This window comes from Lissotriton helveticus, chromosome 1_1 (assembly GCF_964261635.1).
Source record: "Lissotriton helveticus chromosome 1_1, aLisHel1.1, whole genome shotgun sequence".
Taxonomy (NCBI): Eukaryota; Metazoa; Chordata; class Amphibia; order Caudata; family Salamandridae; genus Lissotriton; species Lissotriton helveticus.
Genome location: NC_136057.1, coordinates 249554026 through 249698204, shown reverse-complemented (window position 1 = coordinate 249698204; position 144179 = coordinate 249554026). Strand labels below are relative to the sequence as shown.

The following is a 144179-nucleotide window of genomic DNA, read 5'->3' as shown; positions in this document are numbered from 1 at the left end:
TTCTAAATCGGTGTGGGGGGTTTCTTGTGTTGTGTTTTCTCTTTATTATTGCTTGAGTTCTGCTACATTATACATTGCCTCCAATTTAAGCCTAACTGCTTTTCTACCAAGCTATCAGAGGGTTAAGCACAGGATAATTTGGGGTCTTCTGTGGTTCACCCTGATAAGGATTGTGGCTGATGCTTGAGAATGGCAAACACCCCCCTCAACCAACAGCCCGATTTCTCACACAGACCTATTAGCATTGCTAGTGTTGTTGTTGAAGCACAGCAGTTCTGAATTTCGTGGTCTGGAGGGCCCTCTTCATTCATGGCAATTTCACTAGACACAGCACTCCTCTCAGATTGAATGGCTGTGACCCACTTCCCTAGAATTTCTTATAGCACCTCAGACATGAAAGAGAATATAAATCATAAAGCTGATTTGGTGAAAAGGCACGCGGAGTAAAAGAAGGTTAAACAAGGCAGTGAGATAACAGGGTGGAAAAAGCAGAGAAAGTGAAACAAGGGCCAGGCACATACAGAGAGAGTATGGCTGAGGTATTTGGAGGCCACAGGCGTTTGCAAGTGTTACAACTGCATACAAATCCTCAATTGTCACTTCTAATTATGTCTCTCAGATCCAAGTAACTATCCCATATCTATTGTTTCTTATTTAAAGTTTGAATTCAGTGCTTCCAGGATATCACAGCAGCATGCTTCTCTCCTCCACTTCTGTGGACATGAAGGGACTCAGGCAGTCTGTGTTAGCAGCTTATTCCTGCATAGAATCCAGGAGTCTGAAGGCATCTATTGCACTCAGAAAGAGGTATCTTTTACCATCTCTTGTCTCACTTTGCTTTGCCGGATGAAGAATCTTCCAATGTGCCTTGAGCTCCAAATTCTTGTCTGACTCACACACATTCCCTGTTCCATATCTCTGTGTCTGTAGAGGTATTTGGGGAAAATAAAAGCACTAGCCACTAGTACTTTGCCACTCCCCTGAAATGTCTCAAGCACTTGATTGTTCGTATCTTCCTCTCTGGGTCATCATGATGGTGGAGTGCCAAAGGTTCAAAACTCTTTCAGCCTTAGGGATCCAGAGAATTCACACATTTGTTGCCCTAACAGCATCCTCCAATAGTTTCAGTCAATGGTCCAAGGATCCTTGATCTTTAAGTGTTGCTCCAAGCTCTTCATGCAGGCCTTTAACCTTATTCTGGACACAGCTCTAGTTATCCAAGACTTAAGTTCAAACTATGATACCCTGCTTCATAGTACCAAAACAATCCCCTATATGTTATCAAATTTAAAATTCAATTCAGATGTCTTTTTCTCAGTCCTTTTCAGCAACTCGACTATCCTAGATTCAAGTGGAGCGTAATCACCAAGCTCAAATGGAGATTGGCTCAGCTCTTTCACTCTGTTTCTCTTCCCGCCAGGTTTCTTGGGAATAAAGAAGTCTAATTAGTCACCCTTTGTGAGACATTGTGTTACTCGTTGACTGGGGTGTGAGCCTTGGTCAAGCAACAACCAGAATCCTTGTCAGGTTAAAGCACAAGCATACCACAAATTAACCTTTGCTCAACCATCTGGTAGCTTAGCACAGAGCAGTCAGGCTTAACTAGGACATTACATAGAGGGGGGTTGAACCCATGCAGTCGCGGGGACCTGGGCGTTATATGGTATGTGTATAAAGGGGTCCCCGCAAGGGAAACGTGTTGAGTACAACACACACAACCAACCGTAGTTGGTAACACTTTTCACAAATTCATGAAATTCAAATAAATATGAGTATTGTCATTTATTTTACAACACCACTTTGGAAATATATCCACACAATTTCAAAAAGCCCCAAGGAGGAGGAGAGAACAAAGGAAGTGGGGGACAGGGTGTGCTCAAGGACGTGTGCAGTCAAGGAAGAATAGGCATAATCATAAGAAATGAAAACAATCATATACAATAATGGCATATAACTCAGGCCAAATCTAACAAAAAGAAGCCTCTGTCTTCAGAAAGTCCATTGCAATGATTTTACAAAACCCTTTCGACGGTCACATTAACAAACATTCAAGTTAGCTAAGGGACATGTGCCGGAGGTATACAACAGGAGAGCCGTCGACGTTTCGACCCCTTGGCGTAGGCTAAATTAGATCCTTTTACGGGGTCTTCATCAGGACAGGTGCAAGGTGAAGGGAAGGGGCGAAGTGATCTGTGAATTTAAAAAAATTATAAAATAAAGGGCAAAATCACTATCTATTATTATTGAGCGTCATTAAATGATCATGATTTAGTTATATAAGTAGAAGAAATTATTAATTAACCATGGGCTTGGGGCCAGATAGGCCTCCTAGCGGAGGAATTCGCGTGAGACAACATACAAATTATTGGTCAAACTCTACCATATCAAATACACTATTATACGGAGGAAAAAGGGTCAATAGACCCTCAGGCAACTCGATTTTAGGGGGAAACAAAGGGAACACTCACATATAATATCAACCCACGGGTTGATCAGTGAAGCCTTAGTGGCGCGCTGGCGAACACACACTCGAAATCAGAGGGTGCTGGAAGGAATCAACTGTAATTAAACCATTGAAACAAGGGATTAGGACAAACAATGTTTGTCAGTGACCTTAGTCAAAATATGGTCATGCCTATCAATTACTTACGTAAAATAGCGTGTACAATCAGATGTCACCTTAGGTGTAAATCAATGCTTCATCAAGCTTCTGCAGTGAAAGATCGCTGGTGGTACACAAAGGGGAATTTAAGTTTAATTATAAAATCACAGATTTACATGATGGGGGTGCGGGGCACAATAGCCACGTACATACCTCCTTAAAGGAGTCAGTCTGGAAGCCGACCTTCCTCAGCTTCAGTGTCAGTATCCGTCACCCGTATGCGACAACCATTCATCAATAATTGGAGCCCTATTTAAAGAAATTTGTACTTTGTATAGATTTATCAATTCTGAAATGGACTTGTTCACTAGGAAATAACAAATGATGCCGGCTTACTCGTAATCTCGAGGATTCTTCAGAACAAACGCCAACTCCACATGTTTACTTAGGCGGGTAGTAGGGCGGGGAACATGCACGGTAACCTCGGTGCAGTATAGCTAGAGATTATGACAAAAACGAAAAGGCCAGTCACTCAACCGTCCTGCTCGTGCACAGGAGTTAAACTACATAAACCCGAAAGTACTCACAATCGATACAGGGCAGCAACACGGTAAAAGCCTGCGCGCTGGAAACTCCGCAACGCCGCTATGCGGAGTTGGGGGCGGGGTCAGCCTTAGTTGGCCTTGATAGACATAGAAGAAATATATATGGAAGGTCTCGAAGAGATATTATTTATATTTGTCAACACTTGAATTGGGGGTTGACAATATCCAAAGTATGTTGGTCTATTGGTACATTTTATGCGAGCTAGTGGCCCTCTTAAATCTCAGGGTATGGAGAGACTAGTCAACTAGGCTACACTGCTCCGCGGAGTTGGGGGAGGAGTCAACCTAGACTTAAAAAAGTAAACAAAGGCGGGCGAATTGCTTTGGACACCTGTTCCACGGGAAGAATTATTATTAGTGTTTGTTAGTGTTTATACAAAATTACTACATGCGCCAATCACCACTATCTTGAGCTCGTGCACCTCTCAAGCATGAGGGTGTAGACGAGTATCATCATACAGCATTTAATAACACATTTCTTAAAAACACCAATTGAAAAAATTGACTGATTCTATTCTGAAATTTTATCTGTCACCCCTATTTATAGCTCGTGCACCTCTCAAGCATGAGGGTGTAGACGGGCAACAACGTACCACGTTTAGTGAACCATATTTCTGAGAAACAGAAGAAAAATTGAATAAATGTATTCATATATATACACACACAACCATCCATGCACTTCTCAAACATGAGAGTATAGATGAATGTCATGCGGGCACTAGTCCAAATTGCAATCTGTAGATATCACATTCCTTAACAAATCTGAAACATAGGCAGTATCAGGACAATGTTCGCAAACCACCCCAAGGGGGTCTGTAATTACGTTATTGGGAATCTATTATTAGTGCCACTTAAATGTTCAACCTAGAGCTGCCAACTGTGCCAGGCTACTGTCTTGCTCGTTCAGGCCGTTTTTAATTGAGTCTAGGAGGGACATCCATTTGGATTCTCGTGTGTTCAGGGCTATTCGCAAGTTCCCGCCTCTTGTCCCGAGAGAGACTTTTTCGACAACCCACCATCTTAGGTCAGCCACCACGTGGCCTGCCTTCTGCCAGTGGTCAACTAATGGTGCGCCCAATACCTTACACCGCAATCTACTGCAATGGGAGGAGATACGAGATTTAATCTTCTGTTGGGTCTGACCAACGTATAGCAGATTGCATGGGCATTGTACGATGTATATCACACTGCTGGAATTGCAGTTTGTGTGAAACTTAAGGGTGTACGTACGACCACCATGAATAAATGATTTGGTTGGAGTAGTGGTTTCGCAAGCCGTGCAGTTCCCACACCTAAAATGACCCACCAGTGGCGGTAAATTCCATAACGATGTGATTGTTGGTTGGCTATCCGGCTCCAGGTAGGAATGCACCACCATATCCCGTATGTTTTTTGCCCTTCTGAACGAATGAAGTGGGAGTTGAGGTTGGTTGATCTCACTTGCCACCAGATGCCAGTTCTTATTAATAATCTGCTTGACCTCGTTACTCCGGGTAGAGAAAGTCGTGACACAAATAGAGCGTTCAAGTTCCTTAGCATTAGAGGGTACAGGGTTCAGCAGGCTTTCGCGTGGATCATACCACGCCCTTTTTTTGGCACGTCTCACCATTCGTGTTGGATAACCTCGTGAGATCAAGCGGTCGTTTAATGTCTCAGATTCCTTGATATAGTTGGCTCGCGTAGAGCAATTTCTCCTGATCCTCAGGAATTGCCCCACGGGCAAGTTATCCTTCAGTCCCCTGGGATGGTGACTTCCATATTGTAAAAGGGAGTTACGCTCGGTGGCTTTTCTGAATAATGTCGTCTGTAGATGGTCCGTGTCCACATAAATAGAGATGTCAAGGAACGGTATAGATTCAGTGCTTGATTCCATGGTAAATTGAATGTTGGGGTTTCTCAGATTGAGCCAGTCGTGGAATAAAGCTAATTGTTGTTTATCACCCTCCCAGATACACAGAACATCGTCGATGTAACGGACCCAGAGGGACAGCTTCGTCTGAAAAGGGTTGGTGGCAGAAAAAATGTGTTGATTTTCAAAATTATCCATGTAAATTATCGCCAGATTTGGAGCAAATGTAGCCCCCATCGCTACACCTTTAGTCTGAACAAAAAACTCTTCCTGAAAGATAAAGAAATTTTTTTGCATTGCAATGCTCAGCAGCTCGACTATGAAGTCCGTAGGGACTTGAACCGGGGCAGGTCTTGTGTTCAGTGCCCTCTGAATAACATCCAAAGCCTCCTGTTGAGGGATGCTAGTATAAAGCGATATAATATCGCACGTGACTAGAAGCTCCTTTTGCGGGTCAAATGGTCTTTCGTCTATCAAATTGATAGTTTGAGTGGTGTCACCTCCGTGGAAGAGTTTTTTGTTCAGACTAAAGGTGTAGCGATGGGGGCTACATTTGCTCCAAATCTGGCGATAATTTACATGGATAATTTTGAAAATCAACAAATTTTTTCTGCCACCAACCCTTTTCAGACGAAGCTGTCCCTCTGGGTCCGTTACATCGACGATGTTCTGTGTATCTGGGAGGGTGATAAACAACAATTAGCTTTATTCCACGACTGGCTCAATCTGAGAAACCCCAACATTCAATTTACCATGGAATCAAGCACTGAATCTATACCGTTACTTGACATCTCTATTTATGTGGACACGGACCATCTACAGACGACATTATTCAGAAAAGCCACCGAGCGTAACTCCCTTTTACAATATGGAAGTCACCATCCCAGGGGACTGAAGGATAACTTGCCCGTGGGGCAATTCCTGAGGATCAGGAGAAATTGCTCTACGCGAGCCAACTATATCAAGGAATCTGAGACATTAAACGACCGCTTGATCTCACGAGGTTATCCAACACGAATGGTGAGACGTGCCAGAAAAAGGGCGTGGTATAATCCACGCGAAAGCCTGCTGAACCCTGTACCCTCTAATGCTAAGGAACTTGAACGCTCTATTTGTGTCACGACTTTCTCTACCCGGAGTAACGAGGTCAAGCAGATTATTAATAAGAACTGGCATCTGGTGGCAAGTGAGATCAACCAACCTCAACTCCCACTTCATTCGTTCAGAAGGGCAAAAAACATACGGGATATGGTGGTGCATTCCTACCTGGAGCCGGATAGCCAACCAACAATCACATCGTTATGGAATTTACCGCCACTGGTGGGTCATTTTAGGTGTGGGAACTGCACGGCTTGCGAAACCACTACTCCAACCAAATCATTTATTCATGGTGGTCGTACGTACACCCTTAAGTTTCACACAAACTGCAATTCCAGCAGTGTGATATACATCGTACAATGCCCATGCAATCTGCTATACGTTGGTCAGACCCAACAGAAGATTAAATCTCGTATCTCCTCCCATTGCAGTAGATTGCGGTGTAAGGTATTGGGCGCACCATTAGTTGACCACTGGCAGAAGGCAGGCCACGTGGTGGCTGACCTAAGATGGTGGGTTGTCGAAAAAGTCTCTCTCGGGACAAGAGGCGGGAACTTGCGAATAGCCCTGAACACACGAGAATCCAAATGGATGTCCCTCCTAGACTCAATTAAAAACGGCCTGAACGAGCAAGACAGTAGCCTGGCACAGTTGGCAGCTCTAGGTTGAACATTTAAGTGGCACTAATAATAGATTCCCAATAACGTAATTACAGACCCCCTTGGGGTGGTTTGCGAACATTGTCCTGATACTGCCTATGTTTCAGATTTGTTAAGGAATGTGATATCTACAGATTGCAATTTGGACTAGTGCCCGCATGACATTCATCTATACTCTCATGTTTGAGAAGTGCATGGATGGTTGTGTGTGTATATATATGAATACATTTATTCAATTTTTCTTCTGTTTCTCAGAAATATGGTTCACTAAACGTGGTACGTTGTTGCCCGTCTACACCCTCATGCTTGAGAGGTGCACGAGCTATAAATAGGGGTGACAGATAAAATTTCAGAATAGAATCAGTCAATTTTTTCAATTGGTGTTTTTAAGAAATGTGTTATTAAATGCTGTATGATGATACTCGTCTACACCCTCATGCTTGAGAGGTGCACGAGCTCAAGATAGTGGTGATTGGCGCATGTAGTAATTTTGTATAAACACTAACAAACACTAATAATAATTCTTCCCGTGGAACAGGTGTCCAAAGCAATTCGCCCGCCTTTGTTTACTTTGTTAAGTCTAGGTTGACTCCTCCCCCAACTCCGCGGAGCAGTGTAGCCTAGTTGACTAGTCTCTCCATACCCTGAGATTTAAGAGGGCCACTAGCTCGCATAAAATGTACCAATAGACCAACATACTTTGGATATTGTCAACCCCCAATTCAAGTGTTGACAAATATAAATAATATCTCTTCGAGACCTTCCATATATATTTCTTCTATGTCTATCAAGGCCAACTAAGGCTGACCCCGCCCCCAACTCCGCATAGCGGCGTTGCGGAGTTTCCAGCGCGCAGGCTTTTACCGTGTTGCTGCCCCGTATCGATTGTGAGTACTTTGCTTTTCGGGTTTATGTAGTTTAACTCCTGTGCACGAGCAGGACGGTTGAGTGACTGGCCTTTTCGTTTTTGTCATAATCTCTAGCTATACTGCACCGAGGTTACCGTGCACGTTCCCCGCCCTACTACCCGCCTAAGTAAACATGTGGAGTTGGCGTTTGTTCTGAAGAATCCTCGAGATTACGAGTAAGCCGGCATCATTTGTTATTTCCTAGTGAACAAGTCCATTTCAGAATTGATAAATCTATACAAAGTACAAATTTCTTTAAATAGGGCTCCAATTATTGATGAATGGTTGTCGCATACGGGTGACGGATACTGACACTGAAGCTGAGGAAGGTCGGCTTCCAGACTGACTCCTTTAAGGAGGTATGTACGTGGCTATTGTGCCCCGCACCCCCATCATGTAAATCTGTGATTTTATAATTAAACTTAAATTCCCCTTTGTGTACCACCAGCGATCTTTCACTGCAGAAGCTTGATGAAGCATTGATTTACACCTAAGGTGACATCTGATTGTACACGCTATTTTACGTAAGTAATTGATAGGCATGACCATATTTTGACTAAGGTCACTGACAAACATTGTTTGTCCTAATCCCTTGTTTCAATGGTTTAATTACAGTTGATTCCTTCCAGCACCCTCTGATTTCGAGTGTGTGTTCGCCAGCGCGCCACTAAGGCTTCACTGATCAACCCGTGGGTTGATATTATATGTGAGTGTTCCCTTTGTTTCCCCCTAAAATTGAGTTGCCTGAGGGTCTATTGACCTTTTTCCTCCGTATAATAGTGTATTTGATATGGTAGAGTTTGACCAATAATTTGTATGTGGTCTCACGCGAATTCCTCCGCTAGGAGGCCTATCTGGCCCCAAGCCCATGGTTAATTAATAATTTCTTCTACTTATATAACTAAATCATGATCATTTAATGACGCTCAATAATAATAGATAGTGATTTTGCCCTTTATTTTATAATTTTTTTAAATTCACAGATCACTTCGCCCCTTCCCTTCACCTTGCACCTGTCCTGATGAAGACCCCGTAAAAGGATCTAATTTAGCCTACGCCAAGGGGTCGAAACGTCGACGGCTCTCCTGTTGTATACCTCCGGCACATGTCCCTTAGCTAACTTGAATGTTTGTTAATGTGACCGTCGAAAGGGTTTTGTAAAATCATTGCAATGGACTTTCTGAAGACAGAGGCTTCTTTTTGTTAGATTTGGCCTGAGTTATATGCCATTATTGTATATGATTGTTTTCATTTCTTATGATTATGCCTATTCTTCCTTGACTGCACACGTCCTTGAGCACACCCTGTCCCCCACTTCCTTTGTTCTCTCCTCCTCCTTGGGGCTTTTTGAAATTGTGTGGATATATTTCCAAAGTGGTGTTGTAAAATAAATGACAATACTCATATTTATTTGAATTTCATGAATTTGTGAAAAGTGTTACCAACTACGGTTGGTTGTGTGTGTTGTACTCAACACGTTTCCCTTGCGGGGACCCCTTTATACACATACCAGGCTTAACTAGGAGGCAATGCGTAAAGTATTTGTGCAACACTTCAAATAGTAAAACATAATAGAGCACTTCAAATAGAAAACATACCAAAAAAAGGAACCCACAACTGATTCAGAAATATAGACTAATGTTTAATAAATAAAACAATACCAAAACAACAAAACTCCAATCAGTATACAGGAGTTATGAGTTTTAAAAGATTTTAGTGAAAATAGTGTAAAAAGCACAAAGTGTCAATTGTGGATATTTGGCCACTAAGGAACCTGTACAAAGTCGTACATTACAGGCTGACTGCGATGGAGTGTGGGCCAGCTACAGGGAACCCATTAGGTCCATTGAACAAAGTACCTTAAATCCTGGTTGCGGAGTGTTATGAGGATCCGCGTCGAAGATGCATCATGCTGCCGAATCGATGCACCAGTTATGGAATGCTCTGCTATTAGTATTTAAAGCTCATGTATAACTATAAGTGTCTTGGTGCTACAAAATGGTGGTGCTTTTCTGGGATTAGGTGAGGCTGCATTGAGAGGTCCTGTTGCATCGTTGTCGAGCATCCTGCCGACGGATTTTGCTATACAAAGTCTAGCTTCGGGGATGTGGGCGCAGTAGGGGTGATGCGTCAATTCCGAAGAGCTGCTACGCTGCAATACAGAGTCTAGCATTGTCATCGAGGCTACCTTTAATGAGAGATGCTAGGAACAGTGCCGACATGCTCCGTGCCATCTGGGTGATGCGTCGGTTCTGAGCACTACAAACTTTTGCCTTCCTCCTCCACTTTCTTCTGATTTCCTTTTTGCTGGCCTTACTACTCTGAGCACTTTTCCACTGCTAGCAAGTGCCAAAGTACATGTGTTCTCTCCTCTAAGCATGGTAGTATTGGCTTATACCCAATTAGCATATATTATTTACTTCTAAGTCCCTAGTAAACTGGTACTAGAAGTGCCCAGGACCTGCAAATTAAATACTACTAGTCGGCCGCAGCATTGATTACGCCGCCCACTTAAGTAGCCCTTTAAACATGTCTCAGGCCTGCCATTGCAGTGCCTGTGTGTGCAGTTTAAACTGCTATTTCGACCTAGCAAAACAAACCTTTTGTGAGGCCCAAACCTTCTTTTTTAATACATAAAAGTCAACCCTTGTGTATGCCCTGGACAGCCCAGAGGGTAGGGTGTGGTGTATTTAAAAAGTAGGACATTAACTTTTAAGTTTTACATGTCCTGGTAGTGAAAAACTCTTAAAATTATTTTTCACAACTGCAAGGCTTTTTCTCCCATTGGATAATACTGGAGTTGCCTTATTACATTTTAGAAGTGTAACATGTGTCCCCACCAGTTGAAAGTGGGGAGACCAACCTAAACCCTGGGTAGTTGTCATCACTAAGGCAGAAGAACGTAGATAGACCATCATCATTGGCGTGATCTGACCCACAACTGTGTTCCACCGTAACATCCATTCTCCGTAGGGAGATAGACCACCTAAACAGTTTGGGATTTTCACTCCTCATTTGTATGAGGGGTCTGTGGTTTGTCTGAACTCTGAGGTGAGTTCCAAACAGGTATGGACTTAGCTTCTTCAGTGCCCAGACCACAGCAAACGCCTCCCTCTCAATTGTATGCTACCTCTGTTCCCGTAGAAGTAGGCTCCTGCTAATGAAGGCTGCCAGTAGTTCTAGGCCCTCCTCATTTAACTGTGCTAAGACTTACTCTGAACATTCTCTGAAGCATCTGTCTGCACTATAAACTCCTTAGGGAAATCAAAATCCTTGGGTAAGGGTGCTGTACACATGGTCTCTGAGAGTGTATTAAAGGCTTTCTGGCAGGCCTCTGTTCAGATCACCTTTTTGGGTTGTTTCTTTGAAGTCAGCTCTGTTTCTGTAGCAACAAGAGCCTTCACCTTGGTTTCAGTTTTAGTGGGTTGCCAGGCCAAGATAGTTTTAATCTTTTCCTGGAGGGGCTGTACCTTGCCCCTCTCACTATCCTATCGGCACTTACTGGATTTGATAGGCAGGCCTGCCGGCTGCAGGGCCTTAAGCACCTCCTGGAGCTGTAGACAATGATGTTGTCCAGGTAGGTGGAACAGAATGGCTCCTTCCCAGCTAGAACTCTGTTGTCTAGCCTCTGAAAGGTGGCAGGGGCATTCTTCAAACAAATGGCATACCTTAAACTGGAAGTGGCCTTCTGTAGTTGACAATGCTGGCCTCTCCTTTGCCCCTCAGTCAGAGCAATCTGCCAATACCATCATGTCAAATCAAAAGTACTGCAATATTTGCCAGTGCACAGCCTGTGCATGAGCTCATCAGATTGGGGGATGGGTTGTGCATCAGTCTTCGATAGGTAATTGAGACTCCAGTAGTCCACTCAGAATTCTGGAGTGGCGCCCGGGTGGGCAGCCTTGGGTACCAGCACCATAGGGTAGGACCAGGGACTGCTGAATGGTGCAATTACTGCAGCACCAGCATCTTTGAGTCCTTTTCCTTGATACTGGCCTTCAGCTTGTCTGACAACCTGTGAATCTTACTTTTAGCAGGTGGACTGTGTCCTGTGACTATGTTATGGTTGCACAGATGTATGAGCCCAGGGGTGAGGGAGAACAGAGAGGTGGACTGCCCCAGTAACTGGTGACAGTCACTCTATCGTTCTGGGCTCAGAGCACGGAAGAGGTTGACACTCTCCACTGACCCTTCATGTTCCTAGGCAGACAAGAGGTCGGGGAGAGACTCAGCCTCTTCTTCCTCTTGTTACTGGGAGTGTGCTCATTTCGGGCCTCTCAAAGTGTGGTTTAAGCGGTTCATGTGGAGTACCCTTAAGGGGTTTCTAGGGGTCTTGAGATCCACCAAGTAGGTGGACTTCCTTTTCTGCTCAGTCATCTCATATGGGCCTGTCCAGCGATCCTAGTAAGCTTGGGGTTCCCCATGCTTTATAGCCCACACCTTCTGGACAGGTTAAAACTCTACCAAAGTGGCATTGTGGTCATTTCAGAGTTTCATAACTTCTTGACTGACCTCAAGATTGCTTTCTGCCTTTTTCTAGTAGTTGTGCATCTGGCTGTAAAGGGCCTGCATGTAGCTGACCACATCCTAAGGGGGTTTGCTGGGAGCTTGCTCACACCCCTCTTTTATAAGGCTAAGAAGTCTCCAAACACTGTAGCCATTGAGGAGCTCAAAGGGGCAAAGCCCCACCCACTTCTTTGGCACTTCCCTGTAGGCAAAGAGAAGCGATGGTAGGAAGACATCCCACTTTTGCCTTATTGGCTCAGGTAGGCCCTTCATAATGCCCTTTAGGGTTGTGTTGAATGTCTCCACAAGGTAATTGGTTTGGGGGGTGGGGGGGGGGGGGTGATAGAGTGTAGAAATCATAAGTTACCCCATATTCATCCCATACGAACATGAAGTTAGTGTCTTGATCAAACAATACCTCTTTGGGGAACCCCACATAGGTAAAAATCCCCACCAGGGCCCTGGTCACAGCAGGTGCAGCCACCAACCTGAGGGATGGCCTCTGAGTAGCGAGTGGTGTGGTCTACCAAGACCAGGATGAACCTGTTGCCGAAAGCTATTTTAGGATCCAACGGTCCAATAATGTGAAGCTTACCCTCTCAAAGGGAGTGTCAACGTCAGGTAATGTGGACAGGCTTTCCTTGAGCTTTTTCCCTGACCTCCCACTGGCCTGGCAGTTGGGACACAACCTACAGATTGCATTTGAGGCCGTCTTCTGAGGCCAATAGAAGTGGGCAACATGCTTTAAAAAAGGTCTTGTCTTGCCCTGGATGTCCTACCAGGTGTATGTCATGAGCCATACACAGTAGATAGGTCTTGTAACAGTGGGGGACCACCAGCACATGGGCTGCCCCAGATCCAGGAGTCTTCGGCTCGCTATATTGGAAGTCATTCTCTCAATAGTACAGGTGACCTCCAAAGGAGGTTACCTGTACTATTGCAGAGTTCCTTCCTGGTGGGCCTACCTCAACTTGCCAAGCAGCAAGCTCAGGCAGGTCACCAGGGGTGTCAATATCCTACCCAGTTGCTCAGGGGGATCCTTATCAGGTGCCCTGTCAACCTCGCCCATGCAAGCTTCAGGGGTGGGTTTCCTGAACTCTTTTCCCTTCTCCTTCTTGGCAGCTGTCTGGGCCATTGCTCCATGCTCAAGGTGCCCTTGACTTCCTTCCGGGCAGCCATTGACCTTGTGGTCCTACAGACCCATTCAGGCAGTCCCAACATCTCGAACTGTGACCTGAGCTCTACCTCCATCCAGATAGTGTGCTCCAGGTCGTTGCCCAGTGGACAATTTACATGCATGGCATTGCTCACAGATACATTAAGAGAACCTGAGACCCCCCCACACTCAAAGGGAACTAGAGCCATTGGCTTTCATGCTTGTCCGTGACTGTGACTTGGTAGAATGTGCTTTGGAAGACCTGCCCTGAAGAAACCAGCTGGCACCTTTTAGTAGTCATCCTCAGATCCTCTACTTGTTGCCTACTGATGGTGACCCACTGCATGCACTTCAATTTATTGGCAGGAATACTGGCTTTTGACACCACCTCCTTATCCCCCAGGGAAACCAGGGTCACCTCGGTCTGCTTTCCAAAGCTAACTAGGACTACTTCCTCCCCAAGCGCTACATTCGCCAACCCAGGTGTTTGCCCTTCAGTCCAGGGCTGTGCCCTCTTGGGACATTTGGAGTGACCTTAGGAGTGCCCATACTTATAGCATTTATAGCATTGCATTATAAACCCCCCTGTCATCTTGTCAAAGAACCCCATCTTCTTATGCTCAGACTGGAACAGGTTAACACTATTCCCTTGGCAATTATTTTGGGGGCCTTTGAGAACTCCTTATTTTTCAGTTGTTCTACCACCTCATTCTTCTAGAGGGATCCCTGGCCATCCTTATGGGAGTCCCTCCCTCCATCCCAGATACTTTTGGGAAATTCTGGTGTAGGCCCAGAGGTCCACATCTTCAGCAACCTTCTTGGGGTCTGTCAGCTTGCTGTCAACCAGCGACAGACGACATCCGAACACTATTGGACAACGGAGAAATGGTTGCCCTCATCCTACTCGACCTCTCCGCCGCCTTCGACACGGTCAGTCATAGCACCCTCATACAACGCCTCAGCAACATCGGCATACAAGGAAAAGCTTTAGACTGGATCATCTCGTTCCTCGCCGGAAGAACCCAGAGAGTCCGACTCCCCCCATTCAAATCAGAAGCCACCGAAGTCATCTGCGGAGTACCACAAGGATCATCACTCAGTCCCACCCTCTTCAACGTCTACATGAGCCCCCTCGCATCCATCGCGCGACAACACAACCTCAACATCATCTCTTATGCCGACGACACCCAGCTGATCCTCTCCCTTACCAAAGACCCTAACACCGCCAAAACCAATCTTCACGAAGGCATGAAAGAAGTAGCCGAATGGATGAAACACAGCCGCCTAAAACTTAACTCAGACAAAACGGAAGTCCTCATCCTAGGATCATCCCCATCTGCCTGGGACGACTCATGGTGGCCATCGGCCCTGGGCACAGCACCCATACCCACAGGCCACGCACGTAACCTAGGCTTCATCCTAGACTCCTCCCTCTCGATGACCAGACAAGTCAACGCCGTCTCATCCTATTGCTTTAACGTACTTCGTATGCTCAAAAAAATCTTTCGCTGGATCCCCACCGAAACAAGAAAAACTGTCACCCACGCTCTGGTCACTAGCCGACTGGACTATGGAAACACCCTCTACGCCGGAACCACTTCCAAATTACAGAAAAAACTCCAACGCATCCAAAACGCATCAGCCAGAATCATATTGGACATCCCGCGCCAAGCTCACATTACCGGCCACCTGAAAGACCTCCACTGGCTTCCCGTCAACAAGAGAATAACGTTCCGTCTCCTCACCCACGCACACAAGGCCCTTTACAAACTAGGACCCGAATGCCTCAACACACGAATGTCCTTCTACACACCGACCCGCCAACTAAGATCCTCCAATCAAGCCCTCGCTACAGTTCCACGCTTCCAAAGATCCACCATGGGAGGAAGATCCTTCTCCTACTTGGCGGCCAAGACCTGGAATTCTCTCCCCACTCACCTCCGCCTTACCCAGAACCACATTTTCTTCAGGAAAGAACTTAAAACCTGGCTATTCGATAAATAACGCACCCCCCCTCCCCCAAGCGCCTTGAGACCCTCTGGGTGAGTAGTGCGCTATACAAATCCCTAAACTTAAACTTATGCTAGTGGAGCTCTAGAAAAAAAAGTGCTGAGCATGCGCTCCCTCAAAATCAAAGTGTACAACTAATTGCTATCATTAACCTTGCTGCCCTGTACCCTACTATTCAGTGCCTTGCTGGAGTAGACTACAACATCTCCCCAGGACTGTTTGGTGAGCTCCTGACTATCCCTGTACTTTTCAGGGTCAGCACAAACTTAGCAATCAAGATGGCTTTCATGTGGGTGTGCCTGGCTTGATACCCAAAATCTAAAGTAATAAGAATGTCCCACCCCACTATAGGCATGTGTTTCCACCAACCCCCCCCCCCCCGAGTACTCTTCTGGGATATTGTGAACCCTTAGGGCTATCTAACTAAAAGAAGTCAATCTGAGGGAATTGGAAAAAAAAACAGATTGGTCTCAAATTATGTGTGTGGGGTAGTAGTGTAACACAAAATTACTGCATGGGACTGCACAAAAACAAGTCTAGTTCTCACCGCTGAACTCCAGTGTAAGAAACTGGATTAACGGTTGACTGGGGTGTGAGCCCTGGTCAAGCAGAAATCACAGTTCTTGCAGGGTAAACCACAAGCAAACCTCAAATTAACTTATGCTCAACCCCCACGAAAATAAACTTAGAGGCAATATGTAAAGTATTTGTACAACACTTAAAAGAGTAAAATAGAGAAAGCACACTACAAAAGGAGCCCGCAACAAATTTTTAAACAGAGTATTTTTTTTATTAATAAAACAAGACCAAAACGACAAAAATCCGATCAGTAGAACCAAAGCTATGAGTTTTTAAAAATGTCAGCAAAATAGCACCAAAAAGCACACAGAGCCAACTGTGGATATCTGGTCGCACCGGACCGGCGCAAAGTCACAAGTTCAGGCTGACCGCAATGGAGCGTGGGCCAGCTACAGGGACCCAGTTTTGCCAGTTGAACAAAGTTCCTTAAATCCTGGTTGCATTGCATTGCAATGATCCGTGTCAAAGATGCATTGTGCAGCTGAAGCGATGCATCGGTTCCAGGATACGACAAGGCTGTGGTGGGATATCCTGTTGCTTCAACGTCGAGGATCCTATCAACGTGATTTGCGATGCAAAGTCTGACGTTGGTGATGCGGCACGCAGTACGATCGATGTGTCAGTTCGAAGGAGCTGCGGTACTGTGATGCGGAGTTTAGTGTCATCATCGAGGCTGTCATCGATGAGAGGTGCAATGACCTGTGCTGTGGATATACCATGTAGTTGGGGTGATGCATCGGTTACGAGGAATGTGGAGGTGATGGGGGTCTTTGCAATGGGTCCAGTATATGCTGCAGCAGTGATACGTCCATTCTGCTCGGGGATGCACTGCTCAGCAGAGAAAACGCATCAGTTCCACTCGCAACCACCTTAGGCCTACTTCCAAGGATCCTAGGCTGGGTTAGTACCCCTTAGCTTGGTAGACTCATGGATGGCAGAGTCCAGGTGCAGTTGCAAGGTTGTTAGAAGCCTGTTATGTTCCTGAGGCTACCGACCAAGATGCCACTGAACTAGCCCTTGAAGTCACTCTGGTTTCAAGAGATGTAGGTCCAGTCCTTCTCACAAAGGCAAGAGGGCAGCTGGCAGAAGGTCAGCACAGCAAAGCAGGAGTCCAGCAGAGTGCAATTCAGCAGAGTGGCAGTCCTTCAGCAGCACAGTAGTCCTTCTTCCTGGCGGACTATCCACAGGTCCAGAATTGCACTCAAGAGTTGGTATCTCCGGTCCCCATTTTATACATTGGTGCCCTGGTTCTGGAAGGAGGGAGAAGCTTCCAGCCAGTGTCATTAAAGTGCAGGGAATTCCCTACCTCCCACTCCTGGCTCCAGGATGGCTGAAGTGACAATGCAGGGTTGTTAAGCCGTTTTTGTGGAGGCAGGACACACCTTTCTCAGGTGAAAGTGAGGCTGTGTTTAGCTCCTCCCTCCCATTCTGCCGGCAATAGCCCACCCAATCACACATAAGCTCCCATTGTGTGTGGCTGTCTAGGAGGAATGCACAAAAGCGCAACTGCCAACTACACCCAGTCGTGCGACCAGATACAGGCTCCAAGCACCTTGGGGCATATGTAGGTAATTTCCATTTTGCGATTCTCAAATAGTGAATTTTAAGGAATCGCTATTTGACAATTGCAAAATGGAATGTATGTAATAATTCGCAATTTTTTTGCGCATCTCTAACATTCCTTAATTGCGATTCGCAAATTGCGAATCGCAATTAAGGAATGAGTGTCCCATTCATTCCTATGGGCCATTCTCAAATTGTGATTTTCTATGATTTTCTGCTGCCTGTGGAGGAGACCTGGAATTTGCTTTACAACTGAAGTGATCTTCAAAGTCTCCATCCCTGCTCCTTTGCCTGGTTGACTGTATGTAGACCAGGTAGATATGGGGGTCTCTAGTTGGTGGAGGTAGGTACCTTTGTCCAAATAGGGACCCGTGCTTCTTGTCAGGGTAAGGGGAATACACAATTTCGATAACCCCTGATTACCCCCTGGGTAGATTGGCACATGCAGACTGACTTTTCCCAAAGACAATGTGTAAAGTATTTGTACTCATGACACAATAATACAGTGATAACACCACAAATGAACATCACACTAGTTTAGGAAAATACAATATCTTTCTCTAAACTCAACAAGGCCAAAACAACAAAAATCCAACAAATATATACTAAGAATGTGACGTTAGGAAGGTTTCAAACAACTGTGTCCATAGAAAATTATGGATGAGTGATTTCTCACAAAGTGCCTGTAGATGCGTCAAAATTCACAAGGCCAAACAGTTGCAGAGATGGGAAGCCTAGAAAAACAGATGTGTCAGTTCCTGAGACCATGGGGAGGTAATGCGACAGTTCTGCTGCACGCAGGAGAAGTGATGTGTCGAATCCGGTCTGTAGGGGTAAGTGGTGCGTTAATTCCGTGGCGGTTCTGGTACGCGGGTGATGCATCGGGAAAACTTGCTGCACAGGCACGAAGCGTGGAAATCCAGGATGCATTGACGATCAATGCAACCGTGTCGAGCGGTGCTGCATCGGTTTCTTCCGTCCTGACTCCATCAGAAGCGGTCGCTCCCCATGGCCCCTGGTCTCTCATGGGTATCGTTGTGCTGCTCGCATTGCTTTGCTGCCTTTATTCGAACTGGTGCCTGCTTGTGCTCCGTAGCGCTCGTCCGCTCATTTGTGCATTACTCGCATTGCCTCTTTGGATTATTCTGCCATTCTATAAATTGATCGCTTTGCCTTTAAGAGTGTCTGGGCCAGTTTTATATCGCAGCGCGCACATTGCATAATTGATTTTAATTATTACTGCCTGATTGTGCCAGTGCCTCTGCCCACAGCGCAATTCCATTTTTGCCCCAACCTGTTCCGGTTTCACTTTAGCTGCCATATTGTTGTTGTTGTTCCTCGGAGCCCGTCCTCTCCACCCCGCTCCCGCCTCCCAGCTGCTCCTCCCTCCCACTGATTGCTAAGGCTCGCCCCGTCCTGTGAAGCGTTGTGACCGTCCTGACTCCATCAGAAGCGGTCGCTCCCCACGGCCCCTGGTCTCTCCTGGGTATCGTTGTGCTGCTCGCATTGCTTTGCTGCCTTTATTCGAACTGGTGCCTGCTTGTGCTCCGTAGCGCTCGTCCGCTCATTTGTGCATTACTCGCATTACCTCTTTGGATTATTCTGCCATTCTATAAATTGATCGCTTTGCCTTTAAGAGTGTCTGGACCAGTTTTATATCGCAGCGCTCACATTGCATAATTGATTTTAATTATTACAGCCTGATTGTGCAGTGCCTATGCCCACAGCGCAATTCCATTTTTGCCCCAACCTGTTCCGGTTTCACTTTAGCTGCCATATTGTTGTTGTTGTTCCTCGGAGCCCGTCCTCTCCACCCCGCTCCCGCCTCCCAGCTGCTCCTCCCTCGCTCCGCCCCCCTCCACTATCCACTTATGACAGATGCTTTTGCGCGCAGCGTTCACGCGCAGCGGACGCGCCCCATGCGCGCCAAAGGTAAGCCCGTCTACGCCCGTCCGCGCCTGGACCGCGCCCAGCGCCCGACCCCCTGGCCCCGCCAAATCCAATCCTCCCGCATAACATACGATACCGCTACCCTCTCAGCCCTTAACCCAGGCCGACCACCAAACTGCCACCAGGCCGCCCCAGGACACTCCCATGGGCCCTTCACCTGCCACTCCTGCAAATTCGACTGCATCAAGACCCACACCAAATCCACAACCCCCAAACAGAGCTCCAACACTAACCACCTGAAGTGCATCCTGCTCAACACCCGCTCGGTCCACAGACACGCCATTGAACTTTGGAACCTACTCGACACCACATCGCCGGACGTCGCCTTTCTTACAGAAACCTGGATGAACACCTCATCAGCACCCGACATAACCATAGACAACCCGGACGGCTACAAGATTATCCGAAAGGACCGCATCAACCAAACAGGAGGAGGCATCGCCATCATCCATAAGAACACCATCCGCATCACGACCAGTTCCGACGACAACCTCACAGCCGCCGAACACCTTCACTTCCAGATCCACATCGACCCCAAGACCACACTCAGAGGCACCCTCATCTACAAGCCACCAGGATCCCACACACAATTCAGCGAAGACATCACTGACTTCATCAGTCCACACGCCCTCCCCTCCGAGGAATACATTCTACTGGGAGACCTCAACTTCCACCTGGAAAAGAACAACGACAGCAACACCACCACCCTTCTTGACAACCTCGCCAATCTTGGACTCAAACAACTTGTGAACACCCCCACCCACTATGCCGGACACACGCTCGACCCAATCTTCACCTCCAGCAAACACATCTCCTTCAATCCCACCACAGCACTCCACTGGACGGACCACAGCTGCGTTCACTTCAACTACTATAGGACTACGGCCCACAACCACCCACAACCAATTCCACGCAGAAACTGGAACAAAATTACCACCGACCAACTCTTCACATCGCTTCACCAAAACCCTCCTGCAAAATCATCGGACCCAAACCTTGCAGCCACTAACCTCACACAATGGATCACTCACAGCACTGATGAACTAGCACCCTTGAAAACATCAAATCAAGCAAGGTAGCAAAAAAGCCCCCTGGTTCAACGATGACCTCAAGAAATCCAAGAAGTTCTGTCGCACCCTCGAGAAAGCCTGGAGAAAAAACCCAACCACTGACAACCTGGCCACCTTCAAGAACGCCACCCGCAAACACCACCAGCTGATCCGATCCACCAAGAAATCAGCATTCAAGGATCGACTCGACAACAACGCCCACAACAGCAAGGAACTATTCAAAGAGTTTACCAACGCCACCGCCGGCACCAACGACATCACTCCATCCCAAGACCTCTGCGACTCCCTAGCCTCATTCTTCTACACCAAAATCGCTGACATACATAACAGCTTTGAAAACCAGTCCGTAGACCAGTCCACCCCACCCACCTCCGAACTAAATCCCCCCTCCAGCAACCTTTGCGCCTGGAACCCAATCACCACTGAAGACACCATCCGCCTGATGAACTCCATCCACTCAGGATCACCAACCGACCCATGTCCCCACCACATTTTCAAAAAGCAGACTCCATTATCGCACCCCATCTCCGAGACGTCATCAACTGCTCCCTCAACTCCGCTACCTTCCCGGAAAGCTGGAAACATGCCGAACACAGCGCCTTGCTGAAGAAACCCACAGCAGACCCCACTGAACTTAAGAACTACCGCCCCATCTTCCTCCTCCCATTCCCTGCCAAAGTCATTGAGAAAGCCGTCAACTGTCAGCTCACCGCCTTCCTCGAATCCAACAATTCTCTCGACCCTTCACAATCTGGCTTCAGAGCCAAACACAGCACCGAGACCGCCCTCATTGCAGCAACAGACAACATTCGAACACTACTGGACAACGGAGAAACAGCTGCCCTCATCCTACTCGACCTCTCCGCAGCCTTCGATACAGTCTGTCACAGCACCCTTATACAACGCCTCAGCAACATCGGAATACAAGGAAAAGCATTGGACTGGATCATCTCGTTCCTCGCCGGGAGAACCCAGAGAGTCCGTCTCCCCCCTTTTAGATCAGAGGCCACCGAAGTCATCTGCGGCGTACCACAAGGATCTTCACTCAGTCCCACCCTCTTCAACGTATACATGAGTCCCCTCGCATCCATCGCGCACCAACACAACCTCAACATCATCTCCTACGCAGACGACACACAGCTGATCCTCTCCCTCTGTAAAGACCCAAACACCGCCAAAACCAACCTACACGAAGGGATGAAAGAAGTAGCCGAGTGGATGAAGAACAGCCGTTTAAAACTGAACTCGGACAAAACGGAAGTCCTCATCTTAGGTTCATCCCCCTCCGCCTGGGACGACTCATGGTGGCCACCGGCCCTGGGAAACGCACCCACACCTACGGACCACGCACGTAACCTGGGCTTCATCCTGGACTCTTCCCTCTCGATGACCAGACAAGTCAACGCCGTCTCATCATCATGCTCGAACATCCTACGTATGCTCAAAAAAAACTTCCGTTGGATCCCCATCGAAACAAGAAAGACGGTCACCCACGCACTAGTCACAAGCCGACTGGACTACGGAAACACCCTTTATGCCGGAACTACAGCCAAACTACAGAAAAAACTCCAACGCATCCAAAACGCCTCAGCCAGACTCATACTAGACATCCCCCGCCAAGCTCACATTTCCGGCCACCTGAAAGACCTCCACTGGCTACCCGTCAACAAGAGAATAACGTTCCGTCTCCTCACCCACGCACACAAAGCCCTTTACGACTTAGGACCCGAATGCCTCAACACGCGCCTGTCCTTTTACACCCCCAATCGCCAACTACGATCGTCCAATCAAGCCATCGCTGCAATTCCACGAATCCATAAATCCACCATGGGGGGAAGATCCTTTTCCTACTTAGCGGCCAAATCCTGGAATTCTCTCCCCTCCCATCTCCGCCTCACTCAGAACCACCTCTCCTTCAGAAAACAACTAAAAACTTGGATCTTCGACAAATAATATACCTCCTCCCCTCAAGCGCCTTGAGACCCTCTGGGTGAGTAGTGCGCTATACAAATGTTAAACTTGAACTTGAACTTTTTCTTCAGCCGTGATCCCTCCATGCGTCAGTTCTTGCAGCAGCGACAGGCGCTGTGTTGGTTTCAGCAGCGGCAATGCATGGAGATTCTTCTCGCACAGCAGTGCTATGTCAGAAAAACAGCCGCAAGAAGAGCGATACGTCGATTTCTTCCATTCTTTAGGTTTCTTCCAGCTCCCAGCATCAAGCACAACCTTCAGAGGCTCGGAACTGGAACAGGCACCTCCTGGTAGGCCAGAACTCAAAGCAGCTGAGCTCAGGGGAGTTGGGAGTGAAGTCTTTGTGTCCCTGAGACTTAAGAACAGGAGGCCGGCACACACAGGTCCTTGGAGATCTCCTTCAAGCAGGTTCAAAGCAAAGTTCCTCTCCTTGGCAGAAACAGCAACTGCAGGCCAACCCCACATAGCACACACCAAAGGGGCAGCACTCCTCCTCACAGCTCTTCAGCTCTTCTCCTTGGAAAAGGTTCCTCTTGAGTCCAGAAGTAATCTAAAGTTCTGGGGTTTTAGTGTTAATACTTATGCCCCAAAATGTCTTTGTTCTCTTTGTCTCTGAGCCCAGTCCAAACCAGTTCGGTCCTCACTGGTGCAGTATGACCACAGAGTGTGGAGACAGCATTGTGTAAGGGAGACATGCGCCATTCAGGTGCAAGGAAATCTCTTCCAACTACTCTAAATTCAGCCAATGTCTATTCAGATCAGCTCTAGGAAGGGCCAGGCACACCTCAAGCTCCCCCTCCCCCCGTGGCTGTCTACAATGAATGCACATCCCCAGCCTCTGTCACTCCAAAACCAGACAGTCAATACACAAACAGGCAGAGGGCACACATAATGGTTAAACAAGAAAATGCCTACTATCTAAAAGTTGCATTTTGAAACGCACAATTTAAAGAAACATCTTTACTAAAAGATGTGTGATTAAATTCTGAGTTCAGAGGGCCTAAGCCTTAATTCTCTGTCTTGTCCCAATGGGAAGTTATACTTGTAAGATGTTGCAAAGCATTTCCTGTTCTATCATATGGGGCAAGATAGCCTTTCAATAGTGAAAAACGAAATTGGCAGTATTTCACCAGTACATGTCCTGCCTTTCACATACACTGAACCCTGTCCCTGGGGGCACCTTGGGCCTACCATAGGGGTGCCTTACATGTAAGAAAAGGGAAGGTTAGGGCCTGGCAAGTGGGTGTAGTTGCCAAATCGACATGGCAGTTAACAAACTGCGCACAGACACTGCAGTGGCAGGTCTGACATCTCTCTTCAGGGATGCTCATGTGGGTGGCAGAATCAGTTCTGCAGGCCTACTAGTAGCATTTAATTTACAGGTCCTGGCACACTCAGTGCACTTTACTGGGGGCTTACTAGTAAATCAAATATGCCAATCAGGGAGAACCAATTCTAAACACAATTTACACAGGGAGCACTTGCACTTTGACACTGACCAGTAGTGGCAAAGTGCTCAAAGCATCTAAGCCAGCAAAGCGAAATCCAGCACAGCATCATAAATTCAAGAGGTAGAGGCAAAAAGTAAGGGTAAAACACGCCAAAGAGGCCTCTCTCTCTGGAGAAGCTGCACCTGCAACTGCAGTAATTTATTTTGAGCTGGCTAGGTTAGAGTCTGTTAGACCTGACAGCATTGGTGTGGGTCTCCCTTCCCCTTTTACTCTTCCTGTTTTGTATGTTGGCTGGATGTAGATGTTCTGGGCGCCATGCCACTGCTAATCAGTGCCACTGCGCGAATGCTCCCTGTATATAAATGACTGTGTGAATAAGGATAACTCTAATACTTACATCTGTGTAGCTAGTTTGTAAAGGATTACTTTCTATCACCCTATCCAGCCCTAGGAACCCGATAGGAACTTCGAATTTGATATGTTTATGCTCAGGCCAGTGTGGGCCACCTTTTAGTAAGGACCATTCATGTATCATATGTTCTGAAATGCCTTTCCTGAAAACGCGGTAGTTTCTTGCTTAACCCCTTCCATGCTGGTGACGAACCCCAGCCGTCACGCTCCACGGTGCTTGTGTGCTGATGACGGCTGGGGTTCGTCATGGCCCCGCCCTGTTCGTTTGTTTACCGCACAGCGGCGGAAACGGCCAGCTTCGAAGGGGTTAAAGCTTTACTGCAGGCTGTTGCGAGTATGCGTATTGGCCGTCTGGTTTTGGAGCAGCAGGGCCAGCTGGGTAAGACCTGGCTGGAGAGTGAGATCAGTACTCAGGGCATGGGGAGGGGTGACTCTTTGATCCGTGCAGGGCAGTGCCTGGCAAGGTGAATGATGTCTCCACCTCCCACTGGGTGTCTGATAGCAGTCCCTCTCATTCTGAAAGGGCAGGATGTCACCTCGTAAACCAAGTGCTCCCCTACCCCACCAAACTTGTTCTGACCGAAAACACTGCGCTGGAACTATGTCCAAATATGTTCCTTCTGGATGTCAAGACGAAACTGTCTGAGTGAACAGAGGAAAGGACTTTGAAACTTTCACCAAGCTTGCCGAAGAAACTACCCGAGGGCCTGAACTGAAAGCGCCTCCTTCAGAAGTCTCAGGGACATTAGACTTTACCTCGTCAGCCATCAGAATTCCTGTGCGAGGAATTTTGCTTGCAGGTAAAGCCCTTGTCGAGTAATCTGGAGCCTCTAGTTCTACTGTGAGGACTGCGGACTGAACCTTTGAAACTTTCGCTGGATCTGTGTGGGCCGCTGCCGCTAAGAGAGAGCTGCCGCCGCTGAGAGCCCACCTGAATCTGCACCTTTGGAACTGTCGCTGAATCCGTGTGGGCCGCTGCTGCTAAGAGAGAGCTGCTGCCGCTGAGAGCCCGCCTGAATTTGAACCTTCTAAACGTTTGCAGAACCTGAGTGGCCCGCTGCACCTAAGAGAGAGCTGCCGCCACTGAGAGCCCTCCTGAATCTGTGTGGGCCGCTGCAGCTAAGAGAGAGCTGCCGCTGCTGAGAGTCCGTCTGAATTTGAAACTTTGAAACCCTCGCTGAATCCGTGTGGGCCGTTGCAGCTAAGAGAGAGTTGCTGCCGCTGAGTGCCCGCACCTTTGCCAACTTTGCATCACCCATCGTCCTGTGGGCCGCCGCAGCCAAGAGAGAGCTGCTGCCGCTGAGTGCCCGCAGCTTTGCCAATTTTGCATCACCCTCCATCCTGTGGGCCGCCGCAGCCAAGAGAGAGCTGCTGCTGCTGATTGCCCACACCTGGAACTATGTCCAAATGTGTTCGTTCTGGATGTCAAGACGAAACTGTCCGAGTGAACAGAGGAAAGGACTTTGAAACTTTCACCAAGCTTGCCGAAGAAACTACCTGAGGGCCTGAACCGAGAGCGCCTCCTTCAGAAGAGATTGGTATTCCGAGTGCGGGGAGGAGTGACTCTTTGATCCGAGCAGGGCAGTGCCTGGCAAGGTGAATGATGGCTCCACCTCCCACTGGGAGTCTGATAGCAGACCCTCTCATTCTGAAAGGGCAGGATGTCGCCTCGTAAACCAAGTGCTCCCCGACCCCACCGAAGTGGTTCTGACCGGAGTCAGTGTTTGCAACCTTAGAGATCAAATACTTTTTAGGTATCAAATGCTGTGCTGGAACTTTGGCTAAGTGTGTTCCTTCTGGATGTCAAGAGGAAAGGACTTTGAAACTTTCACCAAGCTTGCCGAAGAAACTACCCGAGGGCCTGAAATCGAGAGCGCCTCCTGCAGAAGTCTCAGGCACATTAGACTTCACCCCATCAGCCGTCAGAATTTCTGTGCAAGGAATTCTACTTGCCGGTGAGGCCTCCATCGAGTAATCCGGAGACTCTAGTTCTACTGTGAGGACCGCGGACTGGGAACCCTTGAATCTTTTGCTAAACCTGTGTGGGCCGCTGCAGCTAAGAGAGCTGCCGCCGCTGAGAGCCCACCTAACTCTGTACCTTTGAACCTTTTGATAAACCGGTGTGGGCCGCTGCAGCTAAGAGAGAGCTGCAGCCGCTGAGAGCACGCCTAACTCTGAACCTTTGCACCTTTTGCTAAACCTGTGTGGGCCACTGAGAGAAAGCTGCCGCCACTGAGAGCCCGCCTAAATCTGCACCTTCAACTCTTCCGCTGGATCCGTGTGGGCCGCTGCAGCTGAGAGAGAGCTGCCACCGCTGAGAGCCTTCTGGAATCTGCACCTTCAGGCCCTTCGCTAAACTTGTGTGGACCGCTGCAACTAAGCAAGAGCTGTAGCTGCTTAGCGTCCACCATTGTGCTAGCTTGGCCATCCTCTGTTGTGTGGACCACCGCAGCTGAGAGAGCGCTGCTGCCGCTGAGTGTCCGCACCCTTGCCTACTCTGCATCATTGTGACGTGTCCCGTGGGCCGCCGCAGCCAAGAGAGAGCTGTAGCCACTTGCCCTGACTTAGGAAGAAGGGTCCCTATTTAGACAGTGGCGCCAGCCAGTGCCAACTAGAGACCCCCATTTCTAACAGAGTCATACACACATGCAGGGAAGGCACCTTGTACATCCCACATGCAGGGAAGGCACCTTGTACATTCCAGCTGGTCCCGTATAGATTTTTGGCTGCTCTCGAAAGGACTGAGTACATGGCTCTGAGAGGTGACGCTTCTGGCATTCATCCTCTCGGACCACTCCACCGTGCTAATGGCACTGGCCCCGCCAGGTAATGAATCCCTGTATCAATCCTGGAGGCTTCAACCCACAATGCTGTTAGATACCGCCTTTTACAAAGAAATTCGCCAGGAAGTTCTGGCATTTTCCCCCCTGTAATAAAAACAGCGTCTCATCACTTGCTTGCGTATGGGAAAGCTTTGAGGTCACTATGCAGGGACTTTGTATGGCCAAGGGCGGGGCGATCCTGCGTGCTATTAGAGGGACCCTACACAGACTAGAGGGAGACATTAAAAAAGCAGAGGAACACCTGGCTATTGCCCCTACACTACAGCGGATGGCACACCTCAAAGAACTACTAATCGAATACTCCGCTGAGGCGGAGGTCGAATCTAAGTTTTGCTCTAAATACCATACAGCTAGGACATATAGAGAGGGTGAGCGACCTGGTAAGGCCTAACTGAAGTAACTTGAACCCCCAGATTTGCTAATTAGATTTGGAAATAGTTGACGAAGATAGTACTAGACATACCAACTCGCATGAGATTCTCAATACTTTTGCTTCTTACTACGCGCAACTCTATTGCATGCACAGAAGGAACTCACCTGATATTTCTTCCTATTTAGAAGACACCGCCCACGGGTGGATCAGTGATTTCGGCAGAGAATTTCTTGCTGCTGATAGCGAGGAGGACGAAATGCAAGCCACATTAATAGGCCTACGCTCTGGCAAAGCCCCAGGTCCTGATGGGCTGCCTGTGAACTTCTATAAATGCTATATTGATCAACTAGCCCCCTTCCTTAAAGAAGTATTTGAAGAGGCTAGGGAAAAAGGGGTTCTACCCATGACCATGCGGCAAGCCATGATCATCTCTTTGCTCAAGCCGGGCAAGGACACCACCACATGTGAGTCCTATAGACCCTTGTCATTGATTACCAAGATACTAGCTAAATGTATCACAAATAGACTGACATTACTGCTGGAAGGTCTGGTGATGCCGGATCAGGCAGGCTTCATACCTGGGAAGGCCACCGCCCACAAATGCTTTACACATTGCCTCGTTAGATTAGCCTGACTGCTCTGTGCCAAGCGACCAAAGGGTGAGCACAGGCACTGTCTAAGAGTGTATCTGGTTTACATTGACTGGGAATTGCGGTTCAGCTTGCACAGGGTGTATACTCTGACAACCAGGAACTCAATTTCTAACAGGTATTATAAAGGGGTAACAAGGAGTTTCTAAGGTTCAGGGAAGGGTAGCATTCAGGAGTATAAGTGTTTTCAAGCACTCCGGCTGGGTAATGTTAAAGGGTATTAAGGGTTTTAGGGGTCTGAGAAAGGTAGCATTAAGGGTTAGTTAGGGTTTTTACGGTTCAGAGATAGTTTGTGTTAAGGAATAGTAAGGGTTTTTTAGGGTTCAAGGATGGGTATCATTAAGAGGTTTGTAGGGTTCAAGGACGGGTAACGTTAAACGATAGCAGGGGGTTTTACGTTTCATGGAAGGGTAGCATTAAAGGGCAGTTAGAGTTTTTAGGGCTCATGGACGGGTGGATGTAGGTGGAAGTAAGGGTTCTTTTAGAGTTCATGGAAGGGTAGCATTATAGCTTAGTAAGGTTTTTAAGGTTTAGATGAGAGTAGCATTGGGAGGTAGCAAGGAATTTTTAGGTTTGAGGGAAGAGTAGTGCTAAGCAGTAGTAAGGGCATTTAGGGTTCATGGAATGGTAGCATAATGGATGATAACACATTTTGAGGGCTCAGGGAAGGGTAGTATTCAGATGTAGTAGGTTTTTTTTAGTGTTAATGGAAGGGTAGTGTTAGTGGTAGCAAGTAGTTTACACTAGGGTAGAGGCAGAAGGGATTTTTTAGGATTCAGGGAAGAGTAATTTAAAATTGCAGTATATTAAATAAGTAAATTAATTGATTATATCAACATATTACATTAGAAGTGAAGTAAATAATATATTAGTAATGTCTTTTTTATTAAATAATAAATTCTAATTAATAGTTAAATTAACTTTTGGGAGTAGAGGGGCTTAAAAATGTTTCTCCAGCCCATTAATTAATTAATTGTGGGTTTCTAAAGCGCTAGAATCGACTCCCGAAGGAGTATCTCTGCGCTGTAGACCGCTGGGGAACCCGTCCTGGCTTTCCCTGTGAGATGGTCCCTACTGGGTATCTCCAAGGTGAAAGCAGGCATCCCCGGCGTATGTGGGGGGCCGTTGTGGAGATGAGGCAAGCTAATGCCCAGAGTTGCCGAGTGTGATCCCTGGTTAGAGTAGGCACCGAGGCGAGAATTATCGAGTCCGCGGACCCTGGTCCTCGACCCTGCCGCGTCGGGAATAGAACCCTGGTCCCGGGCCGTCCTCTGCTTCCGGGTCTGCCGCCTCTAACCAGTGAGCCACACCACTCCACAAGAACTAGAAAATAAAACACTATTCTCTCAAGAAGTCCAATGCTGAGGTATCGCTGAAGTTGAGGACAGAAAGGTGGTTTGAACTGCAATACAGCAGTGCATTTCTCCTCACTGCCTTCCTTCCTTCTAAGCTGCTGCCAGAGAAGAACAAAACACGATAAGTATCTATCAAGGAGACATGTAGCATTGCAGTGGTATGTGTTTAACCTAAAGGTTGACACAATAGCTATTTCTTGATAAAGAGCTCTAGCTTTTACAACTTGATAAATAAAGGATTACAGCTCTTGGAGGGTGAGCACTTTTCAATGGAAGCACACAATTTCTGCCCAATCAAAACATGTACTCTTGTCCACCAACATGTGAGTGGAGGACTCTGAAAGGTCTTTTTTAGGTCGATCACATAAGGTATATGAACTGCTGCACTGAAAAGCCAGAGTTAAAAAGAAACATCTGTAAAATGCATCCTCACCATTGATGTTCTCTTCCCTGCTGCTCAGCCAGTGTGTGAGGTCATTGGAATGTTGAGATTGTTTGGGCTTGGTTGAGGATCAGTCGGAGTGGATGGGCTGAGGAGCAAGGATGCTGCTCATAGTGGGGCATTACATAAGAACTTACCAACGTATAGATAACCTGTAACTCAAGACTTAACTTAAAGAATAAACCTACAACTGTAATCAACATGACTTGACTATGTAGCTTCCTACATAACGATCAACAGAGGTGAGTTCTCTCAGTGCACTCGATTATCTAAAATATTCTTTTTATTCCTGATTAAGCTGTGTGTGCTACTCCATCTTCAGCACAATGTCTATCCGTGCCATGAAACGTAGTACAAATGATTGTCAGATTAGGCGAACCAATCCCTGGTGGATGGGTGCATTTTTTCTTTGAGACAGATTTGTTTCTCCTCAAAAGTTTAGGCATGGGTAAACGGGATGAGACTGTGTGGAAAGGATTGCACGGTGGGGAGTGAAAGCGGCATGAGATAGAATCAAGGCTAGACAACCTTGATATTCGGTGACCCTGTCGTTTGCAGTGCCATCGATGGGCTTCTGAGAAGAACTTTGTTCCTCCTGACTTATTCTTTTACAAATCAACAGTGGCAGTGGTGCAAGCCTACCTTAGCTAACAGATACACAATGTGAATAAGACAGCAGCACAAGCCTCTGTCACACTAAACATGAGCAGCTGTGCAAGCAGCTGGGCAAACATCTCTTACAAAACAGAAATTCAATGGGAAGCAGCAAGCCTCCCTCACAAAGCCTGTTATGCATCGACTGCATCTTTGACAAAAATCATTCGGTAAACAACAAGAAGGAATGCTATACTTAGGAAAATGTTGAAAGTGTAGTGTAGTTCCTATATTCCAAATAGGCTCTGCGCATTGGAATAATATAAACAGCAGTGTAGACGTAGGACTGAGGTCATCCAGGTCTCTACTGACTATATTAGACTTAATTAGTTTTGCCAGCTAGCTCAGAGGTCACTAGAAACTTTCTCGAATGTTCAGGAAAGAGTTAACTCTCCTGATTTAGACAAGAAGGGATTAGCTTCTGACAACCGCATAAACATGACAACTTTGCTCCCTCAGAATAAAGAGATTATCTCTAGAGTTGTGTGAAAACAATAGACAGCTATTTCACTCAGTCAATCGTGCATACTTAGTTTCACCAGAGTGCAGAGAAATAGAGATACGGGCGGTTTCAATAAAAGGTGTTATTTATTGAGCAGTCTTCTTTCTCATGCAAGAGAAATGAATTGCCACAATTGCAATACTTATCATGAAGTAAAGTGCGTACAGTAAAAGGAGTATTATAAAATAATACTGTAAAAGCATTGATATGGTTTCTTAGCCATATGATACTTTAAAATGGATAAAATATATACATACATAAAAACATTGACTAACGTACTCAACTGGTGCTTCTAAGATACGCCTACCCCGGTGTACCTGACCTAAACCTAATACGTGGGAAGGAGTAAGTAAGTTGCAGTTTAAGTTAAGTTGTTTTTTGCTAAGAATCTGAATCAAGAATTCTCTTAAGGGTTTAGTCAGCTCCATACCTTGGTTCTAGAATGAAGGAGGTCTTGTATCTCTGTCTCAGGACTCGATCTCCCAGCAACCCGCAAGGGTAACTGGAAACACTGGAGCTGGATTTTCTCGGCTGGAGAAAAAGACAGCGTCTTTCTCAGTGCGTCAAAAGGGAGGGGCGGCTTCCTTCGGCTCTCACATCAGCTGGGCGTCAGGCAAGTAGATAGCCGCTCTGCTCCAAACCACCGTGTGTTTTTGCTTAAGGCAGCGTTGGCATATTTATACCTGAAAGGTGCCGGATTTGACGTAAGGTTGGACATAAGACGTCACTAAGAACTAACAGTTCTTTCTGGACTCCAGGAGTTCTTGTGCAAATCAAAACAAAAGCAGGGGGAATTCCCGGGCTGCTGGAGGCTTGGTTTGTTTAAAGAACGCGTTGTACTTTCTAGGAGTCTAGGGGAGTAGCCTTGCCGTATTTGGACTGCATGGGCTATTACTAAATATGGATATGATTCTTATGCCTTTATAAGGAACTATTTATTATAACCATATAAGGGCATAAATCGGGAATATCGAATTAGGGTCCTAGATAGAAACACAACAAAAGCAGCAGTACGTGCTTCTTTGATTAGAGTCAAAATCCAAACTGAGCTTACCGACACCCCACCGTGAGTGGTCCAAACTCCGCTTGCAGCTAAGCGCACTTTGGATGTTGACACTCCTTTTTTCCCACATCCTTCTAATGTTCCTCACACTTGAACTATCTATCCTTCTTCCCTAGTTATCATCTTTCCATTTTTCCCTTGCACCCTTCTATGACAGAGTTCACCGTCTGTTTCCTTCTCTTGCTTTTCCTCTGTTTTCTTGTGCTCCCTCTTACAGTTGCCCATTTTTCTTTCTCATGTCAAATTGATCGAATCAAGGGTGTTGTCTATTGTATTACATTTTTTTTCACAATATGTTGTTGTAACATTTAAACTTATACTTAGGGCTAAATTCATGGAGAGAGATATAGATGTGCATAAAAAAGAAGGTGGAGAGAAGGAGGAATTGATAGAAGTAGAAAGACAAAAAGATAGATGGATAGTTAGTGGGTGGAGTGGAGTGATAAAAGTTGAGAAAGTTTAGGAAGAAAAGCAAGGTGGAAACCTTCAAATAGAAAGGTATAGAAAAGGAAGGAAGGACAGACAAAAGACTGAAAGGTGGGAAAATAGGATGGAAGAAATTTTCAGACATTCAGAATTCCCTCAGAAGAAGTAATGCCCCTTATGTCTGCCTTCGCCTAGTGCCATTTAGGATACGTGGCTATTTTATTTTTCTGTATACGCCCCGGAGGAGAGGCACACAGCCAGTGCAGGTTAGTTCTTAGGTCTGCAAGAAGAGACGGTGACTAGAATGTGAGGCCTGTTCGAAAGTGTCCACATGACTTGAGGTACCTTGCCCACCTGGGTGGAGACCTGCTGCACTGTGGATGATCGCAGTGCAATTATTTACTTGTTGCAACCTAGCAATAAAACCCAAGGCCCCGACCTGTATGAATGAGTGAGAGAATGAATATGTGACAAACGGAAGAATAAATGCATGACAGAAGCATTCTGAGACTGATGCGTTCCATGCATGAACGTGGGAAACTTCACAGCACTGATGGGTGGAATGGATCACTCCAGGCACTTGATGACTGAAGAAGTGAGTGCAAAGGGAATTCAATAAAACATGAAAAACTGAGAGGGAGGGGCGTAGCTTAGTCAGTGAGATTCGGCGAAGTGGCGTAGCTAGGCACTTGGCCACCCGAGGCGGTCCCTGCCATTTCCGCCCCGCTGCTGTGCTGAGAAGCAGGATGAGTCCTGTCGATATTTGCTGTAGCAAACTCATGTAAGAGAGGCGGGTCACCCCCAAAACTCGTGCCGCCCTGGGCAGTCCCCCCCTCCTTGCTACGGCACTGTTGGGGGGGGGGGGGGAGAAGGGGCGTGAGTGAACTCAAATTTCCCAGCTAAAAAAAGCAGTTGTCTGCAGGGTGGAGAGATTAAGGAACCAAGGTTTGGAATGGACAGGTTCCATGAGGAATAAGGTCAGGACTGATTTGCACTAGGGTGCTACATTGGAAGAACAATGATGGATTGGAATGCCACCCTGAGAGATTGCCAGTGGTTGTACTATTTGTAAACAGACATCCCATCACCTTCTGTGTGTTTGATTGCCGCTAGTATTTCTGGAAGCGTGAGACTGGTGCAGCTTTCCAAACCTCCTGATGCTAATGCTTTTGAATTCCAAAAACTAGTACAGTTTAACTCATTCAAGTTGTATTTCTATATGTGCGGAGTTACTACTTTTTTGATAAACAGGTCTCTGCCTTTACTAATTACTTTATCAAGAGAGTAACGACTTCCTGTACTAAGCCCCAGTTGTAAACAGAGTAGGGTGCTCAGGCAAATCAATAGAGCAGGCCGAGCCAGAACCGAGTTATGGGTCCGTGCCTGAGCCGAGCCCTAAAATATTTGGCATGTTTTTCGTGCACCAAACTTAATATAAAAATATGATACAATCTCTTCAAAGTTCGAAATATTGTATTTCTTGAACATACAGAAGTGGTTCACCTTAGTACATCAGACTAAATCACTGCACAGCCAGACATTTATTAAAATGGCCTCCCCTCCACCAACAATGCCATTAGTGAACTGAGGGGCACGTCAGGAGTCATGCCAACCCTACACCTGCCCTCTTTTCTTAGTATTGATGGTGCAACGTCACAGTCTAATAAATATAAGAGGTGCTTGTGCAGTGCACATCATGAATTCAAGTATTTAAACCGTGCTCATATGTGATAGTAAAGAAAAGGGGGACTGTAGGTGGAAATAGGCACCTAGAAGCACACAGTTCCGACAAGCAGGGAAGCCGGGATTGATTCCAAGTTGTCTGGTTTCACATTTTGAAATTCAGTCACGATGTGGGTCTCTTTGTCTGCCTCAACCGTTTATTTCAAAGGTCACTGTTCCTTCTTGACTATCCACAACAACAACAAAAAAACACACAACACATAGATAGCAGCAGAACCGATGCTGGGCCACCAGACTCAAGTACTAAGCCAGGAATACATTTTTTTGGGGTGTCATCCCCGCCCTTGTCGGGAGGTGGTTTGTCTCCGCGCGTGTCACGTAAAACTCTCCGGGCTGCGCAGGTAAGCAGCCCTCGCCTCCCCAAAAGGGCCTTCCTCTAAGTCTAGAGAAGCGAGGCCTCGGCATCCGATTGCCACATGTTTGTTAATGAGGTCCCAGCGGGTGTCGTGTTACTTTCCGATGCGGTCACTCGGCGCCGTTGCCATGCGTGTCCTCTCTGCTCACCTGGGGCTTTCGGGGCGTACCTGCGCAGGGCACGGGATGCGCGCCTCCCTCCCGCCTCTGTTCTCGGTGCCACTCTGCTTACATCCACAGCATCTCAGCACGACCTCGAGGCGCTAGAAGTCTAGAAGTCCAGAGGGCCAGAAGAGCGAAGGAGGAGAGAGCAGGCGGGAATCGGGCCGAGGAAGAGAAGTGACACGAGAGGTGCAGTGAGCAGAGACAACGAGACCTCTAGGCGCTACGAATAGAGCGCACAAATCAGGAGGAGACGCAAACTACCAAGGTAGGGGGGAATGTGGCACGGGACTTTGGTGATAAAGAGACAGACGCATGAGCGTAAGAGAAAGAATGAGTGAGTCTGTCTGTGTCGCATACAAACGGAAAGAGACAGACAAAAAAAGAAAGAGACAAGGGGGACAGTAAGTGATGACTACACGTGGCGCTGGGTGGAAACGCAGTTCCAAGCTTTTAGGACCATTTTTATTTTTTATTTATTTATTAGGTTTTATATAGCGCTAGCTCCACCCGAGGGTATCAGAGCGCTTTACATCAGCAATGGAAGTACACAATAAAAACAATCATAACAGTTGAACGAAACAAGCTGTACAGGCGGTCAAAAAAAGGGAACATTTTAGGATACATAGTGAGTAGAAGTACATATTGGGTGAACAGAAAACAAATTGCAAGAACCAGAATGTTATTATAAATAGTAATTTTACAGTATGCCAAGGTGGACTCAGTGGACATGTTCACAGTCCTGAACGATTGTGTGATAGCAAAATGCATTCAGGGTGTTGTAGTTTTTTTTGTTTGTTTTGCTTCAGTTCAACTAATTAGACTAACAGACTTGAAAGCAGTGATTTGTTGGTGAAAAGGCACCAGCAGTGACCAAGGGATGTGACAGACATACATACTGTGTCATTTAAAGAACATTAGTATGCACACATGACAACACTGTCTAGTTACAATACAGCTGACACAACAAGGGTCATCCCAACCCTCTCCTAAAACAGATTCCCATCAGAAAGCAGCCAACGATTGAATGGGCAGCGGCTGAGTGTGTGATGTTTCTTCCAGCTCTTAGAAATTATTTCTCCAGAGACCGTACGTGTATAATCCCAGGAGAGCTTCCTGCGAAACGCAAAGCACTGCATGGTCAGTGCGCCTGCGCGGTCACTCCCTTTGTTTATCTGTTTACTTTATGCCATCTGTAGGGTGAACATTATGAGCTAAAGCATCCCGAGGTGCTTGTTGTGTAGAAGAAATAAAGCGGGTGGACGCTTTCCCTTTCTCCTGCAGCCTCTGTTACTATGAATTGATGCTTTACAGAAGTCATGTTTAGCCAGATATGAATTGATGTATAATGTTTGTTGTGCAAAAGAGGAAAACCTCCTAGTATTTGAGATGCTAATAAAAATATGACCATGGATGGAAACATCACCCTGTGACGTGTTTCATAGCAGATTGATCGGGACCGCAAGCAACGATGGACCCCACATTTCACCGACTGAAGCCCTTTCAAGATGGCGAGAACTGGACCACTGTTCCTGAGGCCAGCATCATCCCAGAGCCTGGGATCCGCCATGTCAAGTATGTACACTCTATGCCAAGAACTACCACTATTATGTCAATGCCAGTATTACATCAGTTGTGGGGGCTGCCAAGCAAAGGATGCACACACGTGCCAAGAATGACCACCATTATGCCAGGACCAGCATTACAGCAAGAACAGGCACATTTATTCATAGGATGCCCACAATATGCCAATAATTATACCCATTACACTAGAGCCAGCTGAGGCCAGGGTGACGACCACCAGTACAAGAATGCCCACGGTATCCTTGCCCACAATATGCCAATCATTATAACCATTGCACTAGAGCCAGCTGAGGCCAGGGTAACGACCATCACAACAAGAATGCCCACGGTATCCTTGCCCACAATATGCCAAGCATTATAACCATTACACTAGAGCCAGCTGAGGCCTGGGTAACGGCCATCACATCAAGAATGCCCATGGCATCCTTGCCCTTTGACGGTCTTTGCCTGTCGAGGCAATAAAAAACAAGGATGTCTGGTCAGGTTAGCTTAGTGCTAGAGAGTATACAACTGTACAGTAGGAGCACTACTGCCATCAGTCAATTAGGATTCTTGTATAGCACAGCTAATCACCCATGAGGGTTTCAAGGTTTTTCAGTGGGTGGGGGGTTTTTCTGCAGTTCAGTCAAAGTGCCAGGTCTTGAGGTCCTTCCTGAATTGAGGCAGTGACCGTGATTGCACGAGGTGCAGAGGCAGGGAGTTCCGAATCTTCGCAGCGAGGCAAGAGAAGGATCATCCTCCAGCTGAGGTGTTGAGGATCCATGGGATAGTGGCGAGGGCCAGTTGGACAGAGCGGAGATGTCTGTTTAGTGTGTAGAAGGAGAGGCGGTGGTTGAGGTATTCAGGTCCGGTGTTGTGGTATTGCAGGGATTCTGACGAGTCACAGAACTAAGCTTGGGATCATGGAACCTCAGTGTGCAGGGACTGAGTCATCCAACCACCTGAGTAGCCATGTGCCCAGAGACTGACTAGCCATAGTGTCTCACTTGCCCTCCTACTCACTTACAGAGGAACAAGTGATTAGACACTCCAGACAACACTCCCAAACCTCTCAGAAATTGCGGTTACAGGACACACCCTTTCACTCTCACTCTTGTACCAGTCAACAATAAGATTAGACGAAGACAAGAGAAATGTTTAACACCTTCGGTGCTCATGACTGCTCCCGGCTGTCATGAGTCACAGTAGACGTGTGCTCATGACAGCCGGGAGCCGTCAGAACGTTGCTGCTCCGCCCATGTGCGGTTAATTCCCCGCCTGTGCGGAGAATTAATCAGTGGGCGGAGTTCTGACGGCTCCCGGCCGTCATGAGCACACGCCCACCATGATTTATGACGGTCGGGAGCCATCATAAGTACCTATGCGCCACACCCAACCCAGCCCCTTCTCACACCACGACGAAATTTGCGCCGCGTCAAAGGGGTTAAAATGTTTATTTTAACTAACATGCTCTGGTATGCAATATACGTGCCATAACAAGTAGAAAAATGCTTAACACAAATACGGTTAGCATAGTAAGTAGTCCATAAATCATAAAAGGTGCTGTCATTGTATACAACAGTGGGGACTAACCCCCCCCCTTCAACAGAAGCAGATGGTTATATATTAGAGGATCTCTGGGTGTTTAGCAGTAGACCCTTACCTCAGTCTATAGATGGAAGTTCTACATCACAGGTGCTGTCACGGGTATGTTACCTTTACAACGCAACTTTTACAACGCACTACCATTACAACGAAACTTTTACAACGCAAAAACCATTACAACGCATGTATTTACAACGCATGTTTTTACAACGTAGGTACCTTTACAACGCATACCATTACAACGTAAGTATTGGTAAGTATATAATTATATTTAAAATGTTATATGTTTGGGTTTTTTAAGGGGTATTTTTAGGGTTCAGGGTCAGTTTTGGGTTTTTGGGTAAAGGGGTATTTTTAGGGTTCAGGGTCAGTTTTGAGTTTTTGGGTAAAGGGGTATTTTTAGGGTTTAGGGTCAGTTTTGGGTTTTTGGGTAAAGAGGTATTTTTAGGGTTCAGGGTCAGTTTTGGGTTTTTGGGTAAAGGGGTATTTTTAGGGTTCAGGGTCAGTTTTGGGTTTTTGGGTAAAGGGGTATTTTTAGGGTTCAGGGTCAGTTTTGGGTTTTTGGGTAAAGGGGTATTTTTAGGGTTCAGGGTCAGTTTTGAGTTTTTGGGTAAAGGGGTATTTTTAGGGTTTAGGGTCAGTTTTGGGTTTTTGGGTAAAAGGGTATTTTTAGGGTTCAGTGTCAGTTTTGGGTTTTTGGGTAAAGGGGTATTTTTAGGGTTCAGGGTCAGTTTGGGGTTTTTGGGTAAAGGGGTATTTTTAGGGTTCAGGGTCAGTTTTGGGTTTTTGGGTAAAGGGGTATTTTTAGGGTTCAGGGTCAGTTTTGGGTTTTTGGGTAATGGGGTATTTTTAGGGTTCAGGGTCAGTTTTGGGTATTTGGGTAAAGGGGTATTTTTAGGGTTCAGGGTCAGTTTTGGGTTTTTGGGTAAAGGGGTATTTTTAGGGTTTAGGGTCAGTTTGGGTTTTTGGGTAAATGGGTATTTTTAGGGTTCAGGGTCAGTTTTGGGTTTTTCGGTAAAGGGGTATTTTTAGGGTTCAGGGTCAGTTTTGGGTTTTTGGGTAAAGGGGTATTTTTAGGATACAGGGTCAGTTTTGGGTTTTTGGGTAAAAGGGTATTTTTAGGGTTCAGGGTCAGTTTTGGGTTTTTGGGGTACAGGGGTACAGGGTAAAAATACAATTAAATTAAATTTAAATTAAATTAATTAAATGAAATAAAATTAAATTAATTTATATTAAATTAAATTAAATTAAATTATATTAATTTCAATTAATTTACATTAAAAAAATTAATATATACTTACCAATACTTACGTTGTAATGGTATGCGTTGTAAAGGTACCTGCGTTGTAAAAACATGCGTTGTAAATACATGCGTTGTAATGGTTTTTGCGTTGTAAAAATTTCGTTGTAAAGGTATGCGTTGTAAAAGTATGCGTTATAACGTCATACATCCGCTGTCACGCTCCCTTCTCTGGAAATATCCCTCTCCAAATGTGTGCTACCCACCTGTGTATACCTATATGACTAAATTACATGTTCTCAAACAACAGCTGCATTTGCATGTTTTGCCTAGGAGCTAGGGCCTGACCAGAACAGAATAACAAGGGGCATTGTTGTTTGACTTTTTCTGCGGTGCTCAGACTAAATCCCAGGAAAGAACAGATTGTAAAAACAACAGCATGTCATGTGTGAAAGTTGCAGTGTGGTGCAAAGCAAAATATGTTCTTATAGTAACATGTGCAAGACAGAAGACAGTCTGCCCCGGTCTCATGCTAACATAGGGAAAACGACAATGGCCACATGAACCACGCAACATTGGAGGGCTTTGTAGGCTTGGGTGAGCTGCTTGAACTTGATTCTTTTGTTGATCAGGAGCCAGTGGAGGTCCCTCAGGTGACCGGAGAGGTGTCTGCGGCAGGGGATGTCCCAGATAAGTCTGGCAGAGGCGTTCTGAATGTGCTGCAATTTCTTTGGGAGTTTTGGGAGGTGCTGGCATAGCGTGCATTGTCATAGTCGACTTTCCTGCTGACAAGCACCTGGGAAACCGTTCTTCTGGTCTCAGTGGGGAGCCCCCTGAAGATCTTCCACAGCAGGCAGAGGGTATGGAAGCAGGATGATACAGTGTTGATTTGGTTGTTCATTGAGAGTGAGGAGTCGAGGGTGCTGCAGAGGTTGCATGCATAGTCGGTGGATGTGGGAGGTGCTTCGAGCTCTGCTGGCCACCAGGAGTCATCCCATGCAGAGGGAGTAGAGCCCAAGATGAGGACTTCAGCTTTGTCGGAGTTGAGATGAGCTCTCCTTCATCCAGGTGGCTACTGCCTTCATCCTGTCAAGTAGCTTGTTCTTAGTGCCTGTAGGTTCATAGCTGAGAATCAACTGGGTGTCGTCGGCATAGGAGACTATGTTGAGTCTGTGGTTTCTGACTATGACTGCAAGTGGAGCCATGTAGATGTTGGAGAGGGTGGGGCTCAGATAGGAGCCCTGAGGAACTCCGCAGCTGATCTCTGTAGGTTCTGAGTAGAACAGTGGGAGTCTGACTCTCTTGGATTCGGCCGGTGAGGGAGGTAGGAGCATATCCTCTCTAGAGCTTTGCTACGAATGCCAGTGTCATGAAGTCTTGTGCAGAGGGTGTGGTGGGAGACAGTTTTGAAAGTTGCAGAAAGGTCCAGGAGGATGAGGACTGTAGTTTCGCCTTGGTCAAGGAGAGTGTGGATGTCGTCAGTTGCAGTAAGGAGTGCTGTCTATGTGCTGTAGTTGCTCCTGAAGCCAGATTGGGAGAGCACCAGGGTGTAGCTAGTTTCAATGACTTCTGTTAGTTGAGTGTTGATGGCCATCTCGATAACTTTGGCTGGGAAGGGTAGCAGAGAGATGGGTCTGTAGTTCTCGAGGTCCGTCAGAGGGTTTCTTCAGCAAGGAGTTGATCTCTGCATGTTTTCAGTCTTCAAGGAAGGTGGCAAATTCGATGAAGCACATGATGGTGCTGCAGAGTTCGGGGAGATATGGTGGCACTGGCTCGGTTGAAAATGTGGTGGGGGCAGATGCCCAAGCGGGCTCCAGAGTGCATGGTTTTCATGAACCTTAGGGTGTTGTCCGCGTTGAGGGTGGTCCAGTTGAGCAGGGTTGGCTGGGATATGAATTTGAATTTGAATTTCAAATTATTTTTAAAGCGCACGTTCGCCAGCGGCTTCATGGCGCTACAACTTACAGAAACAGGGTGAACTGGCCAATGTGAAATAGAGCAGTTCAGGCTGTGGGGGAGGCAATTAATTAATTAAAGGCTTTAGAAAACAAAAGAGTCTTAAGTTGTTTCCTAAATTGGGAGTAATGAGTCATGGTCCTGAGCTCAAGGGGCAGGGAATTCCAGAGGAGTGGAGCAAGGGTCGCAAATTTCGAACCGCCCCATTTCTTCCTACGGAAGCGCGGGACCGTGAGAAGGGCCTGGGTAGAAGAACGGAGGTCTTTGGTGGGTACATAGGAAGTGATCTCAGAAGAGATGAAAACCGGTGCCGTGCCCAGTCTAGCTTGGAAGGTGATAGAGGCCAGTTTGAACTGGACACGTTCATGAACAGGGAGCCAATGTAAAGATTTAAGGAGGGGAGTGACATGGTGAAATTTTGGTAGTTTGAACACCAGGCGGGCCGCCTGGTTCTGGATCTGTTGCAACCGCCTAAGACTGTATGCAGGTATACTGGCATATAGGGCGTTGCCATAGTCCAGGCGGGAGATGACCATCGCCAAGGTGATCAGTTTAAGGGCGTGAAAAGAAAAAAAGCGGGACACCTTGCGTATAGTACGCAGTGAAAGAAAGGAAGAGGAAACGACAGAGCTAACCTGGGAGTGAAGAGTAAGTTGAGAATTGAGCTTGATACCTAAAGTTTTAACAGAGGAAGAGGGGACAGGAGGGGAACCAAGGGAAAGGGGCCAAAACAGAGAAGACCAGGGGCTGGATGAACCACCCGTCAACACCAGCTCGGTCTTATCTGGGTTGAGTTTTAGGTGGTTGTGGTTCATCCAGTCACGGATGTGGGTCATAATAGATTGAAAATTAGAGATAGAAGACAAAGAGGAGGACAGATCAAAAATTAGTTGGAGGTCGTCAGCATAGTTATATACTGCGACCTCCATCTGCTGTAAAGAAAAGATAAGTGGAGCAATGTAAAGGTTGAACAGGAGGGGGGAAAGAGAAGAGCCCTGGGGGACCCCGCACTGAACTTTCCGGAAATCCGCAGTAATGGAGCATTAAGGTTCAGTGGTTGCGGTTAGGGTGGGTGGGTCCTGGATTGCAAAGCTGTTGTGGATAGCTTCGGCCCGTGGAGGGAGTTCCATGGGGCAAAAAGGCGGGGCCGGGGAGGGGCAGGGTGGGGTGTACTAATTACTGGAATATGGATAATTGGTGGTAAGTAAACAATTAAATAAAACAAATTTCGTCGTGTACCCTGCATCGCAAAATGCGATGCAGCGTGCGCTACGAAATTCATTGTATTTATTTAATTGGTTTACTTACCTCGAATTATCCATATTCCGGTATTTAGTGCCCCCTGCCCCGCCTTTTGCCCCACGGAACTCCGTCCACGGGCCGCGGCTGGTTGTGTATATCTATGGTCTTGTGATGGAAGAAGGTGGCGACGTCGTCGCAGAGGTCTTGGGAGGGGGGATGCCTGTGGTATCTGTGCAGGGTTTGCCACATTCTTTCATCATGGTGACGAGTTCTTTGCTGTTGTGTGCATTGGCGTTGATATGTTCCTGCATGGCAGTTTTCTTAGTGGTTCTGATGAGGAGGTGATGTGTGGTGACAGTGGTTTTGAAGACTGCATGGTCTGCCAAGGTTTTGCTTCCCCTCAATCTTCTCTTGAGCTGCCTGGACTCTTGAAGGGTGGAGGAGGACCAGCTGGCTTGGCTGGACGGCTGCTTGCCAGGGGTTATCTTTGGGGGGAGCCAGTGTGTTGGCACAGTTGGAGATCCATCGGTGGAGGTCGCATGCTGAGGCATTGCGATCCTGGAGGTCAACGGTTTGATTTTGCAGAAGGATGTGGTGAGTTGGTCTTCAGAGACCTTGTTCCATCTTCTGTGTGGGTCGCGGTGGGGACGGTGGTGTTTGGTGGGTTTGGTGAAGGAGAAGTGGATGCAGTGGCTGGTCTGCCCAATGAAGTTCGGAGGTGTGGCTGACAGAGATGTTGTTGCTTACGGAGAAGACAGGATTGAGAGTATGTACTGCTGAGTGGGTTAGAGAAGAGACAAGTTGTTGCAGGCCAATGGTGGCAAGGTTCTCCATTACGGATGAGGTGTTGTGATCGTTGAGGTTGTCCAGGTTGAAATTGAGGTCGCCCAGGATGATGTAGTACGTTCAGATGAGAGAGTGGTGTGCGATGAAGTCAGCTATGGATTCGCTGAAGGGGGGAAACGGGGTCCGGGAGGTCTGTAGGGGAAGTGCCACACGAGGGTGTCATTCGGGTTGGTCTGGATATGGAAGTGGAGGTTCTCCATGTCGGGTAACTGGTCGATCGGAGCTAGTTGTGAGGAGGAGGGTGTTTTTGTGTACAATGGCGATACTTCCCCCCGGCCGGTTGGTGCGGTCCTTGTGGATGATTTTGTGGCCGTCGTGGAAGGCGGTTGAGATGTCTGGGGCTGAGGTGGGGTTCATCCAGGCTTCTATGAAGAAGGCGACATCAGGGTAGATGGAGTCAAGCAGGCCCCAGATCTCCACAGCATGCTTGTTGAGGGAGCATATGTTGAGTAGGATGCAGCTGAGGTGGTCGGGTCCAGTTCTTGAGCGCCGTGGATCTGGTGTGCGGAGGCAGGAGAAGGTGTAGTTGTGGCAGGTGAATAGGCATTGGCTGTCCTTCGGCGATGCAAGGTGGCAGGCGGTGGAACATCCAGTGTTGAGGGAGTGGAGAATGCTGGCGTCGTAGCGCTGAAGGCAGCGAGAATAAAGTCAGCAGTGCTGGGCGCAGTTCAGGCGTGGATGGGTACAAACATGCTTGCCTTTGGAGCACTATTGAAGCGTGCGAGGGGCATCCGCTGCGCGGCTGTGCAACAGCCACAATTAAATCTGTTGGAGAGGAGGGAGCACTACTCAGCTGGGAGGTGGGAAGTGGTGCTGGAAGGGGGCGGGCCCGCAGGGAATGAGCAGCAGCAAGGGCGGGAAGAAAGATGCACAGAATAAGGCAGAGAATGCAATACAGAATAAAAATAGAAAAAGACAAAAATGCTAGAAAAACAGAGCAAGAGAAAAGAGGAAACAGGGAAGTAGAGACAGACTCACCACTGGGACACCAGGGATGAGGCCTAGGCGGAAGCCTGCGGGTGGAGGAAGGCCTCGAGTGCGAGACCTGGAGTGCAGAGGGGCAACAGCTACCAAGTAGAGCTGTGCAGCTGGGGAGCAACGCTCGCTGACCAGTCACTTAGGTCACTCATTCACCATGCAGTGGTCACCATTAAGTAGTGTTGGGGAGGAGGGAGGGCTGGTCAGCTGGGAGGCCGGAGGCCGGAAGCAGTTCTTGGAGGACGCCGGGGCCACAAGGACTAGCAGTAGCAAGGGTGGGAAGAAAGAGGCACAGAATAAGAAAGAGACTGCGGGGAAAAGCGAAATACAAAAGAAAAATAGAAAAAGACAAAACAGCTAGAAAAAAAGAACAAGAGAAAGGAGGAAACAGGAAAGCAGAGCCAGACTCACCACTGGGCCACCAGGGATGAGGTATAGGCGGGAGCCTGTGAGTAGAGGAGTGCCTTGAACACAAGACCTGGAGTGCAGATGGGGCAACAGCTACCTAGTGGAACTGTGTGGCAGGGGAGCAACGAACTGTCAAGGTCAGTGAGGTCGCTACTTATTCCACAGCAGTCGTCATTAAGTAGTGTTGGGGAGGAGGAAGGGCTGGTCAACTGGGAGGCAGGAAGCGGCGCTGGAAGGGGACGGGCCACGTGGAACGAGCAGTGACAAGAGTGGGAGGAAAGAGGCACAGAGTAAGGCAGAGAATGAAGGGAAAAAGAGAAATATCGAAGAAAAATAGAAAAGACAAAAAGGCTAAAAAAAAAGAACAAGAGAAAGGAGGAAACAGGAAAGCAGAGACAGACTCACCACTGGGCCAGCAGAGATGATGCATAGGCAGGATCCTGCAGGTGGAGGGGGGCCTCAAACACGAGGCCTGGAGTGCAGCAGGGAAACAACTACAAGGTGGAGCTGAGCGGCAGGGGAGCAACGCAAGCTGACTAGGTCAGTGAGGGTGCTCCTTCGCCACGCAGCGGACGCCATTAACTAGTGTTGGGGAGGAGAGAGGTCTGGTCAGCTGTGTACTGCCTGATAAAAGGACACCATAGAGGCCTGGTGAACACTATCTATCTCACACATATGGATTAGATATGCATGCCATAAAAAAGGCAGCCACAAGCAGACATTGACTCGCACACACAATCTCAGGCAAACATGCGCGCATACACATACAGCCCCTGCAGCCAATGAGACTTTTCCTGCTCAGCTGTCACTCTGGCTCTGCCTTTGCTCCTGTTCCAGATCACACTCTTGTATTTCATTTCCACGGCATTGCAAGCCCAGCATTCACCCTCACAGCCAGAGGTGGGTGCCGCCAATCTAAAGTGGAGGGGCGGCGTTGGTGGGGGGCAGTAGGGGAATAATAATAAGCCATAAAAAAATACTCACCTGCCACTGAGGCCCGTGGCTGCCTTGGTGCTCCTCTCACACTCTCCTCCCAGCAGTCCATAGGCCACAGCACAGGCTCTCCACCTAACCCAGATGTTGCTCTCATGCTATACCTACCATGAACGAAGCGTCTGGATTGGCCTGACCTGCTCTCCTCCCGGCAGTCCATGGGCCATAGCACCGGCTCTCCACCTAATCCAGATGTTGCTCTCATGCTATACCTAGCATGAACGAAGCACCTGGATTGGCCTGAGTGGGCAGGTCTGACACTCGCTCAGGCATAGGGAGCCTGCTACTTTTCTCCGCAACGCAGTTGGATTGGAGAAATTTAAGTGGGCATGTCTGTTTGGCCGGACTGAGACAGCTGGCCAAACTGACATGCGCACTTATAAGTGCCCAACATTCCGCTACCCTGCCATGGCCCAGCCCCAAACCATCCAAGACTCCATGGTTTCATGAGGCTGCTCAGGCAGTGATAAATCGAATGATAATAAAATAATTTTATTATCATTTTCTTTTTCATCAGCTGTCAGTGGAGCAACGCTTTTCAGCTATTACGTAGGAGCTGCACCTGCTCACAGCGTGATTGTCAGTGTGGCCCTGAAATGTGAGCAATCTCCATGCAGTTCAACCTTAATGGGCATGGTGATTGGCTATGCTGCAAGCAATCATTCACAACATGGCTGATGCACAGAGCATTTCACTGGCTTAGAAGTACAACTCTACAGGGCACTGTTGGAAAGCCGAGGGCGGCAACCGAAACCCAGATCTGTGACAGAGTCCTAGTTCACTATTGTACAAAACTCCTTACATAGCGCATGTGCTATGACAGTTCATAATTTAAATGGCCGTATTCCTCCAGATCAATTTATATACTGTAAACAACTAAAATGTATAAAGAAAGCAACACAGTTTAAAATGAAGTCTAATATGCATCTCGGAATATATATTCCCCTCACTGCCCTTTTCCTTCAGTACCACAATTATTTACTTTATTTCTAATTATGAAAAGGGGGCACAGAAAGGAAGAGTAATAAAGACAGTCTAAATTAAAATGTTAAACAGAATAAAACAAAAATATAAAACATATCTGTTAGACTTGGCCCTTTCTGCAGGTTCACCCCTAAACTTTTTGCATTTCTCCCAGCCTTTTTCTCTGTGTAGTATTAGTGGTTTTAGGACTCTGGGCACTTTGCCACTGTGGTTCAGTGTAAAGTGCATGCGTTCTGTGTTACATTTAGTGAGAGTGGCCTGCCCTCCCATAGGAATGCATTGGGGATTCCCTGCTCAGTGTGTGTCAGTGGTAATTCCTGTTATGAGAGGAGCAGTATGGTCATGTCTGGTATGTATGAGATTGTGAGAATAAATGCTGTGCAATGGTGTGCGCAGATTTATAATGACTATGTGAGAAATGCCACTTTTAGAAGTTGGCATTTCTTTGTCCTATGTGTTAGCCTGCCTGATGTGTATTGGCTTGCTGGTTTTGGAGGGACAGGGCAGAATGAGCCCGACCTGGGTTGAATAGAGTGATCTGCAGTTGACATGTGGGGAAGGGTGACCCTTTGATCTGAGCAGGGCTGTGCCTGGCAAGGGGAATGATGGCTCCACCTCCCACTGTGCGTCTGATGGCAGCCCCCCTCTTCCTGAAAGGCAGGATGCAGCCTTGTAAAGCAAAGTGCTCCAGGACCACACCAAACTGGTTCTGGCTGGGTTCAGTGACATGTGACTTTGGAGAACACAGACTTTTGGTAATATAAATATAGGGGCTGTGACCCCATTTGTTGGTTCAGTCTTGGTTGCTGATTCCTGCCGGGGCGTGCTGCTGCTGGTGCCCGGGGAGGGGGGTGGGAGGGGATGGGGGGAGGAGACTGCCATGAGGGCTTGCCTCCCTGGGCCCTCCGTTGCCCCTTCATCATCAAGGTCTTTTGCTGCTTCCTGCGCCCTGTGAGCACGAGATGCTAGTTATCCCCAAGAGGAGGAGCACGAGGGCTCCGCAGCGCCGAGCTGCCCGAAGAGGGAATCCCTGGTGTAGGGATTCTCCTGCCTTCTTGCTATACCAAGCGAGAGCCCACCCTGCTTACTGAATCATTAGGATGCGTGTATTTTAGGCGGGTGCCCACCCCGCCATTGTCTTAATGGAGGCGGGAGCCCACCCCGCGTTTCATCGCCGCGGCCCGAGCTGCTAAAGAATTTCTCTCTGGGCCGCTCTCAGCGCGACCCAGAAGTCAGGCAACCTTGCCTGGGATGTGAACGGGGCCTGTTGCCTGCAGAGAGGAGGAAGTCCGGCTGACCGTTGTAGCGCGGCTGATCGGCGGAGCTCCTAAGTCCAGAGGGAGAGCTCCGCATGGTGTGCTGAGGGTCGCAGCCCGCCAGGAGCCTTGCGGGCTCCATCATGAAGTCCCGGTCCCAGAAGGGGAACCGGGCAAAGCGAATCGCTGAAGAAGTCCGTAGCCTTGCAGTCTCCCCCTTGAAGTCCCGGGTCCCAGGAGGGGGCCTGGGTGAAGTACTGAGTGCAGCCGGAGCAGGCCACGACCGTGTCATCTCCCAGGCGGGGCTCCCGTCATGAAGAGGGAGTCCCGCATGCAGCACAGAGGGACCGGGTGAAGGAGGAGAGCACCACGAGAGGGGGCAGAGCGAAGCCGTCCAGCGAGTCCCAGGGAGTGGGGGCTTAAGAGGTGAGGTGTGGTGCCAGTGAGGGCCCCATGCCTGTTTTTCTGAGCGGACCCGCCGCTGCGGGCCGCTCCGACGTTGGGCACGTTTAGTTTATGAGCTCGGGTGGCTCAAACGAGTGGCATAATTATTGTTGAAGGGCCCAGAAGGGCCCATGCTTCCCCCCGTGGACATTTGTCAACAGCTGCCCCACTTGCGAGAGGGTAGGTGAAACGTTAGGGGCATCTTGGTTCTAGGACCTCAGTGGGGGCCCAGAAGGCACCGTGATGCCTGGCCCCTGTACTTTGTGATTCACAGCTGCACCGCACCAGCGCGGGCCGCTGCAATGTCCCTGGCTTAATCACATATTTGTTCAAAGGGCACAGTGGTGCCAGGCCTTCATGTGTGATTCACATCTGCACAGCACTTAGTGCCAGCTGCTACATTTAGGGCACCGTTCTTTAGGGGGCCTGGGTTATGAGAATAGGAGTGAGACACACTCCCCGGACCCAGTACTTCCACAGCTGCACGACAATTAGCGTCAGCTGCACCGTTTAGGCGGACATTTCTTTGTGGGGAATTCCTGAGAGAGGTAGGAGTGAGATGCACTCCTCTGCCTCCAGCGCAATTGTGCATGTGGACACTATGCTGCATTGGCAGCAGCTCTGACTTTGGGACATAAGGCATTTGCGCTCCCTGTGAGAAGACCAGCTGGCCAGGGAGACTGATATGTTTGTAGGGCACCAGGCCCTAATGTGATTTATGTGGTGCTAGGAAACGTGATGCATGTATTATGAGTTACGTACCCTGGGCCCGATTCACAGAATGAACTTAAGACTCAATCCTAAACTTACTACTATTTTGCTATTCACAGAATGCACTTACTACTTTTGGCATTCACAGAATGAATTTACTACCTTTGGTATTCACAGAAGTTAGGATTTTGTCTTAAATCTGTCTTAAGTCTGTCTTAAGTCTGTCTTAAGCTTGTCTTAAGACAAACTTAAGTCTGTCTTAAGTCTGTCTTAAGCTTGTCTTAAGACAAACTTAAGACAAAATCCTAACTTCTGTGAATACCAAAAGTAGTACGTTCATTCTGTGAATGCCAAAAGTAGTAAGTGCATTCTGTGAATACCAAAATAGTAGTAAGTTTAGGATTGAGTCTCAAGTTCATTCTGTGAATCGGGCCCCCTGATTTATGCCTCTAATGTGGTTTTATGATTATGAGGTTGTGCATACTGTGTTTATGTTTGAGTTATTCTATACTGTGATATATGCCTCTAGATATGGTGTAGGTAGGAGGTTATTTGAATACTGTGTGTATGTCTGAGTTATTCTCCACTGTGGTCTATGCCAGTGAGATTATTTCCCAATGTGAGTTATGCTTAGGTGATTATGGTCTAATATGTTTAGGTTTATGAGGTTGGCGCAGAATATATTTCACATCTAAATGGGAAACTGTGCATAATATGATTTATGTTACAGGATGTGTCCTATGCTTATTATATGTTCTACATTACTAGCTTTACTAAGTGATGGTTCTGACAGTGGTCCAAGTATCCCTGTCGTGTGAATATATTCCTCTGTAAATATTGCCCAGTGCCAGTTGGCACAGTGTATATTGTGTGATTACTATTCTAATGTATTATATGATAATACAAAGGCGATTTTTGATATAACCTGGTGTGGAGTTCCTTTTGTGGTGTGCCTAGTATGTTGTTGCTGTGTGTGTTGCGCAAATGCTTTACACATTGCCTCCGGGATAAGCCTGACTGCTTGTGCAAAGCTACCAAGGGGGTGAGCAGGGGTTATCTTTGGCGTGTAACTCCCTTGCCCTGACTCGAGTGGTGGATTCTGCGTGGCTTTGGCGCAAGCCTTAGCCAACCAGAAATTCCATTTCTAACAATATCGTTTAACTTTCAGACAACACAGAATGCAAGATGAATAATACTGCTAGTGCAACTATGTCAAGTGTTAATTCATAGTGAGTCCCCCAATGCTTAAAAAGCCCCCAAATTAGGACTAGCCGACTTGTATCCTTGGCCCCAGCTAAACTAGGAATTGCTGATCCACAGTAGTCCATGGAACAATTCCACCAATTATAGAAAGTGAGGATTTGGACACAAGTCAACACTTAGACTTTAGACTGGTGACTAATAAATCATTAAAAATCCACCCTACATATATTAGCTCTAACTCTATAGTGTATTTTTTTTCAACAAATTTAGTAGAGGATACTAGGGGAGTTCTGATAAAAAATATAATTTAATTAAAAAAAAACAGAACCACACACGGCACATCGATCCACTTGAGGGAGTAAAATTGGTGCATCGCATCGGAACCATCGGTTTACCTCCAGAGATCGACGCATAGCACAGCGTATTGTTACTGCTGTAGCTTGGTGAGATCAACGCATCCCTCAACTGTGTGGCAGAATCTGCTGCATCGCTCGACGCCGCTTGACTCCGGCACCTGTCTTCAGAACTGACCCATCGCCTTCACTGCTTTGAGAAGATCAATGCATCTCACTGTTTGTGACTAGGAAAGGTACTTTGTTCACCGGGCCCTAGATAGGTCTTGTAGCTTGCCGGTGCTCCATCGCAGTCATCCTAAACTTTGACTTTGCCCTGGTCTAGCACGACCTAAAGTAACCTTTTTAGCGCTACTTGCTTCTAAGTACTTTACAGCATTTATTCCTTTAAAATTAAATATCTCAACTTCTATACATTGGGGTTTTGTCACTTTGCTCTTGTTTTGTTTATAATGTAATAATTTATTTTTATAAACCTGTGTGGAGTCTTTTCATGGGGTATTCTTTATGGTACTTTTTGTGTTTTGCACAAATGCTTTACACATCTTGCCATTATTGCCAAACAGGAGAAATTTGGTCTTCCTGGCATTTAGTACCAGTTAGCTTGTTGACATCCGGGTTTGATGTGTTCAAAACATGCTTTGAGTCTCTGTATCTCATTGGCTTAGATTTTGAGGTACCATTTAGTGTCATCAGAACACTGGTGGATACTGATGCTGCTGCCTGCAAAGGTTCCATATAAAGGTTGAAAATGATGGGTGACAGGATGAAGATCTGCGATGATGCCACAGGTGAAGGGTAGAGTCGGGACCAGAGAGCTCCTATCTAAACGAGTTGCTGTCAGTTGCTGAGGTCAAATGTAAACCATTGCAGGATTGTGTCAGGAAATGCATACACGTTTTCAGGGTTTGGATCAATCCTGGATGGTCAACGGTGTTGAAAGCTGCAAAGAGGTCCAGCAGGAGACAAAGGGTTGCGTTTTTACATTGAGGAAGAGAGCCTCATCCACTACTTTGAGCGAGGCTGTTTCAATCCTGCAGCATGGTCTGTCCCTGGATTGATAATGATAAAGTAGGTTATTCTTGTTAACGTGCTCTAATAGATAATCTTGAAGTAGGTTATTCTTGATAATGGGGTCTAGTTTCTGCATGGTGACTGCCTTCTCAATGATTTTTCCTACAAATTGGAGGAGGGTTATAGGACAGAAGTTGACAATGCAGGTTGGCTATAATGTAGGCTTTTTCAGCATGTGGAGAATCTTGGGGCTGTTCAAGACGGTACCCTGTGTGAGAAAGAAATTGAATTGACAATGTGGAGAAGGGTTTTAATGGCTTCTCCTTGCCGAGACTTGATGATGACAGAGGGAAGCATGCTATCTTTGTAGGAGTTTGTGTTGAGTGAGTTTAGATTGTTGAAGAGGTCTGCATGGGAGATTTGGTAAAGGATAACCAGTACTGCTGTGGCGGCTAGCTATAGGTGATGGCGTGGAATAAAATAATGAATTGGAGATGTTAGATCTGATTTTTTTTCTATAATGAAGAGGTTGATAGTGTTGCGCCAGTCAGTAGAATTCTAGGATGGTGTTGACACACTGTTTGGCAGCCTTGGAGATGGAAAAGCTTCTGTTGATTGCTCTGCTGATAGTTGTGTTGCAGTAGGTGGTTATTCCTATGGTGTTTATGGAATGATGATTGGAGCAGAGTGCTTTCAGAAAGGTGAGGTTCTCCTGGCATGTTGATCTTGTCCATTTCTCTTTCTGTCTTTGTATGGTGTGTTGTTTTATGGTAAGTTCTTTGGTGATGTTAAGGCTTGGAGGAACAAGTTTTCTGAGGAGCACAGCATTATATGTGATTCCTCAGAGTAATGTTGAAAATGTTGAGTAGAGTGACATCTGTTGAGGGTTGAAGTGTCTTAGTATGATGATTGGTTTTTCTTTGAGTACTTTTAGATGAATGTCCTTAAAGAAGGTAATGTAGTGGTGGAACATAGAATTAGATCAATAATGAAGTAGTGTTTGTGCAAGCTAGAATATTATGTACATCCTGTTACATTTCTCTTGATTGTTTGCTGGCTATCTCTTAAGTTAAATGAGTCCATGCGATGGCCTTTAGCTGCATGAACGTTATGCATGCTCCTACAGCCCTCCTTTCTGGAATTATCAATCAGGGCATTTAATAACACATTGATATCACCATATCAGAGGATGAGGTTGTGGCCTAACGTGTATGGCGGTCGACCTCAAATCTGGAAAACCTAGTTCGAGTCTCGGCAATGACGCTCAATATCCTGTGATCCTGGGCAAATCACTTAATCTCCCCCTGCCTATCAAAAAGAAAATATGAATGTGGCCTTGTGTAACACAACTCGTGCTCATATAAAGCGTTCTGATACCCAATACCTTCGGGTAAAGTTCATGCTATATTAAACTCTGGAATAAATAAATAAATAATGACTGAATGGACCATTCAATTAACGCCAGAAACAGCTGTACATTCACTTGCGGGTCATCAACATTTGGGCTATAAATTTGGAAAATAGTAAATTGCCTCCCAGCCTGATTTAACCTAACCAAAGCCCAGCAGTCCTTCTCATCTTTCTTTGCACACAAACATAACCATGTGCTCCTCTTACTTAGGATTTCAACTCCTCCAATGGATACACTCTGTGTAGTCCATCAATAGAGTAGCCTGGTTGTCTTAAGAGCCTGTACTGAACTATTGGTCACCCTCATGCAGATAATAGCAGTTTTCAGTTGAGTTTTCTTTGACTACTTGCCATTTGGAGCCTAAACTAAGAACAGACCCAAGTCAATAACCTGACATGACTTAACATATTTTTCCTAGCCATAAACAACAATATACAAAGAGTCAGAGTCAGAATAAGCTTTATTCGATATTTACATAGAATATCATAAAAGCATTCAAAAAGAATTTAAATTAAAAGAATTTCTCACATTATAACAGTTAATTACATTTTCTATAAGAAAAAGATCTTTCGACGGAGATCGTAATTAAAAACATACTAGTGTACAATAAGAACTTTAGCTGTTTTAGCAAGTCAAGTTATACCTGCTAACGTAGTTCTAAATTTGAGTAATAATTTTAAAAAATATCCCATTTTACATATAACATCCTTGTCCTCCAGCTCTTGGAGGCGTTCAAAACCGTCTCTGCAGGACCTTAGGCCCCATTTTCTCAAGAGAGGTCTCAATAAAGATTTCCTTGGGGTGGTATAATAGGTGCAAAATAATATAGAGTGGATATTTGATTGGGCCGACCTGTGATCACAAGGGCATAGGCTCAGATTTCGCGACCAGTCATTACATTTCGGAAAAGTTATTAGGCGAAAAAAGGAGCCCAGCCTAAATCTTGTAAGCAACATTCTTGTATAGCAGGAATTATCGCTAGACAGGTATTGTTGTAGCCCTTTATTCACTGTAATCCTTTGAAAGGCCTGAACTGATTTGTTTAGTTTCTGGGTCGCCCACCTTTTGGCTTCTAGGTGATCCAATAGGATTTTTCTAAGTTCTTTTCTTGAGATATTCTCCAGTGTCGTTGGATCGGAGTAATATTCTGGACGATCTATATCTTGGAACATCTTTTTGACATATGTAAGCCATTTCATATGTTTTGCTCCCTCCAGATTAAGAGTGTCCATTATAATATCGCGATTAAGAGCAGTCTCAGCAGTGGTCCAAATTTTGTGCCATAGGAGCGGTGGCTCAACTTTGATTAGATCTATAATAAACGGTAGATCTAATTCTATGTGCATCATATAGACTGATGTAGATTTCGATGTCGCTAACAGGTATCTTAGGAAGTTGTTTTCTGCCACTTGGATTGATGAGATGTCATTTTCAATACCCCAGAGGCCAGCCCCATAGATAGCTGTGGACACACACTTGGCTTTATAGATCTTAATAAGTTGTTTAACTGGCCTCCCTCCTATTTTACTTGAAAAGTCACGTATGCCTCCAATTGCTCTAACGAAGGCAAGTTTCCTAGCTTTAACAGCGGGATGCCATAATACCTTCCTGTTTATAGTTATACCAAGGTACGTGAAGTTGTCAACTGTCTCCAGTTTTTGATCCTTGATGAAAATGGGGCAAGGAGTTTTCTTTCTGCCCTTGCTACAGGCCATAGAAAAGGTCTTCCCGATGTTGACTTTTAGGCCCCTTTCATGCATATAGCTGGTAAATGCAGCAACAGCTCTTTGTAACCCCAATCTTGTTTGTGAGATGATAGCCGCGTCATCGGCGTACAACAAGATTGGGATGGATTCGCCTCCCACCTTAGGGTAGTCACATTCGATGTTTTTTAGGTGCTCACCGATGGCATTTATATAGAGGGAGAAGAGCAGGGGGGCTAGGATGCAACCCCGCCTCACCCCTCTATTGATGGAAAACCTTGGCGAGCATTCTCCTTTCAGGCCGAACCGGACCTTGGCACCAGTATCTTTATACATTTTCATGATAAAAGCAAGAATTGATGGGTCCATCCCTAGGCGATCAAGAATTTCCCACAATTGGTCATGGACCACACAGTCAAAAGCGGAGCTTAGATCTATATATGTTATGTAGAGACTTCCCCTCTTGATCTCCACATATTTTGACATAATGAGATGTAAGTTTAAGCTCTGCTCGATTGTACCCCTTCCCGTTCGGAAACCATATTGCAACCTTGAAAGTATGTTCTCCTCTTCTGTCCACTTTTGTAAGCGTTTCAGAATGATTCGCCCTGCGATCTTCATGGTGGCATCGAGCAAGGAGATAGGCCGATAGCATGATGGTAAATGCCTGTCTCCTTTTTTATATATGGGTATCACTATTGCTTCGGCCCAAGTTGGGAGTTGGCCAGAGGCGTTCGCTGAATTCAGAACAGTAGTTAGTATTGGTGCCCACATATGTATCTCGGCCTTAAAAACATCTGCAGGGATGGCATCCGGACCGGGAGCCTTCCCGGACGGACTCTCCCTTATTGCTTCAAACACCTCTTCATATAAGAACACAATGTTCGAAATGCTTTTGCTCCTAGAGGGAAATGTTAAATGTGTAGACAGGGTAGGAACGAGAGGTGTGCCATTGACGGGACTAGGATTACTGTATAATTCTTGGAAATGGGCAGCCCACTTTTCACCCCCTATTGCGAGGTCCAGGTGTCTCTTAGTTGTTTTTATCCATGGGAGTGGCGTGTTTAAAAATTTCCAGAAGGCTGAGGAGTCCCTATTTTCACTTGTTGACAACAGAGTCTGCCAGGCTTCTTTCTTAAGAATATTTTTTCTGTTTTTAATGGCCAACTGGTATCGGAGTCTGGCTTGTCGGATCTCCATAACTTGTTTAGGTGTTATGTGGAGGATTTTCTTGAGAGATTTTAAGGCTCTGGTACACTCTTTGTCAAACCACCCTTTCGGGGAAATAGGGCCTTGCTTAAACTGTCTTGTAAGTAGCGTTTTCAGACTCTGTTGAATTTTCAAGAAGGCTTCCATAATTGCTTGGGGATGTTCTTCGGGGGACAAGCAAATGTGTATCTCTTTCCATCTCACCTTAAGTAAATTCTTAAAAAGATTAGCTGGATTAATTTTTTCCCATTTGATAGAATAACCATTTAGGGTGCCTAGTCGTATAGGTTGTTCGTATTTAGGACCGGGATTTCCCTGGCTAGTGGTAGGAAAAGGTAAGACAATAGCTATGGCAAGAGGATAGTGATCTCCAAAAAGGTGGTCCAAGGTGTCCCAACATGATATGTAGGAGGCATGCACCCTCGAAAAAAGGATGAAATCAATGGTGGAATTTACTCCTCTCCCATGGTACGTCGGTTTAAATGGTTTCGAAGGGGATAATAAAGCATTTGCAAAGTCTAAATTAAAAGATGCCATAAAATTATTTATTAGTTCCCCTGTATTTGTGTGGACAAAATGATCGGACATATCTTCCTCTGTTTCCTTATCGTGCGAAGGAGAAAGTTCGCACACCCCCCTAGATGTATTTTGGCAGGTATAACAGTTGAAGTCGCCCACAAGTGCTGTCATACATTCCCCCCCCCGCATTTCTTTGATTAAGATTATGGAGTGCGACAGATCATCTAGTGTTTTCTCCAGCCGATCTAAGGGGATATTATTGTACAAATTAATAATTAATAGACTCAGAGCTGAGCCCAAATCCATAACTAAAATTTGGTAAAAAACCCCCAATACACTTTTCCGTACCCTATGTGCCACGTCTACCCTTACATATATACACAGTCCCCCCCGGTGTCTACCCTGATCACTCTCTATCGCTGCTGAGTGAAAGGTTTGGAAACCCAGTAAATGTATCGGGGTAAGGACCCAGGTTTCCTGGAAACACAGGACGGAGTACGAATTAACCACCTTCAGCCAGGCAGGTTGAGTGGTTTTTGATGATATGCCCGCCAAGTTCCAGCTAAGGATACGTAATCTGGGGGTTAGATCTTGTGTTACCATGCAGGTAGGTAAGGTTTTAATAGTGGTATGCTGGTCGACTGGGAGAGAATGTTGTAATGGCAGTTGCGTGTTAATTTCATTTGCCAGGTCTTTTGGTGGCTCAGAATTTTTTGAAGAACTCTTCATGGATGGTATATTTGAGGGTATACTGAGCTTTCCCTCCCCCTCCACCCTTAGATTGTTGTCAGAGGGGAGTCAGTCTATGTCCTCCAAACCGTAGAGCGGCTCATAATAATTATTGATGGGAAAATTCCACAGTGGGGTTATTGGCGGAAAATAATTGCCATAGCCAGCTTGGTCATATCTAGGGGTTTGGTAGGTTTTGTTTCTCCACGACCTGCCATTTTGCAATTGTGGGTTAAAGGTAGCAAAAATGTTTTCGCACCTATTTCCCTGTCCTTGAGTTTGGAACTTTCGCATTGATCTTTGATGGTATTGATGTGTGTAGTTCTCTTGATAGTTTGTGGCGGTAAATGGTTTTGGGGGCATTAGGGCTTCTGGGTAGAAATATAATACCGATTTGGGTGAAATAGGGCCACTATTGGTAACAATAAACCAATCCATTATATGGTTTATGACTCTGGGGTCTTTGAAGGTAACTATTATTACATCACCCTCAATATCTTTGGGGCATAACCCTACCCAGCTAGTTCTCCTCACCATGATGATATCACCGTTTAGGTGGGGTGGCAGTGGCCTGTTCTTTTTCAGCCAATAAATGACCTTGTTTTTGAGGCTAACAGGGTCTTCATATCTTGCTTCCGATGATAGAGGTGGAACCCCTGTTAGAATGATAACATTGTGGGATGCTGCTGGAGGTAGATCCACATGTCTCTCGCCCAGTGGTCTCCTATATTTCTGGGCAAGGGTCTTCGTATCCCGCATGGGCTTAGTATTCCCCAATTTTGCCGAATCCATGAGAGATTTAATTTGAGCAGACTGTGCTTGACGGTCTACCGGCAATTTAGATGGGGCCTTAAGAACTTTGTTTGTTTTGGCCAAAGGAGCTACGGAGGTTGGTATGGTACATGTTTTTGGTGCTGTTACAGTTATACCACAGTTAGATGTTTTTACCTCTTTAATGGCTTTCTCTTTGTCTTTGTCTTTGGCTTTGGTAATCGATGGAGAATTTGCCGTGTTATTGCTATTTGCGGTGTTTAGGGTAGGGCATCCTATAAGAGTATCCAATTGGGTTCCTAATTTCCTAACTCTCTCCACTATTGGTATAAGTAAAGCTTTCATAAGGTGCTCCATCGCATCTACAAAGTCTTTCAAAGTTGGAGGAACCTGCGCCATCACTGACTTGTTAAGGATAGTGGTAAGGACAGTTGGCGCCCCTTCTACTATATTATGTAGTTCTTTCGTTAGAAGATCCTTTTGAGGCGTTGGTTTGTGACTAATTGTGTCAGCGTGGCGTAAGCTTTTCTTCCTTCGCTTTTTTGGAGGCGATTTGATTATGGCCTTTTTCCTTTTCACCGAAATAATTCCTCTCGGCATTTTAGTGCCTTTTTGTTTAAATGTAAATAATTCACTTTGTTTATGCTGTCCCGCCTCTGAAGGGTTGGATTTCTCCCTAATACATATGCTTTCATGGGTGTTAGTAAGTTTGGGGGTGTCGAGATCAATGAGATCGATAGTTATGTTAGTGCTAGGGAGGGATTGCTCCAATTGGTGGGTGATAAAGATCTGATCTTTGGGGGACGAACTAGACTGAAAAATTAAGGGAACATTGTCCGTATTAAATAGATCGTCATCCGAAGTTTCCTGGGTTTGAAGATCCAACTGGGCATCTGGGATAGCTCTAATACCGGTATTACAGGCTGTGTGTTTCATTTGCTCGATTGAAAGTCGTCGAGCTGCACGGCGCTCTGCCAAGGCCAGCTCTCTATCAACTTCCACGTTGGCTTTTATAAAGTATTTGTCTAATGGTCCCAGGATAGAGGAACCTACCCTGGAAGGTAAAAGGTCACCAGTGGGTGTAGACATGTTCGAGCTGTGATCCCACTCTTAGAGATTGTTAACATACAATGTCTTACGTTTTTATACTTACAGCGACAGATGGGTGGCCAAACCAAACCTTGTCTGGCCTTGGAGGGCCGTAGAGGGCCCGCCCTTTGCCCGGGCTTAGTCCGGCGCACTCCCGCGCGCGTCCCGCGTTGCGCGTAGGTAGAGTGACTAAAATACTTGATAAGTGAAAAGGGGGCGGGCACTGGGAGGGGGCGCGGCTCTCACGGGAAGAGGACCAGCTGCTGGTGTTGAATGCTGGTCCTCGCAGTCCCGGGGCCGCGCCTCTCACCTCCGCTGCGGCCTCGCTGTTCAGCTCCTCTGCTCCTCCGTGGGCTGGAAGTCGAGCTGGCAACTCCTGTTGCGTAGGAAAGGACAAGGGCGATATTTCTGCAAAACCTCACTGCGAGCGGCACCCCAATATACAAAACCGGTGTCCTTGTAAATCCAAAGAATATGTGTTGTAACAAATTTTTCAATTTACAATTTTACCTACCTCACCAATGTTCTCCACTACCGAGCATTAATAGTTGAAGGCACCCCCGTGCATAATGTGTTGAGGGTCCCCTGCTACTCCCATATGTCGCAGATATTCATAGTCCTCAGGCTAACCAAAGGCCCCAGGAAGGGTAGGTACCCTCTGCTCCTTAGGGGCTGCAGGGAGTTGCGTTACACCCCTGAGAATTATTACATCCATCCCAAAACTCTCCACTGAAGTCTAAACCACCCAAGCCACTGATGATAGCTTTCAAGGAAGGACTGCTGGCTCTCTCACCACTGTAATATTAATGATCACCAAACACATTGCCACAATATAAAAATAGAAGCAGGGTCAGTACCCCAAGTCATAGAGCATTATTATTGTATCATCTAACACTCAGCCTACAACAAACCCTCACTTATAATTGGAGATTAAAAAAAAAAAAAAAAGAGGGAGGAGCTACGCTAGCAAACAAGATGGCTGCTTAGGCTCCCGGCTCCGCCGACCTCCGTGTCCCGCCAGATGATCCTGTCAATAATCCTGATATTACGCCCGACCTCCGTGTGTATGAACAGATGCACACTCCGATGGTGAAATCCTAAAAACTTTATCGGCTCAATTGACGAAGTTGTGTCGAGTTGAAGTTTGTGGCCTAGTCCAGCGAGAGAGCCGGGGCCTCGAGTTTTGACCCAGCCGGGTTGCAGTTGAACAACATCGGCCGTGAGAATCCAGCAGGGTCCGCTCTACCGCAGTGGAGGTCTTTACGCCCAAATTTGGCGGCGGTCACTCTGATTGACTACCATTGAGGGAGGAGTGAAGTGACACGACAGTGGCTGTGGGTGGAAGTCCCTGTCCCGCGGACCCGGTTTGCCGCCGCCGGGGTTCGGTGAGTCGGGGTCTTCGCTCGCGGCAGCGGATTGCAGATTGCTGCCGCAGAAACCGATCAGTCACCCTCTGATGCCGTCCGTTCCGCTCCTGTCTGTTCCCCGGAAAAACCGGGCTCTCGGGGGGGAAGTCAATATGATCGGTACTGAACGAGGAGAAATGGACCAGACGGAGCGTGAGCCGTCGCTGAAGACAGTATTGGCAGCCAACGGGTCATTTCATGCACATATAGATGCCCTTATTCACAAAATGATCACAAGCCTATCTGAGAAGGAGAAGGAGAATGTGGAACCGGACCCTGCTCCACTGCAGGAACTGCTACCAGATGTGGTTTACATGACGACCATTTTGATTCTGGACGAGGACCCCGTGCGACAAGAGGCACCGAAGCCCTCGGTCGGTACTCTGGAAAATCAGGAACCCGGTGTTTCGAAAGTGTTACTACGCCTACCATCATTGCTGACTTTTGAATAATCGTGTGGCGTTCCCTTACTGGAGACTTTTGTTTGTGATTATTCTTGGACTTCTGTTTCATCCTTTCCCTCTTTGGTGACTTTAAGATCGCGGTGAAAACAACATTGGGACTATCCGTCTATGAGGGAACTTTTCTGTGCTGATGGAGTTCTTGAGGAATTACTGACTTTGAATTGGTTTGACCTCCTTTTTTACAGACTTTTTCTGCACTTTGATTCTCCTGTAGATGTAGTGGTCCTACCGGGAGGGGTTCGCATGATGGTTCAGAAGGGCCAAGGCTGAGACTGATTGACCGGGGTTGGTATTATGGCCTTAATTGATTTGGGATTCGTAACTGTTTGTCTAACGGGAGGCTGGGCGTTGTATCACGGCTCCCCCTAATTTACTTTTTCTGGTATTTCTGATAAAATTGTATTTTCATCAAAGGGGGTGCTGTTCTCTGGCGGGGGGAAGGGGACCGGGAGCCCATACGGAAATGCCCTCCCCCATGTTTCCTCTTTTCTATCTTTAGAACCTAGTTAGTTTGGACGACAGGCACACTGCTAGTTGGGGTTGGGCGATAGCCATATGCAGGAGTGCAGGGTGGGGGGATGGGTTTTTTGTTTTATTTCCGTTCTCGTTCTTATGGTTTCCTTTTCTTCAAATCTTCTCTTTAGTTTCTCCCTTATTGTAATATTTGCGAAATATCCTGATTTTATTCACATTCCAGTGTCTGGTTACCTTGCTTCTTCAACTATTCTGATTTTATGGGTGGGCGGGATCTGTGGGCCTGCGCTTAAATTGTTTGTTGATTGTAATGCTGCACATCCTGCTTGGTACTTATGAGCACAGGCGTCTCAGCGATTTTTTGTTGCTTCACGTTTATCCTGTTATTGTACCTGTCCGCCCTATTATTATGTATGAATGTATGGCACCAAACATGTCTATTCCTTTTTCTTGTTTTAAAATAATAATAAGATTTATTAAAAAAAAAGAAAGTGAAAGTGGAAATAAACCCCCTTGTAAGGTTATTGGACCACTTTGCCATATGCAGAAAGAAGGTCAGACATCCAGCAGCCCAGATCATTGTAAGTTGTAAAATATTGTAAGTTGGTAAAATTGGACAGGGAAGATAGGACAGGAAGGGGGGAGGTGATGCTTTCTCCAATATTCTTATGATTTTTATTTTTGAGTCCCATCTCTCCAAATAGTTGGAGATGTTGGTGTTTAAAGTAGCCATGTTACCTGGAAAGGGGGGCTGACTTACCACAATCGGGGCAGAAGGAAATAATTTAGTTTACTGCTGGTAAATCTGCTTTACCCTCACATTATAGAGGCCAGGGATTTGTTCTGTTGGGGGATTTCAACTACCAAGTGGAGCAAGTTGAAGATATGGAAGTCCTCCTATTGTTATCACGTTTGGGCACAGTCAAACTGACACAGGTGGTGTGTGGTCCGACACGTGTGGCTAGCTACAACCTGGATTTAATATTTAGTCATTTCAACCAGATAAAAGCTGATCCTGTTTTTTGACCAGACCATTAGCTTATTATTTTGAAATTCCTTTTCCAATGACTTTAACTTTCTGATGAATAAGAAGCAACTATAGCCTTGCTCTTGGAAGAGAATTAATCTGTCCATCATGAGGTCCTGTTTACAATTACAAACATCCGAAAAAGGTCTTTGACATTGATCACGTGGCTCAACGACTATGGAACAAACTCCCAAATGTCCTCTGATTTGAACAATCCAAACTTAGCTTCAGGAAACTCCTCAAGACATATATTTTCATCTTAAAGTACGTCTATTAAAACAGCGGTGAGTTGTAAGCAGCGCTAGGAGCATTGATTGGGTAGCTATGCGCTATACAAAAGCACCTCAAATGAACCGAACTGCATATACTTATCATAAACATCTAAGGGTGACCCACAGAAGTTTGTTGATCTCTAAAATTCAGAACTTGGGTAATTCTGCCAAACAGATTTTTGAGTCTTTGAAAGAATATACTAAACCTGCCAAAGTCAGACATTAGTCCCAACTTCACCAGAAATGTGTGAAGCATTGTCCACCTACTTCAGCGATAAGCATATGGGATGCTTAGACTAGTGCCTGATACTGGGGACCCACATTGAAAATAGGAAACTGACACAGGTCCATCAGGAGTGACACAGGGGCACCAACAAAGAGACACCATCACTGTTTTTTGGATCCGGTCGAAAGTAAGGATGTTGCTGCTGTTCAACATGCAGTCTTTTGAAAGGTGCTTTGTGTGCACTGGTAGTAGTGCCTAAGACAAGGAGAAAGAAATGGGGAGATACCTCATTTTCTGCGCCAGAGAATGCTAGCCGGCTTGTTCTTTCCCTGTACCTCTGTGCAGCTAAGGATGCAAGCTCTTTTAGGCGTAGCCTGAAAACATAGTGGGAGCAGAGGTTAACGAACATGTAGCACACTCTTGGAGTAGCCACATGCATTAATAAGTTCCCTGATTTGCTTTGGGGCATTGCTACAGGAGCACAGAAACCGACACAGACAGATTGACGTGTGTACAGTGAGAAAAGAGCGTTGAGACTATGACACTAACAATGGGTCACTGACACAGGGACACTGGCAAATTGGTACAGCCATTAGGATACTGCACTAGGATACTGGCCCAAGCTACACTGAATCAGGAGCACCAGTACTGACCGGGGAACTGGAACCCTAACCCACTAGTGCTCAGACACTGCTACAACATTTTAAATGGGACATCGACACAAGGATGCTACTACAAAAGGTTACTGGCATAAGATAGTGAAACTAGGATACTATACCAGGATGGTGACACGTCACAGGGACAATGTGATGAGATATGCTACACTAGTGTACTGACCTCTGAAGACTGACAGGGGATGCTGAGACGCTGACATTGAGACTTTGAGAATGGGGCACTGTCAAGGGACATTCATGCTTGAATACTGAGACTGGGGACCAACAGTGATATGGGGATGTTGACATGGGCGTAGTGATAATGGAACATTTGTCACGGGCCACAAAGGTTGACGCTACGTCGTGGGCACAGATACACCAACACTGACTCTAGGACACACACAGCAGTACTAGCAATCACACAGCAGCGTCAAAACAAGGGAACAGACATTTGCACAGTGCCCCTTTGACACTGTCAATGGAGCTTCAGCACTCTCATTGGGATACTGGTTTGAGGACAATGACACTGGAACGCTGACAAGCGGCAGACACATTGATAGTGGGTCAATGGCATGGTACTTGACACAGAGGGGTCCAGGGAGGCTGCGAAACTGACACACTGACACATGGACACAAAACTTAACAGTAACATGAGACAATAAAATTAACACAAAGCACTCTCTGGTCAGACACAACACTGGAGCACTGAGCCTGCTTACTAATGTGGGTTACTGATGGCCGACATATGGACTCAGGCGTTCACGCTGAAACTGGGACACTGACATGGATATCAGGCATTGGAACACTGCCAAGGATTTCAGCCACAGCAGCACTGCCAAACAAGGGTTTCAGCCACAGCAGCACTGCCAAACAAGGGTTTCAGCCACAGCAGCACTCCCAAACAAAGGTTTCAGCCACTGCGGCAATGCCAAACAAGGGTTTCAGCCACAGCAGCACTCCCAAACAAAGGTTTCAGCCACAGTGGCAATGCCAAACAAGGGTTTCAGCCACAGAGGCACAGCCAAACAAGGATTTTAGCCACAGCAGCACACCCAGACAAGGTTTCAGCCACAGCGGCACTGCCAAACAAGGGTTTCAGCCACAGCGGCACGGCCAAACAAGGATTTTAGCCACAGCAGCACACCCAGACAAGGGTTTAGCCACAGCGGCACGGCCAAACAAGGGTTTCAGCCACAGCGGCACAGCCAACCAAGGGTTGCAGCCTCAACAACACTACCAGAGTATACCTCCACTGGGATAAGAAGACTCTAACTCCGAGACACTATAATTAATATGGGGACATTGACATCGGTGTGCTGAAAATGACCCATGGATAATGAAACAGAAGAACTGGACTCTGGAAAACTGACACTGGGCCCTGACACCGGTAAATTGAGAAATAGGGACACTGGCATTCATACTGAAAGATATTAGCTGGGAGTTCTTAGCACTTTAACCTCTCAGTGTAAGGCACCCTTTATCTCTGCACATCAGAAGTTACTTCAGGCTCAGCTTAACCTTTTTTTTAATCGTGGACATGCAGTCAGATGTAATTAGATGTTTTTATTTTAGCTCTAGAAACCCTAATCTAAAACTGTTGTATTGTTTAAAAACGGTAGTAAGACGTAGCTTAAGCCATGACATTTATGTTCAAGATTAAAGTTAACTACACCTTATATGTGTGTACACAGCGAGGCCTGACTGGACTTTAGCATTTGGTGAAATGGATACCACTCACCTTTAACCTGTATTAGAATGAATTATCTATTCTATTACAGAACAGCATTCTGGTATCTTACAGCATTAGTTTTAAACTATGGACTTAGCAGCATCTGTTTAATTCCCATTTTAACTTGGAATTGCTGCAAAGATAACGCACTTTATCAACTTTAGTATTCGGGCCAAAAAGTCTCTTTGGGTAAATAATTATGTGCTAAGTCATCATTTCACATCCTAATAGTAACTCACACTTTAATGTAGTGTGTTATGAGCCTCATCTGTTTTTAAAAATCTTTTTATGAAATGACTGTTATTTATAGTGAGACATTGCTTGCCTGCTTACTATATTTTAATTGTTTTTTATTTGTATACCTTATTATATAATGTTGTTGGCTCTTTAATGAACTTGGTAGTCTCATGGAACACATGAGACAAACCATTTTTGCAGAGCGGTAAGTATTTACTTTTCTCTGTAAGTCAAATATTTGTATGCGGCTGTCAGTATTTCAGTAAAAAGGGGATGACATTAAGTAGAGTGAATAAAAGTGACCAAGTGACATAGGTGAATAAGTGTAATTTATACAATGGTAAGATGAAGACATATACTTTATATACAAAATGTACACAGAAGGTAAACTTGAGGTTCGGCCAGTATAGATCTGAATCAAGTTTCTCTGGTAAAATGCACAAGTGCTTGGTAAATTTTAAGACCAGAAGACCTGATGGTCATGAACCAAAACAGCCACCTTTATGTGGATTAAATCAGACATGTGGATTCATGGTGTGATCTCAAAAATTAATCTGAAGCAACGGAATCACGTGGAAAAACAATTTGTGATCTGATTATATTAATGGTTTAACAGGCTGGAGTGGCAGCACATCTAACCAAGAGTAGGAACTCTCGTTTCTTTAATTACGAGGCTCTCCTAGCCTGATCCAAGCTAAATGATCCAGATCCATTTGATTCAGAAGAGCTGTGACATCGCTCTGCAAAAATTGTTTGTCTCATGTGTTCTAACATAATCTGTAAAGTAATTGGTGTTACTTGCTCAACCTGTGGTTTTATGATTATCTCTTGGCCACATAAGGAATTGATCTTACCTATCTTACCTGACAGAACAAATTGTAGCCTTTTGTACACACACACAGGTTCTGAGGGACACAGAGCTACCCCATTGTTACTACACATTAAAGTAATCTGAGCACAACCCCCTGGTATCTATGGGACAGAGAAGACAGGCAGTGTGTAAACTATTTATGTAATCCCAAAACAGTAATAAAGTTGAAATGCAACCTAATAAAAAAAAAGCATTAGGAAAATAGAGTGCAATGTAGTAAATAAAATGATACCAAATACAAATCCAATCGGGAAACCAGAGATGTGATTATTTAAAGTTTCAAGTAGGAATAGTACCAAAGAAGCATAGAGTGGCAATCAGGGTCAAGGATCGAGTTGACCTAGGCTATTGGGTGGGAATGAGACCTGGGCACACCCTGACTGATAGGATAAAAGCTACTGAGGCTAACCCTACCCTCTTTTGGCCTTTTCAAGATGGTGTAAGTCTTTGGCCACTCTAAATTTGGACTCTGAGGGCTGTGTGTGTGGGAGAGGGGGAAGCACTATGATACTCCTAGTGAACCAGAACGGGGAATCGGTGGCGCACAGCTGGGTAATGTGGCTTTTGTGCAGGGTTTTTCGAAAGTTATGGGTGCTCTCAAGGGTGGTGTCTTCCGTCAGGCACCAAAAGATTATGGAAGAAGTAGTGTATGCAACAATTGCAGGTACATCCCCTTACGAGGCACACCGGGCGTGATCAATAACGTGATTCAAAATTAATACGATTTCATGATTTATTCATCATACTTCATTGTTTGTAAGTTTAAGCATCTGATATTGTTTTCATATCAGCCATGTGGCAATTCATTCACTTGAATGGCACATGAACTTTTCTCCAATGCATTTCGGGCCAGCAGGCCCTTTTTCACGAAGTGCTGCGGAGGAAAACAGAAAGAGCGGCGGTGAGGTGCTGATGCCGTTAGGGTATCGTTGGAGGATGTAAACCGTGTCTATATGTGAGAGGGTAAAAAACTTGTAAGCCGACGTGACTAAAGGGCATGCATAGCAGGGAGTGAGGTGAAGTTTTACCGCACGGAATAAAGTGAAATTAGCAAAAAACGAGATCAAATGGTGAAGTGAACTGACTTACTTCGTGCTCAAGCGTAGCGGAATCCGCTGGCGGACGGTTGCGTAGTCTGTGTCAGTGAAATGGCGTGGGGGGAGACTATAAGGACGTGTGGTTAGACAGGGAAGGTGTAACCAGTAAACAGTAAACATAGAAAATGGTGCTGTAAGGAAAGGGAGTGTAGAAAAGTGAGGTGGCCATCTTGTAACAGTTTGCTTAACGTAACAAAGTGATAGCGAAGGGGCAAGGAGCAAGGTAATAAAGAGACAATGTACAAAATGCAGTAAATATGCGTTACAGGTAACAACTGTATTCAATACGGTCATTAAGGCCGTGTGGTTTCTGAGTCTGTAAAAGGTAAATCCACTCAAGTTCACGTTTTAACAACTGTTTGTGGTTATCAGTTCCTTCTCGTTTTGTGACAATTTCCAAAACAATGAATTTCAGTTGTGCGATGGTGTGACCAGACAAGACTGCCTAACAAAACACAAGAAAGACAAGGAATCCCGTATGGTGTTAGTATCTAAATTCTCTACAGCAAGTCCAACATACAAGAAAATTATCCTTAAGCACTGGCCTATCTTACAGGCTGAACCCGATTTTCGGGGCATTTTTGAAAAACCTCCCTTGTTCGCTTATACAAGAAGCCAGAACCTCAAAGAAATCCTGTCTAAGCCCACGCCAACAACTAAACAACACCGAGGAACAAAACCTTGTCTAAACTGCAGTCATTGTAATTCCATAATCAAGGGCAACACCATTCAACACCCTATGAAGGGCAACACTATCAGATTACATGTTGATGCCACCTGCGACTCAATGAACCTGATTTACGCGTTGAAATGCCCTTGTGGGAAGCTCTACATCAGGAAAACAGAACGCAAAATTAAAACTCGTTTGAATGAACATAAATCTAACATACGGGTGAAACAAGAAAAATCCAACTTAGCTATTCATTTCGCCGAAGCACGTCACACCATCGCACAACTGAAATTCATTGTTTTGGAAATTGTCACAAAACGAGAAGGAACTGATAACCACAAACAGTTGTTAAAACGTGAACTTGAGTGGATTTACCTTTTACAGACTCAGAAACCACACGGCCTTAATGACCGTATTGAATAAAGTTGTTACCTGTAACGCATATTTACTGCATTTTGTACATTGTCTCTTTATTACCTTGCTCCTTGCCCCTTCGCTATCACTTTGTTACGTTAAGCAAACTGTTACAAGATGGCCACCTCACTTTTCTACACTCCCTTTCCTTACAGCACCATTTTCTATGTTTACTGTTTACTGGTTCCACCTTCCCTGTCTAACCACACGTCCTTATAGTCTCCCCCCACGCCATTTCACTGACACAGACTACGCAACCGTCCGCCAGCGGATTCCGCTACGCTTGAGCACGAAGTAAGTCAGTTCACTTCACCATTTGATCTCGTTTTTTGCTAATTTCACTTTATTCCGTGCGGTAAAACTTCACCTCACTCCCTGCTATGCACGCCCTTTAGTCACGTCGGCTTACAAGTTTTTTACCCTCTCACATATAGACACGGTTTACATCCTCCAACGATACCCTAACGGCATCAGCACCTCACCGCCGCTCTTTCTGTTTTCCTCCGCAGCACTCCGTGAAAAAGGGCCTGCTGGCCCGAAATGCATTGGAGAAAAGTTCATGTGCCATTAAAGTGAATGAATTGCCACATGGCTGATATGAAAACAATATCAGATGCTTAAACTTACAAACAATGAAGTATGATGAATAAATCATGAAATCGTATTAATTTTGAATCACGTTATTGATCACGCCCGGTGTGCCTCGTAAGGGGATGTACCTGCAATTGTTGCATACACTACTTCTTCCATACTCCTAGTGAACCCCCATATCTAACAAAATCCCTTTTCTGACAGTCACTGTACTCCCAATCAACCTAGAGAGACAATTCTGTTAAAGTAAAACAGGTTTTTCCGGGAACCAGACAGTGGATGCACAAGAATTGTTTTGGCATGCTGTTTCCCTGCTCTTTAATTATCTTTTTAGAAGCTCCTAACTGAAACTTAGCATTATTAGATGTAATAAAGTAACTCAATATTTTGCTATGGAAAACCAAGCCTTGCTTCAGTGAAAATGGTTATTGGGGCTTTTTCACAGTAAGGATATGGTGAACATTAAAAGCCACTGGATTCAAGCTAGCCTGGCTGATGGGTGTTACCCCGAAACTGGTCCCAAGATGCTTGTTTCCGGTCCAGGGAAGACATGGTTTGGCAGTTCAGGGATGGACTGTTCCCATGAGGCACAAGGTCAAGACTGATTTGCATTTAGATTTGTCTGGACTGGGGTGGCGCAGTGAGCTAAAGAACGATGATGGAGTCAACCCAGATCTGTGACTGGGGACGAGTGCTAGAAAAGTTGCAGCGCTCCGTCCATCATCTCCTTGCGTTAACATTAAAATCCTACATGTCCTACTTTTATATACCATGCACCCTGTCTTTTGGGCCATAAGGCCTACATAGGCGTGACCTATGAATATATGAATATTAACTGCTGCTCCGCTGCCCGACATGCTATAGAAATCTCTGAAACCATCCTTAGCGAATCCATTGACATCGCGTTCCTTACAGAATCCTGGCTTAATGACCACTCTACTAGCATTCTAGACCTACTCTCACCCCCGGGCAACTCCATCATTAGGAAAGATAGACCCATCCGAAAAGGCGGTGGCGTAGCTATCATCTTCAAAGACGAACTACAGCTCTCCCTTATCAATAACGCCGAATATGCCGCCTTTGAATACCTTGTAGCCGAACTCAAAATACAGGGTCCCCCCCATCCGCCTTCACAATATATATAATCCCCCTGGAAATCACTACCCTTTCATTGACGAGCTATCTAACTTTCTTACCCAATCCTCAATTTCCAAATCTAAAAACATCTTCTTCCTGGGAGACTTTAACCTCCATTGGAATGATACCAAAGATCCCTCAATCTCCCTCCTCTCTGACCTTCTCGAAATTAATGACCTCAAGCAAATCTGTCAGTCACCAACCCATTCCAAAGGAGCCACCCTTGACGCTATCATTACCAACAAGGATCTAGCCCTCCTATCTAACATCATTCCCATTGACTGGTCCGACCATCACCTCATCTTATTCTCCATAACTACCTCCGCCTCCCCCCTCCTACCAAAACTATTAAACCCATGAAACTGATCAGAAATCTCAGTCATATCTCTCCAGACTTACTTGAATCCAAACTTCATGCCCAACTTCTCGCTATCCCTCCCTCCCTTAACACGAATGAACTTACCGAACAATATAACAAAGCTGTCACTGCTACCCTTGACCTTCTTGCCCCTCTCAAACCCAAAAAACAAAGAAATATCCCCTCCAAATCATGGTTTAACACAGATCTTAATAATGAAAGACGTAGACTCAGACTGACTGAAAGATTATGGAGACAGCACCCCTCTCCCTATAACCTGGCCCGCCTCAGACTTGCTAGATCGTCCTACAAAAAACACATCTTTAGACAAAGAACTTCCTTCTTCAGGTCACAACTAGATCAAGCTCAAAATAGGCCAAGAGAACTATTCAACATTGTGCGCAATCAAACCGCTTCCGCTCCCCCTGTCCCTCTGGCCTCAACGACTAGATGTGAAGAAATAGCTCTCTTTTTTCAGACAAAATTAAACTAATTGAGCAATCCTTCCTCTCTACTGCTGTTAGATTCCACTTCGGAAATGCCCACCACACTGCAGGAACGAGGTATGTCCCAATCCGCTTCCCCTGCCCATATGCCACTCACTGGATAAACACAATGAGTAAGCAGATGAACACCGGGAGAGGGTGGGAAAGGGGAAAAAACGAAAGACAAGGAAGAGAGACAAGAGAACCACTTCTACGTCTGCTAGACCCTCCATGTGTCTGCACCTATAAAATAAGGCACAACATTAATAACCAATACTAGTATACATCAGACCCCTACCGTGACCATGCCATACCCATCACAACTTTGATTGTCTTACCAGGGTTTCGTGCACAGGAAATCACGTGGGGGGGTAATGGTCCTCAGTAGATGCGCTCTCTGCCACTGTAATGGGGGTCCAATCCAGGAAGTCGATTCCAAAATATTGTCCCAACCCTTCTCCTTTTATCAATTAGGGGGAAAAAGTCTGATATGACAGAAAAAAACCCGCATTAGGGAACAAAGTAATGAGGCTCTCCAAAAACTGCGGGCACGTTGTGGAAAAGTAAATTTTGCCATGTTCTGTGTCCCTACGTGTCATCCATCATATGTTATGTGTGCATGACCAATATGCATATGTTACTCCCCATGTCCGATTAATGACGCAATTATAGTTGTGTCCACCTCTAGTATGCCAGTTTCCAGTCCTCGTGAATACTACGAATATCAGGCCTATGTAAAGCTACGATGCCACGTTTCTCAGTGTGCACGTTATTTCATTATAAAGTCCCCGTTTCTAGGCCTCAAAAGGGCCTGGACACTAGATTCAGCTCCTGTCTCCTGAAGCCTCGCTGAGGAGCGATCCAGCCCCCACCTGTATCCTCGACCTTTCACTTACTTCCTGCCTCGCAGTGCCCGGTGCAGCTTGGCTCTGCCTCTGAGTCTGCCAAGACTATGTTATGATTCCAGTTATCAGTTTAGTCCTCCTTCTCTGCATTCCTAAGCTACTGAACTGCATCAATAGTTTCCGTCATTGTCTAGCCTATGCGGCTCCATGTTAAGAGAAATACTGTATTTAATGGTCATTTAATATTCTTCATCATGCACTACATGTAGAATAAATGCATGCTCTAGTCTTAGAGTCAGTTAGCTTTTCCCCTCATGACTCTTAGTTTATATCAACATGTTCCCTAAACATTAGATACTAGATAGGGTTTAGGTACATGTCGCTCCGACCCTCCAGACTTTAGTCTCTGCTCCTAGCACAGAGTTCATAGCCCCCAGCTTCTCCTCGTAACACGTCATTGCCAGTTTGCGCGCACCACCAGGTTAGAGGTCCCGGCTCCTTAGGTAGCCCCCTCCTATGTTTCCGCCCATTCATGACATATCCTGTTACGTCTGCACCACATGTCTATGCATACGCCCAGTTACGCCTCTTTTTACTCTTATCTTTCGCGACTGCTACGCGTCACGCCTTCTGCTCCACCCACTGCTACGCCTACTGCAATGTAATGCTATGTGTTTGCGCTATGTATATATGCTCATGTATTGTTATTAAAAGTTAGCGCGCTCATCCCAAACCCAGCCCCAGCAGCTGCTGGGCCCTGCCATCCTATTCCTATGCAGGTTGTCCTGTTCCTGTCCTTATGCTGTATTAAACCGGCAGAAACTCCTACTACCTCGAATCTTGACTCTTATTTATTGAGCTATCTGTTATGATATATGTCTAGTCAAAAATAGGGTATTATTTATTTATATACCACATAATGGCGCCCGAACAGGGACTTGCCCTTTCCCCACGCGTCGGTGAAGCCACGCCGACCCCCTGACCCTCTGCAGTCGTGACGGAACTCTTCTGCGCAGTGGCAGATATTTCTGCTCAAGTATCCCTCAGGCCCACGGAGGAGACGGAGGAGGCGGTCCAGCATCCAGACGAGACGGTGGAGGAACGCGGCGAGTCCCGACCAGAGCCCAAGCCAAGAGTCCAAGGTCCGAGGTATCCGGAGGTCCACCCGTAACTGAAGTCCGAAGTCCGAAGTTCGTCGTCGTAGCAGTCCAGTCCAGTCCGAGGCTTTCCGTTCTTGCTGCCCGGTGAGTACCGTTACTGGGGTGGTATCTAGACAGGGTCAATTTAATTGACTCTGGTCTGTGGGTTGGTGGTACACAGTCCCACAAACGAAGTGTCCACTTCGGTGGATACGGGTCCTGACGTGTCTCTTTAAAGAGACCGGTAAGTTTCGTACTGTTTCAGCAGTGCATCTAGTTTCTGTTCTAGTCAGTTTCTGTTCTCGAGAAAATTCATGTGTTCTGTTCTCAGTATTTCCAGGTAGTATTCTGTTCGAACTGTTATTTCAAATGTTTTTCATGTATTTCAATGTCGTTGTATGAATGGGGTATAAGTATCGTGTTTATTGTGTATTGTATTGTGTCTAGATTACAGTTCAGTCATGCCCATATTTTCCAAGTTACGTCAGTTAAAAACTAGAAAGGGTCTGCTGGAAGCAGCAGTTCCCGTCCCGCCTAGGGACAGTCCAGGTCACTTTATGTATCAGAAGCATGGCATAAGCGCCATATTGTATCTAGATTTATGGGTAGAGTATACCAAACAGTTAGAAGAAAAGTATAGATGGCCCGTATCGGGTACATGGGATGCCGAATGCATCATGCGAGTAGAGGAGGCATTATGGAAAAAGAAAGCCAGACAGTCACAGAAAGATGCCATCGAGTTATGGCGCAAAGAAGCTCATAAGAGAACCGAAAAAGAAATCAGAAAGTCAGAACTAAGTAGAGAATCCCAAGAACGAGCCCAAGAAAAAGAATTAATCGAGATAGGTGAACAAGTCAAAGCCGAACAGTCAGACAGACAGAGGCATGCCCTTATTAAGGGTATGTATCCTCTTCTTGCTGAGGGCTTGCCAAAAGCGACCCCGGAGGCATCCAGTAATTTTCCGCCACCATTAGTTCCGACCAAGTTACGTCACAAACCGACCGCAGCTGATATTTTTATTTCGTCCTATCTGGACGACACAGTCCCAGAATATGCAGATCCTGTTCGCGCTCCGCCAGTCCCTGTAAATCAGGTAATTCCTGCTCCTCCAGATACCGGGGTGCCCTTAACAGCCCCCCTGGGTCAGCCCGCCATACAAGTCCAGCCCACGTTACAATTACCGACCCTGCCAGGACGAAAAGCATCAGTCGATGATTCCAGTTTAGGGGCCGCGGGAGGAGGTCTTCCTCAAACCCCGCCGCCATACAAGCGTTTATCAGCACTCGAATTACATGCTCAAGCATCACAGCGTACTCCCAAGAGTAATAAGTCTGTTGCAGAAATCAGGCAAGCCCTTGGTGAATGTGTTTATGACCCAGTCCCAGGCGAGTTTAATATGGTTTTATATTCCGTACGCGTAAGGAGAGTGACCGAGTATCTAGTCACCCTGCCGAATATGAAAGAAGATCTAGACAGGATATATCGTTTCATCCGTACAGGGGATGACCCACAAAGTATTAGTGATGCCATGTCTCAAAGGAAAGCCGAGATTCAGCGCATGATATTAAAGTTCTTAATTAACTGTCTAATAAGAGAACAAGATTACCCGTCTAAAGACCCGGAAGAAATGAAAACTCTAACAAAGTGGAGTGATAATATAGCCGAAGGAAAGCACAATACCATTGGTGCCATGGAAAGTATGTACAAGAAAATCCGTAGAGAGATAATAAAGATACACGAACAGCGTAAAGCAGCACAAGTAAGCGAGAAAGAAAGTACCTCTGATCCTGAAGAGGGAGACGATGAGAATACTGCCAGAATAGCGTATGTAGGAAAACCCAGATTTCCAGATCGCCATTTACGTCTAGAACACAAGTCAATTTTCCATCATCCAGCACCAGAACAAGGTTCCCTAGAACAAGTATTTCAAGCTACCGATCACATTCTGAAATCACGAATCGGTTATAGTGAGTTAAGTACTATGCATGAACAGGGACTAGCCCGATCAGCAGTCAGATGGATTACTGATTCTACCACTTTTCCAGACGAAATAGTGGCACAAATGTTTCTGAAATTGCCCCCAGCCGAGCAGCGACTGGTGGGTATGTATATGATTCAGCACCTCATTACTCTGTATGAGGGTCAACATTCTGATCCAGGCCCGTTACATGATATCTTGAACGAGTTACTCCAGTACAGATGGAGAGGTCTAGGTACCGATTTAATTAGTGTCATTCTAGAACAACGTCATAAATATAGAACATTCTTGAACCCGCATTTTGTTCATGTCTCACCCCCAGAAAGTAAATCATTCTACATAGACAGACAGAATCCGTTACGAGAAGTCCACCCAGTCAGAGGAGCGGGTGGCGAAATGCAGCGAGTGTTTGTATACACCCCGATCACAAAGATGGAACTCCTCGAGATGAAGAAATTAATTCCCTGTCATGACAAAGATCCAGCAGGGTTCCATAGAGAATTAAAAGACATGCTCCGTATGGGAGAATACACTTACCCAGATATCATTAAGATGTTAAAGGTCCTGTTGCCCGCAGGGGTGTATGAAAAGCTAAAGGAAAAAGAATGGGAGGTGGGAGAGAAAAAGATAGATTGGGCAGTCCTAGAAGCAGAAGATAAGATACGTGTACCAGGTACTGGTCTCGGAGATAAATGTAAAGAATTACCAGAATTATTGATTCAAGTTTTACCCAGATTATTAACAACGAAAAAGGAAGACTGGGATGCAATCTCAGCCTGTAAACAGAAACAAGAAGAAGATATTAGTGATTTTTATTCTAGGTTTGAAAAGTGCTTTAGTATCAACAATGGCCTCAAGACAAGTAGTGAGTCATACCCTCACCTTTTCGTTACCAAATTAGTCGAGAATTCAAGCCCACAAGTTAAAAATCGAGTTTTGAAAGTCGAAAGTACCTGGCAAGCAAATACTCCGTCCCAGATGCTCCAGATGCTCCAGTATCACCAGAATAGAATCAGGGAAGAGCAAGAACACGAGAGAAAACGTATGAAAGACACGAAAATGAAAGTGCTAGTTGCACAATCTGTTCCTCAAGACAGTCAGAAGAGGGGTCCGAATCAAGCCAGTCATCCTGCAGCTCCCGTTAAAGGGAACTGCAATTATTGTAAACAGCCAGGTCATTTTATAAATGAGTGTGCAGTTCTGAAACATAACATAGCTACTGGTAAGACTAAAGAAAGACCACGTCCGCCTAGACAAGAACAAGTTTCACAGACTCCTCAGTCACAGAATGCACCACAGACAGTTACAGCACCGCAGCCTATTGCTGCAACACAGCATGTTACATCACAGATGTACCAGTATGCACAGTCTGAGTATCCAGAGTACCAGCCATATTCATGAAACAGCCTAGAGAGGGAGGTAGGCTTGCCTCTCATCGAGATACCTGTAGATCAAGAAGGTCCCTATGTTCACAGTCAAGTATTAGGGAAAGACAGAAAGTTTTTGATTGATACAGGGGCAAGTAGGACCACAATTAGTCACGCCGAAGTTCCAGGGGCTCCGCTCTCAGGCTCAAGAAATGTTTCCCTTGGATTTTCAGGAAAGCCTATCATAAACGAGATCTCCAAACCAGTCACTCTAGAAGTAGGTCCATTGTCCCGCACTACTGATCTGTTACTTACTAAGTCATGTCCAGAAAATCTATTAGGCATTAAAACACTGAAAGAGTTAGGTGCCGTTATATGTTGTTCCCCAGAGGGAATACGATTGTTCCTACGTGACTTTAAGGGTCACTATGTATTACGAGATTTTGATTCCAGACTGTCTAAGGTTCCGCAGCATTTATGGGCGCAAGGTCCAACTGATGTAGGTTACATGCAAATCACACCCTATCGTGTGACTCTCAAGCCAGGTGTAGTGTTACCCCGAATCAGGCAGTATAGATTGCCACCTGAGGCTGTAGCAGCCTTATCCAAAATTATAGACGAGCTCATGGCTCAAGGAGTAGTTGTAGAAACTGACTCCAATGTATGTAACTCTCCGATCATTCCAGTCATGAAACGTACTGATCCAAATGCACCCCCAGTATATCGATTAGTGATCGACCTACGAGAGCTTAATAAATGTATTATTCCGCAGTACCCAGTTGTCCCAGACATCTCTTCTCTATTAACAGCCATTGATTCCGAAGCCACGTTCTTTACAGTAATAGACCTCAAGAATGCATTTTTTAGTGTTCCTATTCATCCAGACAGCCAGTTTCTTTTCGGATTCTGTTTAAATGGAAGGAGCTATATGTTCACACGCGCTCCTCAAGGTTTCACAGAAAGTCCTAGTATTTACAGTCAAGCACTCAAGAGACAACTAGACAACATTCACATGCCAACTGACACTGCCCTGCTCCAGTATGTCGATGATCTACTGATCACAGCCCGTTCTGAACGTGACTGCGAGCGAGCGTCACTCACGGTTTTGTATTTCCTAGCCGAGATGGGGCACAAGGTGTCACCTTCGAAGCTTCAATTCTGTGTCCAGCAAGTGGTCTACTTAGGACACTTACTGTCCAAGTGGGGTAGGCAGTTGACACCAGACCGTATCCAGTTGATAGCGAGTCTTCCTCAGCCCAGAACCCAGAAGGAGGTGCGTGCTTTTATCGGCCTTACTTCTTATTGCAGACAATGGATTCCTCAGTATGCATTTCTAGCCAAGCCACTGATACAGTTAACGACACAGGAGGCAGCCGTATCGACTGTCCTCCCTTGGACATCTGAACATACACTTAGTTTCAACGAGTTAAAGAAAGCTTTATGTCAAGCTCCAGTTCTAGCTACGCCGAACTACAGTAAGCCTTTTACACTTTTCGTCACTGAACGTGAAGGTACAGCATTATCTGTTCTCACACAAGATCAAGCAGGACAATACAAGCCCTGTGCTTATTTTTCTAGCACACTAGATCCAGTCGCCCAGGCGTTGCCTACGTGCCTCAAGTCAGTTGCAGCCACAGCACTAGCTATCAGACAAAGTGATTCCATAGTTCTAGGACATACCTTGACAGTACACGTTCCACACTCCGTGGAAGTTCTTTTAAACCGAACACAAACTCAGCACTTGACAATTGCACGTTTAACAGGTTATGAATTGACACTGTTTCAGCCACACATAGAAATTAGACGCTGCAACGTCCTGAATCCTGCTACACTGTTACCATCAGTTAATTCAAATCCAGCCACACATGATTGCGTGGAAGTAGTTAACATTACGACAAAGCCAAGACAAGACCTGACAGACATTCCGTTACCAGATCCTGACCTGACACTTTATGTGGATGGTTCATGTATGAGGACTAGTACAGGAGAACTAGTCGCCGCGTATGCAGTGACTACTGACACTGAAGTTATTAAGACACACCGTATTGATACCCTGTCCGCTCAAGCAGCAGAGCTAGTTGCTCTGACACAAGCCTGCATACACGCCAAGAACCTGAAAGTTAATGTTTACACAGATTCACGTTACGCATTTGGAGTTGTACACGACTTTGGAGTGCTCTGGCAGGAGAGAGGTTTCATGACTTCTCATGGAACCAAGATTCAGCATGGTCTCCTTATTCAAGCTCTGTTAGATGCAATACATTTACCGACATCTATCGCTATCATGAAATGCAAAGCACATACGAAAGTCACTGACATTATTTCCCGAGGTAATGATCTAGCAGATCGCACAGCCAAGCTTACAGCACAGACTCCAGACATTCAAGTTAATCCGACACAGACACACACTCCAGATCCGACTACATGTATGACCGTTAAGGACCCTACTCAAGATGTCCTAGATATCCAGTTACATGCTACTCCCGATGAAATCAAGAAGTATTACTGATGTTTCATGTAATATGCTGACAGATTACCTAGCTTCCTTGATGTCTGCCCTCAACTCATGTCGTTCACAGGTTGCCGCCGCATTTCCAGACAATACCGAGGTGGCACCGCATGAGATTGTTCCAGGTTCGATGGTGCTCGTCCGGAACTTCGACAGATCAAGTCCGCTGGAGCCTCGTTGGAAGGAGCCCCGTCAGGTCCTCCTCACCACCCGTACAGCCGTGAAATTGGAAGGACGCCGCGGCTGGGTGCACCTTTCGCACGTCAAGAAATTCTACGGATTAAAGCCGGTCTTTAAGAACATTTCCCAGGATATCAAGACTTGTCAAAACATTGTTCCTAAGGACTGTCCCGCAAATGACATTGATTCAAAACCCCCCTTGGTAGAGAAAACTCCGCAGCAGGAGTATAAGCAAAAACTCCGGTCTAGTAAAATAAGTCAGTCAGTTTGATTGTCTAAGTCCTCCCCTAGGTGAAACGGTTAGACTGTTTCTGACATGTATAAAATAGACCCCCATAGTGAGAGAGTTAGTCAAAACTCAAACCGATGTATCTCGTTTTTCTGAGTTTCATATTATTCATCAGCATAATGATTTCCTGCACTAGTTATGCATTTTTCCTGTGTTTCCCAGTTCCTCATGTAAATAAGCATTCTAATGTTACAGTAGAACACACGTTTAGTGATCTGCCTCCTCACGAATATTCATACCGCCTCGCTATGCGTAACAATACCTTCATCCGTATGTTGCATTATTCACACCAGACCAGCAATGCCACTAATTGTTGGGTGTGTGGTCGACTCCCCCCTTTCCAGACGTCAAAGGGAGTTCTGCCACTTTTTCCTTATCCTTTTTCACATAATGGTTCGTGTGGAGCATGGTCCACGTTAACGTCATCCTTAACAGATATGTCTTTTCTTAACAGCACATGTTTCCCAGACAAGCAAGGTTTCCCCCACAGAACAGGTTTAGATCTAGAAAATGAAGTGTATAATTTAGGTAACTATTCTTCGAATTTCATGGTCCTGAATGTTCAGTCTGATACTACTCCAGACTCACCTGCTATTTCAGTATTACCAGTCAAAGGCGAATTATGTGTCCGTAATTATGGTTCTGTACACGTAGGACATAGTGATTGTACTACTATTATCAAGTATAGTGACAGTGGGAAATCTATTTTCAAAGCTTCACGTCATTCTTATTTTGTTTGTGGTCAAACTGCATATGTTCGTCTGCCCCTCGATTGGGAGGGAACCTGTTACATTGCCTTCCTACTGCCACCTGTTTTCCTAGCCCCACCTGACTACCATAGGAATTCCTTCCTAGTACATACTAGACACAAGAGAAACCTCCCGATTGTCGATTATACTGAAACTGCTGCAGAACAATTCATTGATATTGATAAAGGTGTGTTCCCTTATTTAGGTACAGTTGTAAACAGTAAGCTAATCCGTAGGTTAACAAGAACCCTTGAAGCAGTAGTAGATGAGACTGCCTCCGCTCTAGGTAACTTAACCGAAGAGCAATCCTTTATGAGAATCGTTGTGCTCCAGAATCGTCTCGTCCTTGACGTCATACTGGCCGATAGGGGCGGGGCCTGTAGAGTCATCGGATCCAGTTGTTGCATTTTCATTCCAAATAACGCGCCGTCTGTTTATTCAGCTATAACCAGACTTCATAAAATTGCCCATCTATTACACCAAGATCCAGGCACCTGGACATGGTCCGGTTGGTTCTGGAATATAATTTCCGCCTGGGGATGGAAAGTCCTGTCCCTTCTAGGTATCGCAGTAGCAATCATATTCAGCTGCTGCCTCTGTATACAATGTGGCCCTGCGATTTGCGGCATGTGTGCTACCTCTTGTATTCCTAGTCCCAAGCCCCGTTCTAAATCCCGTTCCAAGACAATTAGAGATGAACAAATGGTACTGTATGAAATGATAGATGGTATCATGAATATTGATGTTTCCTGATGGAAACGTAGTGACAAGGAGGGAATGTGGAAAAGTAAATTTTGCCATGTTCTGTGTCCCTACGTGTCATCCATCATATGTTATGTGTGCATGACCAATATGCATATGTTACTCCCCATGTCCGATTAATGACGCAATTATAGTTGTGTCCACCTCTAGTATGCCAGTTTCCAGTCCTCGTGAATACTACGAATATCAGGCCTATGTAAAGCTACGATGCCACGTTTCTCAGTGTGCACGTTATTTCATTATAAAGTCCCCGTTTCTAGGCCTCAAAAGGGCCTGGACACTAGATTCAGCTCCTGTCTCCTGAAGCCTCGCTGAGGAGCGATCCAGCCCCCACCTGTATCCTCGACCTTTCACTTACTTCCTGCCTCGCAGTGCCCGGTGCAGCTTGGCTCTGCCTCTGAGTCTGCCAAGACTATGTTATGATTCCAGTTATCAGTTTAGTCCTCCTTCTCTGCATTCCTAAGCTACTGAACTGCATCAATAGTTTCCGTCATTGTCTAGCCTATGCGGCTCCATGTTAAGAGAAATACTGTATTTAATGGTCATTTAATATTCTTCATCATGCACTACATGTAGAATAAATGCATGCTCTAGTCTTAGAGTCAGTTAGCTTTTCCCCTCATGACTCTTAGTTTATATCAACATGTTCCCTAAACATTAGATACTAGATAGGGTTTAGGTACATGTCGCTCCGACCCTCCAGACTTTAGTCTCTGCTCCTAGCACAGAGTTCATAGCCCCCAGCTTCTCCTCGTAACACGTCATTGCCAGTTTGCGCGCACCACCAGGTTAGAGGTCCCGGCTCCTTAGGTAGCCCCCTCCTATGTTTCCGCCCATTCATGACATATCCTGTTACGTCTGCACCACATGTCTATGCATACGCCCAGTTACGCCTCTTTTTACTCTTATCTTTCGCGACTGCTACGCGTCACGCCTTCTGCTCCACCCACTGCTACGCCTACTGCAATGTAATGCTATGTGTTTGCGCTATGTATATATGCTCATGTATTGTTATTAAAAGTTAGCGCGCTCATCCCAAACCCAGCCCCAGCAGCTGCTGGGCCCTGCCATCCTATTCCTATGCAGGTTGTCCTGTTCCTGTCCTTATGCTGTATTAAACCTGCAGAAACTCCTACTACCTCGAATCTTGACTCTTATTTATTGAGCTATCTGTTATGATATATGTCTAGTCAAAAATAGGGTATTATTTATTTATTTACCACAACGTAAACAAACAAACTCCACGAAACGTGGAAACGGAGCTCACTCCCTGGCTCCGTTCGGAATCCTTGGACGCCGAAAGCGCCCAACTCTGAACAATGACGTCATGTGGAAGAAAAGATGCGGAAGTAGGATCAGCCTGGACCACGTACCGCCGTGCGTAGTTCACTAGTTCACAAGGCGTCTCCTATGCACCAGCCGGATACAGTTTCAAAAGCGCTAAAATATCGTCCAAGGGTTCTGGAGCCCCAGAAACCCAAAGCGCTAGATCTTGAACACAAAAACGGGAATTACCGAAACCGGGTCCACCGGTACAAAGTACAAAATCCACAAAAAGGTCCACGGGATAAGGGAAAGTGAAGGAGTGGGATTCCCACACGAACAAAGTACCCAACTAGAAACAAGGGGGGTAGGGGGACGTAGCAGAAGGTGCCTATGAGCCCACAGGCACCAGAGACTTCAAAACGGGACAGGGGAACACACCCAGGACCTGGAATCAAACCGGGAAAAAGATACCAAGCAATAGGGAAGGGGCGTGCACAGCTTAAATCCTCATCCAGGTAAGACATGTGATGGATAATGCATGGCCACAGAAAGGGGACTGGACATGAAACCTAACAACTGCGAACCCTACCACCAATCCGAACATCTCTCTTAACATCCCACCCTCCATCAATACCCCCCCACACCCACTACTGCCCATCATAACTCTGATCTCCCTTACCCCCCCCCTTGGCCTCCAATTTTCTAGACTCCAATCATCCTAATTCTCATCCTAAAAACAATGCCGCATGGCTTAACTTCCAGCCAGTCACTGAAAGAGACGTCTTCAACATCATTACCAAACTCAAGCCTTCCTCCCACACGAAATACCCTCTCCCCTCCAAACTTGTCCAAAACCTCAAACACATCATCACACCTTCCTGGACCTCTATTATCAACAGCTCCCCTGCCACTGGCTGTGTCCCCACTTCATTGCAACTAGGCCAAATCACCCCCATTATCAAAAATCCTCTGGCAGACCCAAATGACCTCAATAACCTTCGTCCCATTTCCAACTTTCAAAAGCCCTGGAAAAATGTGTCCTTCTCCAACTAGATAGACACATTGAACACTTTAACTTACTAGACCCCTTCCAATCTGGCTTTAGGAAAGGATGCAGCACTGAAACCGCCATGCTAAACATTGTTGACGACATCCACCACTCACTCGACAATGGTGAATCTAGCCTTCTGATCCTCCTTGATCTCTCTGCAGCGTTTGATACTGTTAACCACTCTGCTCTACTAAATGTTCTTAGAGATCGATTTAGCCTTAATGGTACGACACACAAATGGTTCGTCTCATACCTACAACACCGTTCTCAACAAATCAAAATCCAAAATTGCCTATCTAACCCTACCTCCATCTCCTTAGGAGTTCCGCAAGGATCCATCCTCTCTCCCTCTCTCTTTAACCTTTTCATAGAACCCCTCACACTCATTCTTAAACAAGCCGGGATTAACTACCATCTCTACGCCGATGACACCAACTCTATTATAAGATTAAAACTCATGCTGACATCCTTCACCTCAACAACACTCTCATCAAGATTCAAGCCTGGTTCCACACTAACCACCTCAAACTCAACCCTAAAAAAACTGAAATTATTCTTTTTTCCCCTAAAAATAACCAGCTCCCCATTCAGAATTGGATCTCTGACCTTAATGCCCTCAACTGCTCCTTATCTTAGTCCTCCTCAGTCAAATCACTAGGGATCTCCCTTGACAACCTCCTTACCCTCAAGGTACACATCAACAATTCTGCCAAAGGAGCCCTCTTCACTCTCAGCCACCTTAAGAAAATCAAGCCCTTCATCCCTATCGATGATTTCAAACTAGCAGTCCAATCCCTTGTTCTTTCTCGCATCGACTATGGTAATGCCATTCTCACCGGAATTCCCAAGATCCACCTAGTACCTCTTAAATCTGTGCTCTACCTTGCAGCTAGGATTACCTCAGACTGTAAGCGATTCGACCACATCTCCCCTGCCCTTAAAACCCTTAAATTGCTCCCCGTTGAAGGTAGGTCCACTTACAAAACAGCCTGCATTACTCACAAAATTCTCCATCAGAACACACCGACCTACCTCGCTAACAAACTCACTAAAGCCGGTTGCTCCCATTCCTTGAGAAGTACTAACACCCTCCTTCTTATCCCCCCCTTCTAAAAAAGAAAACCACCCAGTCACGATCCTTTTCCGGCAACGCACCTTGCATTTGGAATGCCCTTCCAACTGACCTTCGATGCAACCCTTCCTACGCTAGCTTCAAAAAAGAACTCAAACTACATCTCCTCAATAAGTACTGGGGACCCTAATCACTATCCGTTCTCTCCCACCGGTCACATCTGTCCAACCCTAGATGCACCCGCCCTCCCTTCTTCAGCCTTACTCGCCCTTCCTCCTTGTCACTTCCCCTTCCCTGTTTACCACCTTCACTCCTCCTGGCACCCCCCATTCCCCTGTCCGCCCTCAGCCCTCATCCCCTCCAACCTCCCCACTTCTCCCACTCCCGCTCTCTTCCTTACCAACCTAACGGACCACTAACCTCCCTACTCTGACTGTGCAATTTGCCGGCTCTCTTTTCAATTTGTGCCTTATGATATTTTTGATCATCACATCTTCCACATTTTGGTGTGCTTATTCCCCATATTTTTTGAGAAATCTGTCAGGCCGAGACTTTTATGTTGTTTATATACATTGATACTATGTATGTCCCCTGTCTTATTGACCTTCTTGTCTCAAAAATGTAAAGCACTCTGATACCCCTGGGTCCATCCAGCGCTATATAAAACCTCTAAAATGAGTAAAAATAAATAAATAAATATGAATATTTATAAGGAAGGTTTACAACTGTCAAAAGGGTTTATTTTGGCAGATCGAATTGCATTTTTTACATTGCTACATGGGTTAGGCATGTGGTCATGTTTGCACTACCAGTTTAGTAGATGGCACAAGAGGTGCTGCTGTCCACTTGTGGCATTTAACTTCCAAGCCCTAGGTACATCTTGTACCATATACAAGGGGCTTATAGGTATTATAAATTGGGTTGATGGTAGACTGGGGTATGATACCTGGTCAAGCAGCAACCACAATCCTAATCAGGGTGAGAGGCAGGCAAATCCTAAATTAACCTGTGTTCAGCCTCTGTTTACTTGGCACGGGGCAGTCAGACTTCATTCAGAGGCAATGTGTAAAGTTTTTGTGCAACACTTCAAACAGTAAAACACTGAAAACACCACACAAAAAGAGCCCAGGTTAGAAAATAGTACTGACTTTTTAATAAACAGAGCAAGACCAAAATTACCAAAATCCAATTAGTATAACCAGAGTTATTGAATTTGAAAGTTTGTGGTGAAATATAGCACCAAAATGCACAAAGCGCTATTGGGAGATATCTGGTCCTGCTAGACTGGAACAAATTCCAGAGACCCATGTAGGCACACGGAACAAAGTACCTTATTTACTGTTGTGGTGCATTCGTGGAGCCACGTTGAAGATGCATTGTGCAGCAGAGCTAATGTGTCGTTTCTCAGATGTAGCAGGGCTGTGGTGCGAGGTCCTGTTGCATTGTCATTGAGGATTCTATCGTCAGGGCTTGCGATGTGTAGTCTGGTGTCGAGGATGCGAGGTGAAGCCTGGACGAAGCGTCGGTTACGATGCTGAGTTTTGTCGTTTCAGTTGAAGCAACCATTGAAGAGGGATGCAAGGAGCTTGCGCCGGGAAAAGCGCCACACAGCAGCGGCTCTGAAGGAGATACTTTGGACCCACGATACGACAGTGATATGTGTCTTTTGCGATGGGTCCAATCCACACAGAAGTGGTGGTGCATTGGTTCTGCTCGGGGATGTGTCGCTCAGCTGAGGAGATGCATCAGTTCTGCTCAGGGATGCATTGCTCAGCAGAGAACTGCTGACAAGCAACTTAGGTCCACTAACTTCTCATCCTCCTCCTGTGCTGTTTCTGAGACAGTGTAATCTTGTGATATAAATTGTTGGTTCATTTTAATCATGGTCAATCTCTCAACGTTTTGAGGCAAGAGACTAGTCCTTCTGACTGTGTCAAATGTGCCAGCTGCACTGAACACATACTCAGAAGATACACTGGCTACCAGACAAGCCAGTTAATTTTTTGCCAGCCTGCTGAGCCAAGGCCATTGGCACATTTTTCCATACCAATAAACCAATGAGTTTTTATTGGTCATCCTGATAGATTTTGAGGATCACTGAAAGAATATCGACTGAAAGAATATCGACTACCCAAAATATCGTTGAGAAAATATCGAGTACAAAATATCGAGTTTCTATCTACAAACAGGTAAGTACAAAAATATCGAGTACAAAATATCGTTTACAAAAATATCGTTGTTAAAAATATTGACTTTACTAAAAACAATGTTTAATTACATTAATATAAAAAATTAATTACTAAAATATAATTAACAATACTTAAAATAACTTTTAATAATTAAATAATTAATGAAAGTAAAAAAATAATTTTTTTTCATCATATTTCTTAAAACATATATATATAGTAACAAAATTTTATTAAATAATAGGCAATATTGTATATGTACCCCAAAAACCCCAAACTGACCCTGAACCCTAAAAATACCCCTTTACCCAAAAACTGAAAACTGACCCTGAACCCTAAAAATACCCCTTTGCCCAAAAACTGAAAACTGACCCTGAACCCTAAAAATACCCCTTTACCCAAAAACTGAAAACTGACCCTGAACCCTAAAAATACCCCTTTACCCAAAAACTGAAAACTGACCCTGAACCCTAAAAATACCCCTTTGCCCAAAAACTGAAAACTGACCCTGAACCCTAAAAATACCCCTTTGCCCAAAAACTGAAAACTGACCCTGAACCCTAAAAATACCCCTTTGCCCAAAAACTGAAAACTGACCCTGAACTCTAAAAATACCCCTTTACCCAAAAACTGAAAACTGACCCTGAACCCTAAAAATACCCCTTTGCCCAAAAACTGAAAACTGACCCTGAACCCTAAAAATACCCCTTTGCCCAAAAACTGAAAACTGACCCTGAACCCTAAAAATACCCCTTTGCCCAAAAACTGAAAACTGACCCTGAACCCTAAAAATACCCCTTTGCCCAAAAACTGAAAACTGACCCTGAACCCTAAAAATACCCCTTTACCCAAAAACTGAAAACTGACCCTGAACCCTAAAAATACCCCTTTGCCCAAAAACTGAAAACTGACCCTGAACCCTAAAAATACCCCTTTAATTTAACATAATTAGCAATTAATCAATTAAATTAAATTAATTACCAATTAAATTGTAAATAATTACCAATTAATTAATTATTACTACCAATTAATAAATTTACATATTTAATTTATTATAATTAAATTACTTCCCACCCTATTCCCCTATAAACCCACAACCCGCTACAGAAAATACATTATTTTAATTTACATAATTAGCAATTAATCAATTAAATTAAATTAATTACCAATTAAATTGTAAATAATTAACATATATTATTTAATTACCAATTAATTAATTATTACTACCAATTAATAAATTTACATATTTAATTTATTATAATTAAATTACTTCCCACCCTATTCCCCTATAAACCCACAACCCGCTACAGAATAAAATTACACAATATTTAAAAAAAAATATTAATTAAAAATAATTATTAAAAAAAATAACACTTTTCACATATATTATAACATAAAAACACTATAAATAATTAAATATTATTGAAAAAACTATATTTTTTACTATCTAGATTATATACTTGGATATTTTCACTGTCTATATTATTTACAGTCGATATTACTTCACTTACCTTAAAAACGATATTTTGACTGTCGATATTCTGTCTAGTCGATATTTTCTCCAAACGATATTTAAAACTCGATATTCTTTCCAGTCGATATTTTGGAGTCGATATTATGTCTGTGCACCAGATTTTGATGAAACTATGAATGGTCCTTGGTGCTGCCACTTACTTTATCTCTGTTGCATTTGCCTCTGCACATGACTTAAGCCCTGTCACTTGAAACCAAGCCATTGAGAGGTTGGGTTTGATTCTTCTATTGCTAGTCTTTTGGCAGCTGTGAGAAAACAGCACTGCCCCCTCTGGAGAGTGGAGGCTGCACACCAGAACATTTGCCCGGACCCCTAGCTTCCAGTCGTTCTTCTTCCAGGTCTCTTGCTTGCTCAACAATCCAAGTCTTATATTGTGAAACATCCCCTTCTGACATGATATCTGTTTGCGGACTTGTATTAACAGCCAAGTGAAGGATTAAGCTCAGAACCAACTCAGATGTTTCTTTTCTCACCCTGGCGAACCTTCGTGAGACCTTTTTCAACTAGTCTTGTAGCAGACACATTAAACGGATTGCTTGGCTCATTGTTCTGTCCTGATTGATGACCTTCTATGTGAAAACCTCAAAAGAAAGTAGCATTTGTGTAAAGCATTTGGCTAATCCCCATTTGTTCATCTCCATGATCATTCTTCTCCCAGTTGCATCCCCTCCTCATTGAAGGACATTATTGGTGATCGGTCTGTAGAGTATTAACAAACTATCACCTTCCTCAACTGCTTCTGGGTTTTAAAAGAATGCTTGAAATGAGTGCAGATTATTCTGCAGGTGGCCATTATGTTGCTGACTATGTCTTCTTTTTTTAGAAAGTCCTAAACAATCAGGTTGATGCAATGTGCCAAACACAGGATACTGAAATATCCACCATCTACGATGGGCTTGATGATACTGCCATTGGCCGTAACAACAAATACAATTCAGAGACCTATGGGTTGAAGCCATTCAAATACTTTGCGGTTAAAGTCTTCCAGGACGTTTGCAGCTGTATGAGATTTCCTCAAGACAAACATCGCTTCTGTTGCTTGCCGCAAAAGCCCATAAACCATCCTGTAGGGTTGAGACCTGCAGTTAGCTGTTGACTAATCCCCACAAAAGAGAACTAGTGTGCAACATTCACATGCAACCTGTTGCTTGACAACTAGCCCATATGTCTGTTATAAAGTTGACAGTTCAAACAGCACTCTGCTGTGTAGATTGGCCAACAAATTGCAGCACATCTTGATGGAGCACTGGAACAGCAACTCTGGCAAAATAGGTCTGGCTGGAAACCTTCCATTTTGGGCAGATGGCAAAGACAAATTCTAAAAATCCCACTCCTTCCCCCCAAGAAATAGGGAGGTGGTCCAGCACTAACATTTTAATCAGCTGACCGGTTAGCCAGCTTCCTGCTTAATATTGTTTACGTTTGGGTGGTTGCATTCAAAGGGTCCCTCCATCCTAAACATGCCTGTAATAGTAGATTGGATTTATTTCTTTTGTGGTGCCACTGACACAGGCAACATCTGGAGAGAACCAGGTGGTGGTAGGCTCAATGGGTATTTTGGGAGAATCACTGTATGTAGTGTTGTCTGCATCTGAATCTTGTGCGATTTTGAGGTTGTTGATGCGGGTGATGTTGGTACACTGCAGGGGACAGGGCTGTTTTCTGTAAAGCTGTTATCCTCTTCTTCCTCATCACCTCCTTTTATCAGCGTGATTGGAGCTGCTTCCTCTCTGTTCCACCCCCATCAGCAGATATCTTTTTAAGGTGCTCCTCCCACCAGATTTCTTCATATGGGACACCTGCCTGCAATACAATAGTGTGAACCTGGCTTACCTCGATGAACACTCTTGTGGCAAATGAAGCATAGTGCAGTGTTATCCTCCTGCTGGCTAATCGTAAAGAAGTCCCAAACTGGGGATGAGTACCTTGTAAGGATGCCACTGCCAATGCCTTAAGAATTGGAGGTAGGTGGATATGCCATTTGCTTCTCTGCATGGCATACATTTGACTATGGTAGTGGTGGAGGCAGACCTCAGCAAGGGCCTAACAAATATGGAAGCTGGAGGTGGTGTTGTTGGTGGTGGAACCAGTGCCACATCCTTCTAAGCAGGTTTAATAGGAGGGGTCATTTTGGTGTTCTCTGAATCACCCTCCATAGTGACAATCACTGGGGTTTCCTCATCACTGTCACTTTCCATAATTCTAAGGCTTACATGAACTTTCCTTTTCACTTGTCTCTCGTGGCAGGTCTCAGACTTGGCCGGGGTCCAATCCATGACCAGATCATCAGAAGGGGGGCTTTGAAAAGATGGTGGAGTAAACTTTCTTTTTCCTGCTGGAGAATGTGGTTCAAAAACTTCATCTTACTCAACAGGAAGCTCAACCACCTGTTCTGCTCTTACTTCAGGAACAACTGTTGCTGGCTGCAGCTCCTGCTGTCCACTTTGCTCCGTTTACTGTGACAATTGGGTACTTTGCAACTGAGACAAATCCAATTCAGACTCACAGCTTATTGACATGACTGCAATGGCTGCCTCAATGAGAGACATGGACTTGGGCTTAGGTTGGGGTGGTGCCGTTGTTGATGCAAGACTGCTACTCCCAGTTTGCTGTCTGTTGGACAGTGCGGTAGGCACAACACATTTCTTGAAAAAGGTGGAATACGGCAAGTGATAGCAATCTGCTTCTTCTCTTCACTGGTCACGGTTTCGGCAGGAAAACCTTTCTTCAGGCCATCTTCAAGCTCTAGCTGTTGTCACTTAGCTGCACAAGGGGAAACAGAGGGGGACTCAGTGTGTATGGTGTGATGTTACTTTGTGCCAGCCTTCTACCTGGCAGTACTGCATGTGATGTCTCTTGTGCATCTCAGAGCAAACAAACAATAAAAACATTCCATGAAACGTGGCATTTTTGCAGTTTGAATTATTCATCAAGATAATATCATTTAGTGAGGTTATCACAAATAATTAACAATGTTGTTTACATTCCAAACCAAACAATAACATACTGTATTTCAATAACAGATTTAAAAGTGTACTTTATGTGCCTGTAAGACACCTGTGGCAGGCAGGGGGTGCAGGGTAAAATGGAATAATCCTTAAAAGATTAATGTTTGTGTGCGCTTATGGCTTATAAGACTTATGAAAAAGGTAGGGGGTGCAGAGAAAATTGAGTAATTCTTAAAATGAATGCTGGTGTGCGCCTATGACATGCAGGAGGTACAGGGGAAAATTGAATAATTCTTAAAAAATGAATGCTGGTGTGCGACTACTGTCAAAGAGACCTATGGCAGGCAGGGGGCGCAGGGAAAAATAGAATAATCTTGAAAATGAATCCTGGTGTGTGGCTATGGCAGGCTGGGGGGTGAAGGAGAGTCTGTGGTGTAACAGCTTTAGCTGCTGACTTCAGATCTGGGGGAATGAGGTTTGAGTCTCGGTGTCGGCTGAACATCCTGTGATTCTGGGATTTCACTTAATCTTCCAGAGCCTACAATTCAAGGCCTTGAGACTATCTCGGTCATTTACAATGCTTTACAAATCCTGGATTTGCAATTCCTAGATTTAAAAAAAATGAATGCTAGTGTGCTTCTATGGTCCAAGCGACCTATGGCCAGCAGGTGGTGCGTGAAGACATCAATAATGTAAAAAAAATAGTTGCTGGTGTCTCACTAGAGACTTTGAGAAATCCTTTGGGAGGCAAGGAGGTGCAAGGGGAAATGGAAAAAAATGCATATAATATTATATAAACACTGCACATATATACTACAATCATCCTCAAGCACATTAAACTGATATATGTAAAAAAGATTTACAAAAACAACTAAGCATAGCCCTCTTCTATTAATGTAGCTGGAACGCCCCATTGCTGGCGCGGCTGTGCTCTCTACAAATCGGTAACATAACATGTCCCTTGAAAATGGCTTTGAAAATTGGAAAAAAGGATATAACACACTGGCCGGCTACACAAAATGGCCGCCGGCCATATGTTCAAACAACAACAAGCAGGAAGACATGGGCAAAGAAGAACACATTAATTCCTATGGCAAAAGCAATCTGCTGGCTACACAAAATGGCTGCCGGCCACATGTTCACATGGGAACAAGCAAGACGGCATGGGCAACAAAGAACACATGTAGGTATATGGCAAAAGCACACTGGCTGGCTACACAAAGTGGCTGCCGGCCACATAATCAAACCACAACAAGCAAGGCGACACCTCTCTTCTACCCTGATCCCAGAGCAGCAGAGCAAATGTTACCAATTACTTGGACAGTTTGCCTTTCTGTTCTGACATGTTGCAAAAGACTTGCATTACTCCAGCATCTTAGGACTGACTCATTACCTTCGGAACTGCTGCTGGGCAATGCTTTTCCTGGTGCAAGCTCCTCGCATCCCTCATTGATGGCAGCTTCGTTGGCGACACTGAAACTCTGCATTGCACTTTACCGCTCATTGGAACCCACACATCGCCCCAGCTGTGCCTTGGATCCTCAACACCAGACTTTTCATCGCATCACAGGTTCCTCAGCAACGACGCAACAGGACCTCGCACCGCAGACTGCGGGATCTCTGAACCAATGGATTGCCTCTGCTGCGCAACGCTTCTTCAATGCGGATCCACACAACACTTCTTAACCAGGATTTAAGGTACTTTGTTTAGCGAACCTAACTGGGTCCCTTTTTGCTGGGTCGTGCTCCATCTTGGTCAGCCTGAACTTATGACTTTGTCCCGGTCTGGCACAACCACATATCCCCCAAGAGCACTTTGCGCTTTCTGGCGATAAATTTCAGTGACAACCAGTAATCGCACCAGAGGCCAACAAATCTCGCTCGCAAGCATGCATTGACATTTTGATGGACAGCTCGTGACTGGCAGCATTCCAAAATGGTGCCAAAAAGCTCAGAGGGTACCGGAAATCATGCCAAGGGACAGCAAATATCACAAGCAGGCATGCATTGTGGATCCTTGTGTTGTTCCATTGAACATCACGAAACTCGTATGGCAGAATAATTCCACCATGAACCGATTGGCGGAAGTTGCCAGGAACTCCGTGTGATAAGCCTAATGTGGAGTTACCAAATTCCGCTAATTCCAAAAGCAGAATTATAATTCGACCCGGGACTAATTCTCACCCAATGAATTTGAACATAATGGTGACTGGCCTTGCCATGTGAAATTGCAGAGAGTTCTAGTTTATGTGATTTATATAATATTCCCATTTAGTTATATAGAACAATTACACAGTATAATCCTTCGTCATAAAAAGAATGCCTCAACCAAATGTACCAAGTCACTCACCCCTCCTACCACATAAAAAATCTACAACCAATCTTAGAATCTGTCAACATTCTTGAAATAATTCCCCCAACAATAAGACCACAAAATAAAAATCTAAAACACACAGACGTTTTCAGTGACCCATCCGCACACGAATGTAACCTGGTTGAAGCCTACCCTCTCATAACAGGAGCCAGAGCCTTTCTTCATGTTTGCATCATACACGCACTAGCATCATGACCCTCAAAATGCCATCACCCTAAACATCCAAATACTGGTCTCATTCACCAAAGAAATATCAATATCCATTCATTAGACTTGGAACTCTATTCAACAAGTACAAAGATTCCTTGGAACTCTTGTAAACACAATCACATAAATGTGGAATCTGCACATCTTTCTCCTGTCCTCTGCAACCACAGAGGATCCAACGTGGAACATTAGACCCTCTAAATGTCTAGACCAGGCTGCTTCAATTGGTAGCTCATGATCTACTGGAAGTTCTCCAGCTACCTGTAAGTACCTTTACCCAGTGCAACCTAGCCTACTAAATTAGAAACTTTTGCAATTTTGAATCAATATATGTATGCCAAAATTGAAAAAGTGTCTATTGGGGACACAAATGTGTATATTTTCAGAACTCATAAGGTGATGTGTAGAGGAAAATGGTTGAATTTCCGGATTATATCTAAATTTGATATTTGAGTGACAACTTATTACTTTTGTTATTAACTTGGTTCCATGGGCATTGCAGGTAAGACTGTTATAGATAACCCATGTAGAGACATTCCACATTCACAAAGCATTAGTGAAGCTACTTTTGGCAACAGGGCCTGATGCACTGTGGTGATCATTTCTGATAATCTTGCAAATCGAGCCACTGATGAAACCTTGTCTGATGAGGTCACTCTTACAACTATAATAGTATAAGTAGCTCAAAAGGTTTTTTATTCAACCAAAGTTGCTCTTATAACAGAAAAAGTTGGAGACCCGTGATCTAGAAAGAAAATGTTAAGCACTCTCTATCCTTCCCATTCCTACACTCTCTACTTATCCCTCCTAACACATCCTAGGGCATTGGCAACACTGCCCACTGCCACCCCACTGCCCAAGCAGCAGCTCCTATGCTATGGCGGAGGAGCGTCATCTCCCCACCAGCACTTTAAAATTTTAAAAATAAAACGGGTTCAAAACCTGTTTTATTGTCGTTTTATTTAGCTTGTGCTGGAGTTTGGGGCAGGGCCAGGGTTATGATAGGCTGGAGGAGGATTGGTGGGCTCTACCTACACTGCGCATTTGGTTTTTGTCCAACCATAACAGGCCGGCCAAAATCCACATGCGCAGTGACTCCTCTCCAACCCTAGCTGCAGTACTGGGGCTGGAGAGAGCAGGCACATACTCCCAATCTGTCATGGAGCTCACATTATCAGCACTCAGGCCAATCCGGAAGCTGCCCTCATGTGAGAGCAGCTTCAAGATTGGCCACAGGGCAGGCTGGGAGCCTATGCCTGCAGCGGCAGAGAGGAGCGGAAGAGCATGAAGCAATGCCGTTGGGGAGCAGCTAAGATTCATTTTTTATTTTTGTATCTTCGTGGTCCCCCGCCTCTTTTGTAAAAAAAAGTTTGTGTCTCTGTTCTCTCCACCCCCTCTGGCTCCCTCACCAGTCCAACCTCTTTTCCCCAATACCAGCTGCTCCTGCTCTGCACCCCACAATTACTACACAAATTCCACCTCTTTAAACCATATGTTAAAATTCCCATCATATCAAATGCATCATACAGACATGAGACCACAATACTAACCATAATAAAAATGCAAAGGAAAAAATAAGAATCACTTGAGACACAACTCTCTACCGTCAGATAATTCAAGTACACAGTGCAGTTCTAGTGATTGGCTCCTGAGGCGGAAGCCGGGAGTTTAGTTTTTTAAATTGTCACTTTGTTTATTCCTGATTTGCGCCACATTATTCTATCGTTCTGCATGGTTTTTAACTAAATCATTCTCGCCTACCTTCGTTCACTCAAGCCGATTAGGTGCTTGAGGTATACACCCTTGTACTCAGATCACCACAGGAGCGGCTGACATATTGGGCAGGCATTGGACTCAGCGCACTAGTTGTTGGCTCCTGGGGCTCTTTAAAATAAGGCTGTCAGCACGGGCGCACAGTTCTAGCGATTGGCTCCTGAGGCGGAAGCCGGGAGTTTAGTTTTTAAAATTGTCACTTTGTTTACTCTTGCTTTGCGCCGCATTATTCTATCATTCTGCACGGTTTTTAACTAAATCAGTCTTGCCTACCTTCCTCCACTCAAGCCGGTTAGGTGCTTGAGGTATATGCCCTTGTACTCAGATCACCGCAGGAGCGGCTGACATATTGGGCAGGCATTGGACTCAGCGCACTAGTTGTTGGCTCCTTGGGCTCTTTAAAACGAGGATGTCAACGCATACGTGCAGCGGGCGCGCCAAAGGCAAGCCCGTCTGCGCCCGTCCGCACCCTGACGAACCCAGAGGCCAGAGACTATCAGCCAGATTCATCAAACAAAAATCCGCTCGCAAAGGGCCAGATTCTTAGAATCTGGCCCTTTGCGAGCGGTATTTTTGCATTTGGGATGCATCATCCCAAATGCAAAAATCGTTAATTAAGAATTTGCTAAATTGCGATTCTTTGCATTTAAGGAATCTCAAATTGAGATTCCTTAAATGCAATGCATGAAAGTGAAAAAAATAGCAAATTCGCTATTAGGGCACGCAAATTACCATGAAGTGCAAATGGGGGTGGGGTCGCACACTACTCACACACCGGCGGTGTCGCCCCTAAGGACTCTGGTCGAAGTAGTAAAGTGTTCGCGATGCATCATCTTTCGATCTTCTGCTATCTTTGCTGTCTTTGCCATCCCTGGACACGTGTTTCGGGGTATCACCCCTCGTCAGCAGGGATAGGCCGTGTACTGGGGTTGCCGATGGCTGTCAATATCTGCCAGGTATAGTACCACTCAGGCGCGTAGGTGCAGGATCCTAGGCTCGTCAGCCCACTGCTCACGGGAGCTTTAAAGTTACAAATGGAGGTGGGGTCGCACACTACTCACACACCGGCGGTGTCGCCTCTAAGGACTCTGGTCAATGTAGTAAAGTGTTCGCTATGCATCATCTTTCGATCTTCTGCTATCTTCGCTGTCTTCGCCATCCCTGGACACGTGTTTCGGGGTATCACCCCTCGTCAGCAGGGATAGGCCATGTACTGGGGTTGCCGATGGCTGCCAATATCTGCCAGGTATAGTACCACTCAGGCGCGTAGGTGCGGGATCCCAGGCTCGTCAGCCCACTGCTCACGGGAGCTTTAAAGTTACAAATGGGGGTGGGGTCGCACACTACTCACACACCGGCGATGTCGCCCCTAAGGACTCTGGTCAATGTAGTAAAGTGTTCGCGATGCATCATCTTTCGATCTTCTGCTATCTTCGCTGTCTTCGCCATCCCTGGACACGTGTTTCGGGGTATCACCCCTCATCAGCAGGGATAGGCCATGTACTGGGGTTGCCGATGGCTGCCAATATCTGCCAGGTATAGTACCACTCAGGCGCGTTGGTGCGGGATCCCAGGCTCATCAGGCCACTGCTCACGAGAGCTTTAAAGTTACAAATGGGGGTGGGGTCGCACACTACTCACACACCGGCGGTGTTGGCCCTAAGGACTCTGGTCAATGTAGTAAAGTGTTTGCGATGCATCATCTTTCGATCTTCTGCTATCTTCGCTGTCTTCGCCATCCCTGGACACGTGTTTCGGGGTATCACCCCTTGTCAGCAGGGATAGGCCGTGTACTGGGGTTGCCGATGGCTGCCAATATCTGCCAGGTATAGTACCACTCAGGCGCGTAGGTGCGGGATCCCAGGCACATCAGCCCACTGCTCACTGGAGCTTTAAAGTTACAAATGGGGGTGGGGTCGCACACTACTCACACACCGGTGGTGTCGCCCCTAAGGACTCTGGTCAATGTAGTAAAGTGTTTGTGATGCATCATCTTTCGATCTTCTGCTATCTTTGCTGTCTTCGCCATCCCTGGACACGTGTTTCGGGGTATCACCCCTCGTCAGCAGGGATAGGCCGTGTACTGGGGTTGCCGATGGCTGCCAATATCTGCCAGGTATAGTACCACTCAGGGGCGTAGGTGCGGAATCCCAGGCTCGTCAGCCCACTGCTCACGGGAGCTTTAAAGTTACAAATGGGGGTGGGGTCGCACACTACTCACACACCGGCGGTGTCGCCCCTAAGGACTCTGGTCAATGTAGTAAAGTGTTTGCGATGCATCATCTTTCGATCTTCTGCTATCTTTGCTGTCTTCGCCATCCCTGGACACGTGTTTCGGGGTATCACCCCTCGTCAGCAGGGATAGGCCGTGTACTGGGGTTGCCGATGGCTGCCAATATCTGCCAGGTATAGTACCACTCAGGCGCGTAGGTGCGGGATCCCAGGCTCGTCAGCCCACTGCTCACGGGAGCTTTAAAGTTACAAATGGGGGTGGGTCGCACACTACTCACACACCGGCGGTGTCGCCCCTAAGGACTCTGGTCAATGTAGTAAAGTGTTCGCGATGCATCATCTTTCGATCTTCTGCTATCTTCGCTGTCTTCGCCATCCCTGGACACGTGTTTCGGGGTATCACCCCTCGTCAGCAGGGATAGGCCGTGTACTGGGGTTGCCGATGGCTGCCAATATCTGCCAGGTATAGTACCACTCAGGCGCATAGGTGCGGGATCCCAGGCTCGTCAGCCCACTGCTCACGGGAGCTTTAAAGTTACAAATGGGGGTGGGGTCGCACACTACTCACACACCAGCGATGTCGCCCCTAAGGACTCTGGTCAATGTAGTAAAGTGTTCGCGATGCATCATCTTTCGATCTTCTGCTATCTTCGCTGTCTTCGCCATCCCTGGACACGTGTTTCGGGGTATCACCCCTCATCAGCAGGGATAGGCCGTGTACTGGGGTTGCCGATGGCTGCCAATATCTGCCAGGTATAGTACCACTCAGGCGCGTTGGTGCGGGATCCCAGGCTCATCAGGCCACTGCTCACGAGAGCTTTAAAGTTACAAATGGGGGTGGGGTCGCACACTACTCACACACCGGCGGTGTTGGCCCTAAGGACTCTGGTCAATGTAGTAAAGTGTTCGCGATGCATCATCTTTCGATCTTCTGCTATCTTCGCTGTCTTCGCCATCCCTGGACACGTGTTTCGGGGTATCACCCCTCGTCAGCAGGGATAGGCCGTGTACTGGGGTTGCGGATGGCTGCCAATATCTGCCAGGTATAGTACCACTCAGGCGCGTAGGTGCGGGATCCCAGGCACATCAGCCCACTGCTCACTGGAGCTTTAAAGTTACAAATGGGGGTGGGGTCGCACACTACTCACACACCGGTGGTGTCGCCCCTAAGGACTCTGGTCAATGTAGTAAAGTGTTTGTGATGCATCATCTTTCGATCTTCTGCTATCTTTGCTGTCTTCGCCATCCCTGGACACGTGTTTCGGGGTATCACCCCTCGTCAGCAGGGATAGGCCGTGTACTGGGGTTGCCGATGGCTGCCAATATCTGCCAGGTATAGTACCACTCAGGCGCGTAGGTGCGGGATCCCAGGCTCGTCCGCCCACTGCTCACGGGAGCTTTAAAGTTACAAATGGGGGTGGGGTCGCACACTACTCACACACCGGCGGTGTCGCCCCAAGGACTCTGATCAATGTAGTAAAGTGTTCGCAATGCATCATCTTTCGATCTTCGCTGTCTTCGCCATCCCTGGACACGTGTTTCGGGGTATCACCCCTCGTCAGCAGGGATAGGCCGTGTACTGGGGTTGCCGATGGCTGCCAATATCTGCCAGGTATAGTACCACTCAGGGGCGTAGGTGCGGGATCCCAGGCTCGTCAGCCCACTGCTCATGGGAGCTTTAAAGTTACAAATGGGGGTGGGGTCGCACACTACTCACACACCGGCGGTGTCGCCCCTAAGGACTCTGGTCAATGTAGTAAAGTGTTCGCGATGCATCATCTTTCGATCTTCTGCTATCTTCGCTGTCTTCGCCATCCCTGGACACGTGTTTCGGGGTATCACCCCTCGTCAGCAGGGATAGGCCGTGTACTGGGGTTGCCGATGGCTGCCAATATCTGCCAGGTATAGTACCACTCAGGCGCGTAGGTGCGGGATCCCAGTCACATCAGCCCACTGCTCACTGGAGCTTTAAAGTTACAAATGGGGGTGGGGTCGCACACTACTCACACACCGGCGGTGTCGCCCCTAAGGACTCTGGTCAATGTAGTAAAGTGTTCGCGATGCATCATCTTTCGATCTTCTGCTATCTTCGCTGTCTTCGCCATCCCTGGACACGTGTTTCGGGGTATCACCCCTCGTCAGCAGGGATAGGCCGTGTACTGGGGTTGCCGATGGCTGCCAATATCTGCCAGGTATAGTACCACTCAGGCGCGTAGGTGCGGGATCCCAGGCTCGTCAGCCCACTGCTCACGGGAGCTTTAAAGTTACAAATGGGGGTGGGTCGCACACTACTCACACACCGGCGGTGTCGCCCCTAAGGACTCTGGTCAATGTAGTAAAGTGTTCGCGATGCATCATCTTTCGATCTTCTGCTATCTTCGCTGTCTTCGCCATCCCTGGACACGTGTTTCGGGGTATCACCCCTCGTCAGCAGGGATAGGCCGTGTACTGGGGTTGCCGATGGCTGCCAATATCTGCCAGGTATAGTACCACTCAGGCGCGTAGGTGCGGGATCCCAGGCTCGTCAGCCCACTGCTCACGGGAGCTTTAAAGTTACAAATGGGGGTGGGTCGCACACTACTCACACACCGGCGGTGTCGCCCCTAAGGACTCTGGTCAATGTAGTAAAGTGTTCGCGATGCATCATCTTTCGATCTTCTGCTATCTTCGCTGTCTTCGCCATCCCTGGACACGTGTTTCGGGGTATCACCCCTCATCAGCAGGGATAGGCCGTGTACTGGGGTTGCCGATGGCTGCCAATATCTGCCTGGTATAGTACCACTCAGGCGCGTAGGTGCGGGATCCCAGGCTCGTCAGCCTACTGCTCACGGGAGCTTTAAAGTTACAAATGGGGGTACAACTTCATGGTAATTTGCAAAAACTTTGAAAGAGCATTTTTCAAAGTTTCATGTTGAGCACACACATGCCCTATGCCCTAAGGGCATGTGTGTGCGCAACATATGTGCACACATCATTTCTGGGGTGCAACAGGGTGTCCTTTGGACACCCCTGCACCCTTGAAATCGCAATCTCAATTTGCGAATCGCTAATTGCGATTAGCAAATTGAGATTGTCTTCCCATTCATTCCTATGGACCTCTAGGTCGCAATTAAGGAATTATTAAAAATCGCTAACTTTTTAGTGATTTCTTGATGCATAGCATTTTGCTATTCCTTAATAGCGATTCGGTATTTTCCGCTATTAAGGATTAGCAAAATGTGTTCTTGATGAATCTGGGGGTATGCCCCTTGCAAGGAAACCAAGGTAATGCAGGTGAGCCTCTCTACCAGATCCTACTCTGCGGAGTCGCTAAGGGCTATAAGAGGGCTACACTATACTAGGAACCACTGTCTAACCACCATCAAGTGCACCTACAGATTCCCGAATATGTTAGAAGCACCAATAATATGCATGCAGTGTTGTTTCTCTACCATCACCCCAGTGGACAGGAAAGCCCCCTCTCCCAACCCCCTGGAGTTAAAAAACGTATTATGCAATGTGAGGTCTCTGGCAAAACACCCTCTGGAAATTTGGGACATGATTGCCTCCCACTCACCCACTCTGTGCTTCCTAACAAAAACCTGGCTGAATTCCACCAACTGTACTATGATCAACCTTGTTATTCCGGATAATTACAAATGTATCCATCTGAATAGAGAGGGAAAAACGGGCGGGGGTATAGCCATTGCCTTTCAGGGTCACCTAAGAGTTAATTGGCTATCCACAATCAGTAGTGAAAGTGTAGCACTGGGTATTTTTGAGGCCACATTATCGGAGTCAGATGTTGGTACGGAGCCCTTATCTATCGACCCCCTGGATCCAAACTGAACTTTACCAACCTTTTGCTCGAACAAATCGCTTTGCATGCCCTAGCAACCAGAAAGTTCCTCCTATTTGGGGATTTTAATTTCCACGGAGAAAACACCTCTAATCCAGACGTCAGCAAACTCTTCTCCGCTTTGGAAGCTATAGGACTCACTCAAAAAATGGAAGGTCCGACTCACCAAGCCAGACACCTGCTAGACCTAGTGTTCACTAACGATGATCAACTAAGTTGCTGCGCCCCTGACCCCCCACATGGACGGATCATTCTTTGAACACTTTTTCTATATACCAGACTCCTGTAAAGAAGACTGGGAAACTGGTCACAGGCGTAATCTCACCATAGAAGCATTTGATGAGCTCTTTACCAGTGAACCAGTTAACAATCAGACGGAAGCCCCAAATAAGTTGGAGATTTTTAAGACTGTGCTAGAATCCGCCTTTAATGAGATTATCCCAAAAAAACGAGGTCCTGTTCATAGGCGACCCCTATATCCATGGTATACAGAAGACTTAAAGACTGAAAAATCAAAATGTCGACGACTAGAAAGATCTTGGCGTGCCAGTAAGGACCCCCAAAATAGACTGCTATATAGACAGTCCCTGGCCAACTACCATCTGAATCTAAAAGCAGCGAAACGTAGCTTCATTCTTAAACAAATTGAACAGTCGAGCAACTCCTCGAAGACTCTGTTCAGTATAGTTAAAGACTTTACGTCACCCACGGCCTGGATCCAGTCACCTAATGAATCTCAGGACTTAGGTGACTTCATAGCCACATTTTTTCAGGATAAGATATCCAGCACTTACGATTATTTCCCTCAGATAGCCCCTTCAGTCTCTGATACTTTGGCGGAACTGGAGGAGAAGCGGAAGACTCCTAATTGCTCTTTGGAGAGCTTCAATCTAGTCACCTTCGAGGAGGTCCAAAAAGGCTTAGCCTTGGGAAAATCAGGGTCCTATAATGATCCATGCCCCCCTAAAATCACAGCTCTCCTTGCCAAGAGCTGCGCACCAGTTATCTGCGACATTTTTAACTGCTCCATTTCCACAGGCATAATTCCATCCTCCTGGAAAGAAGCAGAGGTCCGTCCTATTCTTAAGTAACCCACAGCAGACCCCGCAATCCTCAGTAATTATCGGCCTATTTCTCTTTTACCTCTCTTGGGGAAACTGCTGGAAAACATCATAAACCAACAACTGAGTCTTTATTTGGAACAGAACGAAATCCTGGATCCCTCACAGTCGGGCTTTCGCCCAAGCGTTAGCAAAGAAACCGCCGTCCTAGCAGTTACCGACTCATTAAGACAGACCATTGGCTCAGGCGGTTCTGCGATACTGATTCTTTTAGATCTCTCCGCAGCTTTTGATACTATTTCTCATACTAAGCTAGCAGGGAGACTATCTGACTGCGGTATCAAAGGAACAGCCTTAAAATGGCTACAACATTTTCTGTCAGAGAGAACACAAATGGTCACTTTAGGTCCCTATTCTTTCGGCCAAAATACCCTTGGAGAAGGGGGTCCCACAGGGCTAATGTCTGAGTTCTACCCTCTTTAATATATATCTATGACCCCTCTGGCTCAGATTGTGGAAGATGATACTCAGCTTATGTTCACAATCGGGAAATGTCCAGAGCTAGAAAAAACACACTTCGCCAATGGTATGAAGTTGATCTCAGACTGGATGATGGTGAATTACCTTCAATTGAATCCAGGGACGACAGAGATCATGTTAATGGGAAAAGCCCCAGACATCTGGTCTGATGATTGGTAGCCTGACCAATTGGGCACCGCCCCCTCTCCTAAACTATCCGTAAAGAACCTAGGAATAAAAATTGACCGCTCCCAGTCCATGAAAGATCATATTGCGACCGGTATATGTTTTTATAGCCTCCAACTTCTTCGGAAAATACTTCAGTTTATACCCACCTCACATCGCAGGACCTTAGTTCACGCAATAGTAACGAGACGTTTGGATTATGGCAACGCCCAGCTGGCAGAAGTGGGGGAGACTCTCCTTGCCACATTGCAAATTGTTCAGAAAACGGCCGCAAGAATGATCTTGAACCGTCCGGCCGGCTCTCCATCAACTCCGTTGCTTAGAGAATTGCACTGTCTTAATGTAAAGAAAAGATCCTTTTTCAAAATCTGCTGCCTAACCCATAACTCCCTTAACGATGAAGGTCTTCGCTATCTACAACGTAAACAGATTAAATATTGCCCCAGTAGGAGGCTTAGATCCACTACACTAGGTCTATTACAAGTTCCCCGAATTTGTCTTACCCGGACAGGTGGGAGAGCTTTCTCCTATCTAGCTCCCAGGTACTGGTACCAGCTCCCACAGGCCCTGGGAGCCATCCTGAATTATGGCACTTTTAGGAACCATCTGAAAGCCTTCCTTTTTTAACGACTATTCTAGTCTGGTTCCCTTTAGCTGAAGTCCAATCTCTAGTCAGCGCCGAGATGCCCCAGGGTGATTTGAGCGCTCAATAAATTCCTAATCTAATCAACTTGCACTTACCCCAACAGCATAATACGAGACAGAAAAATAGAATCTAGGAATTCCACGCTATCCATAAATTAACATGCAACAACTTGAGATGCTATGGAACTTTAAACTACATAGAGGGCCAATATTTACTCCAGGACTTCCACCCATGCCACTATAACATAGGAACCTGTGCAGCTCCTGAACCTATGGTCTGCAACATATACATGAACCTTTCTGCCTCCATCATCAACCCTGACAAGCCATATCTCACCACCTCGTGTGGTTAGAATGAGTGATCTTGACCACTTTGTGGGGCCAAATTGACCACATTAGTTTGCATAAGAAAACGGAAACTGCTAGCCTTTCACAAAATATCTTTCAATATATCAGTGCATGGCCAAACCTCTTGGCTTTATCAGTGGACCTTGACATTCTCAAAGTTAGCATGCTTAGTTTGAACCATAACCATGTTCTGCTGAAGTTGTTTGGAGTATGTCTTATTCCCATCACTCTTCTTAATCAAAGAACCATTGGGTTTTCTTTTTGTAATATTTTCTTCCAGCTCATTAAGCATGAATCAAGCCATGGCGGGAGCCAATGGGGTGCTTGTGATTACTCAGGTGATCCCCCCAACCCAACAGCAGCAGATCCAGGTGGGCACCAGTGTCTTCCAGAATGTCCTGTGCCAGTTTCCAGTGCCCTTGCAGAGGTTCATCAAAGGAGAGCCGAAGGCCTTGGGGGTAAGTCGGTTTCGTGCTTGAAAGAAGCACTGTAGGCACCAGCAATATAATAACTCAAAACCCTTAACATTTTTATACCAACATCCCTCGTCTATTCCTAACTTAGGCTTATCTTCTGATGCAGGTATCAAATATCTCAGTTTGGTGGCTTTGCTTTTACTTTGAAGAAACACATATAAAGGTTTTGAGCACCTTTATCGATTACGCGCTTTGTAACACATTTATTATTTAACTCTGTAAAATCCCTTTATATAATACTTTTAATATTCAATATCCAATGACTAGCACTTGCCACAATACGTCCCCAGGTAATAGTAAAGCTTGATGTGTAACTGAATCTTGAGAACTTTGGGGGTCCTCTGACATTCTGGACCTTCCTCCAGCAGCCTGTCCTTATGTGGTACTTCTGGCTGGAGTATCACCTCTGACGGCCAGCCAATGAGAATCTTGGGAGAAAGTGAGTAACAAAAGTGTTCCCTGGCTAACCAACCTCCTAATGGTCCAGAGGTTGGGTTGGGTTGGTTGCTCTGAAAAAAATATTGCATGTGACTGTATTGTGATTAACCTCCGTAGACTACTAATATTTGTTACCTCCCACTTGGTTACTTTTACAAACCCACACTGCCCATGCCCCCAGCGCCCCGCCACCTTTTTACTAGGAAATGGGTTTGCCACCCTAAAGGGCTTAGACAAATTGGATTGACTGAGATCTACCCTTGCTGATAGAACTGGCCCAGCTATTATTGAGCCATCTCCAGTAGGTTTCAGTGAAACAAAAAGCCCTAAAAAAAATACATTACATACTCACTTATAATGTGTGCTAGGCCAAAGTGAGCTTAGAACCCATACTTACGTTTTCTGTACCAAAGTACTGTGCTGGAAGATAGAAGCTGCAAAACATATATTGAGCCGGAATCTAGCCGGGTTACAAACCACATTATCATGCCCCAACTGCCTCACCTTTATCACCCAGTATGACATTCTGATGCTTCAGGAGACCTGGTCCCTAACTGAAGTACACGTTAATGGCTTTGTCTGCTTCCACAACCCAGCATCCCAGTTAAGGTCAGGGCGTGCAATAGGAGGGCTGGCAACTTGGGTGAAAATTAAAGCAGGAGGCTGTGTAAAGGCCATTGAGATAGTTCATCCCTATTTTTTCACAATAAAGAATAAAAGAGGTTGGACACTACGTTTAACTAACTTTTATAATAATGATTTTATCAGTGTGCCCAATACCAAATGTATATCCCTATTTGAGCGTATCTCTACTCTTCAGAAAATCACAGCCGAGAGCGGTCAAACCGCGGTCTTTTGCATAGTGGGAGATTCCAATTCTAGACTTTGCCCAATCCTTCCCTTTTAGCCCCATATAAGGAATCCTCATGCCAATTCTGTGGAGGACATAGGTGCTGTGAATAGCCCTCATGCAAGAGGAAGGAAGCGCTGGTCTCCCTCCTGGCTGCTCATGATTTAGTCAATGTCATGGATATTGTAAACAGAGAGTAGGAAATACCCTCTACTTTCAAAGGTTGAGGCCAGAATTCCACAATAGATTACATTTGTTATCCTCTAATTTTGTAGACACTCAGTTACATGGCAAACTGATCTCCTCTAGCTGTAGCGATCACAACCCCATTGAAACCCTTCTTGCGCTAGCACCAAAGCCAACATTTAATAAGGAGGATTGAGGCCAGCCATCTTCAAACTTCCTCAGATGGTCTAAGGTTAAGATGGAGTGACTCTAAAGGGTTTTTAGTCAGGGAAAAGAAAAGAAAGGGCGCACTGCTGAAAGTGGACGCATGAGTGTCTAGGAATCTTGGTTAGAGATGTGGTGCATAAGCGGGTGAGGGGATAAGCCCTATAACCCCTCAGAATGTGTATCGGCCGAGGCCATCACACCAGATAATTACAACACGATACCCTTGCACATAACAAATAAATACAACAAGTTGTGTCTATGTAGACACTAATATACAATACGAGCAAAAACAAAGCCTGTGAGATCAACTGGTCCTTGAGAAATACAGCATTTTAATGTTCTTAAGAGCAATCCAGCCGACACGTGTTTCGTCGCATATGGGAATGTCCTCCCGCGACTCCTCAGGGCTGGGAAAGATACAAGGGACATTGGTGGAAAACTTGACAATATGCATATAAACACGGTTTCTTGTGACATGTCTCCAAGAGGGACTGTCAATAAAAAGTGTACCTTAACCAAAGGAAAACACCTAACGCGTTAAAAAAACTCTACAGTGTATCGGGGATAACTGGTGTGAGGGTGGTGTGGCAGGAAGTGTGTCTGTGAAGGACGGGGAAGGCAGTGGCGTAACGAACCGTGAGGGGGCCCCCCTGCAGGGTACGTGAAGGGGCCCCCTCCGGACTCAATCTAGAGCTATCCAGCAGAAGTGCGGTGCTGACGGGGCCCCCTGGAGGGTGAGGGCCCCCCCGCACCGCGGGGGCTGCAGGGGCCTGTGTTACGCCCCTGGGGGAAGGTAAGTTGGGGGGTCACATGGTACATCGGACCACAGCTCGTTAGTTTACAGACGGATTGTAGTGTGTATGGTATGTCATACCGAGAACAGACAGACCAAGTGTTTCAAGGGTAAAAACATGCAAGTTCCTGAGTGGAGTGAGGACAACAACTCGATCATACCTATGATGTAATTGGACGTCACTGGGGAAGTCTAAATAGAAAGCGGGAGACATAGAGGAGGGAGAGAATCAGAAAAAAAAGTAGCCTAAAGCTGGAAGGCGTGGAACAAAGGAAACGGGTTAGGAGATTCACCGCTCCGCCGGTGATAATTCCGACACGGCAGGGCCCAGGACTCAATTGCCAACGTACAGGTGCTTTAATAAAAAGGATCTGGATAGGGCAGTGGTTCCCAAACTTTTTTGACCTGTGGCTCCCCTGACCTAATCGGCAGTTGGCCGTGGCTCCCCACCATTTTTTTACCGGTGGGTGGGTGGTGTGTACCTCCGGTTCCGTCATGAGCGTCGGTTGGCCTGTGCTCATGACGGAACCGTTCGTCATGCGTCCATAAGCCCAATAGAACGTTCAGCACAGCGCACGAATTTGCGCCGCGCTGAAGAGGTTAAAGTATTTGGGACGCAATGAAGGTATTATATTGGTTGGAATGCTTGAATTATTAATCTCATCCACTGGCAATCACTTTGGCTGCATCCCAATCCATCGTTTTTCCGCCCAACAGAGTTCCTGGTCCCAAACCCTTATTTATGCCAGCTGCTGCTTTCAGTACCTTTTGTTACTGAGACCCACTCTGAGAAAATGGAACATTGAGTTTGGTCTGTCGTAATCAGTATCCCCAGCCTTATTTTTACACTAAAAAGGTCTGTCCTTCCATCTGTGTGCCCATCTATATCCAAACATATTCAACCATTTGCACACCTATCCTCCGTATATCCTTCCGTCCATCATTTCACTCATCCATCCTCCGTCCATCATTTCACTCATCCATCCCTCTGTCCATCATTTCACTCATCCATCCCTCCATCCACCCTTTCACTCATCCATCCATTATTCATCTATCTGTACAATCATCCATGCATCCACTCTTCGACCCAGCCATCCATTCACTTACTCATCCATCCACCCATTCACTTACTCCTCCATTCACCCAGTCATTTATCCTTCCACCCATTCACCCTTTCAGTCATTCATCCTCCCTTTCTCTCTCATCCCCCTTTCACTTATCCATCCATCTACCCACCCATTTACTCATCCATTCATGAATCCATCCATTGATCCTATTACTCATCCATTCTTTCACTCATCCAACCATCCGTTCTCTCATCCATCCACCCTTTCACTTCACTCATCTATCCATCCTTTTGTCCATCTACCCCCTTTCACTAACTCATCAATCCTTACATCCACCCTTTCACTCATCCATTCACCATTTCACTTATCAATTCATGCATCCACCCATTCACTTGCCCATCACCTACCCTTTCATTCATCCACCCATCCATCCTTTCACACACCCATCCACCAATTGACTCGCCCAGCCGCTGCCCTTTCACTCATCCATCCATCCTTTCACACACCCACCCACACTTTTACCCATCCATCTACCCTTCCACCCTTCCACCCATACATCCATCTATTTACCTTTTCTCTCATCCATACTTCCATTCATTCACTCATCCATCCATCCTTTCTTTCATTATCTATCCATTCCCCCTTTCATTCATGCATTCATCCTTTCAGTAATCCATCCAGCCATTCAGACATTCCTTCACTTATTTACTCACCCACCTTTTCGCATTATGAGCTGAGCCTTTGTTTGCAGAGTTGCAGGCAGAAGAGTCCCATCATGAATGTACTACAGCAAGGGGTGGGCTGGTGGAAAGTTCACTATGCCCCTGCACATAGTCAGACTGAAAACGTAGAAGTCATGCATGATGCACAGTGCCAGGATGTGAGGTTACTGTAACATGGTGTTGTTTCCAGGGCTTTAAGCGGTGTAAAAAAACTGGGGGGTCTCTTCAAAGGGGGTGTTTGACGTAATTAACAGCGCAGCTTAAAACACCTAGGCTAAAAATCTGCGCTTCCATAGTGTTCCGCCTCACTGGTATTATGTTGTCTCTGTCATTGCATCCAGATATATAATACAGCAAGTATCATTACACCTGAACAAGCCAGGACTATTGGCTTTGTCAATGGTTGCTAGTTCCTTAATAAAAAAAAAAGGAGCAACCATGGCTTTGTTGAATACAATGTTGAAAATACTTCAGTTCTAAAATGATAGGAGAAGGAAAGGGAAGAATAAAAGAATTATAATCCGCACATATTGAGGTGCATTGATGAGTAACAGGTAATTCTCCAAATATGGAGTGCCTCATGATGAGTGGAAAAGGCTGTGCTCACCAAATCAATGTTTGAGTAAAATGTGCCCGTAGGTCCTGTGAAAAGCGTTTGCTGGGTTCAAGTAAATACACATGTAATATAGAAAAGATTCTCCTTGTTGACTATCAAAATCTAAATATCTGTTGGAAACCGGAGACATAAGGACAGAAAGTCCATAAGGGTTGGTGTCTGCAAGGAAGAGAAAATAAAAGTGAGAGCGGGTGGTTGTGAATGATCAATTTACCATACTCCGTTCGGAAAGGCTCCACGGAGAAAATCAACGTCCGTGAGGGCGGCATGTACAGGAGCGGATAACTCCTCGTACAGAAGGCACCGTCTGAAAGTAGATTAAGGGAGACTCTGGTAAGCTCCCATGTTTAAGAAGAACATCGTGCTGCACGGAGTTTGTGAGAAAATAAAAATCAGGGTGCCAACAGACTTACTTACAAGTGGAGACGTGTTCGTGTCCCCGCTAAGTGTGTTCTGTGTTCCCCGTGTGGACGCAGAACCCAGAAGTGGAAGTGATTAAATAATCACCTGCCATTTGTAACGTGATAGCCCGAATTGGAACGGCTGAAACGTCAACCGTGAAGTGAGTTTGTTATCGGTTTCTGCCGTAGGGCCAGAGGCATTCGCAAAAAGGCTAAAAATGCTTGCTATCTTGAATAAAGATGTGCAAAGTCCACATTTTCTAGGCTCAGTTAGGACAAGTTAAAGATCAGCTGCACATGGTGAAGATGCATGAACTCCAATAAGGATTCATCATGATTCAAAAGAATTAAAGAACCAGGCAACTCAAGAAAGTCCAATAGGAGGATTTCAGCCCTGATACCAACAGGAAGATCTTGGTTTGTAATGTATGTATTTTTCTTGTAAATGCAGGTCGCCCAGATCCTGATCGGACTGATGCAGATTATCCTTGGAATCATACTGGCCATCTCTATGAGAGCAATCTTTACCATCAGTGTAATCGTCGGCATTCCGTTTTGGGCTGGAATCTTCGTAAGTATAAGAGCTGCAGTAGAGAACAGGGACCATTGGATCTGATGCACACTACTGTCCAGATTTACCAAGTTATTATGCAACCCAGTACCCAAAGTTACTATGGTGCATTTTGTGAGAGAGAGAGAGACCATGAAAGCTCCATATCGCCTGAGATATGGCACTGTCCTGCTCTCTTCCGAACAGTGGTGCCCAATCAGGGTACCTAGCACAATGCACACTACAGTGCAAAGGTGTTTGTGTCATATCTAGCATAGGATATGTACTGAAAGGCTATGGAAATACTATGTTTAGACAAACTTTAAAGTTTTTGCCACTTTGAATGTGTGCTGTAAAGTGCAGCACGCATGCAAAGTGGGGAAAAAAGGAGAAATAAAAGCATTTCTTCTTTTTATGCCTGACTCAAGGAGGTTTTATTGTTTGGTGCAAAACCCTATCGCTACTGCTAGTAGATAGGTTTTGCATCCAAACAGTGGTTGTTTCATGGGAAAGCCCATGTACCACCCATGGAACGCCACTTAAAACAAGGTAATGCTAATCAGCACAAAGCACTGCTTTGTGTTACTTTCGGGAAACTTTCCCAGGCAAAACACATTTTGCAATAAAAAGTAAATTGAAAATAAATGTTTAACTTTTGTGATGCAAGCCCGGCGCAAAATGTTAGTATTTCTGACCGTATTTGTCGAAATACTTAGCCCCTGCTGGTCCTTATGCCTCTCTCTTGCAGGGTACTAGCCTATCATTTTCACTCTTGCATGAAAGTGTGCAGTATCCAAAAGTTGGGCCACTTACTAATTCTTCTACATGCTGATACTAGGACAGCCATTGATTTAACAAGCATTGTTTTAGCTATGTTGTGCACCAGTGTGACTGCTGTTTGGCGTGGCTAAAAGTAAGTAGAGTGGCATGGAGTAGATTGGGGTAGATTCGGGTAGAATGGAATGGGGAAGATTGGAGTTGAGTGGAGTAGGATAGAGAGGGGTAGAATGGGGTAGATTGTAGTGGGGTAGATTAGGGTAGAGTGATGCAGACTGCATTGGGGTACATCGGGGTAGATTGTACTGGTGTAGACTGTGATAGATTAGAAGGGGGTAGATTGCAGTGAAGTTGAGAGAGGTAGATTGGAGTGGGATGGAGTGGGGTAGATTGGAGTGTGGTAGTTTGGATTGGGTTAGATAGGAGTGAGGAAGATTGAATTGGGGTAGATTGAGGTGGATTAGAGTGGAGCTGGGTAGATACAGGTAGATTGGGGTGGGTGGTTTGGTGTAGAATAGAGTGGGGTAGGTCAGGGTAGTTTGGGGTAGAGTGGAGTGGGGTAGTTTGGAGTGGAGTAGATTAGGGTGGAGTAACGCCAACACAGGCACTCATACACTATGGTTCAAGGGCACCTGAGTTACCAGCAGGATTGTTTTTGTGTAAGAACGGACACCTTTCTGCACAAAAAACAATCCATGGAGGCATTTTTCTTTTTTTATGTGTGCTGCAGAATGCCTCATGTTAATTTGTATTTACTAAATCACGCAATAGCATAGCTTAGAAAATGCACCTTGCATAGCTTAGGATATGCAAAAAATTTATTTGTGCCAGGGCTGTGCCACAATAGTGACCGAAACCTGATGCAAAATCATAGTACATCTATGGCCAAGTACTCACAGTTCCATTGCCAGTATCTACTGAAGTGAATTAACATAGGGAATATCATGCCGTAAAAGATATTTTGGAGAAACACACCAAGATTCTACATATTACTTTCATGTGTCTTTAAGCATGACATATAAATGTGGTGAATTATTTTATTGAGATGTGTTTAAACTGAATGGCTCTTTTATTGATATTCACCAGTTTATCATTTCCGGGTCCCTCTCCACTGCGGCTGAGCGGAACAGAAACATATGTCTGGTAGGTAAAATACATTCTGCTGACATGTCAGTTTTCAGCCATCATGGTCTATTACTTCGATATTCGTTGATGATGTGACCTGCCTACTGAAGGTGCCTCTACAAACCCCAGATTAATGGAGTGGGGTAGCCCATGTGACTAACCAGAAGTGGCTCCTTTGCTATGGCGTAGAAGCATCGTCGTCTCTGCTGGGAGCCAGCTGACTGAATCGGGAAAAATACAATGATAATAAAGCCATTATATTATCATTTTCTTTTTCTTTCTACAGTCGCCAGAGCAAATCAAGTTGGGTGGAGCCATGATGATAGTGATAGAAGAGGTGTAATGCACAATGTAAGTGTGCATGACAGTTTGGCTGGCTGTCTGAGGCCAGACAAATTGCCGTAATGGCTGCTACTAATCATGGGTGAAGGGGTGTAATGAATGTGCTTTTCTTTAAAAGGATACACCCAAACCCTACACTCCCATAAGAGAGGCAAATGTATGACTGCACCTTTAAATAATACACGTTTAAGCAACACTCCTAAAAGACGAGGCAAAGACCCAGCACTCCCTGAAGGCGATGTAAGAAAACAAATCCAGGTGCAAGTAACATAACACACAAATTAATTAATGCAATATTTTAGAAAGGCAGGCCGAATATATCAGTAATTGCAGACTCCCAAATAACAAGTGACTAATTAAATGAACAATTGAAATAGAATGCAGTATTAACAAGTAGTAAAGAGTTGAAAATATATACATATAATGTTTAGGAACACCTCACTGGCTGATTCTGCAATATACTTGCCAACTCAAGCTGGGGAAGTACCTTCAACAGCCCAGGAAGGAGTTTAGTCAAGACTCAAGTTCCGTCACCTCCACAGCAATACATCTATTCTGTGGTGAACTTCCACCTGGCCCCCGAAAGCTCCCAGCTTTAATACCATTACTCAATGTGGGACGAAGCTTCTAGAAAACCTTGCCCCCTCCTCATTGGAAAAAAACGAGCTGGCTGCTGCCAGTCTGCGTCAAGGCCAAGATGGAGGCTGGCCAAGCTCCCGTATTTTGACTCTGAGACAGAGTTGTACATTAAACAAAAAGCAATCGCTCAGAAAAACAGAAAAACCTTGAATGTGAATCGCAAACTCTGCTGTGCACGCAGAAGCAAGTTAAAGTCATAAAGCAAGATGACATGAGGCCATGTCAAAGCTAATAGTAAGAACTCATAATATAAATGTACTGTTCTACTCCGTGACAGCTCCCAATGAAAGACAGCAAGATTACAAGACAGAAGAGGAGCAGGCATATGCAGGACCGTCATACATTAAGGCCAGGGTAAAATAACTCACTAAAGTCAGTTAAAATGGTGGTAGTCAAAGGTCATCATAGGGTGCCCCACCACAAGAGTGGATCTTTCACTACAAGGGGTGGGTGAAGGTTTCGCATGTGGATTCACGCAGGGGGAATTTGATAAAAAAAATAGTAATAAAATTACCTTCCCGGGTCCTGCGCCATCTCAGCTCCTGGTCGGGTCCCGTGAAACAGGAAGCAGGCAGCCTCCCTCCCCTTCCCTAAGCCAATCACAACGCTGCAATGGCAGCGTTGTGATTGGTGGGGACGGCGCCCAGCTGGGCTCCTATGGAGAGACCATTTTCTCCAGGTAGGCTGCATGCTCCTCCGCCCACATGGAGGAGCCATCCCTGCCACATTGTCATGCGCACTCAGCTCTCTCTCCACCCAAGCTGTACTGCTCAGCCAGTTGGAGAGGAAATACAGGCTCCTAGGACCTGAGCTAGCGTAAAACCAACCCGTTCAGGCCAATCAGGGTGCAGCTCTCATGCTGTATTACCAGTATGAGCACAGCGTCTTAATTGGCATCTTGGAGCCTGAGTAGTTTGCACTTGCCTGTAGGAAATTGGAGTCGGGACCAGAGCAGGAGAACGCTAAGATGGCAGCGGCAGGTAAGTGTTTTTTTTTTCTTTTTTTGTGTTGTTTACCCCAACCCCGCCACACCTTCCCACCCCTTGTAATGAAGAACAGCCGCTACTGTGTCTAAAGCTGCTGTTGAATTGTAAAATAAAACAGTACCGTTCAATGGGCACCTCAGGCCTCTCACCAAGGTGCCAATGTACCAATGGAAGTTACACCCCTGTATATGTGTAGAGTAGGAAGGAAGTTGGGATGTGTCTAGGCCCTGCCACCCTCTCTCTCTCTCTCTTATCTCAGTCTCAACTCTGAAAACGAAGGCTGGACGTCATCAACTACTGCCATTACTTCTCTTACTATTACTACTACTATCTTACCTCCTCTTACATTACTCATTAATTATGAAATTATCTCGCAGTCCAATGTTCCCTTTAAGGCTCGAGCATTATCCCAGTTAAACCGATACCACAGCAAATATGAAGCAATGTGTTTGGTCAAAGCAGAACTTTGTTTTCGTTTGTTTCAGTTTTTTTGGTTGGGATGTCGGTGTGTAATTAACACAAACACTCTCAGCCTGAGTCAGGCTCTATTTACTTCTTGTAAATCAAGCCTGCTGGAGAGAATGTGCGGGACGCAGTGCTTACCATGCCTTCTTGGTCCTATCCCAGGAGGGTGTTGGTATTGTAAGGGAGACCCCTCCAAATGTAAAGGACATTACAAAAGCCCTTGCGGTGTGTTGCATCTGTTTTAAGGATGTTGAAGGCCATGAAATTGCACAAAAAGCTATCTTTTCTACAATATATCTTAATTGATGGATGGAAGTGATTTTTGTGCAAAAGTGCCAGTCATAAGTGTCACACATACAGTACATACATACACTGAAATCTCCCCCAAAACACCACTGTAACATGGGATATTCACATAAAGTCAAACTGTAATATTGGCAATCAAAGTGGTGAGGATGAGGGGGGTTCTCCCAGGAGAATCAGGTTTTCACTGTCATGGAAAAAACATAGGTCAGACTGTAGTGGGTGTAGGCATATTGGAGTGGAGAAGTGTGGCTCAATGGTTAGAGCGGCAGACCCTGATGCAGAGGTCTAGCCCGGGACCAGGATTCAATTCCCTGCCTCGGCGGGTCTTGGGCTCAAAAATTCCACGGACCTGATAATTCTCGCCTTGGTGCCTATTCAATCATGGAGTCCCACTCTGCCACTCTGGGCAATAGCTTGTTTAATCTCCACAACGGCCCCCACAACGCTAAGGATGCCTGGCCTCCACCGTGGGGGTGCCCAGGGGTGGACACCTCACAATGAAAGCCAGGATGGGTTCCACAGCGGTATTCGTACAAGCGCCTTGAGACCCTTGCGGGTGAGTAGTGTGCTATACAAGTATCAATTTACAATTTTTTATTGAGTGGCATAGTGAGGCTTAGGATAATGTTTGCAGTATCCCTTGAGCTTCACATTGGTCAGGCGCTGCAGTGGGATCTGGTGACGCAGCCACCTGACGTCTAACCTCTCCTTCCTCCAGTGGCCAGGAGCTGTGGAGAGACCGTGGATGCACAGGGGAGTGGTGGCAGTTCCCAATGCAGGGCAAGCTCAAAGCAACACCCCCCAACCGAGCAAAGGTCCTGAGGCTCTTGTAGGAGGACTGAGAGCTGGTCCCAGAGCCGGCAGCCTGGGATTCCTGGTTCACAGTGAAAGAGTGGGGGAGAGGTCCTAAAGTAAAGGGCACATGAAAAGCCCCAGCAGAGTTAGCTGAAGCGACAGTTGCGGGACCGTACATTGTATCTTTTCTGTATTAAATACTTCTGAAGCACAGTTCACATCCCAGCCATTACAACTGGATGCGCTTGCACTTCTCATTGCAAGGTGAAACATGGAGATACGCCACGGTCATGCTAAGGTTGGCTCCGGCAATGTCCCTCCATTGATCAACGCTGGTCCACCATCCCAATCACTCCCTTGCTAGTGAAGGGGACGAGAAATGTCTTCACACTGGATCAGGGTAACTCCTTCAGCCCCAGGGAGCTCACCACACCTCCCAGCAGAGCCCACAAGATTCCTGGTGTGAGTTGGCAATTTCTTCAGTGGGTCTTCTGGACAGCATCTTCAGTAGGCACCAGCAGCTGAGCTCCTTCCTCTCAGCAGACTCCTCCTGCAGGGATGCATCTGGTGCCTGTCTCATAGCAGAGCATGCACACTCCTGAGGCAGACATACACCGGTCAATGAGAGGTCCTGGAACCCTGACTGGCAGGTTCAATGCTTCTCTTGTACCCCTTTCTTAGGCATAGTTGGTATTCATGTGATATTATAGCAACAGATTGAGGCAATTCCTTGACTTTGTGTTTCCTTATTTGTCACGGACACGTTCTTTGTCTCAGGAGATAACAGGCAGCAGGAGATGGTGATGGGAGGCTCCGCCTGGAGCAACCTACTTTATTAGCATAAGTAGGCAAGAAGCCTTCCTACATGACACCCGTCCGCATTGTGGACACAGCACCTCTGTAGGAAGCAAGGGGACAGGACTCACAAAGGCTGACACTGCACTTCAGGGGACACTGCTGCCGCCAGTCACCCCCACACTCTCCATCTTTTCTAAGGAGGGCCATACCAGGAAAGAACAAAATGCAAGACCTAGTGAAATGTCACTTCGACACATCTAAAGAGAGCCCTTTCTCTGTCCTCGACACTTCAGAGTCTTTTGCAACACAAAAGCCTCAGGAATGCTCACAAATACACAATGCTACAGTGACAGGCTATGTGTAACCTTTGTCTGGCTCAGCTTGCTGACTTGCTTGCAGTAGCAATCCAAGATGGATTCTACTGGAAAACAGTCATTGAGTCACCACTCCACGGGCGCATCCATTTGGCGACCTATATGCCATGCAAGGAATATTCCCATCCCAAAAGCATTGAACTCTGTTTTCGGTGTATTAACATAGTGAATTGTCTCAAAAGCACTGGGTTCTGGCATCTGCAGACTACACATAGGGCTATAGTATAAAACCTTATGTATTTGTATGTTGTTTTTGATATTTCATCATTTTCCCTTTTCTCTACATTCACTTCCCTCTACTCTATTATATTTGCTCTTCTTGTCCACCTCTGCTCCATTTGATCTGCATGCTGACTATTCATTTATCTACCAGCCTGCCATAACTTCACAAAAATTAGTTTTCCAGACCTCTTACTGTGAACCTGCACCTGCCACATGATTGAATCTACCCTAACCCTAAACTTCATTGAGATGAAATATCCATACATAGCTCTTATGCCTCTATACTGAAAGGATAAACATTGAGACTGACATATTGGAAGGTGGTAGGGGAAGCAAAGGAAAGAAGTATGTCTAGCCAGTAATTTACCGTTGATGTATGTAGCACATTGAAAACCCAAAACGTTTTTTGTGCAGGTGAAGGGCAGTCTGGGAATGAACATCATCAGCTCCATCGCAGCCTTCCTTGGCTTCATCTTCTATGCAATCGACTTAGGTATCTGTTCTATATATGGATGGTTCTCAGAAGGAGAGCACGGTGGGATGTACGAGGACCATTCAAGGAGAATCGCCCAAAGCTTCGTGGTAAGTTGAGATGCACAATGACTCTCCCGGGAGAATCACCCATAGCTTCGTGGCAAGTTGGGATGTATGATGTCTCTCCCAGAATTGCACAAAGCTTTGTGGTAAGTTGGGATGTACGATGGTACTCAAAGGATAATCGCCCAAAGCTTTGTGGTAAGTTGAGATGTATGATGGCTCTCCCAGGAGAATCGCCCAAAGCTTTGTGTAAAATGGGATTTGCAAAGACTCTCCCAGAAGACTTGCCCAAAGCTTCGTAGTAAGTTAGGATGTACGATTACTCTCCCAGGATGATCACCCAAAGCTTTGTAGTAAGTTGGGATGTACGATGACTCTCCCATGAGAATCGTCTGAAGTTTTATGGTAAGTTGTCTACTTTAATGGAAGAAATCCCTTTGGTAAGCATGAGTCTGGATCCACAGGGGCACAAGAGAACACGATTCCTCATTTAAGTGCAGAAGTTACAAGTAAGAAACAGCAGTGGACACTAGGAGTTGTACCAACACTGTCCAGCTCTTTTCAAAGACAGAAATAACTACTAGTCCATACACACTGTGACAAATGGAACAGACTGAATATTGCACCTGACATCACATGCATTGGTTAAGCAGATCAGAAAAGGGATACACATGAAACATGTTCAAAAACATGTTATTCTTAACAAACAAAATAACTACAGTAGTTTATTTTCACCTGTGAATGTAAGGCCTGCATGGTTTGCATTGTCCCTGGGTTGGATCAACACACAACAGAATACTTTTCACAGAACACCTTACACAATCCAACATACACCACCTCAAGGGCTATCATTGTGACACAGTAGAACTTAATAGAACACTGCACAAACTTTCAAAACAATATACTCCATAGGGTGGCAGAATCCCCACTAGGAATTTAATTTTTCAGTGGAGAATATTAGCCTAGGCAAGGGTCAGTGCCCCCATCCCCACGCAGGGCAAGACAGTATTTCTGCCCCCAGTTGGGCAGATTGGGGCATTTGCACTAAATATGCCCTTGGGTGTAGAAAGCCCACTAGACACCAGGGATTTCTGTTTTTATGCATATCCCAGTGGCGGTCACCACTGCACAGTTATAGTTACGACCACATTTCCAAATGAATAGCCTTTTTTTTTTTGCTTATAACTTTGGTTCCGTTTGATGAATCTTTTCACAAAACTCTCCAAAGAAATGTTCATACATCTCTTTCCTAGAATTTCAGGTGATCTGTTGATTGGGGGGCTGAGAAAAAGGGGGGGTCCCAAAAAGAGTTTTCCCCCACCATGCAATTTCTGTAGGAAAATTAGACACAGCTACAGCCAAAGCGAATGAACGGAATTTCACCAAATTTGGTAGAAAGCTAATCTTTACCCACAGAGTGTGCTTTTTTGATTCTATGTAAATCTATTCAGTTGTTTTCTAGAACGTAAGGCTCGACATGCATTTATATTCATGTAGAAAGCCATGGAGGATCTGAGAAACCAATACATCAAAAGATAATATCCGATTGGCTGCTACCACAATCATCAAAGCTATGGCTGCAGCCATTTTAGGACTCTGGAACTCAGCCCCCTGTCCTAGAATAAAACAAATATAGAGGGTAGGGATAGTCCTGGCCTGGTAGGGGTGTCCCAGTGGAACTTCCCCTGGGGCCAAAAACACATTTTTTACTACTGCGGATCCACAGAGGATCGGTGGTAAAAATGAAAAAAAGAAATGTTGGGCTCCAGACATTTTCTTTTTCAAGCCCCTGAGTTTGGACACTTGGGGTCGGCACAAGCTATTCTTTTGGGAAGATGTTGACTACAAAGAGAGGCTTCCCATAATCAGAGCAGAATGATAGACCCTGGATATCTGGGAAGCCTGTTGTTAACAAAGTACAAAAATGAAGTTTTCAACCTCACTATTAGTCTTCTGGAAGCTCTCCCAGTAGATGTATTAACTGATGGAATACAGAAATTCTCTAGACAAGTATCCTTGAAGATGCAAAACTCAAACCCATCTATAAATAGGCCCCAGCCCCTAACATTCGGTTTGGATCGTAATCCTCTGTGCTCCACCAATTGTAGATATGGTTATCATGGAGAAAAACACAGGGGGGGCAGAGGCTCCGTTTGTTACAGTCCCACATGCCTGTTGGTAATTTAGATTTGAGTCACTATTTGATTCTATGGCATCCCCACCCTTCTTATGGAATGTTCAGCTCTATCTGAATTATGCACTGGCTTAAGATGGCCTTGTGTTAGTTGAATCAATGGCAGGAATAGGGTATCACTCGTTCTCAGGCAGATTGGACACCACTGAAAAAGCAGTTGGCAGTAGTGATACCAGAAGAAAGAGGGGGTCGGACGACGGTCTAAAGTAAGACTCAATGGCTCAGCATTCAATCATCTATAAAATATACCTAACGGCAAGAGCTTCACTGAGCCTAACTAATTAGGCTCCAGGTTGGAGTGGTGCAAGAGACCTTTAGCCATGAATTTTACAATTACACAATTGTCACTAAACCTCTTAGCCAAAGGACCAACCCAGTGAACCCATAACACCATCGCAATGTTATCCAGAGAGGAAGTGTTCGATTTTAAGTTTTTCTAAAGCTACTGCGTGACCTTGTTTCTCAATGACCCAGATGTTTCTAAGGGCTAGGTATATCTGCCAGGACAAAAACTTATGGAAAAGTGGCAGATTTATATTTCGAGGAGACCCTTCCAGGTGATGTTGCACAAGTCTTGGACCTGGCACCGTCATATCCCCTTGACCTCCCTCCTGTGATGGTTGGCTGCTAAATGACTATTGGGTAGTTGGTTGGAAGTTTAGCGCCCAACAGCTGCTTGCAGAGCCTCCTTGTTGTTTTCAGAGGATATCTGAGAAGCCACAGACTCCACTGGTCCATTCGGGCTGAGGTAGGAGAGAACCCCAAAAACAGGAGGACCAGCCCCAAGTTTTACAATGTGATCTTCTATTGCCTGTAATCACTTGTAAATGTACAAGGAATGGGAAATTGATCTAGTGTGTAAAGCCCTAGTTACTGGCATTCAATGCCCTACAGCTGCCGAGATAAGGGAGACAGGTAAGGTTGCAAATTGCGAAGATGGGGGAACGCTGGACCCCCCTATCAAGACCAAGGTTGGAATAATGAGTTTGTGGCCCTGTTACTAAAGAGCATTAGAGATCCCTCAAGAAATCCATCTATTGTTGTATTTTTGGCTCTTTTTTCTGGTTAGTTCCAATTTTATGCTTGCCCATTGGTATCAGCTCGGAGGGTTGTAAGAGTGCTCAACCAACTCTAACTCTCTTTGAGCAACTTCTTGCTGACCAGCACCACAGCAAAGTCTAAACAGTCAGTAGTTAGATACATTTACATAAAGATGCTGCATAAAAATAGATGGAACATTGTCAATTCTTGGTTATTCGAGGAAGTAAGAGAGGTGGCCTAGCCTGGCGAAGACAGGCCACCCTGTGCTTGGGCTTTGCCCATGCATGGCCCACACAATGAGGGTAGGCTTCATACTCTACAGTCCAAAGAAAGGTGAGGGACTTTTCACCCCCTGTCACCAATGTCACTGGTGGGTTGGGAGGCTTGTAGTCTCCCATGAAGGCTCCTGTGCATCCCCACAAGCTCTTGTGCATCTCAGTAAATGTATTTCTCTACGGATATGAACAAAAGCAACACATTCTGTTGAAGCCACTATTAGGCTTGCAAAGACTTTTACAGTCCGGCTCATTCCTTTGCACTGACACACATCTCATCAGAAATGTGGAGATAGGAGTAGATGACACCTTTCTTGTAGAAAGAACAATTGATGGACAGAAGTTGGACAAATCAAACATTCACCCCAGGTCACAGATCTGGGTTTATTGCATTGTTTCTTTGCCAACCACGCCACCCCAATTTGAACACAGCCAAGCCAGGCCCTCCCTGGACCAGAAACAAGCATCCTGGGACCGGTTTCGGGATAACACCCCTCATCAGCCACTTGAATCCAGCGGCACTGTGAGCACGAGACCCACATCTGGGCATACCCTTCCCACTTAGGGCGACAAACACAAAAAAAACTAATGATGGCCGGAATGCTGAACTAGTCAAACATTCACCCCCAATTACAGAGCTCGGTTTAAACCATTTTTTTTTTGCTGACCAGGCCCCCCAGTTCAGACGCATCCATATGCAAATCAGTCTTGACCCTGTTCCCCATGGGAACTGTCCAGCCAAACTGGGGTGGCGTAGTGAGCAAAAAACGATGGATTAAACCCAGATCTGTGACTAGGGGTGAATCCTTGAATTGTTCAGCATTCCGTCCATCATCAGTTGTTTTTACCTTTCCTGTAGGTGACAGCCAGGGAAATGAAGATGTAAGATGGCCATAAACTGGAAGCAAGTAATAATAATGATAATAATAATCTGCTGTTATATAGTATGTTACGTCTGCCATTTATAAGCGCTATAAAAATCCCCTGTTATTATTATCTAATGTAATGGAACTCATTTTGACAAATCTCAAAAGATGGAAGGTTGAGTGTGTGGGATTCCAACTTGTGACCCAGAACAGGTGTTAGCAACACGCTTTAAACTCGCTGAGCTATCCTGCTGGATGTGGCCTATCTGGAAAGGTGAGGTTGTGGAGGACTTGTACTGATATATGAATGCAGCAGGTATTGTTATGCCTTCCAATGTCCATGATGGAGTCAGGGAGTCCCATGTTACCCATACTGGGTCATAGATTCTCTCACTATCCCTTTGCCCCTATGGGGGTGAAATAACACAAGTTTGGACGATACTGCAATGAAAATGTTATACTACTTTGATAGGTGGGTGGTAAGCATTCCCAGGTTAGATGCTTTGGTTTGCTACTGATTTACACTAAACATGCTTACACACACCTGTGGAACTGCATCCAGTCTAGACATTATTATTTGTGTATGTACTGTGACTTGTCCACAGCACGGCTTACAGTTGTGTTTGCTCTTCCAGGCGGTGGTGAAGGGGATTGAGGCTCTGCTTCTGCTGCTCGTGCTGGTGGAGTTCTGCATCTCCATCTCCACCTCGGTGTTTGGCTGCAAGGCTGTCTGCCGTGACTCCACCTCTGACATGGTAATCAGGACTCTTCATGCCCCTCTCCTTCTTTCTGTTTTTGTCTTTATCTGGTATTGGACATGTGATGCTTGTCTCTGTGATGCTGGAAGCGTTGCCAGTCTTCACATTGGGGGGTTGAATAGCTGCTGTTGACCGGGAGGGCTGGGCGTGAGTGATATAGGTTATGAGCATTATGAAAAATATATTGATGAACAAATTTTTTGGACAATGATAATTCTGGAGTTGTTGATTGAGGTGCCAGATATGTGGATGGTAGCTCTGTTGTTTATCATTATATGATTGTTTACCTTTGTGGTAGTGATTTTAATCAATGAGAACTGCAGATGCCAGCACTGAAGCAGAGGAACTGGTTGTGCAATATAGACTCAGGCTTCATTAGACATTTTTAAGGCATAGAGGGTGTAAGTAATTACCCAGAACCACAGGCTTTGAGCCGAAGAAAGGATTCAAACCCGTCTTCCCAGATCCAAAATCAGCAGCCCGAGCCACTAGGCCATATCTCTTCCCAATTTAATCCCGATGTATTGCGCATAAGCTCCCCACAACGCAAAAAGACTAATGCATACAGATCCTGTAGTTAAATGCTGTACTAAAGAAAACTAATGTAGCCTTAGAGCCCGACAATAGCAGGCTTTAACGGCTAATAATGGCCCACTCCAGGGCGCCTTTAACAAGGGAGCGGGCCTTTAATGGCCAATTGAGCCCACTATGGAGGCCTCTAGGGATATCAGAACATTCCACTCCTAGAGGTCAGAATGTTCTAATTTGTAAAACAATGTCCTCACGGAGCCCGAGGGGGTTGAAATCACCACAGGCTCAGTGAGGCCTTTGTTCACAGAAACAGCTGTGCACAAACATTGGAATATTGATGCACCAGGCTTCAATCAGCTATTTGAAGCGTGGAGCACTCCATTGTCTTCAATGGAGCGCTCAACATTCCAGTGTCCTAATAGGTGGTTGTAGCTTATTCCCCCTCTCGATGGTACTTCTAAAAGCTCTTTTTCTGTTGATCACAAGGCCTGGCTTCAGCAACGCTGTCAGGCCAGACTTTAAACTTCACAGTACGGAAGGCCCGCTCTACAAATGCAAGAATATATTAGATTGCAAGATGGTTGATGAGTAGGGAGCTCCGGCTGGGAGCTCCCAGGCCAGGGATCGCCTTTTCAGCAAATATCCCTGAAAGTGGCTCATCTCGAATCAAACACACCCAGGGATTGGGTGGCTGCAGCACTGCGATTCCCCAGTGCCACCTGGCTGCCGTCCTCCCCGGTAATGAAGAGGAACCTCAGATGGCATCGGGGGAGAGACGCCACCCGCCCACTGCCCGCGGCTGCCGGCACCTCCCCACACTACACACGGTGAGCGCGGGCACTCTCGGAGACCCCCGGCACTTCAGCAAGCCTCGCCTAGCCACTCGCAGTGCGGGAGATCGGAGCGGTGTTGGCGTGGGCGATGTGCTTCTTGAAGGGGGAGCACAGCGCTGGATGCATGGGGGCTCCACTGTCTGCTGTCACGCACCGCGGGATGGTAGACGGTGAGCGGGGGCACTGCTAATCACCCTGGTGTTCCCCCAGATGTTCTGGTATTGACTGTGGGGGGCTCCGATGACCTGTCCCCTCGCCGGCTTTAAACTCACGGCGTCAGATGCACGCTTGCTGAGCACAAGATGGCGGAGTGCTGCTCGGTGCTGTGACTGCGTTCCCCCTCCGACCCCACTTAATGGAACTCTGCTCTAATAGTTTTTGGGTCCTGACCGGGGTGCATCTTGCCATTTTGAGATGGTTTTCATCAATGCCCACGACCCGGGTCCACAATTTTGTGGATTTGTGTCCTTTGCTTTAGTCCATTGGATTCCATCCTGCCGACCTTCAGACATTTCTCTTTTGCTGGACTGCCTTATCTCTTACTCCCCCTCAGGTCCCCCTCTCTCCTCTCACCAATCTCAGCCTTTGACTCTTCTCACCAACCTACCACTCTCTACCCCTTTTGACTCTTTTTTTTTGTGTAAATATGTTATATATATTTCTCCAAGCCTAATCGCTAGTAAAATGTAACCCTGAGCAAATCTACTATTAGTATATATATGTATATAGAGATAACTCTAACCACTAGTATATGTAGTAGACCCTTGTACTCACTACCATTCCTATGTGATTCTTAGAGTTTATCCATTTGTATCAATTCCTTGAGTGACTTTACAACTTGTACATTTGCAATTTTCTCTATTTGTATCTCCTCTTTGTGCGACTTTACAACTTGTACATTTGAATGTTGTTTCTGTTTGTATCTTTTATGTAACTCATGTAATCCTAAATCCTTATGTATCGCAACTGGTTCTTTTGTAAAGCGCTCTGACACCTTCGGGTAATGTTCGCGCTATATAAAAGCGCTTTAAATAAAATAAAATAAATACAAATAAATGGTGATGCCCACCAGCAACCACTGCCTCAAATTAAGTACTGTATTCTTCCCCCTGTGCATAAGACAGTAGTGTACACAATACTGCAATATGCACACACATGGGACTGTTGAAAGCCATGTTGCCTTTAAATCCGTTAGCAAAACACAAAACTGTACATTAATTGGGCACACCAGCACTCATGACACATTATTGGATTATTATAGTGGTCTGAGAATGACAGCATTGACTTGATTGCTGCCTTTCTAACTGGGACCTGTCGGAGAAATGGAAGGAAGACAAAAATACACACCGCTCAGCACTGGTTGCATGGTTCCCCTAAAATGACCATCAATGTACACCACTGATACTGGCTGGATAGTTAAAGACAGACATATTTGGGGCTGGTTGCCCTTCCACATTGTGGGGCTGGTTCTAATGAACCTTCTCCACCAATGACAGATACACCTAGTGCTGGCCAGAACACTGCCATAAAGTTGCGACTATTGACCAATTCATTTTTCTTTAGCTGCTCAATGCATTTTCTGACATTTTACTGCAAATCCTTACAGTAGGTGATCAACAGTAGGCTAGGAGATTTTAAAAACAAGCTTTGGCACTGCCAACAATATTACGCTCTTCTATAATGTAAAGGTTGTTACCAAGCTTCACTAACACACAGTACAGGTACAGCAGGAGCCGTGCAAGCTTCCCCAACAAACAAAACAGCTACTGGGGAGTAGGTGCAAGCAATACAAGGCTAGCTTGCATGCACGGAAAAGGTACAACTTGGGTAGCAGCTGTGCATGCTTTCTCTCTCCCACATACCGCATACAAAACAGATACAGCCTGCACAGGAGCATTGTAATCTTTGCATATGTACTAATCCCATTGTGCAATTCAGAAATTCTTTTTTTTAATAGCACAGTGAGTTTAGTGGCCCACACTGAATTGCAATTTGGAAGGGCATGAAAGGAGTGTTCCTTTCAAGTTGCACTTTGGTGTCGTATTTGTCAATGTTTTAAGAAGGCAATTTAGGTCGCAAAACCACTGAGTAGTTACTGATTCACAAGTTGCAATGGTAACTGATTCACAAAGGGGAAGACGTCCCCTTTGTACCATTTCCTTTTTAGGTCTCGCCTATGCAGCGCGCATGCGCTGCATAGGAAAGAGACCTGTAGCCATCGATTGCCTTTTTCAGGCTAAAACGTACACGCGTTCCATTGCCTTCAATGGCAACGCGTGCACGTACGGCGATTCCCTTGTGGGAGCGTGCAGCGCCATGTGTTAGTAATTATCACAAACACATGGTACCCCTGGCTCGCTCCCACAAGGCAAACGCTTTGGTTGCTCTGGGCCGCACTCCCTTCAACCTTCCCACTGTTCGCGTGATGCGCCCGCGCTTGTTAAACCCTTAAAGAAAACGTACCTCATTCATTCAGGACATCCCAGTGACGTTTTGAAACTTAATTTTCAAGTTTGTTTTTTTTGTTCACACAGTAGGGAGATGCTTTGGAAGAAGAAATATTGTCTCAAGTCTCACTATCTCTTTAAAATTGCTCCTGCTTTGAGAACAGTGTCTTTGATGTAAACCCAAATTGGTGTGAATGTTTCCACTAACAGGCAGAGCTTCGTTATATATGCTGGTCCTAGGTAGTGCATCATTTAATAAAAAGGTGTTTGTGGGCTGTCAGGCGATTTTCACCCTTTCTTTGACACATTTCCTGGCCGAGATGTGGTATAGACTGAATCACTGCATTCGATTCTCATCTTTGCCAGACATCACTGTCTCAGCCTTTTGCTGGCATCACCTTGTGATGTGTCCGTGTGACAAAAAAAACTTTCCAGAGTCAATCAATCAATTTATAATACTTAAGTCATCTAATAAATATACAAAAACATTTCAATTTCTTTTGTTTCCCATCATGTATTACATGTATATATATATTCTATATTAAATGTTTCTGATGGATACTTTTAACTGTACTTTCCTCATCTGATGTAGCAGAGAGGATATAATCGCCCCCGCCATGTACTGCTCTCTGTTTCTTTCTTTCCACTCTCTTTGATGCTGAGCAAGAGCTCCTTTGCTAAATTGCCTGTTTTTTTGTACAGAATGTTCACAGTGTGCTAACTGAAAATGACAAGATTCAAGCCGTTCTGTGTATGCAAAAAGCCAGTATCGGTCATGGATCCGTACAAGGTGCCTCTTTGGTGCATGGGCACAGGATATAACTTTAAGTTGTGTAATAAGTGCGCCCTCATACACCCAAAAGTGAATCGAACAGGGAGGCAAAATTGTATGTTGCAGGGCACAAAAAAGTTGCCGCCTTCACGTAAATCCTGTTCAGGATTTGATCCCACCACCTGACTCCGATTCCGAAGCGATGTTAGTGTCAAACACAAGTTGCACTCCGACTAGGCCGCCTGTCACTGATCTGACTCCTCAGCTGTTCTGTATGTTCCATGGGTTCCCTATAACAGTCTCAAACCTGCAGCAGATCGAGGCCTTCAAATAGGCCGTTTTGCAAATTGTCAGTGAGCATCCGCCTTCCTCTGGCATGTGTTTGGGTCCCATGGAAATGCAGATGCCTGCAGTCTAGTTATCTTCGGTGGGTCACTCCCTGGTGTTGTCTATCCCCTTGGGACTTGTTGCGGGCCCATAATGTCTTCAGTACAGGTTTCTACTCCAGCCCCATGATCCATGACTGTTCTGCCCACCCCAAGGCCACCGACATCAGAGGATGATTGGTGCCAGCACAATAGGGGGACATCGAAAAATCATCAGCCTGAGCTAGACCGATGTTGAGCTACAAAGTTACAAAAGCACATCTGGTTGTCACACAGCATGACTCCAACCATGTGCCTTTTCTGCATCATAGCTAGCAGTAGAGGCTCCGTTATCTTTATGTAACTGACTCTGACCATGTGCCAGAGCAGGGTGCACCACTGGAGGTTGAAGATGATGGTGAGAGGAATAGTTTGGTCCCCCTCCTTTCACTGGTGATGCCTTATATTTTGATTTACAGAACACTCGTGGGCTTGACAACTCCTTTGAGACAGAGCTTGACTCACCACATGGGCCACAAGCAGAAAGAGTGGCTCATTAGCAGTGGTAGTTCAGAGGGCTAGCGTTACCGCTGGCATCCATTAAAACTGATACAACAAGAACATCTGCAGCAGGGCCAGCAACATCTGAGCCCCTCTTTCGTTTTTAGCAACTTTGTTACAGAAATTAGAAGTCACATATATCATATTTTTGATAAGTACAATATAGAGGAAAGAGCATTCTAAAAACCATATATTGCTATAGTTCTTCAAATCTCTATTAGTGGTAGGGAAACACAGCCTTTGTTAAAGACTAGACATTCCAATGGGTCAAAGAGCAAGCATACAGCATCCTCCCAACCATTCATGTTGATAAATGGTATCGCCATTGTCCCTTGTGGGGGCATCTAACACAACCAAGGTTACGCAATGTGGCAGACAGTAGAGCAGGATCACCTCCCATTGCCTGGGTTCTCTTCGTATAGGTCATGAATGGAAGCCACACCCTCTCAAACATGTAAAGTTTAGAATGTACATTAAACTACAGCTTTTGCATTGCAAAGATGGACCACACCTCATATTAATCAGGGGTGGGGAGGCAGACATCAGGTTCCACATTTGGGCAACAGACAATCTGGAGCGAACAGTAAGCGTGAAATTAGCTTACCCATTGGTATGGTCAAAGGGAACATGTTAATTTCTTCTGAATCACCAAATAAAAAACTGTGGCAAAGGCTGCAAGATAGCTCCAGGTATGGCTGTGATGTACAATGGGATTGTTGGAATAACAGAGTACTAGAGCAAAAGACACGAAGCAACGTGCCTCATTTCCCACAACCTTTCCTACAAGTGTCGGGTCCCTGAGCATTGCCTTCAGTCTTGTGAGGCAGAGGTACCATCTGGTCATGAGCCTGTAGGCATTTTCTGTGTATTGTATACATATGGAAGACCTGGCAGTGCTCTTTAATGTTCTGGTTTGAAACCCTAGCCTCTTTTCACGTCTGTGCAATATAATGTTGCTTTCGAGACTCCTTCCACACAGTCTAGCATTTTCACTTTTATTTGTGTTAAGGTCGATTTAGTGAATTTAAGTTGCAGCGTCCCATCTTAGGTATATTTAATTTTTCCAAGCGGTACATGTCTCCCTCTGTAATGTTTGTAGGAGTGATGGGATGTTAAAGTTATAAAACCCTTTTGTCAAGAATTGTCGGTCAATGCCTAAGTATCTCATAGGATTTCCAGTACAAGTAAAGCCAGCTAGCGTACAAAACGTGTTTTGTGGGTCTGAAATACTATGCCCTGAAATTGTAAGTAATTAAGCAAATGAACCCAGAGACTTCAGCGAACTGGTCGAGTTCTGATTGTAGGGCTCGTAGGGCCGGTTCTGGGCTGGTTATGAAGCAGAAAATGTTATCGGCAAACAGCGCCAATTTATAATCTGTGTCTCCCTCCCTGATGCCGTTAATATCTGGATTGTTTAAGATTCTCTGAACAAGGGGTACCATTGAGAGTGTGAACATCAAGTTACCTCTGTCTCGCCCCCTTGATATGGGGATGCTATCTGAATCATATCTGATTACCTTAAATTTGCTAAAGTAGCTCTTATAGGCGGATTTGATAACTGTTTTAATCATTGACCATATGAAGTTCCACCCAGCACTTCCATTTAGTATGTCAAGTCGACAGTGTTGAAGGCTTTTTGCACGTCAAGTGAGAGAAGGACCATTGACTGTCCACTCCCATCATCCACCTGCGTCATGTTAAATGCAAGCCTTGTGTTATCTCCTGCATGCTGGTTTTTGTGAAATCCAGATTGTTGAACAGAATTCAACTTGGGCAACAATGTATGATGTATCTTTGTTAGGATAGAAGCAAATAGTTTTACATTACAGTTCAAAAGTGCAATGGGGGCTGGGACGCATCGCGGCAGTGAAGATGTCAGCCCTGCCTAAAATACTGTACATATTTCAGACTCTCCCAGTGCTCCAGCCGGCTGGTACCATCGCAGCTCTACAGGCTGCCTTTCACCATTTCATTTGGGGGGGCAAGCGAGCGCGCTTACACAAACAACTGTCGTACAGAAGCACAGACGACGGAGGCCTTGGGGTCCCTAACCTGTTCCAATACTTTCAAGCTGCACAGCTTCGATACCTGGTGGAATGGTTCAGACCAGAATCTGAGAAACGCTGGCTTTTTCAGGATAGGGCAATGGCCCGCACACCCCTCTGGAAAATTCCATTCATGCCCCGACAGCATAGACCACGCTATCTCTTGCGCTCCCCTATCACTCGCACTGTCATGCGGATCTGGGATACGGTGGGGATCAAAAAAGGGTTTACTACCTTCCCCTCTCCACTCACCCCCGTTTTAGACAATCCTGACTTCCCACCTGGCAATGACCCCCGGGCGTTCCCGCAATGGCGCGGCGTCAGCTGCCTCTCTGCCGACCATTTCTTTGATCTGCAAGGTTTTCTTACCCTACCGGACATAATTCAGAGTTACGACGTTGTCTCCCCACACTTATTTCAATATTTCCAAATTAGGCACTGGCTCACACACCCAGATGTTGCTCCTCTAGTTGGCAGGCCCATGACGGTCTTTGAAAAGTGGCTCGTGACGAAGAAATCGGACAGACATCTTATCACAGAACTTTACAAAATGCTCACACCTCCCGCCCCTTCAGGCAAGACAGCAGGTCAAAAAAGGTGGGAGGCAGAACTGGGGCGGACCCTATCACCCAAGGAATGGAGCTCTGTGTACTACAGAGCCTCTCACACCACCCGAAACACTGCAGGCAGGGAAACGGCGACAAAGCTAGCTATATACTGGCATCTCACTCCAGCCCGACTCCATAAAAGTAACCCCACACGTAGTGCGTTGTGCTGGAGAGGTTGCTGGGAAGAAGGCACCTTAACTCACCTCCTCTGGGAATGCCGAAAAGTCCAGGAATATTGGAAGACAGTCCTGGACGATATAGACTCTACATTTGACACTGAAGTCCCTAGATTCCCGGCTTACACCATCCTAGGTCTACCTAACGTGCTCACCTTCCCCCTTAAATCCCCTAGAGGCCGCCAGATGAGAATTGCTATGCAGGCTGCTACACAGCATGTTCTGTCCCTCTGGGGCTCCAACACCAAGACCACTCACACAGGGTGGCTGCATAAAATATGGTTCACTTTGGGGATGGAACGCATCCAAGCCACGCTCACACACTCCACGGCTGCCTTTCGGAAGGTGTGGCTTCCATTACTGTCTCTATTATCCAGGGAGTTTAACGAGGTCACGTGTCCTTGATACCTCCGCATACTGCGCCTCACAGAGCACACACATGATTCCCCAGCTCATCTGGGTGATTGCACCCTTTACTATGTGATCACAGCTATGTTAGTTTCACAGGTCTGGCCCACTGGGTGGGGTGGGATAAGGGAGGGGGGATGGGAGTTGGGGCAGGAATTTCGGTTGGTTTTTTTACTTATGCAATTTCATTACCTCCTCACGAGAGACATTCGCAAACCTGGCACCACACCGTTGTTAAGTCGAGCACCATCTGCCATTTGTCTGATTTACAGAATCCATGTAGCTACCTGCATCGATGACTTCTCTTGTCTGATCTGCCTTTTTCACACTGTAATGCCTACTGTTACTTTTGAAATCAATAAAACAAATTTAAAACAAAAGTGCAATGGGGCAATACCTCCTGTATAATAGTGGGTTTTTGTCTGGCTTGAGCAAAAGAGACAGATGTCAAGCAAGCACACTCTTGTCACTATCTAGGACATCAGGATATGATTAAATTCCCTCATGAGCGGTTCTGCTAGGATAGTAATGTAAGTGTTATAAAACAATACTGGGGGGCCATCAGGCCCTGGACTCGTTTGGCTAGGCATTCTTTCGATGACCTCTATGCTCTGATGCCTCAAAGGATGCTTTTAGGGCCATTAAGTTAGTCATCTTGTTTAGTTGGATCAATTCCTTGGCACCAAAAGAGGGAAGAGTAGAATGCTAAGAATACCTCCAAGATCTCTGAGATAGTTCAATGTTTATTGCTCTCATCATCTTTGAGATCCATTATGTGATTTTATGGCTTATCATGGCATGGTTTATATGCCAGAATTCTGTTTGCCTTTTTCATAGTATTTCTGTCACACCAAAGGACACTCACCTGAATTCCTAGGTCTACCGCCGGAAGCGAAGATATTCCACCACATCCTTTTTTTTTGTTTAAATGTGTTTATTAAGATTTTCACATTTCCTGGTACAGGTTGTTTTTGCATCATTAACATACCATAACATACAATTGCAGGTATTTGATTAACACTTTGCTTTTATCATACATCAACACAACTTGGGTAGGCTGACTTACATCCATCCAGGAATCACACTCTAGCTTGGCCTGACATGTCGTAATATGTCATGTGGTGTCCCGTTGGGCATGCATCCTGGGCGTGTGAGTTGGTGCTTCCCCCTCGACTTTACCCATGTAAGCCATCAAAGGATTCAGGAATGTAGCCCTTAACGGGGGATTACATTTCGAAACAACTCAAAGGCGGAAAACAAACCTGTGAACTGTGGGGGAAGATCAGGTGTGAGGGGAAAATAGGAGCTATCGGAGGAAGCTTTGCGGTGTGAAGTGTTGTGACTGGCTGTGATTGTTCGCTATCATGTGGCTAATCTTTTGTATCAAAAGAGATGACTGAAACCGGTGACTAACACTGGGTAAGGGGTGTTTGGGGGCGAGAGCTATAATTGTGCTGTACCTGGTGCTCCCTTGAAAAGGATGTAGGGTGGGTTTTAATCCTTCTCATCAGGACCCCTCAAGTTCTAGTGGCAAGACACACTCCTTCAGTCAGAAGAAGTACTCTGCAACAAGAATACAATCACTTCAGAGAACCCTACATGAATGCTTTACAATCAGCCTGAGGTGCAAGTTCATCATTAAACATTCTACAAAAATCACTATAAGAAATCTGAGTCCATCTGAAGGCCCTTTGAGCACTGACCCCCATGCTGAATCCGCAGTACATACTCTTTAGCCTCTGCTCCAAACTCTTTGTCTTTCCTTAGCGTTTTGTTATTTCTCACAACTAGTCCTTTTCCTTTCACCAACACTTTTTTATTGAAACTCAAATTTCTAGGGCTTATTCTTTAATAAAAAGAGGATACCAAATCTAGAAGCACCCAGTTTTTCCACTAACCCAAGATCCATGTAACGGGCAAGGATCGCTGGCGCATTAAAAGACAGTGAAAGAATGATAGCCTTACTCCAGGCAGACCAGGCACGACGGTGCTGACTGAATGACCTAGTTCCAGGATTCAAGATTGGTATCAGCCAACACCAAGTGATGGAGCTCCAAGAGCAGTTGCTGGACCCCAGCTTCCAAGCAAAGGTGTCTGGGTTACTCTCCTAGCAGGCGCCATGGCTCTGAACCCAGAGGCAGCGCTGACATGAGAGACAGTTCTTTCTTCAGACAGGTCGGCAAGGTCAAGCAGGGTGCTGTGTTTGAAAGCGATATTCATAGCCTGTCATGCAAGTGTTAATTTTGGAACCTACTAGAAGATTACTGAGTGTTTCCTACCAATTAGAAAGCTTTCTGCGATAGAACACTGTGGCTAGAAATAGGAGAAGACAGGGGCAGGAAAAGGAAGGTTGAATAAGCAAACACATGCAAGCATTAGGCTCTGGAGTATGTCAATTAGAAAGCTGTCTCTGGCAGGAAACTGGGGCAGAAAATGGAACCTTTTAATTAATGGCAGGTCAGTTGAACAAATAAGCAAGCAAGTATATCAGGCAACCATGAGGATAGCCAGAAACGGGTTCTATTAACTGTTCAGCACCATATGTTTGTTCTAAAACAAATTCCAAGCATTTGCACTTAGATAAACAGATCTTTTAACAGTACATAGTAGAGTAAATAGCACCTGCCTTGCTATACCAAGCATTGGCATAACCAATAGGTCTCGCCTTTGGGACCTTAAAAGTGTTTATTTATCCAGCACAATATCCTTGGTGCAACATCAAGTGTTGCATGACTAAACACTTATAAGGTCCCGAAGGCGAGACCTATTGGCTATGCCAATGCTTGTTGATAATTGAGGTGGTGGTCTAAAGGATCACTGCCTGCTCCCCCTAAAGTTTTCCATTTTAGAACGCAATCAAAGGGATGGTGGTCTACTGTCCCTTTGCAAGCTATTGGCTTATTTGGCTGATAAACCTTCAGTGATTGGCTTGATATATTCTCAATCACATCGTAGATCGATGTATCTTTCTACCTCCGGTGGAATATTTGTAGATCTATTTGAGATCTGAAAATGATGGTCTTTCATTACACATTTAATTGTGGATCTAGTCATTATTGTATATGTAAAACAATCCTTGTTTGTAAGTGTGTTGTCCTACAGCACACACATCCTTGTCGTATTTCATTTCTTTTAAGCAGTTTGCATATGCCTGTCTTCAAAATGGCCTTTTGAAAGTTCCAATCATGTGAGATTTTAGTGGATCCATTTATTCTTCCATCTTGAGAATACTCACCCATCGAAGATATCTCCAGAATTTTGAAGGCCTGGGCTTGGAACTCCGCTCAGTTTGCGGACTTTTCAGAGTTTTCTGCACTCCACTTAGTTCACAGACTTTTCAGAGTTTTCTACACTCTGAGCTCCACTCAGCTCGCGGAGTGCAGAAAACTCCGCTCCGCATAGTGACGCAGGGTTTTATCCCCATTCGTGCTTGCCAATGGTAAGTGTGTGAGCGCGAGCTCAGTTATAATTTCTACTCAAGTGGCAGGAAGATCAGTGCGAACAGCAGTTCGCGCTGCACTCCGCCACTTGTGGTACTCCGCAAAGTTTTTTTTACAATGCGCGGAGTTCCGCGTAGCTGAACTCCGCAAACTCTGCCCAGGCCTGGAATTTTGTTACGGTCTAGATAAAAAGGTGTCTGTCCCGCTTATCCTGCAACAACTGACTATTCAGTTTGGATGAATCTGCTGCAGATGGGTGCAATGCTTGCTCTTCCCATACTTATATCTCCTGATTCCTTTGCCAACCCCAATTTTTCAGTTTTGCTCCCAAGGCTTTGCATCCACTGCCGAAGATGCTGCATGATCCTTCTGCATCCCCAGTGCCTTCTTCTCTTCTTAGACTCCACCAAGCTCTTACCTTCATCTCTGGCACATCACTTTCCCACATGTGTCTCCTCGGCCTCTCCTCCCTCCCCTACTAGTACTCCCTGGCCCCTCCCTACATCCCTGGAGTCCCCCTCTCTCTCTCGTGCTGTAGTGTCTCATTGCCCTCATTCTCTCTCTCTCTTGCTATGTCCTGCCTTCAGTGTTTTTTCTTGCATTAGCTTCCAGGGTCTCCTTCTCATGAGTTCCCTGAGGGTTGCTGCAAAAAATTAGTTTGAACCACGCAGGCTTCTCCACATAACATATACTCTCTACAACATTAAAATAGAAACAGCAAGCATATTGTTATTGTTCCATACTTAAAAATATATAGAGAAACATTCAAAGAAATGATGGATGAAATTCTTAATTAATCCAATCCACTGGTGATTACTCAGGGCTACATCCCAGTCCATCATTTTTTGCCCAATATGCCACCTCAGTTTAAACCCATCCATATCAAAATCTGCCTTGGTCCTGCTCCAATAGGAACAATCCATTCCAAACAGCTAACCAGGCACACTCTGAAACAAGATTGGTTCAGCTTAGTTGGTCACTTCAGTCTGGTGCAGCTTGGTTCCAGTGGCACAGCGAGCATGGCGTTCACTTCTGGGCATACCCGTTGCAGTAAGGCAAGGTGTGGTGGGTGAAACAATGAAGGACTGCAATGTGGCTCAAGTAATTACCATTGGTTGAGATTAATTCAAGCATTCTTTCCATCACTTTTTTCACTTTTTTCTATATTTTAGTAAAACATATACAGAGGCAGAGGTTTGGTCCCAATACGACCATTTAGAAGGAATTTTCACTTGTATTGTATGGTGAAAGAAATCCGCTTGATCACATTAGCTCAACGGCATAACTTCCATTCTTAGTCTACTTTCTCTACCCTTTGGTTCTCTTAGATTTAGTAGAGTCTAAAACAAAGAACAACTTGATAAGGAGAGCTAGAACAATTGATTGCATGGGGTGACAGGAATGTTGAAAGAGATAACTATACATTTATTGGAGAAAGGATGTGATTTTGGTGGTTGATGGTGGTGATTGGAATACTGATGGTCTGGCTGGCAGTGTGATTGAGGTCAATACTGTTTAGCGGGTCATGGGTGCTTTCGCACACGGATGATCTTACTGTCAAAAACCAATGCATGCTCTTGTGGAGATGTCATTGAATATGCTTTCCATCTGACCTTAGAAATCTGCTTTCCTTTCGCAGCCGGTGATCATCATGCAGAATGAGCCTAGGCTTGAAGCCACCTGTCCGCCTGTGACACCACCTCCAATGTACAACGAGAAAGATCAATTCCAGTGCCCCTGACACCAATGGGGCAAGGAACTGGGGAGAACAAAGAGGGGTTGAACTTATGTTGATGATGGACTTACAAGGAAGAGAACTCCCCACACAGCATCTGCTAAATTTGACACTGACCCAAAGTTTTGATCAATGGGCACATCTCATCTCTTTTTCTTGCAATTCATCATTTATATTCATAGTTGGTAAGAGTCCGCTTCATGCAGAAATCAAAAGAGATTAGTGAGATGACCAGTGTAGTTAAGTAAGCAGGAAAACAAGTGATCAGTGGTTAGGAGCCTGAGGTAAAGACAGAGCAAGAAAATGGATAGTAAGACATACATGTAATATGTCATGTGTTTATTTTGCTTTTTGCTTGATATCATTTGGGCTCTGTTTGATTCCTAAATGAATGCAAAATATGTTAGCAAGGCCACAGCTAGGGCAGCACTCTGTGGCCATGGGAGACTTAGTTTGGGGCTTCCCAGTGATCTTAATGAAAGGTTGGTTAGTATGTTAAAACTACGTCTGCTGTCTCAGAAAACCCAGAAGAGTATCCAGTGAAGGCTGCACAAAGTCAGCACCTGGCCCAAAACTTTTCATCAAAAAGGCTCTGCCATTGTGAAGCCCTGTAAGAAGGCGGTATGGCCTACAGAGGTTCTTCATATTCCAGGAGGTTTGGTCTGCCAGGAGGGAGTGGTTAGTTGCATAGACAGCATCTCAGTTTTATTTTTCTGGTAAGAATGGATGTAATTTCATCCTTACAGTTTTAAAATCAATCAGTTTTTTTCAAGTCTAGCTACATTACTTTAATGTCTTATGAGTAAATCTTTCACACGAGAATTCAGTAGTTAGATTAAAAAATACCACAATTAAATGGATTTAATTTGCAACCATGATAACCTGCACAAACCACATATAACACCACTTTATGTACTAGCAGCTTAGCAACAATAATGTATAGTAAGCTGAAATAAATCACACGTGAGATCTCAGGGAGAGAACCCTGTAAACAGTTTAAGGATAAATCAGAGGTTCCACTGATGAAAGCAATATTTTTATAGTAATTGGCAAAAAGGAAAAGGTACATTGAGAATTAAGGGAAGGAAAACACACTGTGAAGACACTATGAAGATAGTAGATTACAACTGGGATGGGAATGGTGTGAAATAGACAAAGTCTGCCTCTTCTAATCCCATGATGAAGGGCTGAGTGCTCTTCACCTGGGATATATATGTGTGTAATCGCTCTTCTGAATAAATATTACCTTCTCATGTGTCTCATGGTGATTGTTCCTAACCACGGCGAGGTTGATTAAATGCAACACACATGTGCATGTATAAAAGTAGTTATTTCTGCATCTGTGGACAGTCTCAGGGGAGACAAGAAGCACTGGAAGATGTTCCATAAGATAGTCTTGTCCATCCATGATCATCTCTTACCATTGTGGTTGAGAACATGTGATTGACACCACAACTTCCCGGGGCAGTTGGAATACGCGGACTAGGACTTCAAGCAGGTTCTGTTGTGCAAGTGATTGTTATGGTTTGCTTTTTATCATGTTTGAAACTGAGGGACCACAAGAGAGCCTTTCATTGCAGATAAGTCAGAATGACACTGAGACATTATTGGATGTCTGTTGAATAGGCGTATCTGTGGCATCTCTGATGTGGACGGCATTGGCATGTCCCAAAGTGGAAAGAGACTGACCACTTAAAGGAAATTGATATTGGCCCTTCGAGGCAGCTTTCTCACATCTTTACAACAAGCTCTGTGTTAAGTTCAGATGACGCGCCAGGTTCCGCTTTCAGCAACTGAATGCATCATTAGTACGAGTAACAAAAGGGACTTTCGGTACTAAAAGTTTAATAGGTTTCGATTCTGTTAAAGACACAGAGGCAAGTATTATGTGTCTAAGCAACAAACAGGATGGATACCAATCCCATTGATCCTGGGTGAAGTAGTTAAACACACAATAATCAACATGGGTGTGGTTTGCGAAGCCATCAGGACAGATGCACTCTAGCCGACAAGCACTGGTAGCCCTAATCATCAGTCACAATCTGCTTAGATAGATAACAATACCGCTCACTCCTGCCCTGGGTAGCAAGCCTGAATTTAGTCTGTCTTTCTTTGTTGCTGATTTGGGGTGCAGTGACAGTGGTTGGAGGGAAGGCTCACTTCATGGGTCTTTGAAGAGGCCCCTAGGCAGTGCAAGCCCTGGTTGAGTGGTTGGGCCAGTGGAGCAGAGAAAGTACTGGAGGCTTGATTAAGTAAGTAATATTTTTCTAAAGAGCGTGAATGCCGAGGTGCCTTAGTGCTAATAAAGCTATCACTGACCGAGTAAAGAAGGAGACTTTATTGACACTAGAGACAGAGCCAGACCTTCAGGGATTTTCTGAAACTTATTTGTTTGAGATCTCAATGAGAAAGGCATGAAATTCCACAGCTTACAAGCCAAATGGAAGAAGCTTTTGCCTCCCCAATTTACCTTCTTTACCTTGGGAATAGCGACCAACCAGGCGGTAGATGATCTTTAATCACGTCAAGGGACATGCCATCTAAGGGACGTCTGAAAAATAGGTGTTCCAGATCCAGGTGGAGCCATATGTACAATGCACAAGCCCTTGAACTTTACCCTATCCTGAACAGGCAACCAGTGGAGGTCTCTAATTCTCTTTAATATAGAACTGAATTTTGGAATTTTTAAGAGGAAGCAAGCTACAGCATTCTGCAGAGACTGAAGGCAACTATTACCGCATTTTGCACATCTGAGGAAATGAAGAAATGCTTCAATAGCATTGAGTGGCTGAGATTGTATCCAGAAGGAGGAGACAGAGAAGAGGCCTACTGGTACACCGTGTGAGACTGGGAGATAGGTCTGAGGTGCAAAACCATTCAACAATGTGCAGCAGATCGGGGTAATGTGAAACCACTACCCCGTTTCGGCTTCCAGGACTATTGATTGACTGCAGGTGAGCCAGGGCCCATTAGCAGAAGAGACCCTGGCGAGCTTGAGTTGGGAGGCCACTTCACGTCTGGCCCCCAGGTTTCCTATTGGTTCTGCTGTTCAGGGGGATAGGGTCGGAATTTCTTTCTGTCGACATTGGCTACTGTGGTTGTGTGGCCCCTCTTTTTGCACCTGCTGTTCGGGGTGGTGCAAAAAGAGGGGTCCCACAACCACAAAATTGTTGGGGATCTCTACCGGTCCTCCTGTATGCTTTCTCGACTTGACGGCAACACGCAAAAGCACTTCTTGAAGCAAGCAGGGCATGAGAATTATAACATATGCTTAGACAAATAGGGAGTGATATTACCCAGGCAGGCATGGGGAATAGACTTGGATGTTCCCGATGGACTTATTGAAAATCTGTACAGATAATAGTTTACCTCCTAGCTTCACTGGAGAATTTTGGGCGTGCTGCTGGTCTTTTTTGAGGTTCACTTGACTGATTGCCTACATGCCCTTGTCCAACCTCTTTACAATGGCCAAAGCCAAGAAGAGCTAACCAAAATAGAAAAATATGCAAACCCTAGCCAGTAATCAGAGGTACCAACGGACTCCACTGGACATGGGGTGCCTAATAACACAAACTCCTCTGCTTCATCGACAGAGGCCATCCCATGATTCAGGAAACATGAAAGTCGCTGGAAGGGAAATTTTGCCTTGATGTCTCCTTACTTAGGCAAGATCTCCCTAACACAGTGTATGACCTCTCAACAGTGGAAAACAAAAACATCTACCTTACATGTCACAGTAAGTATAGTAAGACTATAAAATATTGAGAGTAAAGAGTAGAAGATGCAAAGGGGAGAAGCAAAGTAATAATCTTTGAGTTGTCTGGATCTTAGAGTGGGATCGGGATTGAGCCCAAAGAAGCTTCTTGCCACCTGGGAAAAGGCATGGATGCTCTTAAGAAAGTCCCTCCCTGCTACATGATTGAAAGAGCACACTGTGCTTTGTCTCTTAGGCTTCTCCCTGGGGCTCGCCTCAATCTATCATCGGATGACTGTTCAATTATATGGGCAGCAAAGCAGCACTTAGTGCCTCATGTGATGTAGAAATGCATTTTCCAGTTCCATCAAGGTGATGTTTTTACTATGCTCACCTGTTCCAACAGCAGAGGAGATCGTTTAGCTGTTAAATATTATCCACAAGCCATGAATTTAGACCAGGGTTCTCTAAAGTCGTTCATGGAGGGCCGGATTCATGCCAGATTTTTAGCATATTCCCCTTTATATAACTGTAGGTGTCTTAAAAATCTGGCATGGATCCAGCCCTTAAGGACCTACTTTGGAAATCCTGATTTAGACTATATACTTCTCGAGCCTGCAAAGCTGAAGGTTACATTTGGAGAGAAAGCATGCTTCCGCGAGGCACCAAATTGTGGGACACCTCATGGAGGAACGGAAAGACTTGCTGGGTCCAAAGAGATAAGAACAACCCAATCAGCTGCAGAGCCCCCTGCTTCGGGATCCATGTCTGTATGTTTCCTGCATGCTTCACCTTGTTGGTTGACACAGCAAATATTTGCTTGAAGTGGTTGCAATGAAAAGTACATGACTAGTTTATACCCTAACGTGAGGTGGGGAGGGGGCACGGGTTCCTTGATTTGACCCATGGATTTGGTTATAGGTTGGTATTCTAGAGAACAGCTTTTAGGAGTGACAGATGAAGGTATAGAGTGGGGAGGGTTTTAGTATTACACATTAGTTTCTTGTTGTCTGGCAGTATGGAGTATGGCATGTGAATGCTTGGTGGTCAGTAGAGAAGGAGTTCTTGTTCATGCAGGACTGCTTGTGGCCTACTTTTATCTTAATCTGGGATTGATCTCTTTGCCAGGCATGATACCCATGCTGCCTTATAACTAATGGCCATGCCCGGTTCCCAAGGTGACATGGTCAGCAACTCAACTCTCTTGAAAGTCCCTGAACTCTTCCAGGCTACCAGTGCCATGAATCCACTCTTCAAGCATTGGGTATTCCAGTGCATTAAAGCCCTCTGAAAATGTGAATTTGAGAATTACTAGAAAGTTCCAAAAGATATAGATGTCAAGCGCATAACAAGGCAGTGGGATCAAAATCAGATTGCCCAGATGTTGCCTCACTTGAAATGTCACCTTGGAAATCAGAATGAATCAGGATGAATGGGGGAAAAGCACAATTCAGTGTCTGGCCTGACTACTTGCTTGGATCTGCCCATCCCTGCCAAGCATCTTCCAATTATAAAACCTCACCATGCGAGGATCCAAACAGATATACCTGATACCAACCCCAAATGTGGTGTGTAGTGACTTCTACCTGCAGGTTCAGCATCACATCCATGAAGTCAGCAGGGCACTGGGAATGTGAGTTGGTCACTATTGTGCTTAGATTGGGAAGGTAGTCGGATGTGCTGGTGATCTGCTAGCTTAGGAAAGAGTGGCAAATGCTTTATAACCAAATTCTACCAGCCTACAAGATGTGGTGCCCCCTTATATGGCTATCATTTACGACCACTGCTGACAGGTTGTCCTACACACCACTTGACATCAGTCAAGACATCACCACCACCAGCCCTCTATATAGTCACACTTGCTTCCCAGGTGATAACCAAGGCAGGAGATACACCAAAGTTGGCATGCTGATTCCAGGCATCTATATATACCAGGCACTGATTTAGCTCCTTAACCACCCCCTACTGTCAAGCGGACTTGTTCTAAATAGGTCACTCTTTATTGCAAATGTTCGATCTTCAGTCTCTGAAGGAACCTGTAATGTAGCAGACCACAAAAAGTTGATGCTATGGATGATAAGACAAGTTATACGAGTTTGGTCTTGTGTGAAGAGGATGGCCAAAGTATTTGCTGTGATAGAGATGTCACTGAGTTCTCCTAGTTTATGAGGAAACCAAGGTTCATTGGTTAACCTCACGTCAGGTCACAGTATCATGAATCTTTGCAATGAAGATCATATCATTTAGGTATATTATAACGCAGAAACCTCTGGCCTCGGGCAGCACTGCGTCTGGTTTGGTTTCTCTGCCTTCCAGTCAAATGTCAACTATTTCCAATGATAGGCTCTAACTAATAACATCGAGCATCTGTAGAAACAAGGCTCTCTCAGGTTCAGATGCGTGGTCAGTCATCTTTTTTCTGTATGACTTTTAAAAGATTGCTTCTGTCCATCTTGAAGTGCCTGTAAAGAACTGATGCAAGTTTATAACCAGCCCGACTGGCTGGTCCATGCCGTCTTCCCTGAATGCAAATAGATCAAAAAGTATGGTCTTCACATTTGTCCCCGTGCTCTCTCCTCCTTCTCCACCATTCTCTACATTTGAAAATTGAATGAGAAAAGCAAAGTTGCACTGTTTTGGGGTACAATAAAATTCCAGCTGGTGGGAAATGGGCACAACCTTTTAAACCTCCTTTGACCAATCTTGGAGCTCTCGGTCAACAACATACCTCTTCACCTTGGACTAAGGAGGGGAACAATAAATTGTATATATTGCCTTCTCACCTTCGGCAGAGAGTCTATACGAGACTTCTATCAACAAAACACTCTTTGTCTAAAGGAGCTGAGCAACCACTTTCGATATTAGCCTGAAGTATTTTCTTTTGCAGAGAAAACCTTCTTCATGGAGTATTGAATTTTGTCAGGAGCCTTGTACATCCCAACAGACTTGGTCATCCATTTTCTGAAGTGCCTCCAGTGATAAGCCACACTTTACAAATCTGGTTTGATTGATTGATAAGTGTAATTTCCAATTGGTAAAAGATGGGACCCCCAAAGTTGGTGTCTCTGGACTCACAATTTAAAAACACAACTGATGCTGAAGTAGTTTTTTAAGTTACAGTTCTGAAAATGCTACTTTTAGAAAGTTGCCATTTTCTTACTTAAACTATTTGGTGCCTTCTTACTGTCTCTAGAATACACGTCTAGGATGGGTGACAGCTGGCTTCCTGCATTCCCTCCAGACAGCGACACAAAAAGGAAGGGTAGGTGTGACTGAGTAGCCATCTGCATGTTGATGGGTCATCATGCACAGGATGAAAGGTAGGAACTGACACTTGCACCTGAAAGGGTTGTCTCCTGTCCCCACACAAAGGATTGCATACACTCAAGATTTCAAGATTTCAAGA

General features: G+C 45.6%; 1 protein-coding gene across 1 annotated transcript; it reads left to right on the top strand.

Moving 5' to 3' along the window:
* Positions 1-35081: 35081 nt before the first annotated feature.
* Positions 35082-138314, top strand: LOC144769001 (membrane-spanning 4-domains subfamily A member 4A-like). Its single transcript, XM_078652996.1, has 8 exons — positions 35082-35223; positions 36401-36530; positions 104633-104810; positions 110560-110679; positions 112522-112578; positions 117902-118069; positions 123036-123155; positions 136984-138314. Exons 2-8 carry the CDS (start codon positions 36427-36429, stop codon positions 137083-137085), a joined length of 849 nt encoding a protein of 282 aa, XP_078509122.1. The 5' UTR covers positions 35082-35223; positions 36401-36426; the 3' UTR covers positions 137086-138314.
* The last annotated feature ends 5865 nt before the right edge of the window (positions 138315-144179 follow it).

Excerpts from the sequence above, each read along its gene's own strand:
- LOC144769001 (XM_078652996.1), top strand. The coding sequence starts at position 36,427 with ATGGACCCCACATTTCACCGACTGAAGCCCTTTCAAGATGGCGAGAAC. Across the intron at positions 36,531-104,632 it reads CCTGGGATCCGCCATGTCAA|CTCATTAAGCATGAATCAAG; the intron begins GTATGTACACTC and ends ATTTTCTTCCAG. Across the intron at positions 118,070-123,035 it reads GAATCGCCCAAAGCTTCGTG|GCGGTGGTGAAGGGGATTGA; the intron begins GTAAGTTGAGAT and ends TTGCTCTTCCAG.